This window comes from Urtica dioica, chromosome 2, assembly GCF_054948205.1.
Source record: "Urtica dioica subsp. dioica isolate 48M chromosome 2, U.dioica_male_clone48M_v1_H2, whole genome shotgun sequence".
Taxonomy (NCBI): Eukaryota; Viridiplantae; Streptophyta; class Magnoliopsida; order Rosales; family Urticaceae; genus Urtica; species Urtica dioica.
Window position 1 is genome coordinate 40,697,433 of NC_142757.1, and position 134,684 is coordinate 40,832,116.

The window sequence follows — 134,684 nt, forward strand, 5'->3', positions numbered from 1 at the left end:
CTTCGTGTATTCACCTAGGAAATGGGAAATATAGGTGAACTAGATTGACACGAAGGGTTTTTCTTTAGCGCACGGTCCGACATTCAACATTAGTATGATTATATCGTCTTGAGGTGGATGAGCTTATGGTCCTCTCTAAGACTTTTAGAGAGAAAGTGAGAGTGATGTAGAGTTTTCTTAAGTCAAGAAGAACTTACATTGTATATGAGTGAATGATGTATTTATAGAGGTAGCTTGAAGCTTGTGAGGAACTTTGTTTTGTTTCTTTGAGACACAAGGGCCAAAGTATGGCCAAAGAAAGGGTTGGTGGCCATCAAGAGAGGGTTGGCACCGTATTAAGGAGTTTGTGGCCACTTGGAGTCGACGGTTGTGGCAGGTTGGCGACAAATGAAGGTCTGTGGCCATTAGGAGGAGTTTCATGAGTTCTCGCTCACTAGTTTGTTTTGAGTATTTTGTTTGAGAGTTCAAATAAGATATTTCTTCAAGGAGTTTAGCTCGAAGAGTTTTCTAAAGAGGCCATCTTAAGAGCCTTGCTCAAAGTTGTCTCAAGGGCTTCGTTCAAGAATTTGTCATAAGGACTTTGTTTGGAGTCGACTCAAGGATTTGTTTTGGAGGCGACTCAATGACTTAATTTGGAGTTGACTCGAGGACTTGATTTGAATTCGGCTCGAGGGCTTGAATCGATTCGAGAAACTTGATAGTCAACTCGAGGACTTGATTTGGAGTTGACTTGAGGACCTTGGAGTCAACTCGAGGACTTCAGATTCGACTCGAGGATTTGATTTGGAGTTGATTCAAGGTCTTCAAAGTCGACTTGAGGACTCGAATCGAAGACATCAAAGTCGATTTGAGGACTTCAGAGTTGATTCGAGGACCTTGGAGTCGACTCTGGGATTTTCTGAATCTACTTGAAGATTACGTCGAGGAGTCGACTTGAGGACTTCGAAGTCGACATGTGGATTTCGTCAAGGAGTTGACTAAAGGATTGGACCCTTGTCTTGAGTTCATGTCATTTTTTTTCGTCGAAGTATCATTGTTACAACGCTTTGGGTAGAACTCATCCGCAAAACAAGCTATTAGGGAGAGGGTGCCTAAGAGGTTATACACTCATATATTTAAGTCCATACTCTATTAATGTGGGACTTTCACATGTGAATCTCATACTTAGCGATGTGAGAGTCACTAAGATCATAACATACCACCACGCTTCCAACTAACGTCCTTGTCGGCCTACTTTGGTCGACCTACGTACGACTTTTTCAGGTCGCCCCTTCTGCAACGTGGGTTAGCTCTAATACAAATTGTTACTAAGCACACATACTAAATCTATATATTAGTGATGCGGGAATATCACATACCAAATCTAAGCAATGCGAGAGTAAACTAAAATTGTAACAGCCGTCTTTCTTCGGTAAAAAAATGACTCTATAAATAATCCATAATGTGTCCAAATCAGAAGAGTTTTGCACAAGGTTTTAATTGTCTTCGGAATTCGGCGAAAGTCGCTGACGAAATAGATGTCGGTGGCTTAGCGACTGACGACAGCTACATTGTCGTTTTCGTTGTTGGATATCGCCAGTTATCGTCGAAACGAAACGCCGTTCAATTAGAAAACGACCGCAAGATGTCGTTCTTTTTAAAGAAAAAAACGTAAGAAAGTCGGCGACTTTCGTGGGAAATCAGTAAAAAGGATTTGCTCTGGTAATTTTCGAAGCCTGGGAAGAAGCGACGGAGAGCTTCTGAACGCCGGCCAGAGCCAGCGAATTTTGTGGATCTTCTTCAAGATTGAGATTTTGTTTTTAAACTAAATAGATCTCAGGTTTGGTATTGTACATTCTGAGAAAAGAAGAGAGATGGAGAGATGGAAACCGAAGAAATATGGAGAGACAAATAGTTGTATGATGGAAAATTATTTAAATTTATTTTAGAAACCTCTTTTCTCTCTCTCTCTCTCTCTCTCTCTCTCTCTCTCTCTTCTTTTCAATACCCCACCATTAACTCCACATATTTTATATTATTTTTAAATCTCTTCTCTCACGGTAAATTGCATATTATATATATATATATATATATATAAAGTAGATGAGACTTTCATTTTCACGAAACACTGTTCAATTTCGTTTTTTTTTTTTTTTTTTTTTTCTGAAAACTTAAAAATATAGAGATTGGATTCTAAACGCAAGTAGTGTCCATTCGTACCGATTTTTTTTTATCAGAAAGATAAAAATATTTTCATAAAACTTTAAATACATTGTTCTCAAACTTAAATATTTATGGACATATCTCTGTATATTTTTTCTTTCAAAGTAAAATATATTAATTGTTCCGCAGCAACGCACGGGACAAGAGGGTTGTACGGTGGAAAATTATTTAAATTTATTTTATAAACCTCTCTCTCCCTCTCTCTCTCTCTCTCTCTCTCCTTTTCAATACCCCACCACTGACTTCACATATTTTATATTATTTTTAAATCTCTTCTCTCGCAATAAATTGCTTATGTATTATATAAGAAAGGATGTGATACCTAGGTTAGCCTAGTGGTAATTCCACTCCAGCTCCTGTGCGGAGGTCGTGGGTTCAATTCCTACTGCAGCAAAAAACTGCCTTAAAAATATATATATAAGAAAAGATATAATGGTTATGGTAATAATATTGTACACATCTGTGACGTGTTGTTGTTTGTTGTTCATCTCTTTTCTTTATTTCTTTAATTGTTTTTGCTAGCCAAAAGTTCAAAAATATCAAATAAAATAGAAATAAATGTATTTTAAAAGTGAAAAAATCATCATAAATTTATATACATTACGATATAAATATAAAAAATAATGTAAATTACATATTAAATTACAATTTAAGTTATATATATTTTATAAGATTAAAAAATTAGAAGTATATATATTTAACATATTATATTATGTAACATTTGTTGGACCTATTATTTCTCAAAGCCCATTACGTGGGGTTTGTAAGTGGGAAAGAATTGTGGCCCAAGTGTATTTACTTATTGGTTTAATAATAATAATGAGATAATTCCTATTGGTTAATTAATAAAAGGTAAATTCCTATTGTACCCTGATGGTGGGTCTATATAAAGAGAAACCCTAGGGATTGGTCATCTCTCAACCTATAACGTAGTTTTCCTCTGCCATCAAAAGAAAGCTCTAAAGTCTAAAGAGGTCAAGAGAGAGAAACCAATTCCGGTGATTATCCGCTGCCGTCACCGTCGCTCTCGTCATGGATCGAGGTAGGTTTTCTCAATCCCTAATGTTCTGTGAGAATCATCTAGTTCTAATATCTTGGATGATTATGATCGTTTAAATTATGCTTACATGTGGTATCAGAGCCTTGATTGTGAATTATTGATTTTCCGTTCATTGTTTTATTAATCTGCGATGCTCAATTTGTCTGATAATATTATGCTTCGCACTAATGTTTTTCGGATTCATGAAATTGATCGAGTGATAACATTGCCCTTACCGATATGAATTTTTTTTTATTTGTTTTATTCGCCGTTCAACGATGCAGTATGAATCCTTCTTAATTTATTTAATCGTTATGAATCTACTGCTGTCTTTGTTTGCCGATCAAGCCTTCACCGATTAATATCATTGGGCCAAATCCATGGCCACTTAAATTGCTTTATTATGAAATCTATAATCGCACATGATTTAAGAAATTCATATTGACTTTTGTCACGTGGAGTGATATTTGATGAACCCTTTTTGCCTTTTCGTTATGTATGTTTTGATAATGGATTATTAGATCAAATTGATATTATGTTCGTCAGAGATAGTGCTTTAAATATTATTGTATTATGAATGAGCAACTACTACTTTTGATGCGCTTAATTGAGTTATGTGCATCAAGTTTTTGTTCTGTATTCATCATGTATCTCTGTAAGAATTGGTAAGGTTTATGTATGCCGATTATTTTGGAAATGATCTAGGGTTTAAGAAAAAGATTAAACGCTTCGGGAAGCGGCGGAATTTTAAAAAAATTATTTTCAAGTAAAAACAGTTTTTACTAACCTAGACAAAGAACAAGTACATGTAATTAAAAACTAATATGAGCTAGAAGTTTACTAACCTTTCTTTAAGCTTGAACTTTGAAGAAGCTTTTGGAAAGTTTGCAACGCTCGTCTCCCCTCGCAGCACGTCTCTCTTTCTTTCCTCGGCACCTCGAGCAACCACGAAAGTTTCTATCACTAAATCACTCGAAATAAAGGAATTAGTGAGTGGGCACTTTTAAACACTACGACTTAAGAACGAGTCTTGAAGTCGCAGAGCTAAACACTAGGTCGAGTGAGGACCTAGGTGCCAAAACAAGAAAAATCGAAAATAAACTAGAGAGAGAGAGAAGAGGGGCGGCAACCACAAGTTCTAGAGAGAGAAGCTCTCAATCTCTAACTTATGTGGAATAAATAGAATGAGAGGAATGAATGTCCTATTTATAGGAGAAGGGTTGGCCTTGGAAAGAAGTAGTTTCCTCTTATTTTCCAAGCCTTGATGAGCAATCTTTATTGCCCATTCCCATCCAAGTCACACGGCCAACATGTGCCTTAATGAGACCTTGGATTTGTTTCCTCTTTTATTCCTTGCTCTCTCCTTGCTTGTGTGGCCGAATTTCCTTATGCCAAGCATAGGAAATTTGTTTCCTCTTTTTCTTTTGGCAAGTATCTTGATACATTTATGCACAAAATATTCTCTCCTCCTATGGGTGTGTTGGGCGCCCATTATGTCTAGAAAAGGCTTCTAGAATTTTCTTCACTTGTTCATGACAACATAAGAAAAGGCCCATTTAGAATTTTCAATAAAATTCTTATGAAATGAAATAAATCCACAAGGCCCAATGATCAAGTCATGTCCGAGTGACATTAAGTCATCAAATGAACTTGTCAAAAAATTTATTGACATTCATTTCATCATATGTCTCAAAAGACAAAAATACCATTTTGACAATTTTCGTTCTTGTTTTGACTTAGCGTCCAGTTTAACTATTCCTATCGATGTGATTCGTGACAATGACCTCATGGACCCAAACGAACAAAGCTTGAGCTAAACACTTGGACTCAAAAGTTCACAAACCTTTTAGCTTAATGCCAACTGACTCCACTAAAGAGCTGACACTGAAAATCTCTCGGTTCAAATGAATTTATTTTCTACTCGAGAATTCACCTAATTATAATGAGCGGATCCACTGAATATTATCTATGCTACCCTTCATGAATGTCATCAGCTAGTCGGGATTTACTAAATTACCATTTTACCCTTCTAGCTGTTATTTCCTCAACTCCTTTGTCGCTTGTGAATAAGTTAGAAACAATGTATTGACGAGGAGCTAACAAGTCACATTGTTTCATCCAAAAGAGTCAGGACTCAATTTGGACACTGGCCAGTTCATTTATTCACACTCCAAGGAACAAAGCATGAGGTGACATACATTGCATTTCAGCAATCTTGTACATGAATTCCATATCTATGAGAACTTCACAAAGTTACTCATGACATTCTCACAACTTAGTACTTCACCAATAGGCCATGTTCGGAATCACATAGTGAGTCCGAACTCTGACTTTTTCAAATGAGAATACTAAGCTGTGAAATGGCATGTCTCATTTCAGGATTAAGGTAAGAATGATGCAATTCATATGTAGTGACTTCGAGACATAAGAGGTTAAATGGTTTGTTCTTATCTTGTCTCTAGAAGTGCACTGGTCAATTCAATACATTCGGAAGATACCTAGAAGAACTATAGAGTCTCCAACTCTCAATGCCTCATAACCAGGCATCATAGATTCTTCTAACAATCGTACTGATGTCAACAGTCCTTTGACCCTAAGATTACGAATATATCGTTTTAAGCAAACTACGAAGAGTTTGTTCATGCAAATCTACATTTGTCTCTTCGTAAGTTGTTAAGTTTGTTTATGGACTAAAAGACTAAGGTTTTATCATAAAGCTTCAAACAAAGAAAGAATGAATGAACGTTTCAACTTTATTATTAAAGAATAAGCAATTACAAGCAAGAGTCTTCATGAGACTATATTACATCAAATGTACACAAATAGACACTACTACTCTTCTTGTGGGCACCATTGACAACAGATTATCATGTGCATGACGTTTATAGCATTAAGGTTTTATTGTATCAGATTTGAAATTGAAGTGTGAAATTGCTATGGTATCATTATTTGTGACGATGTGCATTAGTCAGATAAAATACACAGTTTATGAATCAAATATATATTTTTTTGTATGCTTTGGTGTGAATGGAATGATATATTCTGCATGCTTGCTTATAATGTCAAATGCACAAATTTTGTACCTTAAAGCTAATTAATATCATGATCCTCTTAATGCTATAGTCATAATGTTTTAATTCATAAGATCGTTGACAATATTTGTTTATACTCAAATCTGATCCTCATTATTGAGTAAAGCTTACAATTTATTTGGCAAGTTAGAAATTGTATCAGCTTAAATCAAATCTGATCACCAAAGTGATTTGGTTTTATAAAGTTTTATGTTGCCAATTGTAGGATGATATTAATTATAGAATAAAGTTTTATTTATTTATTTTTATATCCATATTATGATTAATTTGCTAGTCACCAAAGTGGCCAAATTATAAAGTTTTATTTAGGTACCAAATTAAATAAATTCAATTACTCATGTTTATGTAATGCTTTTAAATTTAATGACATTATGATATTTTTAAAGTTTATCATGAGTACATTGAAGTTCATGGTTATAAAACTTTTCGGATCGCCCAAAGGTTGATTATTCGTTTTATAATTCATGAACATTATGGTGGTAAATTGATATGCTTGTTTAGGTATGTTTAGCATATCCAAAGATTGCAAATATATCTAATTGAAGTATATCAATTACCTATTATGTTAAAATATTTAATTTAAGCATCACTTATGTTTTCTTATTGTATGTATTGTTGTTTCGCCCAAAGGTAGCTTCAATATATATCTTATGTTTATTTCATGTGTTCTGAATGTGTATTATAGATTAGGTTTATTACTCAAAGCAATAATGTGTGAGCGTATTTTATGTAATTTGTTGCCTATATCCATATTTCTCATCACTCGCAAGCTACGTCTGTTATTAAGTTCAATGGTCTTAATTTCTCTGAATGGTCTGAACAAGTTCAGTTTCACCTCGGTGTTCTGGATCTTGATTCGGCCCTCTTAAGTGAGGAACCCGCTGCTCTTACTGATGCTAGCAGTGCTGACCAAAGATCTTTCTATAAAGCTTGGCAAAGATCTAACAGACTTAGCCTAATGTTTATGCGAATGACTGTAGAAGACAACATCAAGTCCACATTTAAGAAAACTGAAAAAACTAAGGAATTTATGAAGTTTGTGGAAGAAAGCTCTCAGTCCGACTCGGCTGATAAGTCACGGGCTGTGGCACTAATGGGTAGGTTAACCACCATGAAGTTTGATGGTTCTCGTACCATGCATGAGCATGTTGTCGAAATGAAGAACATTGCAACAAGACTGAAGACCATGTGAATTGAAGTGAATGAAAATTTCCTAGTAACGTTCATCCTCAATTCCTTACCTCATGAGTATGGCACATTTCATGTGCATTACAACATTCTGAAGGATAAATGGAATGTGCATGAATTACAATGTATGCTCATTCAAGAGGAAGCGAGGCTTAAGAAACCGGGAAATCATTATGCCAATCTCGTTGGTCATAAAGGAGCTAGAAAGAAATCATGGAAGACTGGAAAGGGCAAGCAAAGACTAACAAAGCCTAATGAGTCATCTGCCCAAATCCACAAGAAGGAACAAAGCAATGATGTGTGTCATTTTTGTAAAAAGAATGGACAATGGCATAAAGATTGCCTGAAACGTAAAGGCATGGTTTGAAAGAAAGGGTAAGCCTAGTGCTTTACTATGTTTCGAATCTATTTTGGATGAAGTGGATTGAATCTGATTGTACCATACATGTTTATCTAATGGATCATAAGCTTACTTGTGGAATAAACGTTTGGGTCATATATCCGAAGAAAGAATCGAAAGATTGGTGAAGAATGATATCCTATCTGATTTGGATTTTGCCGATTTTGGAATTTGTGTTGAGTGCATTAAGGGAAAGCACACAAAATACACACTTAAGAAAGTAGCCACAAGAAGGTCACAGCTCCTTGAAATTATACATACCGATACTTGTGGGCCATTCGACGTTCCATCACTTGGTGGAGAAAGGTATTCCATCACTTTAATTGACGACTTTTCACGTTATGGATATGTCTATTTGTTGCATGAAAAATCTCAATCGGTAGATATCCTAGAGGTGTTTGTCAATGAAGTTGAAAGACAATTAGATAGAAAGGTGAAAATTATCAGGTCTGGTAGAGGTGGTGAATACTATGGAAGATATGATGAAAGTGGACAGTGCCCTGGTCCATTTGCTAAGTTCCTAGAAAGCCGTGGCATCTGTGCCCAATACACTATGCCAGGAGCACCACAACAAAATGGTGTAGCAGAAAGGCGTAATCGTACTTTAATGGATATGGTTAGGAGAATATTAAGCAATTCTTCTTTACCCAAATCTTTGTGGATGCAGGCTTTAAGGACCGCTGTATATTTATTGAACAGGGTTCCCAGTAAGGCAGTTCCTAAGACACCTTTTGAACTATGGACAGGAAGAAAACCTAGTTTAAGGCACCTGCATGTTTTTGGTTGCCCAGCGGAAGTAAGAATTTATAATCCACATGAAAGGAAACTGGACTCAAGAACAATCAGTGGTTTCTTCATTAGTTATCCAGAAAAATCTAAAGGGTATCGATTCTATTGTCCTAACCATAGTACGAGAATTGTTGAAACTAGTAATGCTAGGTTCATCAAAAATGGTGAAGTCAGTGGGAGTTTGGAACCACGTAATGTGGAAATCCAAGAAGTTAGAGTGCAAGTACCTTTGCCTCTACCTTCTTCTCAAATTGTTGTTCCTGTTCATGTTGACCATGATAATGATATGCAAGAACAACAAATTAACGACCAAGCACCATTGAATGATGTCGTACCAAATGAATCTATCATAGATGAACCACAAGAAGTCGCATTAAGAAGATCTGTAAGAGAACGAAGATCCGCTATTTCTGATGATTATGTGGTTTATCTACAAGAGTCGGAATACGACTTAGGAATTGATAATGATCCAGTTTCGTTTTCACAAGCCATAGAAAGTGAGAATTCTATTAAGTGGTTAGACGCCATGAAAGAAGAGCTAAAATCAATGGATCACAACGAAGTTTGGGACCTTGTTGAATTGCCTGAAGGTTGTAAACGAGTCGGGTGCAAGTGGTTCTTCAAGACCAAGCTCGACTCAAATGGAAATATCGAAAGACACAAGGCTCGACTCGTTGCCAAAGGTTTTACTTAGAAAGATGATGTTGATTACAAGGAGACTTTTGCACCTGTCTCTAAAAAGGACTTTTTAAGGATCGTTATGGCTATGGTAGCTCATTATGATTTAGAGCTCCATCAAATAGATGTGAAAACTGCTTTTCTGAATGGGAATTTAGATGAAGAAGTGTTCATGGATCAGCCTGAAGGTTTTGTGGTTGACGAAAAGGAACATATGGTATGTAAATTGAAGAAGTCAATATACGGACTTAAACAAGCTTCCCGACAATGGTACCTCAAGTTCAACGATGCCATCACATCTTTTGGATTTAAGGAAAACATCTTTGATCGATGTATATATCTGAAGATCAGTGAGAGTAAGTTTATAATTCTGATTTTGTATGTTGACGACATCTTGCTTGCTACTAACGATCTTGGTTTATTACGTCAAACCAAAGATTTTCGCTCTAAGAACTTTGAAATGAAGATATGAGTGAGACATCCTATGTGATCGGGATAGAAATATCTCGTGATGGATCACAAGGATGGTTGGGATTGTCTCAGAAAACATATATTGATAAAGTTATAGAGAGATTCAAGATGGACAAATGGAAGAATTATTTGTGTTCATTGGAAGGGTGCAAAGAAAGTACTGAGGTATCTGCAAGGAACGAAAGATCGTATGCTCAGTTATAAAAGATCTGATCACCTCGAGGTGATTGGATATTCAGATTCAGATTTTTCCGAATGCGTGGATTACAGACACTCCACTTTTTTTTTGCTATTTGTTCTTTTAACCAAATTAGTGATTTCATGTAAGTGTGAAGCAGTTTGTCATTGCTGCATCCACTATTGAAGCTGAATTCGTAGTATGCTTTGAGGCTACGACTTATGGTTTATGGTTGCGGAACTTTATTTCAGGACTTGGAATTGTCGGCATTATCGCCAAGCCGCTGAAAATTTACTGTGATAATTCCGCAGCAGTCTTCTTTTCTAAGAAAGACAAGTATTCGAAAGGTGCTAAGCTTATAAAATTGGAATACTCTGTCGTTAAAGAAGAAATTCAAAAACAAAAATGTGTCAATCAATCACATTAGCACAAAGCTTGTGGTTGCAGATCCATTAACGAAAGGATTGCCCCCTAAGGTATTTACTGATCATGTTGAAAGAATGGGGATCCTTGGATGTCATCATTGACGTAATGTATGTTTTATGTGATTGACACTTTGAGCTCGTTTATTTTGTTTTTGATATGAAGTAATGAATCTTGTTTTCTATTATGATTAGTATTTACATGAATGCATTATATGATCAAGACTCGGACCATTATGAATACCTTATTATGTGTCTTATTAAGTGTGAATCTAGTATTGTAATACATAGAAGGGACTATGTCGATAAATTGACGTACAACCGCTATGATCCTTATTAGTTCTCACGCTTGATAATGACTTTATGATGTAACCGATATTATGATGGATTTATCTTATACTATGCGCACTTATGTTTTATTATTAAGCTACATGGTATGCAATGACACATGGGCCAAGTGGGAGAATGTTGGACCTATTATTTCTCAAAGCCCATTACGTGGGGTTTGTAAGTAGGAAAGAATTGTGGCCCAAGTGTATTTACTTATTGGTTTAATAATAATAATGAGATAATTCCTATCGGTTAATTAATAGAATGTAAATTCCTATTGTACCCTGATGATGAGTCTATATAAAGAGAAACCCGAGGGATTGGTCCTCTCTCAACCTATAACGTAGTTTTCATCTGTAATCAAAAGAAAGCTCTAAAGTCTAAAGAGGTCAAGAGAGAGAAACCAATTCCGATGATTATCCGCTGCCGTCACCGTCGCTCTCGTCATGGATCGAGGTAGGTTTTCTCAATCCCTAATGTTCTGTGAGAATCATCTAGTTCTAAGATCTTGGCTGATTAGGATCGTTTAAATTATGCTTACAACATTATTTATGTTCGATTTTTTATCGGTACGTCGAATTCTTATATGGAAAAATGATATATCAATTGTCATTTTTCATCTTTTTTTCGACGAATCAATTTTCCATAAATAAAAAAACTCGAAATTGCGTATTAAACTTCATTTTTAACTTTGGTTTTGCATATATCCCTGACTATTCAGCAATTTAATTTATCGTCAAATTTGAAAAATATTAAGGATATTGCCCATTGGTCAAAAAGAACAGGAAGAAACAAAAGACAGAGTTCAAAAATTCGAGAGAGAGAGTTAGAGATCGGAGAATGAACAGTTCTTCGCCGGCGAATTCGTCGATTTCGACGACGGCGATTGCGGGCGGCGGAGGAAGTGGAAGCAACGCCGCTCTGTCGACGGACGACATTTATTTCCCTTCCGACCTCATTTCGATCCAAGACCGCAAACACGAAGCCATGCTTGGTTTGTCTGCTTATAACCTTTTATCTCTTGCCTTCTTATCCATTCCACAAACTCCTTTTGCTCTTCCATTTCATTTCGCCATTAATTTTACTGCCTTTTGTTTTCGGTCCATTTAACAAACCCTCGTACTATTCATTTGGTCTGTTAGAAGTTTCATACTTTTATCAAGATTATTTCATTTTTTTTTTATTGTGTGTGGAGAGTCAAAATTTAGATTCTTGGAGCTTCAGATAGTCTATAGTTTAATTTGGCCGTCCTAGTTTGCTCTGCAATTACTATGAATTTTCATTTTTTTTAATCAAATATAAAGAAAGAACAATGGCTATATTTTGTACATTGCAGAGTTGAAAGCTGAACTAATGGCGGATCTGAGCAAGGTGGTTAAGTCTCTTGATGAAGATAATTGGATGTACGAAGGACCAGTCTCTCGTATCAACCTCGTTTCGAAAAGAGGTCAGTTCTAAAAACACTAAATTCTTTTTTTTGAAATAAATCTAAAAACACTGAATTAGTTCTTCACAAACATGTGAACATTCAAGGAGGTTAGAGCATTTTATTTATTTGAGGATTTCTCATCCTATTGAATTTTAGTTATGAATTGATACTTTTGCTTCAAAGATGACAATGGAGGAAATAAGAGGCAATTGCTCCATTAGGGAAATGATTTGGTAGCAACTAATATGACTGGACTTTTGAAGATGTTCTAGCACTGTTAGTCTTGGGATCAATGGAATGGTCATTGAACATTCTTGTTTTTTTTTTTTTTTTTTTTTTTTGGTAATTTCTTTGTCAGGTGGTTTTCTCCAGAAAATGAAAGAGAGGTCAAATACTAAAAATTTGGGTCCAGCGAAGTGATAAATTTTTGCCCTTCAGGTTTTGGGATCAAAATACCCGCACGCTAATCCATTAATACCAGTTATTGTATAAAGATTGTTGTTTCTGCTGTACTAATGTTTCAACTAAGATACATCACTCTCTCCCCACTAGCAAAAGCTTTCAAAAGATTAGAAAAAGAAAAAACAAATAGATATCTAATCGATTGCAGCTTATTGAAGACATTGATATGAGCACATTCTCATTTTTATTTCAAATTAATACTCAAAATATCGACAAATGGGTGTCGAAGAAGCTCATCGACCGTGGCTCTCTTCCTCCAATCCTTCTCGAGGCACCGTCCCACGAAGCTTTTGAACTCCGGCGACGCCTTCTCTGTCTCCGGCGACAAATCCACCAACCCGTCCCCGAAGCACATCACGCACATAAGGGCCGCCCAGTCGGGCCTCTGGCCCGGGCCCACGAGCGGAAACCGGCCCACGTAGCACTCCAACGCCACGACACCGACGGACCACACGTCTCCGGCGAAACCCTCTCCTCCGCCGCCCCATCTCTCCCGATCAAACCTCTCCGGGCTCATGTACGCGCACGTCCCGTCCCCGTCCCAGCCGCCAGCTGGCGCCGCCGGACGACTGGCCCCGAAATCCGCGATCTTCGCCTGGCCCGAGCCGGGGCCCACGAGGAGGTTCGAGGGCTTGATGTCTCCGTGCACGATCGCCTGGCCGTGTAGGTGCTTGAGCCCGCGGAGGACTCGGGCGACGATCCCCGAGATCTCCTCCTCCGAGAGCCTATGGCGGGCTCGGAGCAGGTCCAGGACCGACCCGCCCTCCACGTACTCCATCACGACGCTGGCGTCGCCCGAGTCGGGGGACTCGAACACGCCGTGGCACCGCACGGAGAACGGCGAGTCCGTGACTCGCCTGAGGATCTCGGCCTCCCGGGCGGCTTGCTCGCGGGTCCCGGAGAGGACTTTTAGGGCGTAGATCGACGACGTGGCCTTGTGGAGGACTTTGTACACCGTACCTCCGTTCCCGTGGCCGAGGACGGCGAGCTTTTCGAACTCGGAAAGGTTTTCGAAGACCGGAGAACCGGGAGTGGCGGCTGGAGAAGCCGCCGGAGAGTAGGTCGGGCTCTGGAAGTTTGAGGCCGGGAGCGGCGGCGGCAACGAGAGCCTCAGGGATTGTTGGTGCCTCCTTTCCCTCACCAATGTTGCCATATGGTGATGATCGCTAATTAGCTACTACTAGTGCTTAGTGCGATTATATCACACAGAATGTGCTCTTTGCTTTGTTCTGATCACGGTGTCACTCTTCTTTGGTATGATCTAAAAATAACAAAACAGAATTGATCTGAAAGAGAAAGAGAGAGTGAGATGTTTACGCACGAAGATTGAGTTGCGATCCAATTTTGATGGATTCGTGATTTGTGTGCATGCCATATTTATGTTAATTCTGTATTTGTGTGATATACTCTACGTGGAAATACCGAGTGAGTGATTATCCCAAGAGTTAAGGGCATCCGAGGTTGTTTTCCATAATTATTTATTTAGTTTTTGTTAGGATCATCAGTTATTAGTTATTGTGTGACACGTAGATCACTTGATAGGTGTTGTAAAATGATTGGTAGAATTTACCAACGAGTGTGGGGATTGGAGACAGAAGATTATGATCATAACATGTACGCTGATTCTCTTCCCTACCATAATCCCGAAGTTAGTTATAAGGGTTCGTTAAAAATTTAATTTTTTTGACACGTGGATTTTTGTTCTGTTTTTCTAGCCCAACTTAAGAATGTTACTTAAAACCCTGGGATTAAAGTACTAGAAAATCAGTGGTTCGATTTTGTAAAACTCACGGCTACCAACGGATTATACTTTTTTTTTTAGAAATAAAATTCACTAGAAGTTACCAATTTATAGAATTCTCATGACTATCTATGAAAAAAAAAGGCTGTAGAGATTTGTAAACAAGTAGCCACTTAATAAGGATAATAGTTAAGGTTTGTGTTTTATTAAGAAATTAACCAAAAATAAATATTGTACCTAAAATGTCCTTTCCAATTGACCAAGATCCCTTCCCCGTCATTAAAGAAGATCTAGACCCTTCCTCTCTCCCAATCCTGACTCTCCACCTTCGAATCCTCTAAATCTCTAACCCCTTTCACCTCCGACTATATATGGCAGCACGAGCTGTTCTCTCTCTCCCCCGCCGCCGCAGTCCTTCACCTCCGCGGCAAGCTCCGATTCGGCGACAACCTCGCCGACGAGTGGTTCGTCGTGTTCCTCATCCTCGAAGCCTCTCGCGCCTTCCTGGAGATCTCCGTCAGAGTATGGGAATATGACGGTGAAGACCAACCCCGATGATCGGAAGCCCTTCGCCGCCACCGCCAACTCCGATGCTGCCGCCGGAAAGTCTGTCGTCATCAAGAGCGCCGACATGTTCTCCGACATGCAGAAGGAGGCCGTCGATATCGCCATTGCCGTAAAACCTCTTAAATTAGCAAATACGATTATGTTTTTTTTTCATTTCTGGGATTTCGCTGATCGATTGATCTCGTGATTCTCTTTTCTATGCGTTTGAGAAGCACGACATTGAGAAGGATGTCGCTGAGAGTATAAAGAAGGACTTCGACAAGAAATACGGTCCCGCTTGGCATTGTATCGTCGGTCGAAAGTTTGGTAATTTTTTCTTCTATTTAGTTATTTTTTTGGTTCGGATATGGATTGAGTAAGTGAATGAGTGATCAGATTGGTTAGTTAGAAATCAGCAGATCTAAGCTTGTATTTTCGATGGATATGAGATTTGGCTCTCCCCCTCTTTTTGTTTTCATATGGTTGGCTTGGGCTTGATTCAATGGTATGTACATTGTGCAGATTCAATGGTATGTACGAGGCGTGGGTGAATGGATTCGCGCCGCTGGCGGTGTGAGCGGACGTTCCGGCGGCGGTGAGGGAGTTCAGCCGGACTCTTCAACATGAGGCTGGACATAACTCTGTTCGTGTCGAGGACAGTCTTCAACAGCGATCTCCGAGGGACCGAGAGCGGGTCACCTCGATTGTTCACGGAAATAATTAGTAAATCGTATTTAATGTTAGATTAACTAGTCCTCATCTCTGATACTTTTCATGTTAGATTAACTAGAAAATGTTATGGTTAATCTGTAAATGTACCTAATAAGATTTACTGTCGTTCTTGTTATGGTTAATAAGATTTATTTGTCGTTCTTGTTATGGTTAATAAGATTTATTTGTTGTTCTTGTTATGGTTAATAAGATTTACTGTTGTTCTTGTTGCGGTTAATAAGATTTACTGTTGTTCTTGTTACGGTAAATAAGATTTACTTTTTTTCTTGTTACGGTAAATAAGATTTACTATTGTTCTTGTTACGGTAAATAAGATTAACTATTGTTCTTGTTACGGTAAATAAGATTTATTGTTGTTCTTGTTACAATAAATAAGATTTATTGTTGTTCTTGTTACGGTAAATAAGATTTATTGTTTTATTGTTACGGTAAATAAAATTTACTATTGTTCTTGTTACGGTAAATAAGATTTACTATTATTCTTGTTACGACAAATAAGATCTACTGTAGTTTTTGTTATTGTTAATTAGATTTACTAATTTCTTTGTTATGGATGATATTATTTACTATGATAATTAATAATATTAACCTAAGGGTATTATTGGAATATTGGAATGTTGTCATGATAAATTGACTATTTTTTAAAAATATATTAATAGTTGAGTTATAATTTTATAGTAGGGGTCTTGTTTTGGATAGTTGTTTACAAAGATTTATATGACAAACCTAAATATGTTTTATTTTAGTTTTGGATTTTTCGTAAACAGAAGTTTCATTCACTTCTACTTTCCATTTTAGTAGATGTGTAAGCAGAATGTGAAATCACTAGCGATAATTATCGGTGAAGAAAAGGCATTTCGATCAGTATTTCACTAATCCTATATTGTTTACCATTTTAACCTAAAAGTGCGTTAAGTGATGAGTTTCTGAGTATAAGAACACATGGCTTTTTCTACGAGTCCAGTGTTGTAGGAGATGATCATCATCCTCATTAGACACGTATGTTGGTAGTTTAATGCTTTAACGTCCGAAAGTTGGATAAGATGACATTTAATTATTGAGTAAAAATAAATAAATCTTCAGTCCAACAATAGTAACAGCTCAACTATTTCACGTTAATACATCATATAAATAAGGATCCGGCGCCTATATAGCCCAATAGAACTTAAACTTTTGCAAAATAGACATAGTTTGCTAATTATAAGTAAACTACCCAAGTAAGATTAATCTAGGCTGAAATAAATTTAATCTCAACGAACTATAAAGACATAATGTAAGCTTTATGAATGCTGAATTAAAATTAATCGAGGCATGATTAAATTTAATGAAAACCTGTTCTCTCAATTGGCTATTTTGCTATACCTAATGAAACTATGGCTATTTTGCAAAAGTCATAGTTTGAATTGGCTATTTCATACATTTTTCCTATAAATAAATATATTTCTTAGGCACGCTTTAACAATATAACAAAGTAGCAGCAGTCGCAAATCCAAAAAAGCTCACCGAAAAGGTAAATTTGAAAAAAAATTCAAAGGAGGTGAAATTAATTTGTAAACTAATAGAGTAATTTACAATAAAATTAAAAATTTCCAAAAATGTAAAAATAAAAATTGAGGGGCACTTCTCATATAAATCTATCACCGAATAGCAGCATAAATACCTAAAATTTCAACCGGGTATAGTCAACTACAAGATTGTTTTTTTAGGCAAATAAAATACCCATTGTTTAATTTCAGCAGCATCTTACCTCAAATTAACGGATCAAATTTAACAGCAATTCATCTTTTATTTTTTATTATTTGATAAATAAACAAGTAAAAAAAAAAATCTTTCTCGCCGGTCATGGCAGCATTGGAGAGACAAAAACGACCTTAACTGTCGTTCTCCGTTATCTAAATGAAACATGTATAGCTCAGAGTTGTGAGAGAATATCTTATGCGTGCGGAGATCCTTGATGGAGTCATGGAATAGGAGGCCCGAGCTTCTTGACCTCGGCCTTTTTCGAGATGATTCGGGTCTTCAAGATTTAGAATTTGCTAGACCGCCATTGAAAGATGTCGGAGAATGACAACAAAGGTCGTTTCTGTCTCTCAAATGCTGCCATGACTAGCGAGAGATATTTTCTTTTCTTTTTTATTTATCAAATAATAAAAATAATAAAAAAAAAGTAAATAGTTGTTAAATTTGGACCGTTAATTTGAGTTAGGTTGTAACAGTGCTATTAAAAATAAATAATAGGAACTTTTGTAGCCGAAAAAAATTAGGTAACCAACTGTGTCAAGTCGAAAGTTTTAGATATTTTATGCCGCCATTTTCAAATATAATTAACATCTATACGAGATTACTCAGTTTATCTCAACTCTTTAGACCATCTTTAACCCACTCTATAATAAAGTGGATGTGACAAAATGAAGTTAAATTAACTCAAATCCAATTTCATTTCTCACACTGTTATGAAGTTCATGAATATTGAAACTCTAAATATGAAATTTCACAATTCATTCAACTTCATTCAGGAGTTAATTATGAATCAAAATACAATATTTATTATATTTATATATATTTTATGTGTAGTATTAATTTATCACAAATTACGTATGAAATTATTTTAGTTTATTCTAATTTGATTGTATAATTAGTTTTAATATGTGATACAGAACAATGACACTAAAAAAATCATTAAACATATTAATTTTCATTTTAAGCAAAAAAAAAAATTAAATAAATAACATGACGTATCCATATAAATAAAGAAATTAATTAGTATTTTCATCATAAATTTTGTACCAAATATATACATCTAAGTGTGATGTGTACTTAAAAAAAAAAGATTATTGAATAAGAAGTATACAAATTATATGAACACGGACTATAATGTAATAAATAACATGTTAATTTAATAAAGTAATAAAGAATATGCTTTTGTAGCGGTAAATATGGAGTATTAGATTATAGATAAAACACAGAGAAACTGCATTATAAAGGCCAAGAAAATGTATTTTTGGAGATTTGGATTAGAGATTCTTTTCTAGTATTCAGTCGTCCAAAGCAGTCTGTAAGCAGAATTTTTAGTTTGTGAATCCACCAAATAATTTTATCTTTGCGTAAACGTTATTTTCCTTGATAGGAAAAATTTGGGCAAAGATGTATCTCATATTAATAGATTCGGTAATTCCAAGTTGAGACATCGAGGTTTAAGTAAAAGAACAACAGAATATCTGATAGATTTAGTGAGTATAAAAAGCCACTTAAATCCAAAATTTTGCTCTCTGTACGTGCAAGCAAAAGTCATATTCTGAACGGTAGGGAAAAAAAAAACACGGAACTAGCTCCTTTTACAATGGCCAAATGAGATGATTAACGATATGTATTTTGGGGGTTTAAATTTATAGAAAGGTGTGAGACTAATAATAATAATAATAATACTTATACTAATGTACATGAGTTAAACAAAAGATCAAACCTTGTCGACATCTGAACTAAGAAGCTCCATTTTCTCGGTAAGCTTGTCCATATTCCGTGTTTTGGTCCATCCATTCTCTTTAGAATCCTCTTCTTCATTATTGTTAATAGTAATACCATTCGAATCCCCGTCCTGCGAAGGTTCCTCCGCCACGGGGCTCAGAAGAAAGTCGTCCCAAAAGGTGGAGGTATCCAACAGGTTGTCGATTTCAGGATCTTGACCGATGGTGTCGAGATCGACCAGCATCGGCCCCAGTCCCAACGCGTCCACGTCCAGATCGAACCCGTCGTCGCTCAAGCTCGGCAGAACGAAGCCGCTCTCGTCCGCACCGGATATCTCCCCGGGACCCGGCTGCGCTGCTCCTCCGACCATCTCCGAGGCCGCCGGTTGCGCCGTCGGAAAAACCTCTTGAAGCGTCACCCCGGACGGCCGGCGATCCATCGACCCGTCGCCGATCATCAGATTCCCGGGCCCGCCGCCGCCGTCGAAGGAGTCGATCATCTCCGGCGAGGAGGACGAAGAAGCAGAGTCCATCTTGAGAATCTGGCGGAGCAGAGCCTTGGTGGGATCGTTTGCCATCGGCTGGTACTTGATGATCTGGCCGTCGCCGGCGCCGGATTCCTGCCGGAGCCGGCGTTTCTTGTTGGCCTCGGCGCTGATTCGGACGCGGTTGGTCTCGTTCTGCTGCTGCACGAACTGGGCGAGGAAGCCGGGGCTCTGGACGGCTTTTGCGAGGAAGGACATCATCTGCTGTTGGCGTTGCTCCATCCCTTGGAGGCGCTGCACCATCGTCTGCAGCTGCCCGTCCGTGCTCTGCTGCTGCTGCCGCAGCCGCACCAGCTCCTGCATCAGCACGTTCTTGTCCCGCTTCAGGATCTCCACTTCTTCCTCCAGCCCGAACTTTCCGACCTCCACGCATGCGCTGCCCACCGAGCCCTGGGCCGCCTGGCTCGCCTGGCTGCTGTTGCTCTGCCCGTGGGCCGGTTTTCGCCGGTTGATGCTCTTCAGGAGGTGTTTCTGACCCCTCAAGAAGCCCTCATTCGCAAATTCCCATCTGTCCGGATCAACCTTCCTGAAACCCTGCAACAGAACAGACCGCAAGATGTCACCCAATAAGACAGTAGACTCTGTAAGAGAACAGATTGTCGTTAGATAGATGGAAGCGTATAAGACTAGATATTTGCTCCAGAAGGTAGTACTGGTAATCTAGTAATGATATCAGACCGATCAGTGTATACGATAAAGAAAATCCAACTTCGGATATGAAGGAACTAAAATAGCCACGAGATGTCACCCAAAAAGAGTGAGCAACTATAAAACAGAAGAATTCTCGAGGACAATTACCGCTCATGGTGACCACCAAGATATCATCCAAACCCTAGTACCACGGAAACCTTGAATAACAAGGGTAATTGAGAAGGACCAGTGCTTTCAAGAAATTGCTTTAAAAGTCACATTATCGAATAAACTAAAATCTTGAAGGGTGGTTTATAGTTTATACCTGAATCCCTCTTTTTTCAGTAACTTAAACATATTTTGCAAACATTTTCCTTTAAATTTCCTTCAAATACAATCTACTTGGTGACCGACAACCTCAGGTTTCAACTTGTTTTTTTTCCAACACTGAAAAGTGGAACTATTCTTCTTCCAATCTATTTCTAAGTTCTAACCACCTTATCAAATATTAGAATAGAATCCACAGTTCTAGATTCATTTCAAGCTCTCTCCAGGCTACTTTGAAATACTAGCTATAATAAATAATAAAACAAGTCTAAAGTGACCTGCGAAAAAAAAAGAAGGTAGAAATGGCCTGGCTGGGAAATGTGTATTCCATAACACGTATAAAGAAATAAATTTAAAAAAATGCCATATGCACTTTGGTCTAATTTAATCCAGCGTTACTTTGTTTTCCCCCCTTCCTAATGCATAAAGTAAATAATAAACGAAATCCACCAAATCCAGTTTATTTCTAAGTTTTTTTTTTATCTTGTTTAGATAACCATCTGTTGCGGATAACTGAACATGCCATAGGTAACACAATACAACCACAATGAACCTTGACAGGTTTGGAGCTTTTGTGATTACAGTATTAATTTAGATTTGTTATACAATAAAATCTATACCAATCTTTAACCCCAAGGGGTTGGTCTAGTGTCAAGGGCGATTCTAGGGCACTTGTACGTCCCAAGAATTGGGGTCACTTTCCTCTACGTTAGTTGGGTCTAACCCCGACACCACGGTCATAAATTTAAAAAAAAAAAAAAAAAAAAAAAAAAATCTATACCAATCTTTGCATTTATCGGTTGGTAATCTGAAGCTAGTTAATCCATGGATGAGAAGAATGGGCTGTGGTAACTGATCTTTGCATTTATCACCCATGGGACTTGCTATCTAAATCATCGTTTGTCTAAACAGTAACAAGAACATTGAAACCTCTCAACTCCAAATCTCTATCGCACTACTATACGTTCAAGAATTGCATCCGAACACAGAATCAAATGTCCACATCACATTTTCCCAGGCAAAAGTTCAAGTTCAAGTAAGAGAGAGAGAGAGAGAGAGAGAGAGAGAGAGAGAGAGAGAGAGACATACATAAGTGTTCAATTGCCGAACGAAGCTAGAGAAATTGTTGTGCTTGAAGTACTTCGGCAAGAGATCCCTAGCGAACTCCGGCGGATTCCAAACGACGAAGCTATTGTTCGTCGCAGACCACGACACAATCGCGTCGGTCTCCTTGTCGTCAACCATGTCGTACGTCTTGCTCAGAAACGGCGGCGGAGCGTTCGCGTTCGTTATCGGCGTCGGCGTCGGCGCCGGAGCCTGATCCGGCACCGCCGTATGACTCCCTCCGTCGGTTGCAGCACCGTCCATTCGGGATACGTGAAGCGATGATAAATAATTTTTAAAAAATGTAAAACGATCGAGGAGAAAGAAAAAGAAGTGAGTGGATAAATAATTGATCGGCTAGGTTAGGGATTTAGGAATCGCCATTGCCAGAGAGTTTGGGAGCTTCACCTAAACCCTAGAAAGAAACAGAGAAATGAGATTGTACGGACGGCGTTCGGAGGAGATAGTGGGTTTTTTAGGATACGACGGAGACAAACTTTGAAAGCGGTCGCCCCTATAAATGCGCATGTAATATTTTTTAATATTTTAACTTAAATATTTCATTCTTTAATTAGATATATCCGAGCATCCAAATACCGATATGGTTAATCCCGGGACTTATAATTTACTTGTAACTTTATGGTGCGCCAGATGAATAAAGTTATCGTTATCATTCAATAATATCATCAAATATCGTATTTGAGAGAAATTTAATGAACAAATATACATAAAAATTCATATATTACATATGATTAAATCATAAAATAGTATATAATATTTTCATTACATTATATGACATAATTCGAATAGTTTGTTGAACCGATTTCTCGTCCCAACAATCTATACTAAGTTTATTTAAATCACCTTGTATATTTATTTTTATGAGGGAAGGGTCTCAGAATCCGATGATGAAGATCGAATCGAGATCCGAATGGAAATTACGAATAATGTAAATTTATAGAAGAAATGAACGAAAGAAAATTTCTTTATTGAATGCCAAATACAAAACCTTCAAAAATAAAATGAGAATGAGTAAGAAATGTAACGAATTGAAATATAATTAAATGGCTTTCTTTCCAAAATATCCAGTAGTCGTAAAATGAAGATGGAGCGAGCTTTTATAGCTAGCTCGCTGATTCTCCTGTTTCTTCAGATCGATACACATGTACGAGCAGAGCCGGTCTTCGATCCTCCAATCTCGCATACATCCCCATCTTTAGGCGATTTGACCGTTTCTTAGGAGATCAATCATTCGGATTACTTGGCGGGACCGTCTAGGGACATTTATGGGCCCGGGTCGAGTTAGGATTCGGTCTTCGGCGAAGTATCCCTTACTATTGTCTTGGGCCGATTTCGCCTGCGGATGAGATTTTTAGGCCGAACTGGGCTTTGGGCCGAACTAACGATTTATCTTGAGCCCTTTTGAGCCGAACTTGCCTTGGGCCTAGTTGGTACAACTCGCCTGATGGAAGGGGGCGATGCGATATCCACTCCCACATAGTTCAACATAAAGTCAAAATGAAATTATATGATTTATGAAATGGAATAACACATATATTCAGATACAAAATCAACTAATTATACATAACACTCATATTCTAACACTAATTTAACAAAACAAAAATCAAATATACATTCAAGAATTCGGATCCAATCAAATTTACACCGATTTTCGGATACAAAATCAACTAATTATATATAAACTTTCATATTCTTAAAACTAATTTAACACAAAAAAAAAAAAAACAAAAAAAAAAACATTCAAATTTTCGGATCTAAGGAAAATATTGAAAAAATTTGGATAGAAATTCAAATTGCACACAATGATGAAGTTATAAAGTAAGATTTTGAAGTTAATCATACATAATCATCAACAAAATCCATGAAAAATCAACAAAATCCATGAAAAACGCTCAAAATCATCAAATTTATGTAAAACGGCGGGATCTGTCCAAATACCTTAACCCATGCGAAGATTATGTCAGCGTGGAAGTGAGTTTTGGCCTGGCGAGCACCAAAAGGGACGGCTTTCCCGAAAAGTAGCGGAATCGAGCGAAGAATGGTCGTCGCCATTGCATAAATTTTTAGGGTTATTTTCCGCTTGTTTTGAAGTTTTGGACGAGGAATCCGGTTTCAATACTCCAATTGTTTTTTTTTTGAAAATTTGTACTAAACCGTATCAAAATTAACCGGAATCCGGTTTGGTTTCCGATCGGATTTCCTCGGAATTCAAGGAAAACTCCGAATTTTTTCATTCCGGTATCGGTTGTTTGAAAGAAAAGGAATCCGGACTGGTTTTCGACCGGATTCTCTGAAATTTCAAACCTTGGTTACATCCATGGTTTAAAATTTCGGGAAATTGTGTGGAAATTACGCCGAAATTGCGAAAATTTGAGAAGTCCGGCACATTTACGACCATATGTGCATTTCGCCATTTTGTGTCGCGGGTATTGCGTCGAAATTACGGGGAAATTTCCATGTCGTTGCGTCCATTAATGTCGTTTAGCCCATGATATAAAACACAAAAAATTGTGTCATTTTCGTCACAATTTCTGTCGCAATTTCGATCGCGTAGTCCAAAAGTCGACCAAGCTAGTGCAAATTTAACAATATTTCTATTAATTATGTGGAAATTGCATTTTGTGTTTTTCAGCATATAAATTATAATTTTTAAGGTTTTTTCAAATTTTTTCATAGGATGTTGTTTATACTTGTTTCATGGTGAACATATTATTGTTTTAATATTTTTGGAGAGGTTACAAATTTTAAATTGATGTTAATTGGAAGTTAATTGTTAGGAAATTATAGTTATATGTATATGTATTCATAAACAAGTATTTGAAAATATAAAAAATGATACATTGTTAGTAAATTTCATATCTGGGGTAATACATGAAATTATGATGTGCTTAGAACTTATTATGTGTGTTTCTTTTATTGTGTTTGACTTTGATATTTTTCAACTTATTATGTGTGTTGATTATATGTATCTGATTTTGAAGTTTGAACTTATTATGGTTGTGTATTATGTGTGTTTGTAATTGAAACTTATTATGTATGTTTAGAATTTCTTATATACGTATGAAACTTATTTTTTATATTTGAAATTGTGCAACATTATTTCCGTCGCAATTTCCATGTTTTGTCACAATTTTCGTCGGTCATTGCAATTTTCGTCGAACTTCCATCGACCACTGCAATTTCCGTTTTTTTGGACCATCAGCACAAAATCGGCAATCGGCATTTCAAACCTTGGTTACATTTCGGATGCTGATGCACACATTAATAATTTTTAAATTGTAAAATATAAAATATTCCAAGATATAAATTTCAACATAGAAGATATTCCAAGACGCATTAATAATTTTTACATTTTAACATAGAAAATATTCCAATATATAAATTTCAACATAGAAGATATTCCAAGAGATATATATTTTATATGCACATATATAAATTTAACATAGATGAGATATTTTCACTTAAATGACATGTAATCACATTTTTTTTAATTATTATTCCTATGTGAATGTGGATGCATATTGTTTGTTGGATTACAATTTGCGAAAATTACATAACTCGATTAAATTATGCGTCACTTTTCATATTTCACTTATATTTTCAAAATATTTCAGTAATAATTGTTTTCCTTTTTTTTCAGATAAAAATACCTTTGTGTTCCAAATCTGATCAACAATTATTGAAATTTGATTAACAGTTGAAATATGATCAATAAATATTGAAATCTGGTTAACAATTTTTGAAATTTGGTTAACAATTATTGATATATAATTCAAAATATTGTATATTGAAATCTAGTTATTATATTAGCTATTGAAATCTTGTTAACAGTTATTAAAATATGATTATGGTTTACAGTAACTAAAATCTGATCAACGGTTATTGAAATTTGATTAACCTTTATTGAGGGCACAATAGACACTTCAAATATTTAAACGATTATTTATAAAAATAACGGCTAATTTTGAAATTTTTTTTTACAAAAAACGGCTACGGGTGGCTATTTCAACTTACAACTTCGTCCTCTTTTAAAAACGGAGAATTAGGCCTTGGATCCTGAACTCCGGCCCAATTAATCAGATTTTGGACTACGAGCTGGAACCAAACACATTGAGTCCAATCTTGTTCAATCTATGTATACCGAACTCGAGTTCAATCAAACACCAAACTAAAGGGTACCAGCCAAATTAGGAGTAGATCAAACTTGAGAAGATTGGATTGGTTCAAACTTGAGGCTGTTTTCAACTACTTTGCACGATTCAGATCGAGAAGTACACGCATCATTGAGCTGGCTAGAGAAAACCGATTCTTTGTAACGTGTCTTCCGCTATACATGGAGCATATACTATAAATAGAAGATAAGGCCATCCAAATGACCATCGAATCTTAAATATATTACATGAAAAATAAAGCTCTGGTCTCCCGACTTCCAAGAGAAAAGCTAGCTACTCTTTGGTTATCTTTGAAAACGCTCTAAGACTTGGAACTTCTTCTATATCTTTCGGACCGTTGCTAAGGCATGCTCTATTGCAAGTTGCTTAGACTTGAGATTTTCCTTCAATCGATTGAGAATGCAACTACGCGAATTGAGCATACTTCCATCCTCATACGGAAGCTCCTTATGGAAAAAGAATGCTCCGGCTCTCTCCTTCGGCGACCTTCAAAATTCGTAAGACAACGACCTCTCTTTGAAAACGACCTCTTGAACTGGATTTGATGTAAAAGATAATGGAAATCCCGTGCCATAACTCTTCCAAAACTTCTCAGATGGCTTAAGCGATGAGATAAGACAAGGAGCCTCTTTCCCATTATCTCCTCCAACCTCACCACCACCTTACCATCTTTGTTGGCCACCAAAGAGAAACTATTAGCGTCGGCTAGGTCATGTGATTTGAATTAGTAATCTCGAAACTTGGTCATTAATTAATACAATATTAAAATTTGAGAAAGGTGAAAGAAAGAGAGGAGAGAGAATGAAGATAATAAAGCAAACATATATATATTTTTTACACTATACCACACGCTATCTTTCATTTATTATTATTACAAGTAATATGTCTCGTACGTTGCTGCGGAATAATTCATATACTTCAGTCTAGATGAAGAAATGTATATAAACATATCCAGAAATATTTAGGTTTAAAAAACATGTTTTTAAAGTTTTTTGGAGACGTTTTATCTTTCTGATTAAAAATAAAAATCGATACGAATGAACACTACTTGTGTTTCGGGTCAAATCTCTTATTTTTTCCTTAAAAAAAAATGGTTCATTGAACAGTGTTTTGTGAGTAAAGATCATTTTTCTATTTTATATATAATATAATTTGGGATGGTATTACAATGAAGGAACATCAAGATGGCCAACCGTCCCTCTCTCAATGTAGGAGTTTAGTTGGGTTGGACTAAACCTGGGCATTGGGAACGGAACGGAACCAGAATTTCGTTCCATTCTAGGACTGTTCACAGTATCAGAATTCTGTTCTGGTACTTTACCTTTGAATCATGTATATTGAATGAATAAATGATTAGAGAGTTTGTTAAAGAGAGAACCACACACAGTTCTACTAAAGCGAATAGCAAATAAATAGGAACTGAAATAATAAACAAACAAATAATCATAAACTAACGTAAACCACTTCCTAACTTCTAGTAGTCCCATTAAACAAAGTGATACAAACGAAAACGTATGTCAGTAAAAAGAGAGAAAAATGTCATATAGGAGCTAGAAAGAACAAAAAAAAAAAAAAAAGCGATAGAAATTTGGCTTCTCAATGCTTTTAGACCGGCGAGCTTGCTATTCACTTGGACTTGGGACAATCCAACACATGTCTTTAAGTTTGCAATTCATGAAAATCAACCTGAAATGGTTACCTTTTGAAGTAAGGCGTTAGTCGAGCTTTGTGGAGCTAACCAACCGTGTATTGTTTGCAACCATTAGGGCTGTAATGCTGATCGCTGCGCCAAACAAACTTCTTGCAAAGATAACAATGGTGGACTTGGCATTCCGAGCAATAGACATGATTGTCAATCCCAACCTGTTAATTCAGGAATTAAAAGACGTGGCATGTCTGTGGCTCGGAAAAGTAAAGTGACTCCGGGAAGAAAAATAGTAAAAGTAAGCCTTATGAGAACTTGAAAGAGCCGGTGGAAGATGAACTTTTTTTTCCCGCTTTTGATTGTCTACATTCTTCAAGAAATGGATGGTTGGGTTTTTATTTGTGGGGTTTTAAGCCTATCAATACAGCTAAACTCGAGGTCATAATTTGTGAGAAAATATAAGCTGTTTCGTGGCCAGAAATAATTTCAGTATCTTATTATGTTTCATTTGATAAATAGAGGAATAAACAAAAGCCTTCATTTTCATAAGTAACCTATGTTTCAAGCTACTAAATTGGCCACAAGTCGGGCAAGTAGGGCAAATAACACCAGAGGATCTCTTTTTCTCACCTTCGCATTAAATTTGCCACAAGTAGGGCAAATTAGGCCCGGACCTTGTTCAGCAGAGGGCTCAGGACTAGCATCTTCTTTCAACTCCTGTATAATTGTTTGAGTGGATAACTCACATGTCCCATACCTTCAACAAATAATCTGATTATTAGTTCCGCTTGAGTAAAGTCATGACTGATAAACTAAATTTGCACATTCCAAAGAGTGAAGGAAGAAAACAATAGGCACCTCGTGAATCTATGATCATGCATCTTTTTATTGCAGCGATAGCAAAAGCTCTTTCCACAGTTCTCACATTGCATAATGTTGCAACCTGCGGTTTTGAAGATGGCCATGTTGCAATGCGGGCATAGTTTTGAATCGCCAAGTATAGCCTTGATGCTCGCGAGTTCGTCAATGATTTCTTTCTCTTTGAGTTCCTTTTTTATTTTTTGAACATACCCTAACAAGGTCAATTTCTGACGATCCTGCAGATAACCAGTCAACGTTACAATCTGACGAACAATCTGACGAACCACGTTTTTTCCTTCATGTTGAAGCATATAATCATAATTGGACTTCATGACTGCCAAGCAATTTATTTTAAAACAAGTTTAGAAATATAGTCAAGCTGATGTCTCTATCTATAGCCACACTAATAATAGTGACCAGGTGTGGTAGCTAGCTTGGTCTAGCGGTAATCCCACACACACCTCGACGGAGAGGTCATGGGTTCAAGCCCCCATGGGATGCAGAAATGCATGCCCCCTAAGATTTATTCTAAAAAGTATGTAATCTTGGCCAATATTGTCACTTACTATGTAATCCTGGCCGATAGTGTCACCTGCGCTTTGTACTGCTAATATATCATGTAATCCTCGCCGATAGTGCCTCTACTCAAAAAAAAAAATAGTGACCAGGTTATAGAAGACGAAAATTTGTAGTTACTCTCCTCAGAATATATCAGATGAGGCTAATATCATTGTAAAAAACTTTTAGTATTTAACTTGATGATAAAATCATCACGTGTTTAACGCTCTACCCAACAAAAAAAAAAAAAAAAAAAAAAAAAAAAAAACTCAACTTTTGACTAAAGAAAAAATCTTCCAGTGTGTTTTACAGTATCATAAAAGTCAACAAAATTCGGGGTTAGTGTTGTTTGAAAATTAAAAAAATTGTGAGCATAATGGTTTTAAAATCACACCCCCCAAAATTAAGAGTTTTATTTTTTTATGATAGACTCTAAAACACATGGGAGGTTAGTGTCATCAATTAAAAAGCCAAAGGTTTTTTTAATGACAGATTCCAAAACACGTGGTGGATTTCTCCTTAGGTGAAAAAACTGAGGATTTTCTGAAATTTTTTCCCCATCGGATATGAGTAGACAATTGTCAAACGTCATACTAAAACACATGAAAAATGCTAAAGGAGAACTAAGGCTATTATTTAACAAAATATACTCATATGCGATCAGCGTAATGTAAATGGCTTAATGTGAGAAGAATAGCACAATATCATATAAAAACCACCATCCTAAACATAGAAAAATTATAACTAAATCAGTACCCGCACAATCTTAAGCTTCTTTTCTGCAGAGTAACACTCTTCACCGACATGGCGTCGACCTCTGCAAAGTGTGCAGAAGCTGAAGAAGCAACTTGTGCACTGAGCGTGCTGATCCGCGTCTTTGATACAAGGCGTTGCACATCGCGGGCAATACGTAACGTCGACCATTGAATCGAGCGATTTCTGTAGAGTCAGAGACTCCCACCGCTCATACTCTTCCCCACTGAGTATCCGTTTCAGCAAGCTAGGTGGGACCGAACCCCCGCATTTCGCTTCGGGGCATTGAAGCTTCATCACGGTACCCTCCTTTACGTGCATGTTACAGAAAGTCTTCATGCATTTCAAGCAAAAGAAGTGTTGGCATGGCAACCTTGCAAACTCAGAGGCTGATAGGGAAACGTGTTAATGATAAATATCTATGGTTAGTAATAATTCCATTCACTTGTAGACTATCAATTACAAAGTAGTCTGAGAGAGAGAGAGAGAGGTCATAACGGCATTCTGATTTCTTTTCACGTGAATAGCCTTTACATTTAAAGGCCAGATTCCGGGTCTTAAGATCCTAAGCTATTTTCATGTGCTGATTCTCTTGTTTGGTTCAACACATGATCACTATTTATTGAAATTCACAATATATTTCACCCTTTAAGGTCTATAAGTTAATCCAATGGAGAACAAGTTTGCAACCGAGTGATAAAGGACATTATAATAAGAAGATGAACAAACATTTTCAGAATATATATAAGTTGTTGAACTATTAGAACCCATATGAACGCAACTGGCCTTCGATTCTTTCTTAAAGAAATGTAAAAGCTCAGCAGAGCAATGGAAGTTGAAGATTACCTGGATATTCACTATAACAAATGCAACATTCATGCGAAGTCAGTTGGAAGTTTTTATATAGCCTCTCGTCATTATAACGCTTAATTAGCAGAATAACTACATCCGGTGAAATGCTCTCAAAAACCACACGCTTATCTTCGATGTGTCTATCCCCGTACGGACAAAGAATTATTTCCTTCTCAAACCCAAGATAGGATAGAGAGGAACTACTTAACCATTCCACCCAATGGTATATAATCTCTTGTCCTGATTGCTCCATCCATATCGAGTCAAGCATCGAGCAGAGACCAGAAGCTCTTTTAGGATCCAACCATTGTACGGATAGAGTAAAATAAGGGGGTCGATGGCTTGGGTAGGAATTCGGCAGGAGACAATTCAAAATCATCGGTGGAAGATACTGAACTTGGAACGAGTACGAGAAGTCCTTCGTACTCTTGTTTCCTGTGGCCTTGTCATCGCTAGAAGAATCTAGCTCCGTAGATACAGTAATTCCATCAGGAGCTTCAATGTTGATACGAACCTGTAGGAACATAAAGGTGTTTTAGGAAGTTTTCACCTATTTCCATATATGAGAAGAAAAGTTAAAAACAGACAGTTCATCACAAAACCTCGAAAGATTGGAGGCCCCTCTTTCTGTCAAGCTTTGTAACATTGTCGGGATATATATACTCCATCGCAAGTAACTGCGAAAGTGTAAAAAAAAGCATGGGATTAAGCAAAGAAACATTTTATGAACGCATTACATGGCTAGAACTAGCTAATATATATGATATTTTCAAAAGTTCTTCTTCTTGTTTATATCATAAAACACAAAGATAGAAAGCACTTCCAATTTGTGTTAACCAAATATATGGACTAGATATTCGTGATATATCTCTAAAACCAATGAATTGACCTTATCATGGTACTCCTCCTCTACAATGCTTTTCACATTAATCTTCTCTTCCCCAATCTTAAATGCAAAAGAGATAGTCACATACTCTTCCAACCAGCCAATTCTTCACACACTTTCTGCAATGTCATACTACTTCATAGCACTATATTGATCTTTAGCAGGGGAAAAGAAAATCAATTTTCAATTAAATCACAGAACATGTATATATGATATATTTCACTGAATTACTTATATTATGTGACGTTCATATATAAACATATTAAGTACCTCATCTTCCTGGGCCTGCGAATTAGTCCTGATCAGTTCTTCAGACAATTCAGGCTCTTCAACGCCTAAACCTAACTCTGAGAATCTATCAGTAACATCAAATTCGTTACTATTCGATTCCTTACACGTCTCAGCCTCCAATTCAACTCGAACTCTCTCGCTACACTCGCTCTGCTCACCGACTCTGTCGTCGATCCTCAGCGAAGCCCCAGAATCGGATTCTTGGCTCAACTGAAGGCTGTCACGGAGGTTCTTCGGCGGCGCGTCGAGAGAGAAATCAGTGACGGATTCGCCGGCGGGATTCGGATTCCTTTGGGGCTGGGACTGTGAAGTCGACTGCGGAGAAGCCGAATCGAGATCGTGGTCGGCTGAGCTAATGAATTGGTGATGTTGTCTCGTCATTCTCGTGGCGCCAATTAGCAACGAAGCATTCGGTTTTGCAGCGGGTTTTTGGCGTGCGTACGGTGTGTAACTATGTATATAAAAGTGTGTGTGTGTCAAGCAAGCACTAACTTTTCGCAGCACTAACTTTTCGCGTATTTTGGTTTTATAACTTATATAGCTGGGGTCTCATATGAATATTTTTGTAAATAAAAATGAATTTATTTATTTTTTTAAAAAGGAACCACGGAACTTTATTAATTTAACACGGCATAGCCGGAATACATGAACTAGCGAGTACAAAGAGACTAAAACCTTGTTTGGTGTGAAGGATTTTGGGGGGATGTATTAGGATAAATGGATTTGAGAGGATGAATTGTATTTATTTGTTGTTCGGTATTAAAGAGGGAAATATTGTGAGGTATGGAGAGATGGATTTATATCTATGGGACCCATCAAAAATACTTCCCTCCCATTTTGCACGGATTGAAGAAATGAGAACAACAAATTTTTATAAAATTACAAAATTAACCTTCACTTATAATATCTATATAATATATTACAGTAAAAATGACTCTTTCACTTCCATAACTTCATCTTCTACATCTTATTTGCTTAGTAAGTTTCTCCACCATTGACAACTTGAGTTCACAAGTAAGTTTTTTTATTTTAAATATTTTCACTAATATAATTTTAACTATCTAATGCTTAGTAAAATTTTTGTATGTTTCTAGAATCAAGGTCTTGAGCTTCTTCTAATCTCTTCATAATATATTGCTTCATTGGTATGTATTTTATCTCTTTTGATTTCCTCTTTTTTATATATATGAAATTTATGTGCATTCTAGTCTTTTTTTTTTTTTTTTTTGATGTTGCTTATTAAGTACATTTATTTCCATTTTCATTGTGTGATTATTTTCTTTCATCACCAATTTATGACTAGCTTTTCTTTTGTCATGATCAAATAATTATTTACTCGAACAAAAGTTTGAATATTTTTATCACTTTGCATATCGATTTATTTTTCTTTGTTTGAATTTTGTGTATTTGGTAATACAACTTATTTGCTATATGGTTAAAAATTATTTTTTCTACTTAGATGGATGAACAAGAAAACTCAACAAATGATTGGGAGATAAGTTCAAGAGATGAGAATTTAGGAGAGAATGTCATTGTAACATTCCAAGAAAATATTAGAAGGTTCAAGAATGAATGGGAAAGACAAAGACGCATAGCTACTATCCAACTCGTGTGCTACATAGTGGAGATGATTTGCATGATGAAATTATTTTATTGCTCCAATTACGTAGATCCAGGCTTACGTAATAGTAGTGTCGATAGTGAAACAATTAGGAATCAACTTATAAACCACATGAGTGTTGACGAGAAATGCCGTGATGTCATACGAATGAGTCCCTTTGCATTTGTTAAGTCGTGTGATCTACTTCGGCAATCGGGTCGCCTCAAGGATAACAAAAACTCAATAATAGAGGAACAAGTGGGTAAGTTCCTCTATGTAATATCACATTGTGCTAAAAATCGTCTTATATCATTTTTCTTTCGTCGGAGTGGTGAGACAATAAGTAGACATTTCCACGAAGTGTTAAGAGCAATATTATCATTAGAAGACACTTTTTTGAGGCAACCCGATGGAGAAAAAATACCCGATGAAATACTCAACAACTTCAGATTCTACCCTTATTTTAAGGTATTGATTACCACTAATATAATTCATATAATTGACTTGATAGGAATATTTAATTAGAAATTGAAGTATAAGTTAATTTCAGGATTGTGTTGGAGCAATTGATGGAACTCATGTCCGAGTGAAAGTGCCTCGAAATGAGGCTTCACGGTATCGAGGAAGAAAAGAATACCCTACATGGCCGCATGTGGATTTGATATGAAATTTACTTATGTTTTGCCCGGATGGGAAGGAACGGCTTCGGATTCAAGGATTATCAAAGATGCTTTAGTAAGGGAAGATAAACTAATTATTCCTAAAGGTACACAAGTAGACTATTTTCATATATATAAATATAATTTTATGCTAACAAAACTAACTAAACACAAAATTCTTTTGTATAGGAAAATATTATTTAGTTGATGCGGCTATATGTTACGAAGCGGGCTTATCACCCCATATAGAGGAGTGCGCTATCATTTGAAAGAGTACTCACAACGTGGTCCGGAAAATCTAGAAGAGTTATTTAATCTTCAACATGCGTCATTACGCAATGTCATAGAGAGAGCCTCTGGTGTGTGAAAAAAACGGTTTACAATCATATCGAGTGGTACCGAGCCTCAATATCCTATCAAGACACTCACAGAGATTGTATTAGCTTGTTTTATTTTGTATAACTATCTAATGGGCGTGGATCCGGATGATGAATTACTTAGACAAGTAGATCGAGAACTTATGGACCGAGAACCGGAAGTAGAAGAGTTTAATAACATATCAAATGATGGAGAAGATGCGAGAAAATGAGCCGTCTTGAGGGATAATATAGCACAAGTCATGTGGCATGACTACTTAATGAATAGGGAATAATTTTTATTTTGTTTTATGCTATGTATAGGGTTGATGGAACTTTTACAACAAGTGCATATAATAATGTTCTCAAAATCTGTCAAGAGTAGTTGAAATATCCATTTGATAAAGACCACCTCAAAAATAGAATCAAAACATTGAAAAGTAATTTAAATGGAATTCATGATCTTTACAAAGGATTAAGTGGATTTGCTTGGAACCCAACGACAAAGTTATTTGAGGCCGAACCCGAAGTTTGGAACGCTCTTATAGAGGTAATCGTAGATTATTAATATTTTCAAATGGTCTTGCATTTTTATCACTATTATTATTGTTATTATCTTCTTTTTTTATTTATTTTATTGTCATGTTGTTGTGAATATGTGTAGAAAAATCCTAAAGCAAACAAGTGGAGATATAGTGCAACTCAAAATTATGATAAATTATTTGAGTTATTTGCCAAAGATAGAGCGACTGGGGAACATGCAATAAGTGCAAAAGAGAATGCTAAGAAATGGCAAGATAAAGTTGAAGAAAATGAATTTGGTGATCTTGAGGTTGACGAGACTACCCAAACTAACATCTCCCAACAAAAGACTTCACAACAAACCTCCCAAACTAGCTCCAAACTCATCTAGAGGTACAAAAAGAAAATTAACTATGATGGATTCGTTTGATAAACATATGGAAGCTATGCAATCAAGCATAGGAGGCGTTGTTGATGTAATGAAAGAAGGTAATCTCGTCATTCGAGAGAGCAACATCATAGACGAAAAAGGAATTGATGCAATTGAGAGAGGAAGGCCAAAAGTTTATTCGGAGGAGGAAGTTTATGCCGAACTATTGAAGATTGATGTTCCGGATCATATTCAACTTGATGCTTTTCTATTTTTAATCAAGGACTCCTCTAAAGTCCGAGCTTTCTTTGCCGTCCCAAGCGAGCGTCGTCTTGAACTTCTTCAAAAGATGATGCCTTCAAGCAACAAGGAGTGAAACTTTGTGCTTATGTGATTCTAGAACATCATATAACACTTTTTTGTAAAAAAAAAATATTAGTAATTGCCTATTTTGCTCTAGTCCATAAATTTATTTTGCTTGTTAAGACGGGATATTAATAGTTAAAATATTAATATTTTGAACGTAAAAAAAAGTACAAGAAGTTGTAATATTTATAACTTTTGTAGGACAATTACTTTTGTTTAAATACTTTATAATATATGCAATTTTGCATTTATAATATAATTATTCAGCTACGTAATTGCATGCATATGACTTTTATAATATAAATAAAATATGTGCAAATTAAATATCAATTTGATAATATATAAGGGTATTATTGTACTTTACCATACTAAAAATTAATCACTCTATTTTTTTCTCTATTCATACCAAACAACAAGGCGGATTGATATTAATCTTTCCTCTCATCATACCAATCAACTTTTAAAAAAGTTACAATCCACTCATTTCCTTTCATTTTTTTTCCATCCTAAACAATCCATCCACCCATATTTTTATCTTTCATACCAAACAAAGCCTAAAATAAAAACATGAACCTAAAAAGACAAAAATTACTGAACGCTAGACCAATCCCTAGCCAAATCAGCTAAAGAGAAGGATTTAAACTCATTACGGGAAGAAAAGCCATAGGGCGATACAATGATTTAAGCTATCGATCAACCATGTTCCACATCTCATCCTTGAAAATAACCTTATTACGAGTATTCCAAATTCCCCGCGAACCAGCTAGAATCCCAGTCTTGGCGGCTGTGGCCCTCTTTGAGCTGAACACGGGAGAGACGTGTGTGTTCAGCAATGCCTCGATGGAGGTTGGGCTAAAGATGAGGCCCAACTTTGAGAAAAACCACCGCCAAAAATCGGAAGCCACACTACACCGGAGGAAGAGATGGTCAGCGTCTTCATTCGCACTACGACACAAAAAACAAATATTCGGCGACAGAGACAAGTATGGGTTTGGTTTTTGAATTCGATCCGTTGTGTTCACTCTCTTGATAGCCACTGACCAGACGAAGAACTAAACCGTATTCGGAGCTGAAGCTTTTCCAAACAACATCAAAGAAAGGAACGGGGGCAGGGGCAGCGGGGGAGAGGTCCTCGGCCATTGACTTGACTTAGAACACATCTTCGTCACCCAACCACATGCGCCGATCTTCAAGACCTTCCCAAAGCTTGAAAGCGTCCAAAATCCCCTTCAAGCCAGTAGCTTCGCATGATTCTTTGTTCGTCAAGTTCTTGGAAAAGCCGAAATTACAGTCCATCTGACCGGGAAAAGAGGGAGAAAAAGATGCGAATATGTTGATAGGGGCGTTTTGAGAGGGTCAGAGTCTAGCCAAACTTGGGAACCGGTCTTTTAAACACATATCTCCGCACCATACATCCTCCAAAAAATGCACAATAGACCCATCGATGACCTTCCAAGAACATCGTCTAAAAAGCAGCTCATGGACAGTCGAAACTTAGCGCCGGGGGCTACGAAAAGTGCGATCCTTAGAGTCCCCAGGGTCCCACCCATTAGGAAGAACACCATAAATAACAGAGATAACCTTGTGCCACAAAGCATCTTCTTCGATCGGGAAGCGCCACAACCATTTTGCTAGGAGGGCGTTGTTCTTGTCCACAAGATAACCGAAGCCTAAACCCCTTTTGTTTTTCGGAAGATAACAAGTATCCCATGCCACCGCTGCGCGAGACCGCCCTTCCTCAAATCCTTCCCACAAGAACTGTTTCGTGATCCTTTCAATAGCGACCTCCTCCGGCATATTAAAGATCGACATGAAATAAGTAGTGAGCACCGAGAGGATGGCGTCGATAAGCGTCATCTTCCCACCCTTAAAGAGAAAACCTCGCTTCCAACCGTCAAGTCTCTTCACCACTTTAGCCAACACCGGGTCCCAAAACACTTTTCTTCTGGGGCTATCTCCACTACAAATAGAGGCATCCGGTGCGACGATTGTCGCACCTAATTCCACAAAAGTCGCACCTAATAAGTTATTAGGTGCGACTTTCTGTGCGACAATGTCGCACCTAAAAGTCCGTCACTAAAGGTATTCGCACCTAAAAGTGTCCATATTAGGTGCGACATGTCGCACCTAATTTCGCGTTTATTTTGCTGCCAAAATTCTTGAATTGACGGGTGATTTCATATCCGGTGCGACATGTCGCACCGAATAATCTTCCCGCCATCATATTCGGTGTGACAGTGTCGCACCGAATACCACTTAACATTACCAAAATATTTAGTCATCTGAATGAGTATCCGGTGCGACATGTTGCACCTAAGCACATATTAGGTGCGACATGTCGCACCAGATACCCTTCCTCACCAGAAATGTGAATTTGTAGTAGTGCTCCCAGAGGCGTTCCCAGGTAGAAAATCGGCCATTTGTCTTCTTTACACCCCAGCGCCCCGGCAAGAGCATCAGTCTCAGCCTTCAAACAATTAATGCCCACTATATTGCTCTTCTCGATGTTGATCGTGAGACCGAAAGCATCATAAAACTCCTTGACAATACCAAGCAGTTCTCTTAACTTGTCGAATCATCCTCACCAAAAATCAGCGTATCATCGGCAAATTGGAGGTGAGAAATCGCGATACCAGGCAACCCGAACACGATTGGCTTAAAAAGGCCTCTGCTCACTCCACGAGAAATACGACGCGAGAGTGCGTCAGCAACGAGAATGAACAAAAAAGGGGATAAGGGGTCCCCTTGATGTATACCTCTCGACCCGCCGAACCTTTCACGCGGCTTGCCGTTGATCAGAATGGAAAAAGAGACGGACAAGGCGCAGCCCCTGATCCACTTTCTCCAATGCGTGTCGATCCCTTTTTTTTCTCTAAGACAAAGTCGAGGAAATCTCAATTCACTTTGTCATAGGCCTTCTCAAAATCCAACTTAAGAACCGCTCATATCTTGCCTGCTCGACTGAACTCTTCCACGGTTTTGTTAGCAATAAGAATTAGATCCGTGATTTGTCGCCTTTTCACGAAAGATCCTTGACACTCACTGATCGTATCTTCAATGACTGTTTTTATTATCTCTGTCAACACTTTCACAAACTCGTGACGAGGCTGATGGGTCGAAAATCCCTTACTCCACTAGAGTTAAGCTTCTTCGTAATCAAACAAAGATGGGTTTCGTTGGTAAAATTATTAAGTACACCGCTATTCCATAACACGGAGAAAACTCTCATTAAATCGTCCGGGAGAATATCCCAAAAATCCTGGCATAACCGAAAACCCCTACTTTAATTTCATCTTCCTCAAAAGGTCTAGACAGCTCCGAAGCATAAGTAGCAGAAATAGCCTGCCAATTCACCCCCTCCCACTCGATCATACGAACCGGACTGGTCGAAAACAAAGGCAAAAAAAATCCGTTGACCTCCTCGACAATAAGATTCTCCTCAACGATGATGGAACCGTCATTCTTTTCAAGGCTTCGAATGGCATTTTTGGCTTTTCTAGCCCAAGCGAATTTTCCTTTTGAGTCTGATCGCTCTCTTTTCTTCCTCTAGGATCCATGCGAGCTTAACTTTCAGCTCTACCTTTTTGTTGTGTAACTTAAGAGACCAGTTCGATTCTTCCTCTGCTTTGTCCACCTGCTGAATGTCACACTGAATACGTACTTTTAGCCCAGCAACTTTAGATCTTTCCTCGACAACCCATTCTTTAATTTTCTTCCTTTAGCCCTTTGAGTTTTCGCATGAAACAAAAACCCTCCCAACCATGCTGCTCACCTTGGCCCCACCAATCTTTCACTAAATTCCTGAAGTCCTAGTTGACGAGCCACGAGTTGTCAAATCTGAAAAGGGTCAGGCCCCACTTTACAGGACACGTGCTAATCGTGATCAGAAAGTGATCTGAGACCCATCTAAACTGGATTTCATGTGTACAAAAAAGAAAGCACTACTTCCATCCTTCGTTGAACAAAAACCGGTCCAAACGAGAACAAATCGAGACCCCTCAAAATGCTGACCAGGTAAACATTCATTAGAGAGGGGTGGATCTGATAGGCCAAAGTCCAATATTAGTTCATTGAAAAGCCTCATCGATCTCCTGAACCTAACTGGGGAAGAACGTTCGTGAACGAAACGGACGACGTTGAAATCACCACCGACGCACCAAGCTGGACCACAATGCTCGCCGAGACTTACTAACTCATCCCAAAACTCTCCGCGATCACCTGAGTGATAAGGACCATAAACTCCCGAGAACCACCACGACAAAGTCATCTTTAACAATATCAATAGAAACCGAGAAAGACCCAAAAAAATTGTTCAGAACGCTAACTTTCTTCGAATCCCACACCATAAGAACACCTCTAGAACAGCCGTTAGCATGGAGAAATTTCCATTCTTTGAATCTAGAGCTCTACACACTACCCACCAACCTTCTATCCACATGAGACCTTCTCACCTCTGAAACACTACAAACCAAAACCTTAATACCTCTCGTCTTCTTGGGGTCTCCCGACCCCCTAACGTTCCAAGAAAGAATCATCATTGATTCCTTGGTAAAAGCATAGACTCATTCTTTTTACCAAAGGACATCTCAAATTCTAGATTCCAGAGCTCTCGGCGTCGACCCTTCACACTGTTCGAGTTACCAGATCCCTCCACCACTTGAACAGTGAGAGCGCGAAGAGTTGACGCTTCCAAAGTCGGGGGAAAATGAATAGCGAGCGGCAACGGGGTCGAGAAAGGGATCAGAGCATCTTCCGATCCACAAGGGGGCGCTAAATCTGTCGGCGGCGGAAGCTCGGCTCCAAAGGTTAGAGCTAAGCCATTGAGACACTCTTTGAGCTCAATCTCGCCATCTTCATGTGAAGACAAAAAGGATTCTTTAAACGAATCATCCTCCATGTCCGAAACTCCGTCGCCTTTAGCCAACCCGAGCTCTTCTTCCACCACAAACTCGACTCCCCATGTGACATTCATGATACCCGGCTCTTGGTAGAACGGAGACGAAGCCTCTTGATTCTCTCTTCGTCTTCTTGTAAAAAATTTCTCATGCTTTCGATCCCTCATCAACTCCGAGTCGCTGTCGTAGTCAGTGAAGAACTTCCATGTACGGGGGTTGATGCTCTTATCTCTAATAAAATCGTTTCATCTAGCTATAGTCACAACACAGAAGAGATGTTTTTGTTTAAGGCGCCACCGACTAGGCCCAGACTTAGCAAGAGGAACGAAATTCTCTTCCAAAACAGACTTTGACAACCCAAATGATTCAAAGACCCATAATTTATTTCTCTGGAAAAGGCCTAAATCAGACATAGTGGGGAGTACAAAAGTAACCTGGACATGAGGGCCTTTATCCTGGATTGGGCCCACATGAGAACAAACAGCCTTTTCCAGATTCCCTAGGTCACACGTAGAGGACCCTTCATTATCTCCAACGACAGAAAAAGAAGGGAAAGAAAAAATGACCTCAGGGACACGTGTCACCTTTCTCTCTAAAGCCGAGAGAGACTATTTTCATTCGCACTGGGAAAACATGGGCATTCATTAGAAGAGATCAATCATATTCCTTGGCCAATGTCTCTGACTTTGTGCGAATTCAAGGGGGCTCACTTCCAGAACCACTCTTTATCGGTGCACCCAGGTTGAACAAACGCAGTCAAACAAAATTTCCAAGCATAAGATCCGGTTCAACGTGCCCTGAACCTAACCATTTGCATCTGATTTTTTAATGTTGGAGAAAAGAGAGGTCGAGAGTCTCTTTAGTGATTTCAATCAAGCCGCCTAACTTGTCTCCGATTTCCTTGAGAGATTGATGGTTCCAACGATCGAAAGAGAGACCCTCAATTCCAACCCAACTATTCTGCAAGAAGACCTTCTAGCTCGCCCATCGCTGATCTTCCAACCAACAACTGATGAAAGCAACCTCTTCCACCACTGCCAAACTCATCAAAGTATCTCTCTCTTCCTTGTCACCGCACCTGACCACAGCTTTATTTCCAACGAAGGGTGACCAGGAGAATGATTTCCCGATCCGTCTCTAGATCTCCTAAAAAATATCTTTCCATTGTGTCACACCCTTGAGACGACACACTAACACAGCACAATCCCACTTCTGGCCGCAAAAGGACGCTTTCGGAGAGACTCTGTTATTATATATTGCCTTAGAAAGAGAGCTTTCGGCGCCGAGGGTATCTCTCCTTCCAGACAAGGGAGGCTCGGTACCTCTCTTGGCCTCCACCACTTCTTTGAACCTGAGATCGTTCACAGTCGACTTGACATGCGGCCTAGACATCGCCTTTTTACTTCAATTGCATGAAAAACACGCTTCTCTTGGTTCTAGTCCTTGAGAATATTGCTCAGCGAGCGGGAGAAGAACAACCAACCTTTCGAATTCCTTCCTTCTGGGACGAAGACGATTTTCCGGTCTCCTCGAGCGACTTTTAGACTTCTGATGCATCTTCCACATTTATCCTCTAGCACATCTATAATAAGAGCTGAGAAGAAGTCCGAGAACCTCCTCCGGAAGAAAGCAGGCTTAAAAGCTTCAGAAATCTCCACAGACATGCTACAAATCCACGCAACACCTTTTCTCTGGACGAAAATGCTAAACGCCTTCCCATTATACTCCTTAGCGATTCTCACAATCCTTCCGCCCTTCCCTATGGAGCATCTGAACTCCTTGTTTTCAAGTCTAAACTTGTCAACAAAAAGATTGACGCTACCTCCGGCCATAATTCTGATAACGAGATGGGAAGCTGATCAGAGAGTGGGAAAGGAAAAATGAGAGGCAAATAAAATTGAAATTTAAATCGAATGAGATTTTTTTTAGGGATTTTATACAAATATTACTATAAATAATTTATGTCAATTTACCGAAATCAACAAAAACTTAAAATTTGACAGTTTTATTACTAAAATTAGAGTAATAATTATTGATGTCAAAATCCAAGCCTTCAACAATCACAAAGAAAACCATGATAACGTGTTTATTTGATTTTTTTTGTTAGATGGATCTCAAAAGACTTCGTAATTGAAACGGATTGCTAATCGTAAAGGACAAACGTAAACTTAAACAGAAAAGAATTGCTTTATTGATTTTGGGACTGTTTAGCCCTCTATCCTCGACCGCAAGGGACGCTCCCAAGAAATACCGTGAAGAACCCGAAGGAACAATGCAACGCCATCACTCACCATAGTGACGTTGTACCCGAGAGTCCGGAGATGGAAGACGACAATACATATTTATCAACGACACCCGCGGTCAAGCCTTCTCCTCCAGCACGAGTTCAATTCGTGACTAATTGATTTAAATAATCAGTTAAGCATGGTCCTCGTGGGATCGACTCATATGTACGATTTTACTACTTGAGTGACTGCGTGCACTTGCGTACGGAACTACCGCAACACTCAAATATTTATAGGGAAAAACTAGAGCTAACAGACAAGCTTGAAATAGTCTTGACTTTCAACCCCTACGACGACCTAAATGCAAGTCAATCGCTAATTATCGTCATAAGATCTTCGGTTGCTATTGTCGATCGATTAAGCTCCACACCTCAACGATTTATTGTGCAGTAAATTCAATAATTTAGGCATAATCTAGTCATACTATCAAGATTACACACACTTTCACAAATTTAGAATCTCTTAAACTATGTTGCTATTGTTTCCAATTTCTCAAAATAATACATACGCATCAATAAAATTTCTGAAGGAATAAGTCACAAACATATTAGATTAGAGTTGAATTGAACACATACTACCATTTCAAAAAGATTGATAATATTTATCTAATCATGTAGGATATATATTTATAACTTTTAATTATTTAAAAACGTCTAAGCATCAAAACACAAAATAACACATTTTAGACCAATATTTTGAAATCTAGATATCATTTGAGAAATTTCAGGCTGTGACCTGCGACAGGCTGCAACTACGGTGACTGGCGGGTTGCGACGGCTACAGTTATATGGCTTGTTGATGAAATATAAAGATATTTATGTAGAAATTTACATGCTTTTTAATTTTCAATACAGTACAGTACATGTATGTATTTGTTGATTTTTGTGTCTAATTTCAACCAAAATTTCTCTTTGGTACATTGGTACCGTTTGCTTAGAGAGCTCAAATTATTGAAGCAAAAAAAAATTAAATAGAGAGCTTGAGTTAACTTTTTAAACTTGCTTGTTTTGCTTTCCGCATCTCTAATCAAATAAAAGGGTCCCTTGTTAAAAAAAAAAAAAATTAAATAAATAAATATAAGGGACAAGAAGAGGAATGAAATTCGCGGTTCACGAGTTTTTTGGCGGGAAAAGTGATAGCGAAAATGGAGTCACAGGCTACGGAGGTCGATGCCGACACCGCCGATCTGGTGTGCGAGCTCGACAACGTCCAAGGTATGGTCGACGCTCTCACCGCGGTCCGATGGAAACGCCATCAGGTAACACCTCTCTCTCTCTCCCTCGTGCCTAGGTCAAAATTGATCGCACTTTTGAGTTTCTTATGCGGAAATTGAATATTTGTTTGTTTGAATTCGTACAACCAGGACGCCGTAATTGAATTATCCGAGCACGGAATCGTTGTGATTGTGGAGGAGACAGGTTGTCTTCAGGCCAAAGTATATCTTCAGCGCGAGGTATAATATTCTTTGTTCTCATTTTTTTAATCGTGTTTTTTGGTTTCCGACAAAATGTGAATACATGTTTTTGACCTGAGAAAACTGTATAACGTTTCCATCGATTGGATAACTGGAGTGGCTTAATTTGCTTTGTGATTTCGTCAACAGCTTTTCCTTCGTTATGAGTACGGTGCACAAGGGAGGCCGAGATTCGGTCTTAGTTTGGGATTGTTTGTTGATTGCTTGAATGTCTTTTCGGTCCCTGGAAATCCAAATACAGTCGAAGTTCGATATCCAGGTCCTGATATGCAATTACTTCTCAGGTACGAAGTTCATGTATGAATCTCAAAAGTAGAGTATATGTAGTTTTGTTTTTTTTGTTTTTTTGTTTTTGTTTTTTTTTTTTTTTTTTGCTCAAGAAAGAGTATACGTAGTTGATCCTAAAAATATTAATCAATTTTACTCCTTTTTAGTAGTCTCTGGTTCTAATAGATATCTGGAAATGAAATTTTTATTTGCTATAATTACCAGATAGGAAAAATGAAGTAATGAACAAATCTAAAAGTAGTTGAAAATCATATGTGATGAACCCGTGCTATTTTGAATCGATTTTCTCCAAAAACAAAATCAGTTTTGCGTTTGTGGTGATGGTTATAATCCTACAGATGGGATGATTTTCAGGTCTGTTGATTCACTGGGGACAAGCGTTTACGCAGAGATCAGGACGAGGATCCCCGACACGATTTCATGGGATTACAATTTTGAATCTGCAGGAACCACGCCGCTCACCTTCACTGTTAAGGTGTGCCTAGATTTAAAACCCTGGATTTCGATATTGCATCGGCTCATTGTGAATTTCAATCCAATTTCACTTCCCTTCCGTTTTCTGTCTGTGCAGAAACTATTAGAAATTCAAGATAACTGACGATCAAAAAGTTTTTACGTATCTGCATTATCTCTTTAGCTACAAAACTGTCAATGCATCTTCTTTTCAAGTTGCAGATTTTAGTGACTGGTTTTATTAAACCATTATTCATTATCATGTCTTTTAATTACACCACAGACTGGATCGTTGAAGGAAGCAATCGACGATCTTGAATGGCCTGGCTCTAGTATCCAAATCACCATGCAACCAGATCCCCCGAGCGTCACATTTAGAGGAGACGGCCATGGAGATTTACAGGTAAGACTCACACTTGAAACCCCCTTGTAACCAACCATTTGAGAGGCCAAATGGATATAAATTTTTTTTTTTCCTGTTTACGTATATGCAGATAGACTTCATGTACTATGCAAACACCGATCTTCTGATTGCCTTCCATTGCGACCGTCAAGTGTCACACAGGTAAAGCTCGCGATTATCATCTTGAGTTGCTTCTGTTTCGCATGGTCTTTTACATGATCTGATTCTTATAGGTACAAATACAAGTTCCTTCGAGCCACGACTTCAAACATCCCCGTGGGAGTGATCAGAGACAATCGGGGAAGCAAGATGACCATTGGAAGAGATGGGTTGCTAAAAGTCCAGCATTTGGTTTCGGTGTCAAAAGTGTCGGGTTCGCATCCGCAGATCGACTCTGCAGGGTACCAGCATCCCAGTAGGATTGCGTACATCGAGTTCTTTGTGAAACCGGAGGAAAACGAAGACACAACAGATTACTAGTAGTAACTTCATTTAGTAACAGATGACTCGTAAATACTTGTTAGTTGTTACCATTTATGCTTAGTGATGTCATCGGAGGACGCTAAGGAAAAACACAACATTTTGGTGGTTACTATACTAATGTTTAATTTTCCATTTTGGTTTCTGTTAACGCCGTTTTCGGGTTAAACACTTAGAATCACACGTGGCTAGATCTAGGGCCGGACCCTATGATCGCACGTGGATTGAGAGATGGTGAAGTTGATTGCTTCTTGAATTGTTTCGTCTGAAGTGGTTTTCGGGTTCGCTTTATTCTCCGAGATCTTCGTGTTCTTCGGTTTCTTCGGGTTCTTCGAGTTTGTTGTTTTCTTTGGGCCCTTCGAGTCCTTCGGTTACTTCGGGTCCTTCGGGCTAATCGAGCCTCTCACCTAAGAAACAAAAAACGTAAGCTTAAAGAGACGCGGAGGGTTTCCCCTCGACGCGCGCTCCGACGCTCAACATTAGTCCAATCGTGGTGCCGAGGTGGGTGATATCAAGTTCGTCTCTAAGGATTTCAGAGAGAGGAAACGAGTTGTGATTTGGGCCGCCTTTTCCCAAGTTTTTTTATCACTTACCTTATGTCTTGTGAAGGTGGGGTATTTATAGGTGAGCTTTGAGGTTGTGGCCAAGATGGAGGATCATTGAAGACCCTTGAGAATGGCCTAGAATCTGAGCATCTTCGTCCAAAAACGTGACACCGAGCATCGTCATGAGACTATCGGCATTGAGTCTTGCCGATAGTCTATGGGAAGATCGATGGTTTGTGCGCCGAGGTTTTGCACGCCGATAGTTTGATGGGCTCGTGTTCGCCGAAGGTCACGATCGCCGATAGTTTCACGCCGATAGTCTCGGCCATAAAGTTCGCCGATGGTTTTGCGCCGATGGTTTTGCGCCGATGGTTTAGCGCCGATGGTTTTGCGCCGATAGTCTCGGTCATGTAGGTTCGCCGATGGTCTCGTCACTTGGAGGCTCGCCGAAGGTTTTCATGGACGATGATTTTGCTTGCATCTTGTCAATAAATTTATTGACAAGTCGTCGGTTCGAGAATTTTTCCTTCATAAATCGCCTCGCACGATATTATTTATGATTTTTTCTCAACGGCATTCTTGATGACTGACTTTAGGATTTTAGCTTCTTGAAGTATCTTGAGTTGTTGGTCTAAGAGTTGTTACGTAATTCACTTCGAGATTTTTCATAGAGCCTTTTTGTCTAAAGATTATCCCCTAGTTGAGGTTGGGGGACTTTTCTTGAGATGTCGTCTCAAAGCTATTCACGGTTCAACGCCATTCATGGGATTTGGTTAGGCATCGATTTTAGTCCAATCTCGACACATCAAGTTAATGAGCTTCGTTATTGGAGGGATGGCCCAATACTTCGTGGGCCTATTTTTTCGGTGGTCCGCTAATTTCACATCTTAGAAAATAACGTAATAACATTAACCCCCAGCTTCGTGTGCGATTTAATCGCGCGAGAAGCTCTTGGTACTTCTCTTCCCGATGCTTCATTCTTTTGACATTGTGAAATTGGCGGGTCTTGAAATCCACGACCCCCCCCTTTTTTTTTCTTTATTTGTCATCATCATCATTTTTTTTTAAAGATCATAGAAGCTTTGCAGATAGGGTTTTTTTTTTTTTTTTAACAGCCAGACTTGTAGAGAGTCATAAACTCATAACATGTATATATACATTTTATATGTTTCCTTGAGACTATCGGCACTACTTGTATTGTGCATAGTCATAATATGTATATATATATTTCTTTAAAGACTATTAGACATAGACTAGACTGATAGATAGTCATATATATATATATATATATATATATATATATATATATATATATATATATATATATATATATATATATTATATATTAGTCTCCTCTTTTTTTTTTTTTTTAAGACTATTTTTACTTTATCAGCTTTTTCATTTTTAAACTCTCTTCTTGGCATTTGCCGATACCCACTTCTTTCCCAACTCCATCTTTATCTCAGGTCTTTCTCTTTTCCATAAGGTGACTGAAAGTATACTTCCTATTCTCAGGGCCTTTGAAGATCGAAGTTCATTCATTCCCCGCCGTCGCCGGAGCCTAAAACCCATTTCATTCACGTAGGCATGGTGAGTGAAAAATCCTAATTTCTCTTTTTTTTCCTCTCTCTTGCGTTGTAGCTCATTTTTTTTTTTTTTTTTTTTTTTGCGATCCTCGTACGTCCCCTCTCTTCATTAATGGCGCTCAACAACACCATTGAGGACCCTGATTCCATACCCCTTTGTGAGATGGACTTAAACCATCTTCAACCATTTGACATTGACGAAGTCTATCGAGAGTCTGTGGTTGAAACAATGCTTTCCATGGACGAGGTTGAAGATCCGTCCGTGATTGGAAACGACAAAACCGGGTGGGTGAGGATGGCGGCAGAGGCGGACCGAGCTGATCTTGGAGATGGAATCGTCGAGGGTTGGCTTTCGGGCTCGAGCAGTGTCGGGGGTGATGGCGATGACGAAGGCGGAGTAAGGACGGCCAGGTCCCTTGCTGAGATTGCTCAGATGAAGGCGAGGACGAAGCCACTCTCGGGGGTTGTCGGCGAAGGTGCAACGCCGGAGCCTTTGACGCGGAGTGGGGTGACGATGCGAGCGAGTGCACGACGCGAATTGGCGCTCAGACCTTCGGTACCGGAGCTCTTGGCCCCGACTCCGCACGATCTTCCTGTGAGAGAACCGTCGATCAGCGGGTCCTCGTTGACGAGAAGCTCTACGCGTGTGTCGACGGAGGGAGGCTGCTCGGTGCTTGGAAAGGGTAAGTCTCTGTTTCTCCGTTTTTTTTTTTTTGTGTTGTTCATCATTGCGCACTCATTTTGATTATGTACATTTCTTGACATATATTTGACCTTGTAGGCATTATTGTATGAGTGGCGTGTATATGTACTGATTAGGCTTCGAACATGTATCGATCATGTATAGATTTGTCAAGAAGTGTTTTGTGAGTATTTCATGGTATTTTAATGTGTTTAAAGAATTTGGGTTTCTAGGATTTGTGAGGGAATTTTCATGGCTTAGCGTAGACCCCGATCACTTGGGTAAGAATTTTGGTGGTTTACGTGCTATATTTGTGTTTGGCAGGACATTTAGGATCCATAGATATACTCGGATGTTTATGCCTCTATTTTGAATTTTGGTTGAATATGCTTGTCTTGCCGTAGTTACGCTGCGTTTTCTCCATTTTTTTATATTCCCAGTCTCGGTCTCTCCTTTTATTATTATTATTATTATTATTATTATTATTTTTTTTTTGCAGACCTTGGTTCCGATTATGACTCGGACCATATTCCTATTGTGAAGTTATTGAGGGCGGCAACGAAAAATGGATGATCGTTGAAGGAAAAAGAGGACACTCGTCTCTTGGGGCCACAAAAGGGGGTCTCGGCCGGGGATGGTGAGACGAAGACCGACGAGACGGTGGTGGACGGGTCCTTCAACGAGGAAGAGGTTCTTGACTTATCCGGCATCGATGTCCCGAGTTCCATCACTCCCGATAACCTGAAGTTGTATCGAGATGAGCTCCAAATTCCGCCCTCGGTCCAAACTCGCGCCCCCGAGTCAGACGATATTCCTAGCCGTCCTCCACGAGGCTATGGCGCAGTGCACCTTGAAAGTCTTCGGTGCGGCCTGAGCTATTCTTTTCAACCGATCATCCAAAAATTACTTGCAACTTTGCAAATCCATCATTTCCAGCTTGGTCCGAGAGCGTATCGGTGTGTCTCGGCGTGTTATATGATCTGGTTCTATGTTACGGGCAAAGCATTGACGATAAAGGAGCTTCGTGACTTGGCGAGGGTCGAGGCGACGTCCCGATGCGCGGGGGCGTATCATCTTGTTGATCGGACACAAAAACTCATATTAGTCGATTTTCCCTCTAAAGTTCATGGTTGGAAGACCAAATGGTTTTTGATTTCCACTGATGCGTTTGGCGTTGCTCTTTCAGAGTTCGGCTTCGCGGCGAGCGAAAAAGCGAAAGAGAGAGTTTTGTTTGCTGATGTGATCGCTCCCGCCTGATGCACGTTACGCACCGTTATTTCGGCTGCCTGTTATTTGGTTGGATTTCGGTTGGCGTTCATGTCACCTTGGCGCTTCCACCGAGGTATCTCACTCCCCTACGGATCTTCCCGAGTCTTTGATAGTATCCTGCGCCACTCTATCTCCAGGTTCTCACATGGGAACCCCCGAGGCAGCCCCGAGTTCTCCCATGGGTCCGATGTCTTCTCCGAATTTGGGTTCTCCATCTGTCATCATGTTGGCGTCTCTATCACCGTCCCAAGATCGTCCAGTGTGCGTCATTACGATTCCGGTTTCTTCTTCGTCGGAAGAAATCCCTGAGTATTCCAATGGTCCCATGATTTCTTCGAACTTGGGTTCTCCACCTATGAGCCCTTTCGTTCTTCAGTCGCCGGCGGAGGTGCCTAGGATTTTTGTGGCACCGCAGTGTCCCTTGCTTTTGCCATTGACAGACGACAGTATTATTTGTTGGAGTGGGGGGTGGTCGTGTGTAGCCTTTGAATGATCGCACTTTATTATTTTGAGCAAGCATTGTATTATCATCATTTTTATTTTATTTTTAATATATATATATATATATATATATATATATATATTTTAGATATGGCTCGAGGAGGCGGTCGTGAGAAGAACTCGGGGGCGGGGGAAGCGTCGCGTTCCGTCCTACCCGAGGGTCCAGGCATCTTTCAAATGGGTCTCGTGCGCGCCCCTCCGCCCCTTCCATCGATGAGGTCGTTTGATGTGCGCCACAACAAGCGGGGGCGAAACACTTCCGGCAAGGAGTCTTCAAGTAGGAGGTCGCCAGACCTCTTGACAGCGCCGAGGCCTGGGAAGGCCCTTGGGGATCGGGTTGCTGTCGTCACCAGATCGATTTCTTTCGGGGAGATGGCTGCAGTGGAGCAAATGGATGTCTTGGAGAAGTTGAAAGCGCACGAGAACTGCTGTATGAGGGTTGGCCTCTTTTTATTTTTCCTTTATTTTATTCTTTATGTGATTGTGCATCATTGCTCATCTAAATAAAATTTATTCTTACTATTTTTTAGTCCCTCATCAAGGCGGTGAGTGCCACCGAGGGCTGTCGTGCTCTTCTTAAAGAGCTAGAAGTGGCCAAGAAGAAAGGGGCGTCGGCCGGCCGAGCTCGCGCCGATCGTATTCAAAAAGAGGCACATCGTTTGTCCCGAGAACTTGACGGGCTGAAGGTTTCCTTGACGGAGTCCAAGCAAGGGAGGGAGAGGGATCGCACTCGCCTTGGAGATCTCTTGCAGCAGGCTCGCGACGAGAAAACGGAGGTGGAGAAAACCCTTCAACAGGGGGATGATGACTTGGAGAGCGCTCGGGGGAAGATTGTCGATCTTGAGGCATCTGTGGAGCGTCTCGACGGAGAGATGACTTCCATGCGGTTGGAGTTGGAGTGCTTGCAGAAGAAGGATGCTGAACCTGAGGCACCCTCGAGTGATGGCGACATGGTGGATTCTTTGCGCTCAGAGTTGGCTTGCTCGAGGAAGAGGATAACTGAGCTCGAGGCGTCCGTGTGGGAGAAACTCGAGGAGCGCCAATGGGAAGCAATCCTCAGTTGCCGCAGGCACGTCCTCCTTGAGAATCCGGCCCTTCCGATCACTTTCAACTTTATCCCGCTTGATCTCATTCAAGCCGATGAGGAGTGTGAGAGGAGGAAAATGATGGGGCAGCCCGAGGTGTCAGAGGGTCCGGAGGCGCTGGATGCCTTTGATGGCGAGGTGGATTGTGTGACTGGAGCGGCAAGCAAAGACGTTCCTAAAGGCGCGGAGCGGATCTCAGCCATGGACGGGATTGATGATTAGCCTCGCCATCGGCTTTCTTTTGGTTTATCTAGGATCTTAGATGTTCTCTTTTGGTTATCCTAGCTTTTATTATGTCCATGTATGCGTTTTAGGGCGAACCATCATTTATCTGCTGTTTTTTTTTTCTTTTGTCGACGCGGTACGTTGTGCGTCCCTTTGAGCCCTTTATTATCTTTTGTGGGCCCCCCTCACGGGTGTATTGCTGGTAAAAGAAAGCTCTCCCATTCGCATTCGTCTTCTTGTCTTTTCTTTTATCTATACTTTTTATGTATTGTTTGTTGATGGTTTGGACTTCATAAATTTCAACGTGCTTTTGGGATTGGGGTGCTATAGCGCCCTCGATTGTGTTCGTTTGCTTTGTCAGGGTTTTTTCCCGTAATGTTGATGTGTGTTTACGCTCGTCTGGCGTTTACTTTGCGTATTATGCGCTTTGGCTTGCCACTGTGGGTCTCAGATAGGATTGTTTCCGTTGGGGCTCGTTTTTGTTAGAGCCCTTGACGGGTGATTCTTCATTTTTTTATATATATATTGTGCTTGTAGACTATGTCTTTCACGCGGGTTCATGTCATGCGTTGACTCATCCTTTTTTTTTCTGCTCTTGGCTCGTTCCTTTGTATTCTTGCATTCCATGTATCCATTAACCCCCCAGTTTTTGTATAATTCGAAGAATTGTGGAAAAACTTAAGAGTAGGATAAGTAATTAAGTTCAAATATGCTTGCTTTTTCATTGATTTGATTTTAAGATAAAAACAAAAGGGGCACGTGCTGAGTGCTTAACATTTTGCTATTGGCTAAAAGTGCAAAATCAAAAGGTACATAATATTAACGAAAATATTTACGAAAATTAACGAAAATCATCAAAAGTAGAGGCTTAATGCTCTTATTAGCTTAATCTCCTATTGGTAATACTGGCGGAGGTGTTCCGCATTCCATGGATGTGCGATCTCGGTACCATCGATTCTTTCGATCCGATACGTGCCATCGCGTATCACTTGTCGGACTCGGTACGGGCTTTCCCAGTTGGGGCCAAGTACTCCTGCTCCTTGCACTTGCATGTTTTGAAACACTCTTCGGAGGACCAAATTTCCTTCCGCAAAGTTACGCGCCTTAACCTTCGAGTTGTAGTGTCTCTCAACGATCCTCTTTTGTGCGGTCATGCGTGAGAAAGCGTTTGTCATCTTCTCTTCAATCACGTCAAGCTCCATCCTTAGGGCTTCGTTGTTGTTTTCTTCATCGAAATCCTTCACCCGATACGTCGGGATGCCGATCTCCGCGGGGATTACCGCTTCAACTCCATATGTGAGGGAGAATGGGGTCTCTCCGGTGGCCGTCCTAGTCGTCGTTCGGTATGCCCAGAGAACGAAGGGAAGTTCCTCGGCCCAAGCTCCTTTCTTTTCTTCCAATTTTTTCTTCAAATTTTCCTTGATGGTTTTGTTCACAGCTTCAACTTGGCCATTCGCCTGCGGATGTCGCGGCGACGAAAAAGTCTTGCTAATCTTCAGTTGCTCGCATATGTTTCTGATCTTCTTGTTATCAAATTGTGTACCATTATCAGTGATTATGGATTCGGGAATTCCGTGACGACATATGATTGACCGCCAAATGAAGTTAGTCGTATTGGCTTCAGTGATCTTGTGCAACGGTTCCGCCTCTACCCATTTTGTGAAGTAATCTATCGTGACGATGGCATAGACTCGGTTCCCCGGCGCATTGGGTAGTTTGCCAATGATGTCGACCCCCCATTTGGCAAATGGTCGAGCAACCAGGACGGGGCAAAAAGGCGCCGGGGGCCGCTTTGGAATGTGCGCAAACCTCTGGCATTTGTCACACTTCCGAGCCAAGGTATGAGCATCCCTTTTGATCGTCGGCCAAAAGTAACCTTGCTTCAAAGCCTTCTGTATAAGCGATTGTCCCGCTGCGTGATTTCCACACATCCCTTCGTGAATCTCCCGAAGGACGTAATTGGCCTCGGTGCTGTCCAGACATCGGAGTAGTGGTTGCGAAAACCCGCGCTTGTACAACACGTCGCCCCGCAAGACATATCTCGATGCGTGGAGCTTGATCCTCCTGGCATCGGCGCGATCGTCGGGGAGTTTATTTTCGCGAAGATACTCCACGAGAGGGGTCATCCAGGAGGATCCGGTATGCACTTCAATGGAGTTTATTTCTCCCTTGGCAATCGAGGGGCGCACTAAAGTTTCGATGGGAACTTTCCCCAGACTTTCGTCTCCAGCTCCAGAGGCTAGGCGGGCTAGCGCGTCTGCCTCAGCGTTAGAGCTTCGTGGGACTTGAACTATCTCATACCACGAGAATGATTCGAGGTATCTCTTGGTCTCGTCGAGGTAGGCCACCATGTTATTTTCCTTTGCTTGGTACTCCCCTTTCACTTGATTGACGATCAAGAGGGAGTCGCAATGAATCTTAAGGTTTTTGACTCCCAGTTTCTTGGCCAATTCGAGTCCCGTGATGAGGGCCTCGTATTCTGCTTCATTGTTCGTAGCCTTGAACTGGAAATGCATGGCATACTTCAACTTTTCTCCGTCTGGGTTGACAAAAACAATCCCTGCCCCAGACCCTTGGGTATTCGATGCTCCGTCTACATGCAGGCTCCAAATCGGGCCCTCGGGGGCAGCTTTCCTTTTCCTGGTGGAGCTCTCCCCTTCTAAGTTCCCTTGCTTTGCTTCCTCTTCTTGTTGTTGCACATCTACCGCGTATGTGAACTCCGCTATGAAATCAGCCACAGCTTGACCTTTGATGGCGACCTTCGGTTGGAAATCCACTCCATACTCTCCCAGCTCTTGTGACCATACGACCATTCTTGCTGATGATCCCTTTTGAAGGGCCTTTCGAATCGGATACTCCGTTCTCACGACGATTTGGTGTGCTTGAAAGTATGGACGGAGCTTCCTAGCTGCTGTCGTTAATGCCAAGGCGAGCTTCTCGATCTCGGGGTATCGAGTCTCGGCATCTAGCAATGCCTTGTTTACGTAGTAAATTGGCCATTGTATTCTTTCTTCTTCTCGGACTAAGACCATGCTTACCGCCCTTGTCGATAGGTATAGGTACAGTGTCTCTCCCTCCTTGGGCTTGACGAGAAAGGGGGGAGATCCAAAGTAGATCTTCAACTCTTGGAATGCACTCTCGCAATCGTCGTCCCATTTGAAGTCTTTGCCGCCTTTCAAGGCTTGAAAAAATGGTTGGCAGCGATCGGTTGCTTTGGAGACAAACCGACTCAAAGCGGCAACTCGTCCCGTCAAACTTTGCACCTCTTTCACCCTCCTCGGGGATTTCATCTCTATTAGGGCTCGAATTTTTTCTGGGTTAGCCTCGATTCCATGCTGGTTTACAATGAAACCTAGGAACTTCCCTGACTCGACTCCAAACGCGCACTTGTTGGGGTTCAACTTCATCTTATATCTTCGTAGGAGGATGAACATATCTCTCAAGTCTCGGACGTGGTCCGAAATCTTTAAACTCTTTACCAGCATGTCATCTACGTACACCTCCATCGTCTTTCCGATTTGCCCTGCAAACATTCGATTGACTAGGCGTTGGTATGTGGCCCCAGCATTTTTTAATCCAAACGGCATTACTTTATAGCAAAACAGTCTGCGGTCTGTGGTGAACGTGGTCTTGAGTTGATCTGGTTCTTGCATCCGGATTTGGTTGTACCCGGAGTAGGCATCCATGAAGCTCATGAGCTCATGTCCGGCTGTGGCATCCACCAACTGGTCGATCCTCGGTAGAGGAAAACAGTCTTTTAGGCACGCTTTGTTGAGATCAATGTAGTCGATGCATATTCTCCACTTCCCGTTTACCTTCCTAACCATCACGACGTTAGACACCCACTTAGGGAGCTCCGCCTCGCGAATGAATCCGACAGTGATCAGCTTCTCAACTTCCTCATTTATGGCGAGATAACGCTCGGGATTGAAAGAGCGCCGCTTTTGGATTTTTCCATTCTCCGGGGAAATGACGTTGAGTCGGTGGACGATGACTTCTGGGTCTATTCCCGGCATGTCTGCGTGTGTCCATGCGAATACATCTTTGTATTCTCGCAAGAAGACCTCGAGTTGGGTCTTCACTATTACGGGTAGACGCGCTCCCACCATGACTGCTTGGTCGGGTTTTGTTTCATCTAACACAACAGGGGAGAGATCGCTTGATGCTTCAATCTTCTTTCCATTTGTCTTCTCCCTCGGGTCGAGTTCTCCAAACATTCGTGCATCGTTAACGACACATGGATAATTATCTTCGATTTGGTGAATTGTCCCGATCGTGAGGTCGGATGCCTTGTGATTGGTCCCACGGATGTAGCACATTCGCGCATCTATTTGATTTCCCTTCACAACCCCGACTCCAGCGGGAGTCGGGAACTTCATGAGGAGATGATATGTAGAAGTGACCGCACGAAGCCTATTGAGTGTCGGTCGGCCGATGATTGCATTGTGAGCGGATGGTTGGTCCACCACGAGAAAATTGACCATCCTAGTGACTTGAGCTTCTCCTTTGGTCCCGAATGTGACCGGCAATTCAATGGATCCCTCTGTGTATATGCGCTCTCCGGTGAAACCAAAGAGCGGCGGCTTGATTGGTGTGAGGCTGATTCCTCCCAAGTTCATCCGGTCGAGAGCCGTTTTGAACATGATATCAGTTGAACTCCCGTTATCGATCAAAATTCGTCTCACCATGTTGTTGGCAATCTGGGTCTCGATGACTATCGCGTCATTGTGAGGATGCATCACTCAAACGGCTTCCTCCTCTATGAAATGGATTGCCTCGCACGGGGTGGTTGGCCAATTCTCCTCAACGAGGTTGACGTGGTAAGAGAAATCAAACTTGAGTGCTGCCCGGGAGTAGTTCTTCCGGTCCTTGTTAGAATCCCCCGTTTCCGGACCACCGAATATGATTGATACAATATTGAGTGGGGCGGTCACGGTGTTCCCTCGGGTATTGTCACGATTGTCATTGTCGGCGGAGGTTCCTCTAACACCTCGTTGTTGGTGGTTGGCGGGTGTGGCTTGTCGGCTCGAGGAGGCGTTCCCCGTTGCTACCATGGCCAATACAAATTCTTTTAGTTTTCCCTTTTGAATCAAACTTTCGATCTGTCTTCTCAAGTGTACGCAGTCAATGGTAACGTGTCCATGATCTTTGTGGAATTCACAATATTTATTTTTATCTCGCTTGGCGGGATCGTTTTTCATAGGAACGGGTTTGGTGAACTTGCTCCCATGAAGAGCGAGAATCCTATCTAGCGGGGTGTTGAGCGGAGTGAAATCTGATTGCTTTCGGAATCTCTCCACCAAATGGGGTCTTACTTCCGCGGAAGGACGGACGTGTGGGACTGGAATATTTCTACTCCTCTTCTTTCGCGAGTCTTTGTTATCATGGTGATCATCTTCTCTGTTCCGGTTTCCTCGTTCGTTGGTTCTTCGTCCTTCGAGATATTCTTCAACGGAGATGTGTTGGGCTGCGCGGACCATGAGTTCGGTCATCGAGGTTGGCCTCTCTTTGACTAAGGATATAAGGAATTCGCTTGTCAAGAGCCCATTCATGAGGGCAACAATCGCGTCACTGTCATCGTAATCACCCACTTTATTTGACTCGTCGGTGAATCGGGTGAGATACTTCTGAAGAGATTCGTCTCTCCCTTGCTTGATTGACCACAAGTGGGATTTCTCCTTCTTTCGAACTCGCGAAGCGGCAAAACGTGTCAGAAATCGGCCTTGTAGGTCTTCGAATGAGCGAACAGTTCCTTTTCCAAGTCTCTGAAACCACTCGAAGGCAGTGCCTATAAGTGTGAGACAGAACGCTTGACACATCGCCGCCGGAGACAATCTCTTCATCCTCATTGCCGTCTGGTACTGGGTCATATGGTAGGACGGGTCACTTGTTCCGTCGTAAAGAGGAAAATTCGATAGGCGGAAGTCGCCCATGATTTCTTCTTCGAGTATGTCCGCGATAAATGGGGAAGCCGTACTCTCTACTAAGTTCCGGACAGCAGGCGTGAGAGTTCGTGCCTCTCTCAGCTCTCGAACTTCCTCCCTTAGCCCTTGGATCATTCCTGCCAGGTCAACTTCGGTAGTCGCCGTTTCTCTAAGAGCGGGTTGCATTGTGCGACCCATTTCGTTGGGTTCCTGATTGACCGCAACGACTTGCGGCGGAGGACGGTTCGCTACAACCGGTTTCGTCGCGTTCATTAGATCCGTGTTCACTCGCTCATTATCGCGGCGGGGGATTTCCCATCGCGCGTTGAGGTGTTGCCTTAAGTCTAGATTGCGCGAGGGCGGTCTCGGAACACTTACTCGCCGTGGTTGTGAGAATCTTCGAATGTCTCCACTGTCTGCAACTTCTTCTCCTCGACCTAGGCGGGCAAAGGCAGAACGATGAGAGGTTTCTACCCTAGGATCGGACGTCGAGTGGACAATCCGGGGTTGGTTGTGGTTTGTTCACCTCGGTGGCCGACGAGGGCGAGCTTCCACGCGTCGGGGTGCTCGGTCTTCTTCGTGGCCGTTCCTTTCGTTTGAGCGTTCTCTGCGGTCTATGTCTCGGATACTTGGGTCCGGGGCATCATCTTGCGCGTCATGGTCAACGTATTCATTTCCCTCATGCCCCTCGGCAGCCTCTTCCGGCTCTTGTCCTTCGTGCTCCGGAAGGGCTCCAACCGGATCTTCTTGTTCGCCGTAGATTTCGCCTAGGGTGTCTTCTTCTCCTCTCATCCTCGAGATCATGCCGGTCAAACGAAAAAGACTATTCTCAAGGCGTTCCATTCGAGCATCTCTTCCGGGGTGGACGGGTCCGGAGGTTACACTCGCTTGGGGAGCGTCTTCAATTTGATTTTGTCAGGCTTGGAGTTGAGCCCGCGTGCGGTGAGCAACGTTTCCTCCTTGGCGGGGTGGTCCGCTCTCGAAGACGGCTACTCGGTTGAGCATCTCGTAAGGATATCGTCTAGTATGGTCGCACAGAGTGATCTTTCGTTGGTAGATCCGAAGCTCTACTTGTGGAAAGAAGAAATCTTTCGTTGGGAATTCGTGGTTGTATTCGACCTCCCCTCCTTCTAGCGCCAAAATGTTAACGCCGTTTTCGGGTTAAACACTTAGAATCACACGTGGCTCGATCTAGGGCCGGACCCTATGATCGCACGTGGATCGAGAGATGGTGAAGTTGATTGCTTCTTGAATTGTTTCGTCTGAAGTGGTTTTCGGGTTCGCTTTATTCTCCGAGATCTTCGTGATCTTCGGTTTCTTTGGGTTCTTCGAGTTTGTTGTTTTCTTTGGGCCCTTCGAGTCTTTCGGTTACTTCGGGTCCTTCGGGCTAATCGAGCCTCTCACGTAAGAAACAAAAAACGTAAGCTTAAAGAGACGCGGAGGGTTTCCCCTCGACGCGCGCTCCGACGCTCAACATTAGTCCAATCGTGGTGCCGAGGTGGGTGATATCAAGTTCGTCTCTAAGGATTTCAGAGAGAGGAAACGAGTTGTGATTTGGGCAGCCTTTTCCCATGTTTTTTATCACTTACCTTATGTCTTGTGAAGGTGGGGTATTTATAGGTGAGCTTTGAGGTGGTGGCCAAGATGGAGGATCATTGAAGACCCTTGAGAATGGCCTAGAATCTGAGCATCTTCGTCCAAAAACGTGACACCGAGCATCGTCATGAGACTATTGGCATTGAGTCTTGCCGATAGTCTATGGGATGATCGATGGTTTGTGCGCCGAGGTTTTGCACGCCGATAGTCTGATGGGCTCGTGTTCGCCGAAGGTCACGATCGCCGATAGTTTCACGCCGATAGTCTCGGCCATGAAGTTCGCCGATGGTCTAGCGCCGATGGTTTTGCGCCGATGGTTTTGCGCCGATGGTTTTGCGCCGATGGTGTAGCGCCGATGGTTTTGCGCCGATAGTCTCGGTCATGTAGGTTCGCCGATGGTGTAGCGCCGATGGTTTTGCGCCGATAGTCTCGGTCATGTAGGTTCGCCGATGGTGTAGCGCCGATGGTTTTGCGCCGATGGTTTTGCGCCGATAGTCTCGGTCATGTAGGTTCGCCGATGGTCTCGTCACTTGGAGGCTCGCCGAAGGTTTTCATGGACGATGGTTTTGCTTGCATCTTGTCAATAAATTTATTGACAAGTCGTCGGTTCGAGAATTTTTCCTTCATAAATCGCCTCGCACGATATTATTTATGATTTTTTCTCAACGGCATTCTTGATGACTGACTTTAGGATTTTAGCTCGTTGAAGTATCTTGAGTTGTTGGTCTAAGAGTTGTTACGTAATTCACTTCGAGATTTTTCATATAGCCTTTTTGTCTAAGGATTATCCCCTAGTTGACGTTGCGGGACTTTTCTTGAGATGTTGTCTCAAAGCTATTCACGGTTCAACGCCATTCATGGGATTTGGTTAGGCATCGATTTTAGTCCAATCTCGACACATCAAGTTAATGGGCTTCGTTATTAGAGAGGGATGGCCCAATACTTCGTGGGCCTATTTTTTCGGTGGTCCGCTAATTTCACATCTTGGAAAATAACGTAATAACAGTTTCTATTATTTTCATTTTCAACTTTATTGGTACACTATTTTTAATTTTATGAATTTTATTCTACGTACTTTGTGTGTTTTTGTATATTTCTTTTCTGGATTATCTCGGTAAATACGGTATTTGATAGTATTCTTCAATGGTAACGGTAAGTTCAACGGTACCGATTTCCTTTTTTTTCATGCTTTCCCTGTATTTCTTTACAATACCAGTGGTTACCAATAAATTTTGAACCTCGAAACGGTAACGGTATTTAAATCATTTAGTATATATAGAATGGTTTTATTTGCGGGCTATTTTTTTTCAATTATATGACGCTGATGTTTTTTTTTTTTTTGGTATTTCATACCCTTTGTCATCGGCAAAGGTGTCAACTTTAAAAATAATATTAGTATAATGCTATTAAAGAAGAAAGAAAAAAAAAAGTGTTAATAGAGTGACACCTTCTCAAGAATTACCAATGGGCTCAAAAACATGGAATTCATGTTTTTAGACTTTTGTTTCTTCCGGTGACCAAAACCAGTCTCAAATTTGTCAACCCCATTTATTCTTTCTTTACAGCCTATACTATTCACCGTGAAACCAATATGGGTTTCAAATTCAATTCTCTTTGATTCTGAAACCCCCTCTGAAACTGTTGTAAATAACACAAACCATAACATACGGTTGGTAAAATAAACTAAAAAAAATTGTGACACGCGTTTGGTTCGGCCTAGTTATTTTGTATTTGCCTGGACTTGTGACGATCCAACGAGGGTCTTTGTGTTTGTATCTCATTAAAAGCAACCAGAAATTTTGTCACCTCTTGAAGTAAAGTGTTGGTTCAGCTTTGTGGAGCTAATCATCTGTGTGTTGTTTGCAAGTTTTGGGGCCATAATGCTGAGCGCTGCGTCGAACAACCTTCTTGCAAAGATAGCAATAGTGGAAGTGACATGCCCAGCAGAAGAGATGATTGTTATTCCCGACCTGTTAAATTAAGAAAATTAAAAGACACGACATGTTTGTGGCTCGAAAAGTAAAGTGACCTGGCACCAAGGAAAATTAATAGTAAAAGTCGGCCTTAGAGAGCTTGAAAAAACCAACTAAAGACATTCTCCAGCAAATGGATGGTTTTTAAGCCTTTCAACATATCTAAACTTGTGGTGTTAATCTATAAGAAACCATAAGTTGCTCTCAAAAGAAAGACACGGCAGGGATTAAGATCAGTGTTTTCGGTATCGGAATTTGAATCATTTGGTAAATTATCTGGGTGGTTATGCGTTTTAAGCGACTAAAACTTGGACAAATGGCATAGTATAAGCAAAAAAAAATTATGAAAATTTTAAACCGAACTTGGAGGTAAACAACACAAGAGGATCTCTTGGCTCACCTTGGCATTGAATTGGCCACAAGTAGGGCAATTTAGACCCCGTTCATGTTCAGCAAAGGGATCAGGCTGGACTTGCCTTTGATTCATCTGCTCTTCCCACTCTTCGATCATTTCTTGAGGGAATAACTCGCACGCCCCATTCCTTCAATGAACAATTTGTTTATTAGTTTCATTAGAATGATTTAATGACCAATAACTAAATTTGCGAATCCAAAAAGGGAATGAAAAAAGACACCTATAATGATCATAACCATCGATTGCTTTGTTGCAGCGATAGCAAAAGAATCTTCCACAGTTATTACAGACCATCTTGTTGCAACCTTCGATTTTGGAGATGGCCATGTTGCAAGATGGGCATTGCTTAGCATCAGTAAGTATAGCCGTGATGCTCTTAAGCTCTTCAATCATTTCTTTCTCTTTGCGTCTCTGTCCCTCCTTTAACTGAGACGAGTTCTGGCGATCCTGCAGATAACCAGTAATCGTTATTTTCATTGTGTTTTACAATCTATCATAAGAGTAACAAAATTTGGGTAAAAAATTGTGAGCATGACGGTTTTGAAATCACAATCGAGTTTATATTATTTTATGATAGGGTGTAATACAAGGGAGGATTGTCATTAAGTTAAAAATTAAGACACCTGAATGATTACATCCTTAGGTTAAAACCGAGGATTTTTTTACGATACCATCCCAGTCAGATGTTAGGCAAGTGATGCTAAAGGAGAACTAGACTATTATTTACCCAAATATACTCATATGCAATGCGAAGTAATGAATAATGGCTTAATGCGAAAAGGGTAGTACACCATCAAGAAAACCATCATTCTAAACGTACAAAATTAATAAATAAAATCTGTACCTGGAGGATTTTAAGCTTCAATTCTGGAGAGAGACACTCGGTACCGACATGGCGTCGATCCCTGCAAAGTGTGCAAAAGCTGAAGAAGCAACTCGTGCACTGAGCGTGCTGGTCTTCTTCCTCGATGCAAGGCGTTTCACATCGCGGGCAATATGCAATGTCGATCATTAAATCGAGCGATTTCTGCAGAGTCAGAGACTCCCACCGCTCATACTCTTCTTGACTGAGTATCCGTTTCAGCAAGCTAGGTGGGACCGAACCCCCACATTTTGCTTCGGGGCATAGAAGTTTGATCACAGTGCCCTCGTTTACGTGTATGTCACAAAAAGTCTTCATGCATTTCAAGCAAAAGAAGTGTTGGCATGGCAACGTTGCAAACTCCGAGCCTAATGGAGAGAAAACAAAATGTCAGATTAATACATAGGCTTAGTAACAAGTCCATGCACTAGTAGACTAGCAATTACAAAGGCGAGATTCCAGGACTTAAGTCTTAAGCTATATTTGAAGAGGAGAAACTGCATTTTTTTTCTAGTTTGGTTCAACACATGATCAATATTAACCGGAGCAGGTCAAGAAAATCTCGAAACTACAATATATTTCACCCTTTAGGGACTATATGCATTCATCTATCAGTTATACCAAGTCATTCTAATGGAAAACAAGTTTGCAACTGAGTGATAAAGGACATTATAAAAAGAAGGTGAAGAAACATTTTTTAACTATTAGGTTTTACATGATTGCTATTGGTTTTTGATTCTTTCCCAAATAAACGAAAAGGGGCAGCAGAAGATAGATGCCTGAAATTCACATAAGTTGAGCAATAGAAGATAAAAATTACCTGGATATTCACTAAAACAAATGCAACATTCATGCGAAATCAGTTGGAAGTTCTTATATAGCCTCTCGCCGTTGTAACGCTTAATAAGAGGTATAACTATATCCGGTGAAACGCTTCCAAAAACTGCACGCCTATCTTCGATGCATCTATTCCCAGATGGACAAAGAACTATTTCCTTGTCAAACCCAAGATAGGATAGAGAGGTACTACTTAACCATTCCACCCAGTGGTATATAATCTCTTGTCCTGATCGCTCCATCCATATCGAGTCAAGCATCGAGCAGAGATTGGAAGCTCGTTTAGGATCTAACCATTGTACTGATAGAGTAAAATAAGGGGGTTGATGGCTTGGGTAAGAATCAGGTAGGAAACAAGTCAAAACCATCGGTGGAAGATACTGAACTTGGAACGAGTACGAGAAGTCCTCTGTGCTTTTGTTGCGTGTAGTCTTGTCATCACTAGAAGAATCTAGATTCGTAGATACAGTAATTCCATTGGGAATCTCAATGTTTATATGAACCTGTAGAAGCATAAAGGTGTTAGGAACTTTTGCCCTGTTTGCTCTTTCCATATATGAGAAGAACGTTACAAAAAATAGACAGCTCATCGCAAAACCTCGAAAGATCGGAGGCCCCTCTGTCTGTCAAGCTTCTTGACACTGTCAGGATATATATATTCCATGGCGAGTAACTGCAAGAGTACAAAAGATGAGAGATTAAACGCAGAAACATTTTATGAAACACACAATACGGTAGAAGAACTAGCTATAGATCCGGTATCTTCAAAACTCTTGTCGGTGCATAATTTTCCAAAGTAAAATCTGCCACCAGAGATGACCAGAATAACTATGAAACCACCAGAGTCGAGAAACTGGCCGTCCTGGCAGCCCGGGCACGCAGCCCCGTCTCGACCCTTGCGCATGTATCGGTTTCTGTGGCAATTGCATGCTCTATACAGAGTTTACAAACCATGCTTATCGTCGGGAGAAATCAGGTAATTGATGTTTTAGGCTAATAACCTTGTCTCTCCTCATCTCTCTACACTATAGGAGCACCTAGCAGCCATTCCTCACAGCTGTCCGAGGATCAAATTCACTAACCTTTGTCTATTACATGAGATGGAGAGTGGAGACAATAAGGATGAGTGGTTACTATTGTCTAGCCTTGTGCAGCTGCGTGCACTCTTAGGTGTTGGTCGGGATTTGAGTCAAACCACCATTGGTCAAAATCGAGCATCAACAGTTCTTAATAATCATTTACATGTTTATATTATGTAAACATTATTAAGAGATATATAATATACAAAACGACAGGAATCTAACTTAAGATTCTTTTTCTTTTTCCTGTGTAAAAAGGTTGATGTGAAGGCACTTTTGGTTGGTGTTTCGGTTCAGGCCTGCTCTGATGGTTGGGATCCTATTTTTTTTTTTTTAAAGGAGGTTTGGCATGGGATCCTAGGGCAGGTCTTTCTCCGATTAATATTTGTGTAAACATGGCTTTTGCCAATATCAATAGAATAGTTATTGTTTCAAAAAAAAAAAAAAAAAATCTATATACGGTCCTCCCACCTTACTTCATTCAAAACCTCAGCGAAAGAAGAACAAACCATGAACCTGACCACTGGACTTGACCATCACAGAAGAAATCAATCTATTCTGACACCATAATTTATAGGCTTTTTACGCTCAAAGCACGTGTAAAGCTTTTCCAATAACAAATATGTTTTAGAACACTAATAAGATTTTCCTGTACAATGCCTTTGACACTGAATCTCTTCTTCCCCAATCTTGTAAGCAAAGAGATGACCCACATCAGTGGGTAGCTATTTTACTACACAGAACAGCCAAATTCTTCATCCACTTTCTTCACTGCCATGCTTTTTCATGTCAACTTAAATCATCTTTAACAAAACACATACAGGGGCAGAATTTTTTTTTTACATCACAGGACATATAAATTCCCTTAATTAGTTAGATTACATACCTCATCTTCCTGGGCCAGAGAATTGGTCCTGATCAGTTCTTCAGACAATTCAGTCTCTTCAACACCAAAAACTAATTCTTCCAATCTCTCAACAACACCAAATTCATTACTCTTCGAATCCTTACTCGTCTCAGCCTCGAAATCAATCCAAACACTCTCGCACTGCTCATCGATTCTCTTGCTACTCTCGCTCTGCTCACCGACTCGCTCGGAAATCTCGCTCTTCTCACCGACTCTCTCGTCGATCCTCAGCGAAGTCACGTCTGCTTCCAAAGCCGCAACATCGGATTCCTGGCTCAATTGAACACGGTCACGGAGATTCCTCGAGATCCACCGGCGATTTTTCCGACGCGGCGTCGGGTCAAAGGAGTAACCGGAAACGGATTCGCCGGCGAGACTCGGACCTCCTCGTGGCCGGGACTGTGAAGTCGAGGGCGGTGAAACGGAATCGAGATCGTGGTCGTGATCGCGATCGAGACTGCGGTGACGTTCGTCGAGGGGTTTGAGAGTTAGCGAGTCGTCTTTTCCGATAAATTCATGGTGGTGTTTTCCACCACGTCTCGTTTTTCTCATGGTGACAGAAGACCACGGACAGCACTTGGTAGTTGGGTTATAGATACACTGGATTTTTGGCGTTTATATAGGCAGAGCCGGCTCGACGTATTCGAATTCGGGAGAGGCCTTTTTTGACAATATTTAAATAAAGGGATTGAAAAAACAATAAAACGTAAATTTTATGATAATAAACAAATTCCTAAAACAAACTTGGTGATACAACTACAAATTTTAGTATGAAAAAGGAGAATTCTATTGTTGTGCTTCTCTTCACTTTTTTTTTCCCAACTCTTTAATCACATTTTTTTTTTCCAAATCAATTGAAATAACTTAGTATAGAGAGAGGAAAAAGTACTCATTTAACGATATAAAAGAATGTTGGCTTCTCTTGATCAATGATCGAGTTATGAAAACCGTAGGCTTATTGCATTAAAAAAATAAAAGAATAAAAAAAATGAAAAATATCTAGCCGTAGATATGTATATTAGAGGTTAAGGTTTTGTTTAATTCAACTAAAAGTATTGGCCTTAGTCGACTTTTTTTGTTTTTTTTTTTTAACTCATGGTAGTGGGGTTTGAAAATCTGGATTTCTAAAAAATTGGAGTTTCAGAACAGCCGCGCACCTCGGAGTAAAATCGCCATAACTAGCGGTTCCGATGTCCTTTTGACCCAAAACCGGTGACATTGGAAAGAGGACAGACAGACCTTTAATTTTTTTTAGGGAGACAGACCTTTAATTTGATTCAAGAATCATTAAATTTCGATTTCTGAGCAGAGAGTTATGTCACTTTTACTGCGGGTTTTACTTCAACTCAAAGAAAAAGAAATAATTAAAGTTCGGTCTTTTTAGGTGCGAAAAAGAATCGAGTGTAACGGAACGGTTTAGGAAGTTGTTAAAGCTTTTATTTGTGTTTTATTAGCAAGGTAATAACATGGTATAAAAGAAATAACAACAAGCATAAAACGATTCAAGTAAATAAAAGAAAATAGCAAGACAAGAAAACTAGTCACAAAATTTACTCGAAATTTTCTCAAACCTTTAAAACACGTTTTTCAATATAAAAAATTAAAAGCTTTTAGAACTGATTCTAATGTTTTTTAATAACATCCCAAACTCATAGAAAATCAACATAATTTTTAATTTAAAGGCAAGAGCAATAAATTAAAAAAAATCTAAGAAAACAATTCTAACTTGTCACAAAATTAGTAAACTTTCGAAAACGATTTTCAAGCTCATATTTTTAAATACATGTACATGCATATCTTTGACCATAGCTCTGATACCATTTGTTGGAATCGATCTAGGGTTTAAGAAAAAGTTTAACGCTTCGTTAAGCGGCGGAATTTTAAAAAATTTCTTTTACAAGTAAAACAGTTTTTACTAACCTAGACAAAGAGCAAGCACATGTAAATAAAAACTAATATGAGCATAAAAGATTACTAACCTTTTTAGGCTTGAACGTTGAGAAGCTTTTGGAAAAGGTTGCAACGTTTGTCTCCCTCGCAGCACGTCTCTCTTCATTCCTCGGCAACTCGAGCAACCACGAAAGTTTCTATCACTAAATCACTCGAGAGAAAAAGAATTAGTGTGTGGGCACTTTTAAACACTACGACTTAAGAACGAGTCTTGAAGTCGCAGAGCTAAACACTAGGTCAAATGAGGACCTAGGTGCCAAAACAAAAACCAAAAATTAACTAGAGAGACAGAGAGAGGATCGGCCAAGTTCTAGAGAGAGAGTCTCTCAAATCTCTTAAACTTGGATGAATGAAATGAGAAGAATAAGGCTCCTATTTATAGGAGAGGTCTCACCTTCAATAAGGTAGTTTCCTCTTCTATAGAATATCACATATTCATGAGCAAATATTGCCTTATTCTCTCACAAGTCACACGGCCAAGGGAGCCTTCTAGAAGGCTTGGATTTGTTTCCTTTTTTGTTCCCTTGCCTTGGTTGACTTGTCTTGGCCGATTCCCTTCAAGCATGTGTGGGAAATTTGTTTCCTCTTTTTTCTTTTGGCAAGTATCATGATACATTTATGCACAAAATACTCTCTCTTTCTTTGGGTATGTTGGCGCCCATATTGTCTAGAAAAGGCTTCTAGAAGCTTTTCCATTTATTCATGACAACATGAAAAAGGCCTATTAAGAATTTTCAATAAAATTCCTATGAAATGAAATTCATCCACAAGGCTCAATAAATCTAATTTTGGCCGAGTGATGCATGTCATCAAATGACCATGTCAAAAAATTTATTGACATTCATTTCATCATATGTCTCAAAAGACAAAAATACCCTTTTGACAATTTTCGTTCTTGTTTTGACTTAGCTTCCAGTTTAACTATTCATACTCGATGTGATTCGTGACAGTGACCTCATGGATCCAAATGAACAAAGCTTGAGCTAAATACTTGGACTCAAAAGTTCAGAAACTTTTTCCAAGTTTAGCTTAATGTCAACTGACTCCACTAAAGAGTTGACACTGAAAATCTCTCGGTTCAAATGAATTTATTTTCTACTCAAGAATTCAACCTAATTGTAATGAGTGGATCCACAGAATATTATCAGTGTTTACCCTTCATGAATATCATCAGCTAGTCGGGATTTACAAAATTACCATTTTACCCTTCTAGCTGTTATTTCCTCAACTCCTTTGTCGCTTGTGAATAAGTTAGAAACAATGTATTGACGAGGAGCTAACAAGTCACATTGTTTCATCCAAAAGAGTCATGACTCAATTTGGACACTGGCCAGTTCATTTGTTCACACTCCAAGGAACAAAGCATGAGGTGATATACATTGCATTTCAGCAATCTTGTACATGAATTCCATATCTATGAGAACTTCACAAAGTTACTCATGACATTCTCACAACTTAGTACTTCACCAATAGGCCTTGTTCGGAATCACATAGTGAGTCCGAACTCTGACTTTCTCAAATGAGAATACGTAAGGTGTGAAATGGCATGTCTCATTTTAGGATTAAGGTAAGCACGATGCAATTCATACGTAGTGACTTCGAGACATAAGAGGTTAAATGGTTTGTTCTTATCTTGTCTCTAGAAGTGCACTGGTCAATTTAGTACCTTCGGAAGATACCTAGAAGAACTATAGAGTCTCCAACTCTCAATGCCCCATAACCAGACATCATAGATTCTCCTAACAATCGTACTGAGGTCAATAGTCCTTTGACCCTTAGATTGCGAATATATCGTTTTAAGAAAACTACGAAGAGTTTGTTCATGAAAATCTACATTTGTCTCTTCGGAAGTTGTTTAGTTGGTTTATGGACTAAAGACTAATGTTTTATCATAAAGCTTCAAACAGACAAGGAAGAATGAATGAACGTTTCAACTTTTTATTAATGAATAAGCAATTACAAGCAAGAGTCTTCATGAGACTTTATTACATCAAATGTACAATATAAAGACTACAACTCTTCTTGTGGTCACCATTGACAACAAACCCTAGATTCACTTCCAGATTTGCATGACTCTGCTATAAAAGCCGAGCGCTCCACCCTTAGCAGCTTTGATGTTTTTGACAAAACAATTAGGGCTCGTAGACGTGCAAGATCGGTGCATTGGGAAACTAGTTTGATTGTCTTGAGCGGTGTCATTCACCAAATACTATTCGAGAAGATTGAGTGTTTGAGTGATTTTGGTTCTTTGTTTACGTGATTGAAGATTCACGTGCGATGGAAGACTAAAGTTGTCCAAGCATAGACGTGTGCTTGAAGAGTGGAATTGAGAGGGGTCTCAAATTCAGGGGGAGTCCCTGCACTTGGTAATCACTTGTGGTAATAGTTTCTAGGGCTTTTATTTGTCGTTGTAATCATATAAGATCTTGCTTGTACTATTGACTACTATATAGTGAATTCATTTCCACTGGCTGAGAGCCCCCAGACGTAGGTGACATTGCACCGCACTGGGTAACCATATTGTGTGTCTTTTCTTTATCGCACTTATTGTTGATTATCCATTATCTGTGTTTAAGCAAGTTGTCAGATACATTGTCGATACATTGTGTGCGACATCTTGTCTTTGTGACTGAACAAAATTTCAATTGGTATCAGATCAGGCATCTAGTTCTTTGGGTGGTTTCCTGGGTATTTTATTCTGTTTACTAGAGATAGATAGTTCCAGAGAAGGAGGGTCCGTCAATCGTCCTCATGTTATTGGAAAGCTCGAATAAGCGCCTTTATGAAATCCCTCGACAGCAAGACCTAGAAGGCTGTGATCCATGATTGGGAAGCCCCTGTAATTGTTGATGATAAAGGGGCAGTGATCGGTCCTAAATATGAGAAGGACTGGAGTCCTACAAGTACTATCCAAGACTCCACGACTTCAAGGCATTTCTATCGGATTTACTGGGATGTTATAGGTAGCGCACTAGTAGAGAAAAAGCATTTAATGACGCCTTTGTAAAAAGTTTTAAAGGTGTTTGCGTGTAAAGCGTAGTTGAATAATGGCACACTAGATGCAAGATGAGGGACATATAATGGCCGTATAGAAGAGTTGTGAGTACAATACAACAACGCTTTTATTACTTTTCAACGACGCTCACGCATGCTGGAAATGAACGAGACTATAGACATTGTCTCTATAAAAAGCGTCGTCTTTTTTGTATTTTTAAATTTCTATAAATAAAAAAAATTACGTATTTTTCCGGCAAAATAGGATTATAAATACACTACCAAAAAAAGAAGATAGGATTCCGAATGCACCAATTTTCTTTCGGTTGGATCTCTAGGAGTGTGAATGTCGTGGCCTTTGTCTTGTCAATGAACGGCTCAAAATTATGGTTCTGGTTTTTGTAATCTCATAAATGTCTCAACCCTTGTTTAGGAGTGTTTTAGCTTTGGAATGGCTTTTAATTTAAGATGTTAGGGGTGTTTTTTCTTTTACGTCGCATCTTTTTAATGAACTATTTTTATTACATGAAATCCTTTAAAAAAAAATGAGAATTGTCTCCATTAGATATTTTGAGAATTGTTGGCTTTTTTTTTTCTTTTTTTTTTCTTTTTTTTTTTTTTTTTTTTTTTTCTGCAAGCTTGTTTGGCAATATGTCTGGCAACGTGCTCTAGAATATTTTGAGACTTCTTTGCATCTGTATGCAGAACTGTATTTTTGGAAAGAGTTTCCTGAATTGCCAATATGTCTCGCCGAAGACTTCTACTTTGGTTCTCTTCGCGTGTATGGGTAAGAAAACCCTAGATCGACTTTCAAAGGTGTTGACTACTATGAAAGCCAAACGCTTCCCACTCAGTAGTCTTGACGCATTCATCATACTTTTAGGGTTCTTAGACGTGCACGATCGGCGGATCGAAAAATTAATTGTTTGATCTGTGTGGTGTAATTCTTTAAGCACGTTTACAAACATTTGAGTGTTCGAAAGTTGTTCGGTTTTGTGATTTCGTTATTGAATGTTTCATGAGCGTTGACATCAAAGAATACCAAACACTTGGAGAGTGTTTGAGAGTGTAATTGAAGGGATCTCAAATTCAGGGGAGCTTGATTTGGAATTCACGGGTAGTAATAGGAAAAATGCATTGAGACATGGATTGTTCATATAAGTTTGTTGTTGTACTATTGACTACTTTATTGTTATACCGGACATACTGCCCTCTAGAGTAGGTGGCGTTATATCGAATTGGGTTAACAATTTGTGTATCATTTATATTTACGCACTGTTACTTTTATAATCCATCGTTTGCATTAAAACAGATTGTCGTACATATTGACTCTACATTGTGTGCGACATCTTGTCTTTGACTAAACATAATTACCTTGTAGAGGAACCCTTAAGTTTTCGGGGCATTGGATTTTCACCAATGTTTGCGTTACTCAAGCCTACATTTTCGCTTCCGCTTCGTCTACCACTGCTCGCGCGGGTGCTTCCCTTTAGGCGGAACACTCCCAGAAGGGTTTGTGGTTTTTTGAACATTTCAGTTATAAATTCAACTTATACTTTAATTTAATTTTTTTAAAGCAAAATACTTTTTTTTTTATTTTATCTTTATTTGTATAGTTATATTTAAAAATGTATGTTTAGTATCTGACTTGTTTCAAAGGGAAATGTTAGCCTTATAAATCATTCATGAAGAGGTAAGTAATGTAAACCAAATTGATATATGTAAGTTCAATACCTCTAAGATTTGAATCCTTTTTCAAAATAGTGATTTCTTAGGGTAAAACAGGTATTTGGGATTAAATGGTAAACAATAAATTAAATTAAATAAAACTCAAAACAGGGAAAAAAAAAAAAAAATTTACTTCAGACTTTTTTAAGTCTAAAATTTAGAAACAAACAGTATATTTCAGCAATTTTAACAACAAAATCGATTCTAAAATCGTATATGCACAGCAGTCCATAAATAGGAAAGGGTGTTTCCCTTTCTGTCATAAATCATGACTGGCCCTTCCCACTCTCCAAGTAGTGTTTTTTTCCTCAACACCTCTTTCTTTCTTTCTCACCGCATGAATCCATAGAAGCTACACGCACATTGATTTCAATGTTAATGAAGTTGAAATCCGAAAGCCATAGAAGCCATTTCCCCTAGATTTCTTTATCACCTTGCATAGCCCATCGATGGATTCAACGGCGGCCACGAAAGCGGTATTTCTGTCGGCGGTCCGGTTGGCGATGTCGATCGACAAGCCACGCCCTGTTTTTGGGCCCGAGCTGAAGAGCTCGGCCCAAGAACAAGTGGAGTTCATGCTCGTGGACGACTCGCCGTCGCTGGTCCACGACCACGAAGTCAAATCCGCGGTCCGAACGGGCCTCACAAACCTCTTCGACTCGTTTCAACGCTCCGGGGCCGAGAGCGAGACCCTCCGAAGCCTGTCCGACCTCGAATGGGCTTCAAACATCGTCCTCCCGAAGATGAACCTCATGAGGGACTTCGTCCTCAAGTGGGCCGAGATCTCGGCCCAGTTCGATCCCAACCCGAACGAACCGTCGTCCAAGACCGTCCTCGGAGTGGCGGCGAGAGTGTTGGACGCGGTGGCGTACGGGAACGTGATAATCCCGGCTCCGACGCGCTCGGCTCTGCTCGCGGCTTGGATTCCTTTCGTGAGGAAAGCGAAGCCGGTCTCGGGTTCGGAGATGGGGGATTATTTTTGGGAGGGGGTCGAGGGGTCGATCGTGGCCATGGTTCTCTCGTTGCCTTCGAGCGACCAAGCCGAGATTTTGGGAGAGTGGATGAGAGCCGATGAGGAAGCTCGGTATCCCGACCTGAGCGAGGCGTTCGAGTTGTGGTGTTACAGGACCAAGTCCGCGAAGAGGAGGTTCATGGAGAGCTTCAACGGAGTTAGACTTCCTAACAACGCCTCTATGACCTTGTAAAAAATAAAAAACAGAAAATTTATATATTCTTGAATTTTTTTATGAATATGTTTGTTGTTTTAAAATAAAAAATTCTGGGATGTTTTTTTTTATTTATTTATCATTGATTTATGCATTTGGGATTGAGATATCATGAATTTGGAAACTAGTGAAGGCTGAATTAAGTTTACTGGGTTTAAGTTGAAAATAGGATTATCATTTAACTTGGGGTTTTTGTTGTTGTTGTTGTTGTTGTTGTTGTTGTTGTTGTTGTTGTGTATATCAATGCTGATTATAACCTTGTAAAAGAAAGAAAATAGAACTAGTTTTTGCTCTGTCAAAGTGTTAAAGCAGTTTTCATATATTGAATGCATCATAATATTTTGGCAAATGCTTTGATTCTGTATTTGCAGCTAAAATTTATTGAACTTAATAGTTAATTTGAAACTTATAAATTGGAAAAATTGTTGAAATTGATTTAAAATGAACAAAAAGGAAAGTTCGCAATATTTCTGCGTGTACTAAATAATATCTTTGGTATTAAAAAGTATTTATTTTTTAAGGTTTAATTTGAGTCTTTGAAGCCCAATTTAGGCTTTTATTGGTCCAGAGGCTACGGTCCTGCTTCCAAGTTTTGGTTAACTCTCTTATAAAATAGAAAATATTACATAACTAACCTAAAACGTAAGTCACTTTTCATATATCACTCATGTTTTCAAAACATTCGGCAATAACTGTTTTTCTTTTCTCTAGAAAAAAATACTTTTATGATCCAAATCTGATCAACATTTATTGATATCTGGTTAATAGTTATTGAAATCTATTTAACACTTTTTGAAATCTGGTTAACAGTTAAGTGATCTGGTTAACAGTTTCTGAAATTTGTTTAACAATTATTGAAACCTGATTAATAATTTTTTTAAATCAGGTTCGAAATATTGGTATATTAAAATCTGGTTAACAGTCATTGAAATCTGGTAAACAGTTATTGAAATATGGTTAACACTTATTAAGGGCAAAATGGACATTCAAAAACCAAAACTGTTATCTATGAAAACTAAAAAGTTTAGTGATTAATATTGAAAAAAATTACAAAAAACGGTTATCGGCGGCTATTTCCACTATAAAATATGGCAAGTTGGGCATAGGGCAAAGAGCCCCCTAATGTCTCCAAACTGGATTGTTAAGGTGAATAAAAAAAAATAAAAAAAAATCCATAAAAAGGTGCTTTTCTTTTCCACACAAAATCATCTTTCTTGTTGTAAAAGTTTTTCTCTCAATTATAGTAACTAAATTGATTAAGTATGCTTACATATATAATTAAACCTTGTAGTCTTTCGGTTTGTTGAAAATGACTTCGGAGGACGTCTTGGAGAAGCTGTATCCCCATTCACTGCCGGGTGTTAACACACCCCCTGCCGGAGCGCTTTAGAATGCCCTACCATACCGGCCTATGATGGTAAGACTGATCCCGGAGATCATCTCAATACCTTCTCGTCATGGATGCATTTACAGGGGGCAGGTCCTGAAGTCATGTGACGATCATTCTCTATCACCCTAGCTGGCTCAGGTAAAAGGTGGTATAAAAAACTTAGGCCGAATTCTGTGGGTTCATGGAAACAACTGTCCAGAAAGTTCATGGAACAGTTTGTTGGATCAAGCTCAGGGAAGGTCCCAAAGGAAAGACTACTGGCTGTGAAACAGGCCCATGACGAACCACTCAAAGACTACATCAACCGCTACTCGAAACAGGCTTTACAAGTAGATGATCTCAATGAAGATTTCAAACTCTTTGGGATCACATCGGGAGTCCGATCAGAATCGGAGTTCTGGTGGCCACTTCAGAAGACAAGTCTGAAGGACTATAATGACTTCTTGAAGAGGGCTAAAAAAATACATCAATGCCAAGGAGGCAAAGCTGGCAGCACGGAAGGCTGATGCCCCAAGACCTCGACGGGAAGAGCATCGAGGACGACAACCAGAAGATTCTCGTCCACCAAAGAAGAGCAGGTGTGAATGCCTAGAAAAATTATGTCCGGGAAGCTCAAGCCGGCCATCGACAAATCTTCTTCAATGCTACTCAAAGACCAAACAAGATTATCAAGTCAAGCACAGAGCCCATCACCTTCATGACCGAAGACGCTCGAAACATGATGTACCCGCACAACAATCCATTAGTGATCTCGGCCCTTATAGGTAATCGAAATGTCCACGGGATCCTAATAGATACAGGGAGCGCAGTCGACCTCCTCTACGAAGAGACATTCGCAGGAATGGGACTCAAGGAAGATTCACTGGCCCCATCCCCGAAAAATCTATACGGATTCACTGGCGTCTCTATTCAGCCTCGAGGCACTATCTCGGTCCCAATTACTGTGGGAGAAAATCCGAGATCCAAGACTGCAAATCCCTTATGGGTAGTAGTCCCCGGCTCGTCCTCTTTCAATGCAATAATTGGAAGGCCCACATTGCAGGCACTCGGAGCTATAGCATCTGTAGAATACCTAAAGATTAAATTCCCGGCCAACCAGGGAGTTGGAGAAGTTCAGGGAACCCAATCGTTAGCAAGAAGCTGCTACGTGGAGTATCTGAAGAACAACTAAAACAAAGCCGCACAGAAGGTGATGACTATCACCTCCGATTTCGATCCACGTCTGCCGAGCTGAGAAACTATTAAACCTGGAGACGAGATTGAAGAAATCACGCCTGATCTAGAGCAGCCACTAAAGAAGCTCAGAGTCGGGAAATATCTCGAGTCAGGTACGAAGTGAAACTTTCTACTCTTTTGTATAAGAATTTAGATATCTTTGCATGGTCTCAAGCCGATATGATAGGGATAGATCCCGAGCTAGCATGTCATAGGCTGAATATAGATTTCAAAGAAAGACCGATTAGACAAAATAGGAGAGCTCTAAAGAATGAGAGATATGCTGCTTTGAAAGAAGAATTAGATAAGTTAATCTCGAATAAATCAAGAAAAATTACACGAGATAAGCCACTTGAAACATGGCAATTGCAAACTAGCCCACGTTTGAACATAGTTTCAAATATAACCACTTTAGATGACATGGCAATTAAATCAATTTTTTTCTTCCAATTTTACCTTCTTTTTTTTGCTTTAAACGATTTCTTAAATAATAAAAAATTAATAAAAATATTTGTCTCATCAAAACACATTTATTCTCTCTCTATTTCTCTAATTAAAAAGGCTGAATGGACGTGAATGCTAATTATATATGACATTGACTTTTTTCTTCCTTAATATATTTGCAATGAGATCAACCATAACTGCTTAATATTTTCATGAGATTTTGTTGCTCTCACTCTCTTCATATATATAATATATAATTGTATAATATTATATATAAAAAGCTTTGACGTACACACTTGCACAAAGATCTAAATTAAGAAGGCATATATTATTCATTGCCTTTATATCATATTCTTGTATTCATTTATCTTGTTGGTTGAGAAAAGAAGACTTTTCTAAGCCATATTTGGACCATGATCTTTGTAGGCCGCGAAAGACCGATAACAATTTCTTGGTGGATAATTCGACTTTAATCTTTCTCAATCCAAGAGGTCATGGAGGAATTGTCCACAGATTGAGCAACAGAGATGTCAAAGGTTGTGTAAATTTATGTTAATTTCAACATATTTTATAGAGACGATTAGTTGATTTTGGATGAATATCAATTCTGTTGAATATTTCTGTTTATTTTTGTAAATTTTTGTGTATATTCCTCCTCGTCGTTTGAGGCTCAGACCCACCAAACTTAATCTCTCTCTACAACTTTCCCATATTCAAGTTTATATGTGAATTTTGAATTAATTTCTGTTTATTTATGTTAATTTCAGTAAATTTTTTAAATAGAAACGGAGCTGAATTGGTCACAAGTCGAGTAACAAAAATGTCAAAGGTTGAGAGATTGATAATAGTGAAGCTTTCATGGCCGGATACAATGAAGATTTATTTTGTAATTTATTTCCAGTTATAATGTTCAGTGTTATTTTGTTGTCATTTATTTATATTTTATTTTATTTATTTATGTACAATAATTGTTTATTTAATGAAGGGTAATTTTGTATTTTAATATCCGTAAATTTCAAAAATTGGCTAGATTGAAAAATTAACCAAAACATGGGCTAGATCTCAAAATCCACGTTTCAATTTGGCTACGTTGCTCGGTTGCCCATAAATCAATTAGAGAAATGAAATATCCAAGCTGTGTAGCTAATCCCGTATTAGGTAAGAAACCAAACGGGAAATGGCGAACTTGTGTAGATTTTACAGATCTTAACAAAGCATGTCGAAAGATAGTTTCCCCATGCCGAGAATAGATCAACTGGTTGGTGCCACAGCAGGACATGAAGTCTTAAGTTTCATGAATGCATATTCAGGTTACAATTAGATCCCAATGTATGGCCCAGACCAGAACCATACTACCTTCATTACTGATCGAAGACTTTACTGTTATACAGTAATGCCTTTTGGTCTAAAAAATGCGGGTTCCACGTACCAAAGATTAGTAAACAATATGTTTGCAGACCTACTCGGCAATACAATGGAAGCATACATCGATGATTTGCTAGTAAAAATTCGCAAAATAAGCAAACATACCGAAGATCTAAACAAATCCTTTGAAATTTTAAGAAAATATCGCATGAAGCTTAACCCTTTGAAATTTTGAAATGTACTTTTGGTGTCTCTGCAGGAAAATTTCTCAAATATTCTAGGAGCCCAAACTATGTGATTGAATAAATCCTCCTCTATCCGTTGTGGGTCGAGGACTCCTTGTTGGGTATAACCCTTCGCCACAAGTCGTGTTTTGAACGTCTCGACGTTCCTATCAGGACCCATTTTTCTTCTTGTATATCCACTTACACCCTACGGGTTTAATCCCTTCAGGAAGGTCTACAAGTTTCCAGACTTTGTTGACATACATCGAGTGCATCTCAACTTTCATGGCGTCAAGCCAAAGGTTTGATTCAGAACAAGCCATCGCTTGGCTATAGGAAACAGGATCATCCATGTCGGATACGGCTACGAGAGAGTCTCCATAAGACATGTACCTGTCAGACTTTTGAGTAGCCCTCCCACTACGTCGAAGTACTACTTGACGAGATTCTGAAGAGTTAGGTTGTGTTTCAGTTGGGGTAAGAACAGATCTTACAGATGAGGTAGAAGCTTCCTCACCCAACTTTTCTTCAAGCACAATTTTGCTTCTAGGTTTTACATCCTTCATAAAGTCCTCCTCAAGGAAACGAGCATTCGTGCTAACGAAAGTCTTTTCGTCCTCGGGACTATAGAAAGTAAAACCCTTGGTTTCCTTTGGATATCCAACGAACAGACACAATTCTGACCTACTAGCCAACTTGCTAGTCTTTTGCCTCAGCACGTGTGCGGGGCAACCCCAAATTTTGATGCGGCCAAGATTCACTTTACGGCTAGTCCATCGTTCATAGGGAGTACCAGGAACCGTTTTGGACGGAACTTGGTTCAGAATATAAGCGGCTGTTTCGAGGGCATATCCCTACAAGGAAGGAGGGAGTGATGAGTAACTCATCATTGATCTAACCATCTCCATAAGAGTTCGGTTCCTTCTCTCTGACACTCCGTTTTGTTGAGGTGTGCCAGGTGCGGTAAGCTGAGAAGCGATACCTTCTTCTTTAAGAAAGTCATCGAACTCTCCAGACATATACTCACCACCTCGATCGGATCGAAGGATTTTGATCACTTTGTCAGTTTGCTTTTCCACTAAAGTCCTAAAGACCTTAAATACGTTAAAGGTCTCGGATTTGTGTTTGAGCAAATAGACAAAACCATATCATGAGTAATCATCGGTGAAGGTAACGAAGTATTCGTATCCTCCACGTGCCTGTTGGTTGAGCGGACCACATACATCAGAATGTACTAGTTCCAGCAACTCAGTGGCTCTTCGACCCTTATAGGAGAAAGTTCGCTTAGTCATTTTTCCTTCTATGCAGGATTCACAAGTAGGTAGTGAACCTATTGCAGAGGCTTGGAGTGGACCGTCCCTCACAAGTCTCTTAATCCTATCTAGACTGATATGACCAAGTCTTAAGTGCCATAGGTATGGTGATTTTGTTAGATCGGAGGATTCAGAAAGTTTGATCCTCTTTGGCTCCCTAATTAGATCATTATCTATTTCGGTGTCTAAAAGAGAAGGTTGAGTGGGATAGATGTAAAAAAGAGCATTCTTCATTCATGCATCAGTGACAAAAGAATTATCAGGAAACGAAATACGAATTCCATTCTTAATGAACTTTAAACAATAATCTTGCTCAAGAAGATGAGCAACAGATATTAAGTTCTTCCCAAAGGTAGGAACAAAACAAACATTATTCAAGTTTAAAGTGCGGTCTTCAAAAGACAGCGTCACGGATCCCACAGCCTTCGCAGACACCAGGCTCTTATCACCCCATTTGAAACAGAACTCGCCTTCCTCTAAGCTTTTGGTTTTCTTGAAACCATTCAAGGAACAACAAATATGGTTAGTAGCAGCGGAGTCAAGAATCCACGTTGATACATTATCAGCTACTTAGCATGCTTCGGTAACTAGTACAATACTATGTTCCTTTGCTTTGTGATAGGCAGGACAATTCTTTTTATCGGCCTTGTGAGGTCTCTTCTTAGTTCTAGAGGTGGAGGCTTTGTGCTCAGTAGCATGTGCCTCTCCTTTATTCCTCTTTCTCTTAGTGAGACCTTCAGCAGTATGGAGCTCCTTCATAAGCTCGGTAACAATGTACTCTAGCTTGTTAATGGAGTAGTTCCACTTGAAGGTATTAAAAGATTCGGGGAGAGTTTCCAAGATCATATCTATTTTGATCTCCTCGTTAATCTTAGATCCTAGGATTTCCATCTCATTCAGATAACTAATGATCAGTACCATAAAGTCTCCAATAGGAGTCCTAGCCTTCATGTGACAGTTCATAAACCGTCGGACTGCTTGTTGCCTTGCTTGACGCCTTTGCCCTTCAAACATCTCAAGGAGATTGTAGAGCATGTCGGCGGCTGTCTCGATGTCACGATGTTGCTTTTTCAGCATATTGTTCATAGATGCTAAGATATAGCACCTCATAATCTCATCGGATCGAAGCCAGGCCGATAAGGCGTCTTTATCCTCTTGAGTTGAATCATTATTCGTCAGAGGAGGACACGGGGTGGTGAGTACCCATTTGTGCTTGGTAAGGATTATGTCGAGGTTATGTTTCGAATTAACGTAGTTTTTGGTTTCGAGTTTGTTCGAGGGAAGGATGATTGAGGGATGTTTGCGAGACATATTGCCTATATAAGTTGAAACAAGTTTATGATTAGTCTTTGGTTTAGGATTTAAGTTTTATTTAAGACTTTTATAGAATCCAAAGGTGTTATAAACCAAACGATAATTTACTCCCTCAAGAGAAGGCCGCAAAAAATCTCCATTTATAAGTAAATGACACATCATTAATGCTTAGCCAAGATGTCAATACATCAATTTTTGACTAGCCACCTTTTAAATTGGTTTGATCACTCACATCCTTTCGCAGGGCCTCAAGGGAGGATTACTAGGGATTGAGCCTAAGTGTGCAACCAACCACTTAGTCCAAAAGATCAACTTTGAAAAACAATCCCCCAAGGGGAGGCCTTGTCATCATCGTCTCACTCTCGGACGTAGCTCATTGAGCAATGATCGAAGCAAAAACGCCTTGGAGTACTCCCATTTAAGAGAGGGTCGCAAGAGTGGCTCTTAGTCCCACGTTAATTGCTTATTTCATTAGTGTTGGGGATCGTGGGTTACTACAAACAACAAGTATAACCCTCCCACTTAGTTTTTGGAGTTGGTTCATCGACTCTTATAAGTTCGAAAACGGTTTTCCTTGTTATAGAGCGATAGAGCGGACAACTAGAAGAGAATCCTAGATATTCATGTTCAGAGCAGTATTAGTGCATAAAGGCACAAGGTACATACTCGATCTTTTCCTATTTTCTATTTCGGGAAAGTGCGTGAGGGAAGTGTGAACTTCAACTCACTCGAACACTTGAAAGTTTGAGATTACACATCTTTTTATTTTTCGGCTTGTCTACAAGGAGACCTCCCACTCAAATTTTCAAGAGCATATAGATTTTGAACATATGTGATATAGATATAGTTTTGAAAACATTTTGAAAATTTATTTGATTTGGATGACAAAATATTTTTCAAGTTTGAAAGTGAAAACGGTTTTTCAAAATTCAAACTAGTTTTGTAAAAATTCAATTTCAATTAAACTTTCAAAAATCAAAACATTTTAATCTTACACATCATGTTTATAATCTTATGAAAAACATTTTTTCTCAAGAAATTTTTCTCATTAGAGTTCTATAACTCATGGTAGTGCGGCTGAAAATCCGGAATTCTAAAAAACTGGAGTTTCGGAACAGCCGCGCACCTCGGAGTAAAATCGCCATAACTGGCGGCTCCGATGTCCTTTTGACCTGAAACCGGTGGCATTGGACAGAGGACAGACAGAGCTTTAATTTGATTCAAGAATCATTAAATTTAGATTTCTGAGAAGAGTGTTATGCCACTTTTACTGCGGGTTTTACTCCAGCTCGAAGAAAAATATATAATTAAAGCTTGGTCCTTTTTAGGTGCGAAAAAGAATCGAGTGTAACAGAACGTTTTATGAAGGTTGTTAAAGCCTTTTTTTGTGTTTTATTAGCAAGGTAATAACAAGGCATAAAAGAAATAAAAACATGCATAAAACGATTTAAGTAAATAAAAGAAACTAGTAAGACAATAAAACTAGTCACAAAATTTACTCGAAATTTCCCAAACCTTTAAAACACGTTTTTCAATATAAAAAATTAAAAATTTTTAGAACTGATTCTAATGTGTTTTAATATCATCCCAAACTCATAGAAAATCAACATGATTTTTAATTTAAAGGCATGAGCAATAAATTAAAAAAAAATCTAAGATAACAATTCTAACTTGTCACAAAATTAGTAAACTTTCGAAAACGATTATCAAGCTCATATTTTTAAATACATGTACATGCTAATCTTTGACCATAGCTCTGATACCATTTGTTGGAATTGATCTAGGGTTTAAGAAAAAGTTTAACGCTTCGCAAAGCGGCGGAATTTTAAAAAATTTCTTTTCAAGTAAAAACAGTTTTTTACTAACCTAGACAAAGAGCAAGTACATATAAATAAAAACTATTATGAGCTAAGAAGTTTACTAACCTTTCTTGAAGCTTGAACTTTGAGAAGCTTTTGGAAAGTTGCAACACTCGTCTCCCTCGCAGCACGTCTCTCTTTCTTTCCTCGGCGACTCGAGCAACCACAAAAGTTTCTATCACTAAATCACTAGAAATAAAAGGAATCATTGAGTGGGCACTTTTAAACACTACGACTTAAGAACGAGTCTTGAAGTCGCAGAGCTAAACTCTAGGTCAAATGAGGACCTAGGTGCCAAAACAATAAAACGAAATTGAAGAGAGAGGGAGAGAGAGGATCGGCCAAGTCTAGAGAGAGAAACTCTCAATCTCTAAAACTTTGGTATGAATCAAATGTGAAGAATGAGGCTCCTATTTATAGGAGAGGCTTTACCTTCAATAAGGTAGTTTCCTCTTCTATATTGAATATCACATATTCATGAACAAATCCCTTGTTTCCCTTTTTCATTTTGGGCGTGTAAGGCATTACCTATGCCACATGGATTTGTTTCCTCATTTATCTTCTCGCTCTTTGACTCTACTTGGCCGATTCTCTTTGTTCCTCTTAGAGGAAATTTGTTTCTTCTTTTTCTTTTGGCAAGTATCTTGATACATTTATGCACAAAATATTCTCTCTTTCTCTTGGGTATTTGGGCGCCTATCACCTTCTAGAAGCTTTTCCATTTTGTTCATGACAACATGAAAAAGACCCATTAAGAATTTTCATTAAAATTCTTATGAAGTGAAATTAATCCACAAGGCCCAATTAATCTTATTATGGCCGAGTGTTACTTGTCATCAAATGACCATGTCAAAAAATTTATTGACATTCATTTCATCCTATGTCTCAAAAGACAAAAATACCCTTTTGATAATTTTCGTTCTTGTTTTGACTTAGCTTCCAGTTTAACTATTCCTAATCGATGTGATTCGTGACAGTGACCTCATGGATCCAAATGAACAAAGCTTGAGCTAAAATACTTGGACTCAAAAGTTCACAAACCTTTTCCAAGTTTAGCTTAATGTCAACTGACTCCACTAAAGAGTTGACACTGAAAATCTCTCGGTTCAAATGAATTTATTTTCTACTCAAGAATTCAACCTAATTGTAATGAGTGGATCCACAGAATATTATCAGTGTTTACCCTTCATGAATATCATCAGCTAGTCGGGATTTACAAAATTACCATTTTACCCTTCTAGCTGTTATTTCCTCAACTCCTTTGTCGCTTGTGAATAAGTTAGAAACAATGTATTGACGAGGAGCTAACAAGTCACATTGTTTCATCCAAAAGAGTCAAGACTCAATTTGGACACTGGCCAGTTCATTTATTCACACTCCAAGGACCAAAGCATGAGGTGATATACATTGCATTTCAGCAATCTTGTACATGAATTCCATATCTATGAGAACTTCACAAAGTTACTCATGACATCTTAACAACTTAGTACTTAACCAATAGGTCATGTTCAGAATCACATAGTGAGTCCGAACTCTGACTTTCTCAAATGAGGATACGTAAGCTGTGAATTGGCGTGTCTCATTTCAGGATTGAGGTAAGCACGATGCAATTCATACGTAGTGACTTCGAGACACAAAAGGTTAAATGGTTTGTTCTTATATTGTCTCTAAAAGCGCACTGGTCAATTCAGTACCTTTGGAAGATACCTAGAAGAACTATAGAGTCTCCAACTCTCAATGTCCCATAACCAGACATCATAGATTCTCCTAGCAATCGTACTGAGGTCAATAGTCCTTTGACCCTTAGATTGAGAATATATCGTTTTGAGTAAACTACGAAGAGTTTGTTCATGCAAATCTACATTTGTTTCTTCGTAAGTTGTTAAGTTTGTTTATGGACTAAAGACTAATGTTTTATCATAAATCTTCAAACAGACAATGAAGAATGAATGAACATTTCAACTTTTTATTAAATGAATAAGCAATTACAAGCAAGAGTCTTCGTGAGACTTTATTACATCAAATGTACAAAATAAAGACTACAACTCTTCTTGTGGGCACCATTGACAACAAACTCCCACTTGAGTCAAAGAAGATGTGTGTAGTCCTTCATGCCTAATCCATCTCGATGTTGGTCGAAGACCTTGTTCGCTAGGGCCTTGGTGAATGGATCTGCCAGGTTATCCACGATGAGATCTTCTTCACTTCCATGTCTCCGCGCTGCACGATCTCTCGAATCAAATGGTATTTCCTCTCAATATATGTTTAGAACGCTTATGGCTTCGAGGTTCCTTTGAGTTAGAGATAGCCCCACTATTATCACAATAAAGGGTCACGGGCTCGTCGACGTTTGGAACAACTTCCAAATACTTAAGGAATTTTCTAAGCCATACAACCTCTTTGGATGCTTCACAAGCATCCACATATTCTGCTTCCATTGTGGAGTCAGCAATGCAAGATTGCTTAAAACTCCTCCACACAACAGCTCCACCATTAAGGATGAACACAGATCCCAAAGTGGATTTCCTGGAATCCTTATCCGCTTGAAAATCGGAGTCGATATATCCCGTCATAGTCAGGTCAGTACCTGAATATGTAAGCATCAAGTTCCTAGTTCTTCGAAGATACTTAAGAACATGCTTAACAACAATCCAGTGCTTGGGTCCAGGGTTGGATTGGAAACGGCTAACTACGCCAACGGCGAAACAGATGTTAGGTCTAGTGCAAATCATGGCATACATAAGACTTCCTACGACTGAGGCGTAAGGAATTTTTCTCATGTCCTCAATCTCTTGTGCAGTCTTGAGAGACTGGTCCTTAGAGAGTGAGGCTCCATGCCTAGAGGGTGTTTGGCCCTTCTTGACGTCTTGCATCGAGAAGCGATCCATCACCTTATCAATATAAGATGCTTGAGAGAGCGACAGAGTCCGGTTCTTCCTATCTCGAAAGATTTGGATCCCCAGAATGTACGCGGGTTCTCTTAGCTCATTCATATCGATTTGCTTTGCTAGCCAGACCTTAACCTCAGATAACTTACCCACATCATTACCTATGAGTAATATATCATCGACATATAGTAGCAGAAACATAACTTTACCTTCGTGCATTAACTTGTAAACGCACGGCTCATCTATTGACTGCTCAAAACCGAAGCTCTTTACAGTTTCATCGAATCTAATATTCCATGACCTAGATGCTTGCTTTAATCCATAAATGGACTTAAGCAACTCACAAACCTTGGTCTCTTGACCTTCTTCCACGAAACCGTCTGGTTGAGACATATAAATGCGCTCGTCAAGATTGCCATTCAAGAAGGCAGTCTTGACATCCATTTGCCAGATCTCATAGTCGAGAGCTGCGGCTATGGATAGAAGTATGCGGATGGATTTAAGCATCACGACTGGCGATAAGGTTTCTTCATAGTCAATCCCTTCTTGTTGGGTATAACCCTTAGCAACAAGTTGTGCTTTGAATGTCTCAACGTTCCCATCCGGACCCATTTTCTTCTTGTATATCCACTAACACCCTACGGGTTTAATCCCTTCAGGAAGGTCTACAAGTTTCCAGAATTTGTTGACATACATCGAGTGCATTTTAACTTTCATGGCGTCAAGCCAAAGGTTTGATTCAGAACAAGCCATTGCTTGGCTATAGGAAACAGGGTCATCCATGTCAGAGACGGCTACGAGAGTGTCTCCATAGGACATGTACCTGTCAGGCTTTTGAGTAGCCCTCCCACTACGTCAAAGTACTACTTGATGAGATTCTGAAGAGTTAGGTTGTGTTTCAGTTGGGGTAAGAACAGTTCTTACAGATGAGGTAGAAGCTTCCTCACCCAACTTTTCTTCAAGCACAATTTTGCTTCTAGGTTTTGCATCCTTCATAAAGTCCTCCTCAAGGAAACGAGCATTCGTGCTAATGAAAGTCTTATCATCCTCGGGACTATAGAAAGTAAAACCTTTGGTTTCCTTTGGATATCCAACGAACAGACACAATTCTGACCTACTAGCCAACTTGCTAGTCTTTTGCCTCAGCACGTGTGCAGGGCAACCCCAAATTTTGATGTGGCCAAGATTTACTTTACGACCAGTCCATCGTTCATAAGGAGTACCAGTAACTGTTTTGGACGGAACTTGGTTCAGAATATAAGCGGCTGTTTCGAGGGCATATCCCCAAAAGGAAAGAGGGAGTGGTGAGTAATTCATCATTGATCTAACCATCTCCATAAGAGTTAAGTTTCTTCTCTCTGACACCCCGTTTTGTTGAGGTGTGCCAGGTGCGGTAAGCTGAGAAGCGATACCTTCTTCTTTAAGAAAGTCATCGAACTCTCTAGACATATACTCACCACCTCGATCGGAACGAAGGGTTTTGATCACTTTGCCAGTTTGCTTTTCCACTAAAGCCCTAAAGACCTTAAATACGTTAAAGGTCTCAGATTTGTGTTTGAGAAAATAGACAAAACCGTATCTTGAGTAATCGTCGGTGAATGTAACGAAGTATTCGTATCCGCCACGTGCCTGTTGACTCAGCGGACCACATACATCAGAATGTACTAGTTCCAGCAACTCAGTGGCTCTTCGACCCTTATCTGAGAAAGGTCGCTTAGTCATTTTTCCTTCTATGCAAGATTCACAAGTAGGTAGTGAACCTATTGCAGAGGCTTGGAGTGGACCGTCCCTCACAAGTCTCTTAATCATGTCTAGACTGATATGACCAAGTCTTAAGTGCCATAGATATGTTGATTTTGTTAGATCGGAGGATTCAGAAAGTTTGATCCACAAGGGAATATGTGGAAGTCACATAAGGGCAGTTGCTCTGGCCCAGAAAATCATCCGACAAGGATTGTTCTGGCCAACACTAATAAATGATGCCCGAGAAAAAGTTCAAAAATGCGTGAAATGCCAAAAGTTCTCAAACATTTCACGGGTCCCTCTGAATACCCTCATCACACTCACATGCCCGGTACCATTCACAGAATGGGGTATTGACCTTATCGGAGTACTACCGACAGGAAAGCGCGGATGCAGGTACGCAGTAGTAGCTATAGCTTATTTTTCAAAATCGGTCGAAGTTGAACAATTGAATAAAATAACTACCTACAATATTGAAAAATTTGTTTGGAAAAATATCATCACGAGATTTGGAATTCCGGTCGAGATAATATCCGACCACGGAACACAATTCGACGGTGAGAATTTCTGAAGTTTTTGTGAAAAATATGGAATTAACAAAGTATTCTCTACTCCAGTCCGACTACAGTCTAATGGATTAGTGGAAACAGTCAACAAAACCATTAAACATGGTCTGAAGACAAAGCTGGACAGCCACAAAAGAGAATGGGTGGAAATGCTCTCAGAAGTACTGTGGTCGTATCTTACCACAGGCCAGTCCGCAACCGGAGAAACGCCTTTCTCTCTCGTGTACGGTTCAGACGCAATTATACCAACAGACGTCCTCATTCCGACACCCAGAAGGGAAATTTCTCCTTAGAGGTAAACACTTCAAACCTAAAACTGAGTCTCAATCTATTAGAAGAAAGACGAGAAAGGGCAAGACTCAAAGACTTGCTCGGCATTTTATCAGGAAAGTCCGACTCCGGAGCTTCAAAATCGGTGACAAAGTCCTCAAAAAAGTTTTCCTCCACACAAAGAATCCGCAAGATGGAGTTCTCGGAGCCAACTGGGAAGGACCATACATCATCAAAGAAGATTGTGGAAATAGAGCATACATGATCCATAAGATAGATGGGGAAGTGGAGAAGAATCCCTTGAATGTCGAGCACTTAAAAGAAGTTTTATGTTTAATTTTCATTCAAAAAGTGACTTGGTTGCACTGCATGTAATTATAGCATTCAAAAAACGGCTTGGCTGTAAGACTTATAATTCCGAAAAGCGGCTTGGCCGCACAATTCAATGAAATGGATTTTTAAACTTATATTAGTTCTTTTACTATTTACTAATAAAAAGAAAAACAAGGGGATGGCAAGGTATATAAAGTGCAAAATCCTCATTCTCGCAACGTTTGTTGATCTCGGTAAGAGCTAATACTATTGCCGACCAGGTATATAAAAATAAGTAAATAATGTTTATCACCTTTTATGATCATAATAAAATCGCTATACAAATTTTTAATCCATAATCGGAATAATGCCGATTAGAGAAATGTCTGTTAAAATTGTTAAGACAATTTGAAACTCTAAAAGCGCCAAGTGCAAAGGTATCTTCTCCGAAAGAGAAATATTTATGAGGATTTCTAAGTATAAAACATCAGACAAAATATATTGTCGGACCAAAATAAGGCCCGACCATGAGCCAATAGTAAAGACCCAAACCGACCAAATTAAAAAGAAAATATTACAAACCGGTCCGACCACAGACCAAAAGTCCAAAACCATTTTGGGCCAAAAAAAGAAAAAGAAAAAAGAATAATAAATTTTCTCTTCTTCACGGATGCCCCTCGGCCTCGGCTTCCCTTGCCACCTCTTCCGGAACGGTCTCGATCGAATCCATGTCGGCATCAAAGTCCGTGGTATCCGAGTTGGGATTCCCTTCCGGAGGAGTTTCAGCCCGTAGTCCTTCCCGGCCGAATAGAGGTCATCCCTCATATCCTTGTTCCGAGGAAGCTTTGTAAGTCTCCACGGCCTCGAAAGCTGCGGCCTCTCGGACTCTTAGGATCTCGGCACGGGGTGGTTTCAAGGTCGGCGTTCTTGGTCCGGAGCTCGGCCTTGGCCTTTCTCGCCTCAGTCTTAGCCGCTTCCTTCTCTTTAAGATATTGCTCATTATTACGAGAATGTAGGGAAGCAAGCTTGGACCCAACAGTGCCGACTAGCCGAACCATACCGACGAAAGCCTGCTATAAAGAAGAAAAGTAATTAGTAAAATACATAACAATGTAATGACTCTAAATGCAAAAATTTGTTACCTTGGCGGTGAGCTCAGCATAGAGCGTCATGGCCTCCTCGGTGGTCTTCTCACACTGGGACTCGACCTCCTCGGAAAGAACTCGTTCCTGAATGAACGAGAAGGCCGGGGCCAAGTGCACCTGAGCACTGGAAGGCTCCGGTGCGTCAAGCGAGACAACCTCCGCATGAGGCTCAGTCGGCTTCCGGGGGCTAAGAGGAGGGACCATTGTCTTCTTCTCTGGAAGTTCCCTGCCCTTGAAGGCGAAAGCCTTCCTCTTGGGGTTTCTCGGGACCTCTTCAGAGGCAGCTCTCCTTCTCATCTATGAAAGAGACCATGTAAACCTCACTAATAAGAAAATAAAGTAATAAATCACATAGAGTATAAAGCTACTTACTCCGATAAGGGCGGCCGTAAAACTTGTCGAGGAAGTCTGAATCTAGGACGATATACTGAGAACGATCCTGTTCGGACAAGTAAAAAATGGTTGAGCGTTCTTCAAGCTCGTCCGGGCCGTACACGGGCAATTCGCCTAAAACACACAAAAGTAAAAATTAAAGAGGGAATGAACAAACGTCAAAAATAAAACAAAAATATTTATTCAAAGTCGCACCGAGTTCAGAAAACTTGGATGGAATGACCTTTTCCCCTAAATACCAGTTTCCCTCCACCCAGAAGAAATAATCTTTCTAGTTCTTCTGATTGGTCGGAAGGAAGGTCACAACTCTCTCAGAGTTCTTACGAGCACAGGCATAATAAAAACCGTGTTGACCCGGAGAAGCCTTGAGACTATAAAATTGGGTGAAATCCTTTACAAGAGGAGTCCACCTGTAATGCTTTTCCTAAAGGGCATTAAGGCCTACAAAAATCTTGCAGACAGTCGGAACGAGCTGAGGAGCTAGTCCTATTTCTGATAGAAGTTCTGCCACTGTAGGATGAACTGGCAGACCTCCGATCACCCTAAGAATCGAAGCATTGAATGCTACCTTTCTCGGAGGAGGGTCGCACGCACGTTCGTCATCCCGAGGGGCTGATATATTAATCCATCAGGGATCCTAAACTCTTCATAAAAGTCGTTGATATAGATATCACCGACCCGAGATGTCCAGTGCTCGGCCGAGAATTTGCCATTTTTCCTTTCACGAGCCCCGAGCGAGCTCTCTTTCTCCACATCTCCGATGACACGGCCACTCGGGCCCGGAGAATCACTTTCTTGCAGAGCACTGGCACCTCTTGCTTCGAGCTCGGGAGAACGTGCTCGGTCAAGATCTTTTTCAAGTCTCTTGTCCTATTCACGAGACTCCGATATGGTTGTTTCCAAGGACATTTCTTCCCTGCAACGAAATTAGGAAGGATAAAAAAAATCTGATCTTTTAGGTTTCGACCCACGAGCGTGGGATGAAAGGGCAAACGGTGGAAAACCGAAGAGAGCTCTATAGCGAATACGGGCCGGTCTCAACCAACCTCAAAGACGTTGTACCATTCAAAATCCAGAAAAAGGGAACGCTTAGCCCGGAAGGAATTACCACTTCCTTGGGGTCAGGCTCGGCCATTCTGACTATTCTGGGATCAACTCTAAGATCAGGTCGAAAAGAACCTCCCATGTTCTTTAAATAAGGGAAAACTAAACATCTTAAGAGGATATGGTCGCACACTTCGAAATTCTGAACAGCTAAGAAATTTCAATGCCTAGAAATTTTTAAATCCGTCAAAACTAACATACATTGCAGAGCAGTAGAAAGGTATAAGTAAGAAAAAACTTACCCAAAGATTTGTAGTGATGAAGACGTTGAGATATGGATGATTGAAGCAGAGATTCTTGCCTAAAAGATCGCCGAAATGCGTGGAAAACGTAGAGCGAAAAATGAGGAATGAATGAAATTGGAAATCAAAAGTGAAAGTGAACAGGACCGAAGATCTCGCTTCCTTTTATACTTAGTCCTGATGAATTAGAAGAACGGTCAGGATTAAGCGTGTCAAATTAGCCACGGAATCCAACGACAGAAATGAATGGTCACGAATTTCCATGAGCAAAACGACCGCGTTTCAAAACAATAAACATTCGACAAAAAATCGATTGGACTTCTAGTCGGCGTCGATCCGAGAAGAAGACAAGAAATGTTCGTTAAAAGAACCAAAAGTACTTCTCGGATTAAGCCCGAGGAATGAATGTTAGTAAAAGTGTAACAGTTTAATTGAACTGAAGATTAAACTTATTCTAGTTCCTTACTATTTTTACTAAATACTAAGAAACTGGAAGGCTGCTGCTACTCGTAGAATTCGCAGAGATCAAACGGTCTAGTCGGCATTCCGAGAACATAGGTATCCAGCACTGGAGTTCGTACCCAAAGGTCCGAGAACTCATGAAGGTTAAGGCGCGAACGTTCAAGGTAGCAAAGAAAGGACCCTATACATCAGAACTTCGAAGAGAAGATAAGATAATAGGCTTAAAAAGACTAGTTAGACAATTAAACACGTGTAATGAATAATCAAATTGCTCACCTCAGCGGTTAACATCGAGGATGACGCAAATAACCACCAACTCTCCGTCGTAGAGAGTGGAAATTAAATAACCGTCACAGGACATGGGACTAATCACCCCACGATCCGCGGTGTTCTCCCACGATATCCATGAACAAGCGCCGAGGCTCCCAGGCTACTATAAATAGAGAGATCGACGAAATCAGAAGGCAGAATGAAAACTTTTGGAGAACAGGAACTAGCTATAACTTCCCCTTATCTACAACACTCTTGTTTACATTGCTCTCTTGTAATAGATTCTTCTTTATTTAGAGAAAGTCTTGCGTAGAACCTGAGACCCACCGAGACTGCATGCTCGAAACTCAGATTACTTTGTAGGATAAGTATAACCAATTTTTCAGGTTAACAACCGATATAATAATCTACACGATAGGGAACCCATACATCACAATGGATAAGGTCTAAAATAGCATCACATATATTGTTCAAAGAAGGAAAAGGCAACTTAGGTTGCTTAGCTAAAGGACAAACTTAGCAATGAGATTTAGAAGAAATACTAGTGAGTGTTAAGACAATTTTCATGGAATCTAGTCGAGGTTGTGAAAAATGTTCAAGCCTTATGCGCAAGATTTCTCCAATATCTGTATTTGAAGCACTCTGCCACACCGCTCTTGTTTTTTGTGTAGCACATACAAGCCATCTTGTCGTTTACCTAACCTAATTATCATGTTCCTGTTAGTATCTTGGATCGTGAAATCAGGGTCTATAAAGCTCACAAAAATATGCTTGTGATGATTTAAAGCACGAACTGAAACTAAATTGAATTTAAAGTTAGGGACATAGAGATTGGATTAATATTGACATTCCTAATGAGATGAATTGGTATGAGTGAGTTTTTTTGGAAGGGTCGCATTGGCTTTGGTTAAGGATTTCATATAAAAAAATCAACTTTTGGTTGCAGGTGTGCTTAGATGCTACTAAATCTAAACCCTCACAAAATTTATAGAAAATTTTAAGATTTCAACAAAACATAAAGAACCTAAATCACATGAAGCAAGGGTGATATATGTAGCTTGATTGTTCCTGGAAGTCCCTGAAGACTTCAAGCGAAACAAAACCATGCCAATTTTGTCCAGGCGGGTATCCATCGTATTCCCATGATAAAATAATGAGACATAATGCCCATGCACAAGGTCAAAGCCCACAAACAAAGTGTTCAAGTCAAACTCCAAGTGAAGCTCTAAAAATAAGTTTCACGAAGCGACTTAAGACCATGTCAACGACACAATCCACGAGGTATGTCTCAAGACCACATTAAAATATCGACGTTCAAGCCCACGAGATGACTCGAGTGTCCATGCAATGACACAAGATCATGTATAAAAAGATATCTATCAAGACCACGAATCAAATTCATAAGTCCTTACAACGAGTCAAAATCAAGTTCACAAACTCACGCGCCATGCTTCGAATCAACACTCATAAGATGTCCCACAAAATAGACTCTTAAAGCATGTTTCAAGCTACACTCTTTGATAAATATTCAAGAAAAAAATAATGACCACCCAGCTGGCCAAAAAATGAAGACCATCGGGCTGACTAAAGAAATGACCACCCGGCGAGCCAAAAAATGAAGGCCACCAGGCTGGCCATACAAATGGCCACTCGACCAACAAAAAAAGAAGACCACCAGGCTGGCCAAAAAAAATGACCACTCGGCCAACCAAAAAAGAAGACCACCCGGCTGGCCAGAGAAAATGACTACCCGATTGTCCAAAAATGAAGACCACTTGGCTAGCCAAAGAAAATGACCACCCGACCGACCAAAATAAAAGACCACCCAGATGGCCAAAGAAAATGATTACTCGGTCGGCCAATAAAGAAGACCACCTGATCATCTTCACTCGACAAGACCACTTGGCCGTCTTCACCATTCAACCAAGTGCTTTTCACCAAATCCCTTTGCTCCTGTAAATACCCTATCCATTCACAACGCAAGGTAAGTATTCTTTCAACTTGTCAAAACTCTAGAAAAAGCACACCACGACTTTCTCTCTCTAGAAAACATAGAGATGATTACAAATCGTTCACCAAGAATACAATACAACATGACTAATGTTGAGCGCCGGATCGCACGCCCATGGAAAACTCTTCGCATTCCTCTAGATTCACGTTTTCTTGTACTTAGGTAAAGGTACGTGGATTCGAAAACCCGACGATGAACTCAAAGGACTTGAAGATTCAAGAACAACAAGGAACGTGAAGAACACAATGGCGTGAAGAATCGAAGAAGAAGCTAAAGGGTTGAAGACGAGGATTCAAGGGAGATTACGGGTGAAAACAAGGCTTTTAGAGAGAGATTGAAAGGGTTGAAGGCAAGGATTCAAGAGAGATTATAGGATTAAAGAAAGATATTGGAGAGAGATTCAAAGGGTTGAAGACTCAAAGAAGAAAATACTCAAGAACTTGACGAAGAACGCAAAGAACATGAAGACCGCGGAAGATACCAAGACTCGGAAACTCAATGACCCGGAGACGTGAAGATCCGAATAACACAAACACGACGAAAATGACAAACCCGACGAACCCGAAAAACATGAATGAGATTCATTGATGAGACATAAACAACTAGAAGAGAACAACCTTACCAAAACCAACCTATGCGCGGTCATAGGGTTCGGCCTTAGATCAAACCACGGACGGTTCTTAGTGCTAATCCAAAAAAACGATTAACAACTACTACTCTAGATGAATCTTGATGATGAGTATCATTGTTAATCATTCTTTTTTTTTCTTCATGTGAAACGAGCGCTAAGACTTTGTTGATTGGCGGTATGGGATCCATGAAGAGCACCTAGCCACAAACGTTGGTGAAGCTTTTATATTGTGCCCCATCAAGAACATCATCACATACTTATGTTGTGAAAATTAGCTAGGTCCTTCGCTCCCCCACACTTACAACCTCTAAAATTGCAGATCGGACAAAAATTGACGAGTTCTTCTCATAGAAATATCAAACTGGTGAAGTAGGAAGCAACTGACTTATGTTCTTGATGCAGATTAGATAGTTCATGTAGGAGTTGGAATATGCAATGTCCATTGGTCTGTTGAAATTGTTCTTGAATATCGTTCCAGATCTTGCGCGCTGAGTCACCGAAAAGAATACTGGATGAGATTTCTTTGGAGAATGAGTTTAACAGACAATAAATGACAATATTATTGTTTCTACCCAAAAAATTACCAATTGGATGCCAGTCAGTTTAACAGCTAATTTGTTTTTTTTTTATCGACATTACAATAATCGTTTACCTAATTTTCTTTTTTTACTAGACAAGATAATTAGGATTGTGAGGATCATCGATATATGATTTATGAGAACTTGCGATGATCGGGGATTTCACATTCGCCGATTCAGACTTTGTTTGAGAGATAAAAGATCTGAATCTTTGAAGAAAGAAGAAAGAAGATGAAGCTCAAAGAAGAGGGAGTGATTTGCATAAACTTTGCTATGATACCATATTATAATTGAGCTTCTTGAATTAAAGAAAAGAAAATGAAGAAGACGATTGAATAGGGAAGGAAAAATGAATTCTATTAAGCTCATCAGCTGAAAAGCTCAATATTGGTACATATAATTGCTACATGGCTAATGAAACATAAGAAGCATGGACAATCAAATTAAAGATAGCCACATTGTATAAAAACCTATTTTCCATGCAGAACAATTAAACAATTGTACATGTAGGCTATTATGAAACAAAAAAAAACTTAAAAGAAACGGAGTACAAGCAATATATTAATTGCTCTCTTAATACTAAAATAGATTTCCAAACACGGTGATCTACATGTCCATCTGGTGAGATCCATAACTAAAGAATTGTAAAATCACTATTAAGATAGCCTTTTGTGATCAACCACTGAAAGCACATTCTGCTTTCTTCAAATGGTACAATTCTATTGGCAAAGTGCTCACACTTCCTTAGACCTTTTGCGTTAGAGCTTTCTCCTCCTCAGGTGAAGCTCATAGAGAACATGGAAAAGAAAGAAGAGATCCCAGCAAGGGCAATTTTGTCATGACCCTAACTGCACGAGTTATTTGAGAAAATAGTTAAAACTCGAGGCATTTAAGGAATAGCATGTGTTGGTTTGATGTGTTGATGTAATTTCCCCATATAAGTTGGTTGTTGAGTTCCCGATCAGCCATCATGCACTTGAATGAGATAAGAACACAATCACGAGCACACACATGACAAAATCAAATGTTGACGATGTTCAACAAATTGCCTAATCGTCACAACTCTCCTCTCAAAATTTGTGTTCACTATGGAATCACTGTGAAAATAACACCCTTAAGAATTCTAGTGACAAGTCACAATACGAGTTTCACAAAACCAAAGAAATGAGATGAAGAAGATGACATGATCTATCAGAGAATATCTTCAATTCTCACAACTCTCTCTCGCTGTTCCTCGCTCTTTTTTTCTCTCTCGAACTCTCTTTTTGCTAAGAGTACAATGTTACCATTATTCACCAAGCCAAATAATACTTTGTTGATAACACTTAAGTTATCGGTCATTACAAGTAATTTAGCTAAATAACGTCAATGAGTCAAAGTCAACTGAATTCAACAATCTCCACCTTCAGGTGACTTTCACTTAGCTTCATAATGCACGTTTCACTTTGAGAAGATCATCGTTCAACCTCTTATTATCTTGCTTCAACTCCGAGTAACTTCAAGCAGTGGTTGAACTTTCTTAAGGGTAACACCTTTATGCCGTAATCTACAAAATTCTCATCTGTGCTAACTTTATGAATGTCAATCACCTTTTGTGCAACCTTATCCCGGATGAAATGGTACATGATTTCCACATGCTTCGTGCGATTGTGGAATACCAAATTTGTGCACAAATGAATTGCGCTCTGACTATCCGGGATTATCACTGATGAGCCCTCGAAGAACCTCAACTTTCGCAGCATTCCCTAAATCCAAATACTCTCCTCTACAGCCTTAATTGCAACAATGTATTATGCTTCCGTAGTTGACAAGGAAATTACTGGTTGGAGTTGTGACCGTCAGTAGTCGACATGTATTTATCGTGGACATACTTGAGAATCTGTGTAGAGTTGTGGTGACCGTTCTTGAAGTCAAGTCGATGATGCTTCCCTAGCACGTAATTCTCCTAGAACTCCACTTTAATGATCTTGTCATTTCCAAAGTAGCCTTGCTCTTTCATGACATGGATCACTTTGTCACTGATGTGATCGAGTCGCTTGTGCCACAAGTTTGCTCATTGATTCTCCAGAAACTCATTTTTTCAGTAGTAGTGCCTAACATCGTGTCTCCGATCAGATGGTAAAGACCATCAATTTTGTAACCTTTTATTACTATCATTTCCTCTTTTGAGATCCTCATGGCTCCACCTTTAATTTTGTTGATGTATCCGGAGTCATCAAAAATACCTAAAGAGACTAGGTTCCTTGTGAGCTTTGGAACAAACCTGCGTTCTTTAGGGTTATGTGACACCCATCAAACATCTCGATCATGACATTTCCTATGCTCTCAACCAGACATGAGTCTCGGTTTCCTAGCACCACTCTTCCTCCACTGATTTTCCCAAAGTCACTGATATATTCTTTGTTGAAAGTCATGTAGTATGTGCATCCAGAATTAAGAAGTTAGTCACTCTTTTGTTCGTGATTTTCCATCACTAACATCTCTCCACTGTCATAGCCAAAATCACGAACATCTCTCCACTGTCATAGCCATCACCATAATTTGCAGAATCACTTTCTTGGCCCTTAGTGACCTTGCTTCTTGCATAGTAACACGTCATTGTCTCATTTTCACTAGATCTGGATTGAATTTTGTTGTGTCTATTTCCTTTGGAGTTCTTGTGACAAGAGTTGCTTTTTCCTTTCACTTGCCTTGTGAGCTTTCACCATTAGATCTCGTTGAACTTCCTCCATGAACATAATGACCTTCTCCACCTAAGCTTTGACCTCTCTCAGACTTCATTTCAAATTCCTTGGACTGGAGTACTGATACAACCTCTTTTAGTGTAATCTCTGTCCTAAAATACTTGATTACGTTCTTTACTTCCTTGAACGTCTCAGGTAGAAAGTTGAGAATGATAACTGCTTGATTTTTATTACTTAAAGCTTCATTAGTAATGGAATTCTACAACTCGATTGTCATAGTAAGGAAGTCATCAAGATTCTCGTCTAAAGATTTGGAAGAACTAATTTTGTAACCAAAAAGTCTTTCTTTCAAAAATATTTTGTTTGTCCAAGATTTAACTTGAAAAAGTTCACCCAATTTCTTCCAAATCTTAGCCGAAGTATTTTCTCTATCGACTTGACGAATTTTAGAATCAGAAAGGTGAAAAATAAAAGTTTCAGTTGCAGTTTCGAGTACCTTACTCTTCTGTTCTTCGGTGGTACCTTCAGGCCAAACGATGGGGTCCTCAATCGCCTTGAAAAGATGTTGTTGGGCAATGAATGCCCTAATCTTCATTCTCCATATTCAGATTCTGTAGTAGCCATTGTCGTCGAACTTCTTGATATCGATCCTCAAGTTGGACACTGGCCACGTTTCTACACAGATATGTATTTCTTGATTCGCTTGAGAAGCAATCGACTCAAAGATTCTACTCCGATTTCTTCTTCGTCTTTCTTAACCTTAAGAGTCGACTCAGTTAATGTCGAGTCCTTTCCTTTATCGTTCGCCAGTCATGCATTGATGATAGCTTGGTCGTATTGGAATTTTGATCTCTCCACTGAAAGCTCTGAAACCAGTTGTTGAGTTTCTAATAAGCCAAACACGTGCTCGAGCGAGATAAGAGCACAATCATGCACACACACATGACACAATAAAATGTTGATGAAGTTTAGCAAATTACCTGTTCCCCACAACTCTCTTCTCAAAGTTCGTGTGTACTATGATATCACCACGAATACAACACCCTCAAGAATTCCCGTGATAGCTCAAATTCCAAACTTCTCAAACCATAAGAAATGAGATGAAGAAGATGACAAAATCTATCTTAGAATTTTCCAATTCTCATAACTCTCTCTCGCTTTTTTTCTCTTGAATTTGTTTTTGCTAAGTGTACAATGATACCGTTATTCACCAAGGCCTAATAACACCGTATTTGTAATAAATAAGGTATTGATCATCGCAAATAAGTTACCTAACTAATGTCACTGAGTCAAAGTCAACTAAATTTAACATTGGTATTGATACCTTTAACTTAGATAGAAATTTTCTACTGTGATTACAAATTAGTACCGCAATTAAAAGTTAAACATGTCCATTAAAAAAAAAAAAAAAAAAACTCAGGCATGTAATTTACTCGAGATATTTAGAACTTCATCTGAATATATACTACATTTAGGAGGAAAAAAACAAAACGTCATTAGATGCATCAGCCAGATTGCCACCTTGCTTGTAATAAAGTCTTGCCATAGAGATTGTGTCATGACTCACGACTATTATTATTGGAAAGACCCACCAACTTGACATTTCAACCGTAACATCGAGTTCATGCTTATGATGGTGGAGCTTATTTTTGTATTTTATTACAATTTAATTATGTTTAATCACACTCTTAGAGTTACCCATAACAAACAACATATTAAAAGAGCACCTTTTTTTTGGCGGGGGGCGTACCATGCGATTATGCAATTATAGGTTAATTGGTGGCCATTGTATGACCAATATTTCATGATTTATTATTACAAATAATTGAAATGAATCTTTTAATGGGAACTTCAGAAACATAAATTTACCAAAATAGCTAATTTTTGATTTATTTTGTGAATTAGTCAATAAAACACATTTACCAACTTGATCATACAAAAATACTCTTCATTAAAATGAAGTGTTACAAAATATAAATTAGTCAACAAAAATAAATTAAATAAATAGAAAACATTACAATAAATAACTCTTCCATTAATAGATTGAAAAATTCCCTAAAAATATTACGTGATCTTCATAGTCGATCTTCATCGTCGATCTTCACCGTCGTTGATTGTGCTCGCCCTTCACCCTAGCCGCCGCCGCAAACGAACCACGAAAGCTTCACCGTGGCGTCGATTTAGTCTTACGAATTTTTTCAGTCTGCGTTTCTGAAACAAATTTACCGACATTAACATGAATATACTGACACTAACACAAATTTACTGATATATAACACAAATAAATACAAATATACAAAATTAACAATTATTAACGATTAGTAGCTGCAAATAGTTAACGGTTCGCCATCATTCTTCAGATCGTGTTCTCAATGCTCTTGGGTTTTTGATCAATTGTGGCTCTCTTTCTCTTCTCCGGCTTCGTCTCCAGCTCTTCTATGGCTGTGCATAAGAGTCGGAGATGATCTTCGACTGTTGGTCTCCATTGGCGAGTCTTGGTCAAAACTCTAGCCATTGATTAATCAGTTGAGTTCAGTTCCGGACTCGATCCCGAACATCGATTCGAAACAGTACATATATGAATCAAGTTCGTTCGAGATGTATGCAATACAAAAGCTACAAAAACTAAACTTAATGGTTCGTACTGAAAGAGTGAGAAAAGAGTCTGGTTCGTTATCTTATCTTGGAAATTCCAATGAGAGAAAAGATAGCGGTGATGGTGGAATTTGATATGTGATGCCGGTGACGGCGTTGAGAAGCTCAGATGTCGGAGAAGAGAGAGAGAGAGAGAGAGAGAGAGAGAGAGAGAGAGAGAGAGAGAGAGAGCAACACTTCTTATTATATCAAAGCAACTTAATCGTATAAAAAAGAACGAAACTCCCCAAAAAATTCAAATAAAATCATTGCTGTACTTAATAAATTTAAAAGTAAAAAAAAAAATCACAATTAGCTAAACCAAATATTCAATCGGTTTAAACAAAAGAAACTGATTCAAATAACACAAGGGCAAGATTGAAATGCAAGTTTTGAATTAATTGTCATATCATCAAATTTGGCTATTTTGCTTAAAATTTTGAAACGTTGGCTATTTTGCAATATCAACGTTTGAGATTGACTAATTCGTGTATTTTTTTTTTTCTTTTTTAACATATATTTGGTTACCAATTCGACCAAAGTTAGGTAGTTTGTGATGCCACAAATCTATTGACAATAGTTTCGTTTTTTTTTTTTTTTTAAATAACTGTAATTTTCCCGTTATTTCTAACATCATAAATATTTTTGGCTAAAAACATCATATATACTAATAATTTTTTCAACTAAAAAAGCGACTAATCGTTACATTATTATTATTAACTTAAAAGACTCTTACATATTTACGTGGCTCTCCAAAATATGATTCAGTTGGCCCTAATAATGATTTACTCTTTTCATATAAACAAAATACACCCACAGCAATTTATCCAAAGTGCTTTTATAGTAATGAGCCTTTAAATGAGCGCATATTTAGAAGGCAGGTTGGTGAAGTGAAGGGATGTTTCTTTTTTTCTTTTTTTTTTTTTTTTTTGGTGTGCGTGTAAAGAAACTTAAGATTCCAGATTTAGCATGAAACCATAACTCTAGCCAAAAACAAAATCTAATATACCACACACACAAACACAATCCAATTTTTTTTTTTTTAAGCAAATATTAACTCTTGAATAAATCATATGTCATTGAGATTCTTTTACCATAATGAATTGATATTGAAAAATTATGAAGGCCAGACATTGCACTTTGACTTTCTGTCGAACAAGCCGTTAGGTAGACAAGCTCGTAAGTAGTGTATGATTGCAGTTCAAAATTGTTTATTTTAAGGACGATGTAGTTAAATAGTTAACAGCGAAAAAAGAAATCGAACCGAAGAGATCCAGTAAACAAGAAGTATTACAAAGATTTGAGAATTTTAATACAGAGATAGAATCGATCTCAATTCAAGTCGGACCCATCGATAAAATCAAATGAAAGTGTTCATGAGGTTTAATTCGTGTGTCGGATTACGCTAGTAGAATCACACTAAAATAAAGAAAATTATTATGATTTAGACCAATTGCACAAACAAATAGAGCTTCCGACCTGAAATTCCTTTAGATGGAAAGAAGAAATGAAGAACAAGGATCTTAGTACGTTATATAAACAGGACATAGATTCCTAATCAAAGATATGTCTATTTGGTTTTAAGTTTAGACAAGAGGTCTATCTCTAAATAAATAACAATTAATTGAATGGACTCATACTTTTTGAAAAATGCTTATTGACAATAGCATAGTAAGTAAGCAGAATATTAAGAAGTCTGCTTTTTTGTGTGCATTTATCAGTGTATGGGCTATGTTTTTGATAAATTGTTTGTGAGAGCTAAAAGATGTGATTGGCCAAAATCTAATATACAAAACATATATATATATATATATATATATATATATATATATATATTTGTTGTTACGTTGATGGGCTAATTTGTAGTTTAGAAAAATTGTTTCTCAGATGTCCCTCAACATGTCTCAGACATCTTGAAAGAATATGTTTCTGTTTGGTAGATCGCACCAGATCCGATTTTTTGAGTATTTTTGGCAAGTTATATTTTTAAAGAGATATAACTATGTTTTTATCTGCAACAAATTGTGGCAATCTCCTTCAAAACTCTAGTAAGGCATTATATCTAGGGGTTGACTCCTATAAAAGAGGCATTCTACCCATAAGTCTTTTTACGCAATATGTATTTTTTGAGAGATGCTATGAGCGAAAATCTACTCTATATACGTGCGATTGTTATAACTCTGTCTATTTCATAACTGTCGATGTCCGTGCGATTACAGAGTTGAGTTTGTATTCGTGGTATTGTAGATCACGTACCATTATAAGCATTGATCAACCACATGGGTAGTGTTTTGAGTGGAAGTGAAGGGATCCCAGATTCAAGAGGAGCCTTAGTCAGAATTCACCAGGTAATTCTGAAGTAAGAGATCTGAAAGGTGATATTCAGATTGGACTGTGTTGTACTTATTCTACCTCATATAGTGAAGTTCCTTTTTACCGAGAGTATCATCCCTCCAAAAGTAGGTACGATTGTCGAACTAGGTTACCAATTTTGTGTCTCTATATTTACAGCTTTAATTATCGTATTAATTTGATAAATCACTGCTGTCACTGAACCTGTTATAACATAATAAGAGACATCACGTAAACAATAGTCTCACTTTTTCAATTGGTATCAAACAGGCACCCATCTTTATTTGGTTGTGTTCCTTGTGAACTAATTTGTTTAGGTGAAAATGGAAACTTTAAGGGAATGAGGATCTGTGAGTCGTGCACCTCTTTTGGATAGGTCTAACTATGCCTATTGACAAGCTAGAATGAGTGCTTTTATCAAGTCTATTGACCACAAGACGTGGAAGGCTGTCGTTCATGGGTAGAAATCTCCAATTGTTACTCCTGGAAGACAAGACTTCGACTCTGAAACCAGAGAAGGAATGGTATACCACAGAAGATGAAGTTTCTCTTGCCAACTTTAAAGCTCTCAACGCTATTCATAATGGAGTAGACAAGAATCTTTCCAGGCTCATCAACACCTATACCAGTGCCAAAGATGTCTTATGAGGGACTTCCAAAGTGAAGATGTCTCTTCTTCAGCTTGTCGCCACCAAATTTGAGAATTTCAAGATGCTTGAAGAAGAGACTCTTAGTGATTTATACGTTTGACTATGCGACCTAAAATGAGTCTAATGCTCTGGTGGAGAAGATGTCTGAAGAAAAACTTGGGAGAAAGATTATCCACTCCCTCGTACCAAGGTTCAAAATCAAAGTTACTGCTATTGAAGAAGTGCAAGGCATCACCAAGATGAAAGTTGATGAACTGATCGAATATCTTTTTACTTATGAGATGTCCCTTGATGATACTAATGCAGAATATAAGAACAAGGGAGTTGCATTTAAAGCCACTGACTATGATCTTATTTGCATACTAATTGTGGTTCTGATAATTTAAGTAATGATAATCTATTCTTTCAAAGGATTTTGGCAGGATCATGTGGACATTGGATAGAAGATCTGGAAATTCCAATTCATAGCATGTCACTGTGCATGACAGACACAACGCTCGAGATAAAGTCCCTCAAAGTTTTGAATATGAGCACAACTTCATAAAAAGAAGGGATAATGATTGAGGCTATGATTAATCTAAGAGAGGCAAATCGATCCAATATTGTGAATGTGAGGAGGTTTGGGCACATCCAGGTTGAAGAATTAAGAAAGAAACCTAAGAGTGAAGATGACACTGATTTTGAGAGTGAAGAAGATGAAGCTCACATCAATCACCTTGTTTCTTTCACTACTGAATGCTTGGATCCCCTTAAGCATGATGTCTCTGGTATTTCTGGTCCAATCTCTACTAATGCTACTGCATCTAATATTGCTGAAACTGAGTACTATGCACATCATAGTGATGATAAGACTCTTCAGGATGCATGCATAATTATTTATGTGAAATGAAAAAAGAAATATAAGATACTTAAGACTCAGAAGAAGATAATCGAGGTTCTTTTCACTGAGAAAACTAATCTCTTGGAATTCAACAAAAAATTGAAGAAACAAGTTGTTCATCTCACCTTTGATCTTGATTCTATGACTAAATCTTGATTCTATGACTAACTTTGTTCGCATGTTGAATTCAGGTACTGATAATCTAAACAAGATCTCGAGTATTGGACAATCCCTTATCAATCATAAAGTTTTGGGACAGGTCTCATCATCAAAGTCTTCCTCAAAGACTATTTTCATTCCCCCTCAAATCTTAGAAGTCAAGATATCATAAAAAATGTCCCACATCTGCACCAACATTGCAGAATTTCCATGTTTTAGGAGTGGAGATGTCATTACTATGGAAAGAGAGGTCGTATTCCTCCATATAGCTATAAGTTATATGGCAGATATCTTGAGAGGAAACCACATTTTCAGAGACAAATTCTCTCGCCAGAAGATCATTTCACGTATGAAGATCATCAATAATCCACACATGGAGGCTAATGGGGTGTTAAAGAAGACCATCAATAATCCTCTCATGGTGGTTAATAGGGAGTGAAGAATACATGCTGGTCCTCATGCTCAGTTTGCTTATACATCTATGAAGGCAACATTAAGAGATGGATGGTATTTCGACAAAGGATGCTCTAGACACATGACTGGTGAAAATTCTTTTCAGACTAATCTAAAACCTAGTGTCAAAGCTATGTTATCTTCATAGATGGTTCTAAAGGCAATGTTATTGCTAAAGGCAGGTTGAAGTTTACATGTCTTCTTGCGCTTGAAAATGTATTTCTTGTTGAGTATCTTACTGCAAATCTCATCAACATCAGTCAGTTAAGTGATCGGGACATGACTATGAATTTCACGAGAACTTAATGCATTGTTTCTAACAAAGATGCCACTACCATTGTGAAATGTACTAGATCTTCAGATAATTGCTACTCGTGGAATGCCCTACTATTGTTTCTTCGACTGCTTCTCTAGTAAGCAGGGAAGATGTCACATATATTTGGCTCATCAGACCATCATCATTAAGAGCATGGCCAAGTGATTTGGCTCAACAGAGAGTGTAAGGGTTCTTTCCGACCTTTTAATTCTCGGAGAAAGTATGACTACCACCAATTATGAAGTACGGAGGGGGAGAAAGCCAAAGTTGAACGTCAAATATTTGCATATTTATGGTATTCTATGTCTTGTTATGTCTGGTAGAAAAGGTTGGAGAAAACTTGATTATATGAGTGACACAGAACGCTGATCGAGGTGATGATGTTGATCTTTCCAGTACTCCTAATGTTACTGCGCATGTTCCTAACATTATCAATGCCATTATGAATTCTAGATTAAATAAAGGTGAAGGCGATTCAATTGTGAAAGGACCGTTGATTTGTGTGAATGATGCTCTCGTCCTGTAGCCGACAACATGCACTAGAGTCTGTGCAAGATATAAAAGCAAGTCAGAAGGTTAGTTATCTGAATTATGTGAAGAGACTAATAAAATACATTAGTTGAGAATAAGGTTAGGTTTTTTCGTGGTACCAACCTTTCTCTGGTTGGTTACTATGTAGTTGACTGGGCTGGTAATGCAAAATATCGAAAGAGTATGTCAGGTGGATGTTTCCTCCTTGGAAATAATTGGAATTTTTGGTTCAGTAACAATTCTTGTCTATCTTTCCACTGTTGAAGATTAATATATTATCACAAAAAGTAGTTGTACTCAAGTTTCTTGGACGAAGAAGTTACTAGAAAAATATGATGTTTCACAGGATGTCATAACATTAGTCTGTAACAACATGAGCGTCCTGAATATTTCTGAGAATCTTGTTCAACACTGTTGGATAAAATTGTCGGATATTCGCCATCAGTTCACGAGAAAACCAATCGAGCAGAAGAAAGTTGTTCTTGAGCACATCATGACTGAAAATCTATTGGAAGATATTTTTGCCAAACTAGTGGATACTAACGAGTACGAGAAGCTGAGATCTGCCTTGGGTTGTTGCATCACTAATTTATAGCATTTACTTTTTTCTAATGAGAATGGGTGGGCTATTATATGCCTTATTTCTGGGCCCGCTAAATTCGCATGTGCAATCCTCATCGTACTGTCAGAATTGCACACGTGTCCTGATTTATCTCTCACTTACAAGACCATTTGTGTTATTACTAAAAGTGATATCTCAAAAACCGCTCGAATTGATTACAGTTTTTGCACAGTTCTTTCAATTCTCGAGGGAAATTTTATGGTGTAGTTATGTATTCATCTATTTTCTCTTACATCTTTAAGAAAAATTATGTCTGTCTACGTGTTGGAAAAAAGACAGGAACAAAAATGTTAGGAAAGTAGATAAAGGTGGATACCTTCAATGTTCAGAGAAATGTGCATGGCGTCAGACAGGTAAAGACCGAGACAGAGCCAATGGTCAGGCCGAAGGTTCTGTCAAGGTCTTCATTCCTGGAAACCAGAGAGTCGCTAGTTGGCGATGATCATTTTTCTCCTCATGTTCAAAAGAAGCTTCTCGCCATTACGGATTCGGTAAGAGATGTGTCAGATGTAACTTCCACTAGTTCCAAGCAACATGCAGAGTCCCCATCTATCCATGAAAAGGAAGTTACTTGTGCCAACGACAAAGAGACTTTTGCTGGTGAATATTGTGATCCTTTTATAGACGCAATGATGAAGTTAGACGACGTATCTGATGAGACAATGAACATCATTCCCAATGTCCCTATTATTGAGGCTTGATTGAAGGCCCAATCATAGCATCCTCGAGAAATCTACACAGGAAGCCCCCACTCCCGATGTTAGGCCCAATCATTTTCTTGTCGTTTTACGCGTACCAGTCTCTTACATAGTGAGGTTAATTCGTTTATGCTTCTTGAAAGTCACTGCTCTCAACGAGTTATTCTCTATCGTGCTCGAACATCTGTTACTTGGAAGGCCTCTTGCATGTTGGAGATATTACTGCTAGGAGCGAATCTATGGAGCCAAGTATTGATTCCCCTTGTTCATCATTGTCGAAGTTGCCCCTGTGCAATATTGTGAATAATTTTGGGGATCCGCCTAATTGAAAGACATATTTGGGGGTTCTGTGTCAGAGGTAAATCATATTCCTCATGTATCATTTGTGCTGGTCGATCCATATGTTGAGTCTTTTGAACCTGTAATGGGTTCAAAATACTTTGTCAGAGGTTTAGATTAGGGTGGCAACTCAGGGGGAGGATCACGTGCCTAGTCATCACCCTGATGAAGCGCCTGATCAATGATTGAAGGTTTTCAAATAGAAGGGAAGTACAATCATCGAGAAGAAGAAATTGACGAAGACAAAGAACTTGGCTTTCTATTGTTTGAGGAGTCTGCTGCTTTTGGTGTGTCTGAAGTGTGCGAGGCCACCTCGGTTGAGGAGAACACGACTGCAGAAGAAGATGTTGCTTTAGTCTCCGTCTCTTTCTAGATTGAAGATTTTAACGTTCCTCATCATGAGACTTATATTGAATAATTTTTTCTAACAACTACGATAAAGACGAAGAACCTCAGGAATTTTAGTTTGTTGAGGAAGAAGATGAGGCGTTCAAGAATCACCAAGATGGTGAATCTCCTATTGTGGATTGTGAAGGTGTTTTAGAAGATGTTGACGTTGTTCCTTTCTTCTTCCCCTGTACACTATTGACATTTTTCAATAACCTTTCTTGTGGAAGGTATGAATTTTTTCCTAGTTCATCTAAGAAGACATCATGTGCTCTTAGGAAAGCCACTGACATTGAAGAGTCTGATGATGAGATGGCTAGAGTATATGAAGATAATGAACATACATAGAGTGATAATGGTGTCGAAACCACTCGTGTTGCAGGGACTATACCTCTAAAAAAAATTCCTCTTTCAAGAAGAAGAAATGTGTCTCAACCAATGGTATATGGTGTTTGTTCCAGCAGATTGCATACCAATGGAACTTGGTGGTACATAGGTCTCCAATTCATATGATAATTCTACAAGAGGAATTGCATAACATGTCTCAATTTTTCTCCATTCTAAAAGAGTCCATGTTTTGGCCGTTTATGGCTGAAGGGAAAAAATTTTATTGTTCACTCCGGGTACTTCAAGTACCTACTGTGGAGCTATTGTTCCAAAGAGTATTGATGATAATGAACAACGTCGATATATGTTTAAATGAAGGGCTTTGAAAAGAATGGGTTGATGTAGCTAATCCTTCCACTGAATTATCAACAATGTGTTCTCTACCTCCTAGGATAACATTCAAGCAATGGTTCCTCAATCTTTATCGGCGATCTGTGAGCAAGTCTATAGCTCAATTCTGGTGTTCCATTGAAAACAAATGGTCTTATTGTTGTCAGGAAGATAATACTTGATCAGATTATCGTGCACGCTTCCTTGCTTAAGGTCAACCATGTCGTTGGTTTCCCTTATTTGATCTAAGAGCTGCTCATTGCTCAGAATGGTGATATGATGACCGGCAAGGAAAATTTCTCAAGCATGCTTTCATATTCAATGATGACCATGGGTTTTTCATATACAAGCATGTGGCATATATTCAGGGGGAGCACAATGATCATGCTGTGCGAGAAGTTGTTCCGCCTATTTTCAAGAATTTCCCAGGTATATCCTATTTCCTTTTCTTTTTCCACGAAAGAAAGGATTATAGAACATATTGAGTTAGATATCAAATTAATGGCCATTGTGGTCAAGAAGATGTCAACAAAAATGATAAACCTCTAGACCCTTCCACGTGAGTTACTTAAAATACCCACTTGAAGACATTGAAGACCAAGATGAAGAAGAAGACCGCTATGCTGTTATATAATAAAGAAGTTTGTAATTCTGTTCTTCTTTTATTTCTTTAGTACTTTGGTTTTTGTGTGGCTATCAACCTAGACTTATTTACACCCTCCTTTTCATTTTATGGAAAAAGGAGTGATTTGGTTGAATAGTTTTATGTTGTTGGGTCGTAGTGTTTTTAATTTTAAACTGCTTAGTTGTCTTTACTGTTGTTGGAAGCACTCTGCATAGTGCCTTGTGTTGTTTGCCAAAAATATCAAAAGGGAGATTATTGGTTCCTTCTATGGCATGGTCTTAGTTTGTTAAAATGATGTGTTCTAGGTTGTTCAAGAAGATGCGCAACTACTTGTTCAAGATCTTGGTTGCTCACGTCACGTGGTCTGTCCTACGCGGGCTGAACTAAAAATATTTTGTTTTTAGTTCCAAGATATTTGGAGATACGATTAGATTTGGTTTCCCGATCAATTTAATTCGCATAGATATTTTTATTGACTCTATTAAAATCCGCCTAGGGTTTTATTAGGTCAATTGGCACTTTTTAGGGCAGTACACGATGACCTTGTTCTCGAACCAGTCTCTCTACCTTGGAGATCTACATCGACAACTAGTTTAAGATAGCTTGCTTCTGGTGCTTTATTTGTACAGAGTTTGTGAGTGCGTGTATTAGCGTTGATACGTTGAGAAGATCTTTTAAAGAGGGTCGTGCGATTTTCAGGAGGAATAGTCACGTGGAAATGAGAGGGAGTCTCAGATCTAATGGGATCTTAGTTTGCAGTTCATACGAGATTGAAGGAGATGAAAGTTAGAGAGAGAGTTTGCAAAACTGAGTCCTTGTACCTCTGATTAGTATAGTGAACTATTTTCTACCATCGGACGTATCAGCCCCCCTGAGTAGGTGGTTTATCACCGAATAAAGCTATCAAATCTTTGTGTCCTTTATTATTTTATGCTTGTTTGATTGCTTGCTTAATTGTTCTTGCACAAGTAGATAGCTGTTGAGCTGATTGGTCTAACCGATAGTATAATAATCTTCTCAGTTCACGTTTAGTAATTTCGAATTTTTATATATACATGATGAAAAAGGTTTATAAAAATTGATTCTTTAAGATATAAATTGTGGACCCCAATTGGAGACATTATTTATGTTGGAATTTTCATTACTCAGCTCTGCCAACTGCAATGTCTGTTGATCACCACAATTTCCTATGAACGCATTCTTTTTTATTTTTTTTTATTTTTTATTTTATGTTTCTATAATGCGTCTCTAGTAATTTTCATCGGCCCTCGTAATTTTTAGTTTTCGAGACATTGTGGCCATCCCAACATAAACTCTTGGTTAGAATGTGTATGGTTTTTAAAAAAATTTCCATTTTATTCAAAACATTAAATTCCATGAGTTATTGCATGGGAATATATTACAAATTTATAGCGCGTGAGCAATTATCGTGTGTATACTTTATGTGTGTTTAAATTTTGAAACTTGTTACGTGTTTTTTTTATTCTAGAACTTATTATGTGTGTTTAAATTTCGAAAATTTATTATTTGAATTGATGTTATTATATGTGTAATGCGTCTAGATTTCAAAAGTTATTATATATGTTTGAATTTTGGAAGTTGTTATATGTTTTAGGATTTTGAAACTTATTATAATTGACGACATTATTTATGTTGGAATATTCATTAGTCACATCTACCAACTACAATCTCCGTTGGCCGCCATAATTTCCTACGGACGCATTCTTTTGTTGTTAATTTTTCTACAATGTATCTCTAGTAATTTTCATCGGCCCTCGTAATTTTCAGTTTTCGGGACCTTGTGGCCATCCCAACATCAACTCTTGGTTAAAACGTGTATGATTTTAAAATTTTGTCCATTTTATTCCAAACATTATGTTGTTACGTCATAAGTTGGCTTTATTTTTTAGCGCAAGTTGTGAGGAAAGATGTCGGTCTTCATGTTCCATTTCTGTCTAGACATCCTACCTCTTGTGCGTAGACGGTTATTTTGGCAAGTTTTCGGTTTTGTCAGATTGCCTCGCTGGTGACTTTATTGAGTGATATTGTTGCGAGTATGGGTAAGAAAACCCTAGATTATCTTCCAAAGTTGTATGACTGCTATTAAAGCCGATTGCTTCACCCTTAGCAGCCTTGACGCTTTTGACAAAACAATTAGGGTTCGTAGATGTGCAAGATTGGTGGATTGGAAAACTAGTTGGATTGTTTTGAGCGGTGTCATTCATCAAATACTATTAGAGAAGATTGAGTGTTTGAGTGATTTGGGTTCTGTGCTTACGTGATTGAAGATTCATGACCGTTGAAGACTGAAGTCGTCCAAGCATTGGCGTTTGCTTGAAGAGTGGAATTGAGAGGGGTCTCAAATTCAGGGGGAGTCCCTGCACTTGGTATTCACTCGTGGTAATAGTTTCTAGGGCTTTGATTTGTTGTTGTAATCATATAAGACCTTGCTTGTACTATTGACTACGTGATAGTGAATTCCTTTCCACTGGCTGTGAGCCTCCAGACGTAGGTGACATTGCACCAAATTGGGTAATCATATTGTGCGTCATTTATTTATCGCATTTCTTATTGATTATTCATTATCTGTGTTAAGCAAGTTGTCGGCGAATTGTCTATACATTGTGTGCGACATCTTGTTTCTCTAACCAAACAGAGTTTCAATTGGTATCAGAACAGGCACATAGATTTTTGGGTGGATTCCTGGGTATTTTATTCTGTTTACAAGAGGTGGATAGTTCCAGAGAATGAAGGTCTGTGAATCGTCTTCAAGTTCTTGATAGAACCAACTACGGTTATTGGAAAGCTCGTATGAGCGCCTTTATGAATTCCCTCGATAAGACCTGGAAGGCTGTGATCCATGGTTGGGAAGCCCCTGTAACTTTTGATGATAAAGGGGCAGTGACCGGTCCCAAACCTGAGAAGGACTGGAGTCCCACATAAGATGAGGCAGCCCTGGGTAAGTCTCGTGCTATCAATGCTATTTTTAATGGGGTTGATAAAAATGTTTTCAGGCTAATAAACACCTGCACCAGTGCCAAAGAACTTGGGAAATCCTTGTTGTTGCTTATGAGAGAACCACTAAAGTAAGCGAGCAGAAGCTTCAATACATCACTACAAATTTTGAAGCGCTCACCATGTTCGAAGATGAATCTGTTGCCGACTTCAACGTGCGTATTCGAGATCTCGCAAATGAGTCCTACTCTCTCGGCAAACCTATGACAGATGAAGACCTGGTAAAAAAAACCTTGAGGGCATTAAGCTCAAGATTCAAGATGAAGATCACAGCCATAGAGGAGGTCTATGACCTTAAGACACTGAAGTTTGATGAACTGATGGGATCCCTCATGACATTCGAGCTATCTCTTCCCAAGATTGAGAAGAAACATAAAGGAATGGCTCTCAAGAGCTCTATCCATGATCAGAATGAGCAGGTATACTCTTACTCGGATAATGAAATTGATGATACTATTGCTATGTTGGCAAAAAACTATGGCAGGGTTATGAAGAGATTCGCCAGATGACCGGGAAGAATGTCCCTCAAGATGTCAAAGAGAACTTTCAGCAAACGTTTTAGAAGAATGAAAATTTTCAAAGAAATGGCAAAGGTGGTAAGCGCTCTCACAATACTGCTGGAAAAGGGAAAGGTATACATTGCCATGAATGTGAAGGCTTTGGGCATATTCAGAAGGAGTGTCCTAATTTCCTGAAAAAGCATAAAAAAGGTTACAATGCCACTCTTTCTGATGAGGAAGAAGAAGATAGTGACTCTGACCAGATAAGCAATTTTATCGCTTTCACAGCTTCTATTCCGACTCATGACTCTGATTGTGCTGATTATATTGCTGGTTCCTCTAAGAAAATTGTTACTGATGATGAACTTTCTGATGATGCTATGAAAGATGCTTATAATGTCCTACATACTAAATGTGTTGAAGAGTTCGAGATCCTTGACAAGCAAAGTGCTCTTATCCTGGTTCTTACTAAAGATAAGACGAGGCTCTTATAGACCATTGTTGATCTAAAGCACGAAGTCAGCTGCCTAAATGGAGAACTTGACCAGATGACAAAATCTGACGGGATGTTGAACTCTAGCACTAACATCCTTGATAAAATTCTCACAGTTGGAAAGCCTGCGAAGAACATGAAGGGACTTGGGTATACTCACGGTGCTTCCATCTCTCATAATACTTTTGTTCCTCAAAAGTCTGCTGCCCAGATGCCGCACAATATGTCTCAGGCATCTGGTCATGACAAGTTCTAGAATCAGCAACATCAACATTCTTATAGATCAACCAGTTCTCTTGTCGACAGACCTCGTTGGGTCTGTCATCACTGTGGACGTAGGGGTCACATTCGGCCTTTTTGTTATCGCCTATATGGGAGGAATCTTCATCGGCATTAATCCTCCCACAGGCAATCTCAACCAAGTCGTTCCCTTCATTCTCACATGGAATTGATAGAGAAAAATGCGTCCTATCGCACCAACATTGCTTACACCTCCCTGCGTGCCACCACTCGTAACGATTGGTATTTTGACAGTGGTTGCTCTCGTCACATGACAGGTATTCAGGCCTTTTTATCTAACATAAAACCTTACTCTAATTGCCATGTTATATTTGGTGATGGAGTAAAGGCCAAGATTATTGGTAAAGGTCAGCTTAATTATCCTGTTTTGTCCTGCTTAACAGAAGCTTTGTTGGTTGAAGGCCTCACTGCTAATCTAATTAGTATTATCCAACTCTGTGACTTGAACTTACGTGTTAATTTTACTCGTGATGAATGTGTTGTGATAAATGAGGAACAAGATGAGCTTATGAAAGGAACCAGGTCTCAAGACAACTGTTACATGTGGTCTCGGGTCAAAGATTCTCAAACCACCAAGTGTCTCTTGTCCAAGGCAGATGAAGCTAAGCTATGGCATCAAAAACCCGGCCATTTGAACCTCAGGAGTATGCAGTAGATTGTCTCTAAAAAGGCTATAGTCGGTCTCCCTGAGCTAAAGATTGTTGAAGGAAAAATATGTGGTGATTGTCAAGTTAGAAAGCAAGTTAAGAAGTCACACAAGATGGTGCAACATCTTACTACCTCATGGGCTTTAGAACTTCTACACATGGACTTGATGGGGCTGATGCAGGTAGAAAGCCTTGGCGGAAAAAGATACGTGTTTGTGTGTGTCAATGACTTCTCTAGGTATACTTGGGTTGATTTTATTCGTGAGAAATCTGACACTTTTGCTGTATTTGAAGCTTTATGCAAGCAAGTGAGAGAAAAAAGGAGAAAGCATAGGGAAAGTGGTTAGAATCCGAAGTGACCATGGGAGTGAATTTGAAAACATGAGTTTTACGCACTTTTGTATTGCAGAAGGAATATCTCATGAATTTTCTGCTCTCATCACTTCACAGCCAAATGGGATTGTTGAGAGGAAGAATCACACTCTTCAGGAAATGGCTCGAGTAATGATGCTTGCCAAAGACATTCCTTTTCACTTATGGGCTGAAGCTCTCAACACGGCCTGCCATATTCATAACAGAGTTACCATTCGTCCATGCACTACTATCACTCATTATGAAATATGGAGGGGGAGAAAGCCAAATGTCAAGTACTTCCATGTCTTTGGCTCGGTGTGTTACATCCTCGCTGATCGGGATCCTCGCCGAAAGTTTGATCCCAAAAGTGATGAAGGTATCTTTCAGGGGTATTCCAGAAATAGTCGTGTCTATCGTGTCTATAATAAACACACTAAGTCTATGATGGAATCTATTAATATGGTTATTAATGACAATTCTTATGATTCCAAAAATTCTAATGATAAGGATGAAGTTTTTCCTAGTAGCACAGATGTCAGGACAGATATTGGTAACAAAGTGGATGACACAGTGCCCGATGAAGAGCGCCTTCCGATGAGGAAACAGAATCTTCACCAGAAAGAAGAGTCACCTCCGGGAGAGTTCAGAAAATCATCATGTTGAGGAGGTGATTGGTGATATTGGAGATGGTATTCGCACTCGCCCAAAAGCTCCAGTAAACTACCGAGATATGATTGGTAATCTCTGCTTTGTTTCTAAAATTGAACCTAAAAATGTCAATGAGGCAATTGATGATGAATACTTGATTAGTGCTATGCAAGAGGAACTTGTTCAGTTTGAAAGAAATGAAGTCTGGGAGTTAGTTCCTAAACCAGATAATGTTAATGTTATTGGAACTAAGTGGATTTTTAAAAATAAATCTGATGAGCATGGCAATATAACTCGAAACAAAGCTAGACTTGTGGAACAGGGTTATACACAGGTGGAAGGTGTGGATTTCGATGAAACCTTTGCACATGTTGCTCGTCTTGAAGCCATCAGACTCTTACTTGGAATCTCTTGTCTTCTCCACTTCAAACTCTTCCAGATGGATGTTAAAAGTGCTTTCCTCAATGAGTACTTGAATGAAAAGGTCTATGTTGCCCAGCCCAAGGGTTTTGTAGATCCCAGCTCGCCCCAACATGTCTACAAGCCTCGAAAAGCTCTCTACGGCCTTAAGCAGGCACCTCGGGCATGGTATGAACATCTAACTCAATTTCTTGTGCCGAATGGTTATATTAGAGGTGGAGTTGATAACTCAATTTCTCATGATTGCTCAAATCTATGTTGATGATATTGTCTTTGGAGGAATGTTAAACAAGATAGTGGATCTTTTTGTGCGACAAATGCAATCTGAATTCGAAATGAGCATGGTTGGCTAACTTAACTTTTTCTTGGGTTTTCAAATCAAATATATGGATGATGGTATTTTTATCTCTCAAAGTAAATATGCTAAAAACATCGTGAAGAAGTTTGGTTTGAAAAAGTCATCTCATAAGCGAACCTCCACCGTTACTCATGTTAAACTCACTAAGGACGAGCTTGGTGAATCTATTGATCAAAGTCTTTACAGAAGCATCATTGGTAGTCTTCTCAACCTTATTGCCAGTCGTCCTGACATATCCTATTCTGTTGGGGTTCGTGCTCGCTACCAGGCTAATCCCTAGGCTAGTCATCTGACTCAAGCCAAGCGTATTGTGAGGTACATTTCGGGAACTGCTAACTTTGGTCTTCTATACACTTTTGATACCTCTTATACTCTTGTGGGATATTGTGATGCTGACAGGGCAGGTAGCACCGTTGATAGAAAAAGTACTTATGGTGGATGTTTTTATCTGGGAAGTAACCTCATTTCATGGTTTAGCAAGAAGCAAAACTGCATTTCCCTGTCCACAGTTGAGTCGGAATACATTGATGTTGGAAGCAGTTGTACTCATTTACTATGGATGAAACAGATGCTTGCTGAATATGGTGTCGGTCAAGATGTCATGACATTATTCTGCGACAACATCAGTGCCATTAATATTTCAAAAAATACGGTCCAACATAGTAAGACAACACACATTGAAATCAGGCACCACTTTATTCGGGATCGTGTGGAAGATAAAAAGATCAAACTTGAATATATCCATACTGAGAGACAACTTGCAGACATCTTTACCAAAGCCTTGAATGCAAGCAGATTTGAAAATCTCAGATCCTCCCTGGGATTATGTGTTAACGACCAATAGGAATTACAGAGATTCGGTGAGCTGATTGTTTGTGATTTTCCTATCCTTATTGAAAATTTGTCTCTGTTTTATGCTACTGTTTTCTACATAAGTGTATGTTCATGGGCCCTTTTATCTGGTTGGCCCATTCGACTTATTTACCGGGCTAGAATGCCTCTTATCAAGTGTTTGGGTTGGAGCTGGACTAAGGCCTACTTCGTATAACGATGCCATTTTATTTTTCGCCAGCTTCCTCAAGATGCAGACGGTTTGGTTTTCAAGAAAGTTAGGGAAGTTTCTTATTTTGAAATCTTTCTGAAAATCCATTCCAAAAATTCTTTGTATTTCGCTTTTAAAATTCCCGATTCTTGTATAACCGTTTCATCTGACAATTATCTGTGCAAAGTGGTTATTAAGAATTTCCTCAGAATGGTTGGAACAAAGGAATGGGATCAGTACCACTGGGTCGAACAAGAAAGATAAAACAAAGATGAAGGCAAAAAATTGTCAAGAAAAATGGGTTAAAGCCTGAGAGTAACATGCACGGTGTTCGGGTAAAGGGAATGCAACCTTGTAAACATGCCGATGGTGAGTCCGGGTGTGATTACTGGGTCATTGATTCCCCATCCTAATCCTTCTCTCACCGCCGCCAAGGAGGCTCTGATGAAGAAAGTCGCTCTGTCAATTACCGACATCACCAGGGACGTTAGTTCCAGTAGTTCCTCTGAAGAAAGAGATGATGCTCAGAATGTCATCGACGAAGAAACCCACACCGGTGTCTCTCCTCTCGAAAGCCCCCACAAATTGGTCTAAGGTAATCCTGAACCTCTTGCTTATATTGCTGTTGTCGAAAAGATTCCTAAGGACAACGACCATCTGGAGTCTCCTCGTGACGATCAAGATTCCCCACATGAAGATGTGATTGGGGGAATTCTGGGGTTAGGTCAAGATATTGTGAAGGATGTCCCGACATCCTCTGCTCCGGTTCATGAGGAAAGGACTGAAAAGAGACAGGATGTTGGTGAGGCTGTTCTTACCTCATTGAAGGAGAAAGTTGCGCATGCCGATGATGTGTGCATCTGTCTGAGAAAAAGGAGAGGAAGAGAAAGAGTCCCGAGGCGAGCGTGACAGTTGTCCCAGTTAAGGACAAGAAGAAGAAGAAGAAAATCAAAGTTGGGCTTAACAAGTAGAAGGGTAAAAAGCCAGTTATGGAACCTGTTGCTGATGAGCCCATTGAAGTTGAAGAAGAGGTTCATGTGTCGTCTCTCCGCATTGGGAAACAAGAGATCTGTGAGAGGATAAAAGCTCCCCAAGAATGTCCTGGCTGCTCCCATGGACAATGTCTCTTTTCACAAAGAAGATGAGGTTCTTAAGTGGCAATTTGTGTATCATCGTGCGATTCCCGAGAAAGAGCTGTCCAGCGAAGCTCTAAAGAATGGAGTCATCATGAAACTCCTACATGATGCTGAGATGATCAAGACAGTCACTGACATAGGGGTCTACTACCATACTATGGTGAGGGAATTCATAGTCAATCTCTCCTCATCCTTTGATGTCCCTGATGATGCTAAATTCAGAAAAGTGTATGTCAGAGGCCATTGTTTTGAGATTTCCCCTGACGTTATTAACAATTTCCTTGGTCGGGGAAAAATCATTACTGCTGACCGGGTCCCTTCTCTGGACATCATTGTTAAAGAGATTACTGGTGATGAGACAAAAGTCTGGCCATCCAAAGGTACCTTGCCATCTTCTGATCTCTCAGCAAAGTACTCAGTGCTCTATCGCATCGGCATCGCTAACTGGGCTCCCTCCTCACATGGGTCTAGCATCAAGGCAGAGCTGGCCTGCCTGATCTACCAGATAGGTACCCGTTCCTCCTTTGATTTTGGAGAATTTGTATTTGATCATTTGGCAAAACATGCCAAATCTTATGATGTGAAGCTTCCCATCGGCTTCCCTTCCATCATCACTGGCATTTTGCTTAAGTAAAACCAAAACATTATGCGAAGTACTGATGTAGCAGGGAAAAAGCCTAGTCTTCTTTCTTTTAGCCACAAGCTATTCGAAGGAAAACATGTCCATGATCTTGTCAGGCCTTCTACCGCGACATCTTTCGCCACTGGCAGCACACTGAAGACATGCCCTCTGTCAGAAGTTGTACAATACAATATCTTCACTGCACGATGAGTTTAATGCTCTCAAGGAAATCATTGAGATCTCCTCTCACAGGAAGTCTATTTGTGAGGGACTTGTGAAATAGATGACGATTGGAAAAGATGGAGCATCTACCTCATAGCATGGTCAGGACAAGGATGCTGAAGGCACAGCTGGTGATGAAGAGAATAAAGCTTCAGGCAGCAGTGACTATGATGAACTTGAAGAAGAAAATGAAGACATCTCTTCTTAGAAGTTTATGTGTGTTTTCTTTTGTTCTGTAACTTTCGTGTGTTTAGTCCTCTGGCTGTTTCTTTCAGACTTCTTTGTGTTATTGCTAGTTTACTATCTGCTGTTTTAGTTCTCATCTCCTTGCTCAGGTCGTTTACTTCCTCACTCTGTCTTGGTTGATCCTCGCCTTTGGTATGTTTTTAAGGCAATCAAGGGGAGATGCATCATGATGGTCATTTATTTTGACGCTCTTTTTCTGGTCATGATGCTTAGTTGAGAACTACTCTTGAAGTGCTTGCCTAAAAAATAGCCAAATGGGGAGATTGTTGTTACGTCATAAGTTGGCTTTATTTTTTAGCGCAAGTTGTGAGGAAAGATGTCGGTCTTCATGTTCTGCTTCTGTCTAGACATACTACCTCTTTTGCGTAGACGGTTATTTTGACAAGTTTTCGGTTTTGCCAGATTGCCTCGCTGGTGTCTTTATTGAGTGATATTCTTGCGAGTATGGGTAAGGAAACCCTAGATTCTCTTCCTGAGTTGTATGAGTTCTATAAAAGCTGAGTGATTCACCCTTAGCAGCTTTGACGCTTTTGACAAAACAATTAGGGTTCCTAGACGTGCAAGATTGGCGGATTGGGAAACTAGTTGGATTGTTTTGAGCGGTGTCATTAATTAAATACTATTCCAGAAGATTGAGTGTTTGAGTGATTTGGGTTCTGTGCTTACGTGATTGAAGATTCACAATCGTTGAAGACTGAAGTCGTCCAAGCATTGACGTTTGCTTGAAAAGTGGAATTGAGAGGGGTCTCAAATTCAGGGGGAGTCCTTGCACTTGGTATTCACTCGTGGTAATAGATTCTAGGACTTTGATTTGTTGTTGTAATCATATAAGACATTGCTTATACTATTGTCTACGTGATAGTGAATTCCTTTCCACTGGCTGTGAGCTCTCAGACGTAGGTGACATTGCACCGAACTGGGTAACCATATTGTGTGTCATTTATTTATCGCACTTCTTGTTGATTATTCATTATATGTGTTAAACAAGTTGTCAGACACATTGTCTATACATTGTGTGCGACATCTTGTTTCTCTAACCAAACATAATTTCACATTAAATTACATGAGTTATTGCTTGGGATATTATTACAAATTTATAGCGCGTGAGAAATTATCGGGTGTATATATTATGTGTGTTTGAATTTTGAAACTTGTTATTTGTTTTTTTATTTTAGAACTTATTATGCTTGTTTAAATTTTGAAACTTATTATTTGCGTTTGGATTGATGTTATTATAAGTGTAATGCGTCTAGATTTTAAAAGTTATTATATATGTTTGAATTTCGGAAGTTGTTATATGTTTTAGGATTTTGAAACTTATTATAATTGATGACATTATTTCTGTTGGTATTTTCATCAGTCACCTCTGTCAACCACAATGTCGATCCGCGACCACAATTTCCTATGGACACATTTTTTCTTTATTATTTTTCTACAATGTGTCTCTAGTAATTTTCATCGGCCCTATTAATTTTTAATTTTCGAGACCTTGTGCAACATCAACCCTTGGTTAGAACATATATGATTTTTCAATATTGTCCATTTGATTCAAAACACTAAATCGCATGAGTTATTCCATGAATTTTATTACAAATTTATAGGGTGTGAGAAATTATGGGGTGTATTTTATTCTTAAATTTCTGTGAATAGATCTCCCAAAACTTACACAAAAATTCATAGCTCAGCTCAATCGATCTCTCAACTGAAATTCATTACCATAAAGTTGTATTTATTAACTACAATTGATTGGAGAAAAAATTGTTGTAACTAGCCAACTACTTAATTCCTTTTAAAATTCTAGCAAAAGTATAATTTTATTAAGAAAATAGCCCATCAATCCTGTAAAAAAATTAATTAATTAAAAAATAAATTATATTTATTCTTTAGTTAGTTAGTTAACATGCTTGATAAATTATTTTTTAATAAAATAAAATTTTGACTATTTTTTTTTAAAAGAAGGGTGAACCATTGAGTTATTGGCTCAATTGCAAATATGGCAATTGACTTTTACAAGCAACATCTACAATACAAATTTTTCTTCACCACTTTATATGAAAAGGTTAATTATTTACAAAGTTCATTTTAATAACTTTCAAAAGTGATTTTTTCCAAAGTTAATTTTGTTAATTTCAGAGCAAAGAAGTAAAAATTCTCAGCAACGCGAACAACTGAGCACGAAAACTGAGCGATTGAAAACATGACTTCGATGAGATGACAAGCGAGAATCAATTTTTTAAAGTTAAATTGTTTATTACCCATCTCATTAAAATTTTCTACAGTATATTACTGTCAGTAGTGGTAGTAGATGATCAAACAGTTTCATTGTAATATTCTATAAAATAGTTACTGGTAGATCTATCTAACAGTGATGGCCAACTAACGAATTAATGAGAATCGACATAAAAATTAGAGAGTACATTTTCTGATCAGGCTACCACAAAGAGTGGAGTTAAAATTAATACCAAATAGTAATTGTGTGATATTTTATTAAAGACGAAAAGGAGCAAACAGGACTAACTCAACATCAATGAAGAGAAGAAGGGCGCATAATGATTAGCGAGTGTAACACACGCGCTGCAAAACATCGGTGAGATTCCAATCAAGGTAGAGGTTGTCAGCTTCAAAGTGTCATAACTCATAACCCCACATTAAAGGGACAAACCTCTTATTATTATTTTTGGTTTGGTTCATTTAAACCTCAGATTTAACCAAGCTTAGTAAATCTTAGCAACTATGTTTTCATTTCCCATGCCATGTATTCAATGCATGAGAGAGAAGACAGAATCGGATTCCAATTCTTCTCATAAAGACACGACTTTCTGTTTCGAAAAAAGAAGAGAGACAATGTAAAGGAAATGAAGTCATTTTAAAAAAAAATTAAAAAGGGAATATAACATAACATAATCATAAAATAAAGTGTAAAAAAAATTAGTAACACTAAAAAAAAAAATGTAAAGATGTAAGGTTACTTTGGTCCAATCACCAATGTAATTGTTGCATAAAGAAAGAAAGGGGTTTCAGAAAGAGACACAGAGAGAGAAGGCGTTGAAGAAAGATTCTTATTTCATTCACTCTCTCTTCTTCTTCTCTAACTTCAAGGGTAAGTTTCAGACTTTTCACTCTTTTTGCCGTGTATAGTATATGAATATTTTTTCTTTTCTTTTCATTTTCAATGGTGGTTGATATTCTCTCCCCTCATATTGTGCGTGCCACTCTTTTGTGACTTTGTTCGCTCCCACATCTTTTGTCAGTGCCACTTCTGTATTCACTTCCTTAGTTGTCTCTCTCTCTCTCTCTCTCTCTCTCTCTATACTGTTGGAATTTTTGTGTTGCTTTGAATCCATTTTTGCTGGTAAGTAATACACCCTCTTGGCATTGGCGATCTTAGGGATTTTTCTTTTCTGGCTCGTGTTCTATGATTGAAGTTTGAAACTTGAATGCGGGTTTCAGATTTTAGCTTCTGGGTAGTTCCGAATATATTCCAGTATTTTTTTTCTTTATTTGTTTCTTTTTATATTTTCTGAGCTATTTGATTATTGCCAAGCTTTGACTTCTGCCAGTTGAAAGCTTGTCCTTTAAAAAAAATAAAATATAAAAATAAAAAATTGAGAAAAAGGAAGAAGGGAATATCAGTGTTCCACTTGAAGCTAGGAAATGGCCTTGCTTAGTTTAATTTAGTCGGTGTGTGTATTTATATTAACTTTTTGTTAATGGAAAAAGATTTAATTCAACCTGTTGATTCTAGTATTCCGATTGCTCATATCTATTCCCTCTCTCTCTCTCTCTCTCTCTCTCTTTATTGCTTTGATTGTGTTTATAAAAGTAAGATATTTCAGTTCCATTATTGGGATTTTCTTGAATATGATTCTTTATCATGACACATACTATTTCTTTTTCCCGTAGACTTGAACCACAACAAACAAATACAGTCTAATCAGCTCTGAGCTCTGTTCCCCCTGAAGATGGTGTCAAGGTCCTACTCTAACCTCCTAGATCTCTCCTCCGGCGACTCTCCGAGCTTCTTCCGGGAGAGAAAGAGGTTCCCCCGGGTGGCCACGGTCGCCGGAGTCCTCTCGGAGATGGACGAGGACGCCGCGAACAGCGTCGGCTCCGACGCCCCGTCCTCGGTCTCGCCGGAGCGAATGATCATCGTCGGAAACCAACTCCCTCTCCGAGTCCACCGGAGCCCGGATTCCGGCGAGCGGTGCTTCACCTGGGACGAGGACTCCCTAGTCCTCCAGCTCAAGGACGGCCTCGGCGATGACGTGGAGGTCATCTACATCGGGTGCCTAAAAGACGAAATCGCCCCCGAAGAGCAAGACGCGGTCGCCCAGACTCTGCTCGACGAGTTCCGATGCGTCCCGGCTTTCTTGCCGCCGGACTTGTTCACGAAATTCTACCACGGATTCTGCAAGCAACACTTGTGGCCTTTGTTCCACTACATGCTTCCATTGTCGCCCGACCTCGGAGGCCGATTCGACCGCTCGCTATGGCAGGCCTACGTGTCGGTCAACAAGATCTTCGCTGACAAGGTCATGGAAGTTATCAGCCCCGAGGACGATTACGTGTGGGTCCACGACTACCACCTCATGGTCCTCCCGACTTTCCTGAGGAAGCGCTTCAACCGGGTCAGGCTCGGTTTTTTCCTCCACAGCCCGTTCCCGTCCTCGGAGATTTATCGGACCCTTCCGGTCCGGGAAGAGCTTCTCCGAGCGCTTCTGAACTCGGACTTGATCGGGTTTCACACGTTCGACTACGCTCGCCATTTCCTCTCGTGTTGCAGCCGGATGCTCGGGATATCGTACCAGTCGAAACGGGGATACATCGGGCTCGAGTACTACGGCCGGACCGTGAGCATCAAGATCCTCCCGGTCGGGATCCACATCCGGCAACTTCAGTCGATCCTCAACCTCCCCGAGACCGAGTCGAAGGCGGCGGAGCTGAGAGAGAGATTCGACGGAAAGACGGTGATGCTCGGCGTCGACGACATGGACATCTTCAAAGGGATAAGCCTGAAGCTCCTCGCGATGGAGAATCTCCTTGTGAACCACCCCGACAAGAGGGGCAAAGTCGTCTTAGTGCAGATCGCGAACCCGGCGAGAGGGCGCGGGAGGGACGTCGAGGAGGTCCGGGCCGAGACCCGAGACACGGTGGAGAGGATCAACCGGACGTTCGGGCGGGAGGGTTACGAGCCGGTGGTCCTGATCGATTCGCCGCTGGAGGTGCACGAGAGGATCGCGTACTTTGCTATAGCGGAGTGTTGCCTCGTCACGGCGGTGCGGGACGGGATGAACCTGATCCCGTACGAGTACATAATCTGCCGGCAAGGGAACGAGAAGCTCGACGGGACGCTGGGTTTGGCCCCGGGAGCGAAGACGAGCATGCTCGTTGTCTCCGAGTTCATCGGGTGTTCTCCGTCGCTGAGCGGGGCAATCAGGGTCAACCCGTGGAACATCGACGCCGTGGCCGAGGCCATGGACTCCGCTCTCGTGGTACCCGCCGCGGAGAAGCAGATGAGGCACGAGAAGCACTACAAGTAAGTATGAGAACTTTGGTTGACTTTAACCTTAAGAGTTTATCTGGTACTGGGTAGCAAATTAGCCAATGTAAGTTTTAAGTAAATGTTGGGTAATTAGCCAACGTTTTGATAGGGTATTTCAATCAATTTACGCGTGTAAATATTTGGTCTGGTTATATACCAAAAATTTACTAAAGGTTGGCTAAATGGCAAACTAAAACTGTAAATAATGGTAAATCGTATTCCCGGGAATTCTTTGATTATGTTGTTTGGTGTACATCAATGTTAAAAAAAGGATTCTTGGGGATGTGATTACCTTCAACTGAGGTAACGTGGAAGCCACAAAAGATGGTGTTCAGATTACCACTCTCTCGATTAATGGTTAACTGCAGATAATCTATTTTATCCCCTTCAAATGTGCCTTTAAACCCCTGATTTTATTATTTCCTGAAAGAAATATTGAGTTTGGAGGTCCAATTTAGAGGTCAAATATGAGATTTCATTTAAGCTTTACCTTGAATTTCCAGTTAAAATTACTCTCAACCAAAATCCCCTTAAAAAGCCTCTTTTTTATTTTTTATTTATATATATATGTATATATATATATTGGACAGTAGGAACTTTGATTAACCTTAACAAAAATATTTTGTTTGGTACGATGTAGTCTTAATCGTACATTGTTTTGTGTGGATCAATGTTTTAAAAAGCTAGGTATTAGATTTACCTTCAAATGAGATAACGTAAAAGTCACCAAAAAAGTGGCTTTCAAATCAGATAATCATGTGTTTTTCCCTCAAATGTGCCTAAAAAACCCTGATTGTTTTTTTCTCTTTTATGTACTGCTCCGAAAAGACAAAAATTGAGTTTGAAGGCCTAGAAACATATTTTACAGGTTAGATATGAGATTTCAGTTAACCTTTGCCTTGAATTTTTTTTTTTTTTTTTTTTTGTCAAGATTCCCTTAACCAAAATCCCCTTAAAAAGCCTTTTATTATTAATATTTTTTTTAACATGAATTTGTCGGTAAAAAAATTGGTTAACCTCGGAGATTTTTTTTTCTCATCGTTATTAAATGCCATAAAAAGCTAATTTTTTTTTTCTTCAAGTAAAAAAAATTAAAATTTTTATAAACGGAAACTACAGGTATGTGATCACGCACGACGTGGCGTACTGGGCGCGGAGCTTCTACCAGGACCTCGAGAGGGCGTGTAGAGACCACGTGAGGAGACGATGCTGGGGCATCGGTTTTGGGCTCGGGTTTCGAGTCATCGCTCTCGACCCGAGTTTCAGGAAGCTCGCGGTCGACCACATTGTCTCGGCTTACAGGCGGACCAATAGCCGGGCGATCCTTTTGGACTACGATGGGGCTCTCGTCTCGTCAAGCTCGATAAGCGCGAACCCCAGCGCTGATGTCATCACCGTCCTCAACAGCTTGTGCAGAGACCCGAGGAATATCGTCTTCCTCGTCAGCGCCAAGGACAGGACCGTTCTCACCGACTGGTTCTCTTCCTGCCAGAAGCTCGGCGTTGCAGCCGAACATGGCTATTTTCTCAGGTATATATTTTTGTGTATGACCTTCTCTTGTGCTGGTAGATATTGGACACCCTAAGAGAATGTCTTCGTCCTACTAATTTCATAACCTCTCTTTTTCACAGAGTTATACAATTTCTATACTATTGTATATATAATTTATAACAAAAAATTAGCCAAATAAGCCATCGAAAGTCTAAGAATTGCTAGATAGCTAACCTTTTGTAAATTTTTTGTAAATAGCCACCTCAACTTATTTAAACACTCAGAAAGACAAAAATACCCAAAAACATTCCTGTCTATTTTGGATTTTTTTTTTCTTTTTGAGTGCCTTAAATAAGTTGAAGTGGTTATTTACAGAAAATTAACAAAAAGTTGGCTATTATACAAAACGCTACAAGTCAAATGGCTATATAGCTAAAAGACCCAATTTATAATTACTATCTGCTTATTATTATGATACCCTCAATAGCATGGGTCCTAGTAACACATTGTTTCGTAACATTTTTTGTTTTATTTTTTTATTAACAAGATGAACAGTGGATCAGATGCTACTGAGATGACACAGAATACATCTCCACCCTTAATTTTTTTGTTTGCTTTAACAAATAAATAGAACACGTACGTGAAACCGGGAATAAATTGAAAATGCATTAGAAAATGTGTTCTAGCTGAAGTTCTTTTTTTTATTTTATTTTATTTTATTTTTTTTTTATATAAAATGATTGGAATCTGGGTGTCAAATTTGGCAGGACAAGCCAGGAGTCGGAATGGGAGACTTGTGTGTCGATAACAGATTTCGAGTGGAAACAGATTGCAGAGCCGGTGATGCAACTATACGCGGAGACTACAGACGGGTCAACCATAGAATCCAAAGAGAGCGCTCTGGTGTGGAACTACCAGCACGCCGACCCCGATTTCGGCTCCTGCCAAGCAAAGGAGCTTCTCGACCACCTCGAAAGCGTCCTCGCCAACGAACCCGTCTCTGTCAAGAGCAGTCAGAATATCGTCGAAGTCAAACCTCAGGTCAATTATCCATATCCCTTCCCTCAGTCGGGTTTGTTTCCTTCGTATTTTTACGTTTAATATCACATCAGTTGAGTCTTGGCCAGTTTATCAGTTTTTAGGATTTCATAGTCGGGTTCGAAAAATCGGCAATTGGAATATTTGAGTTTCGAAAAATCGAATAGTGTGGGTCATTTTCAGTTTATTTGTAAATTATAATGATGACTGTTTTGGACGATTTGTTCTACATCACGCTATTTGTTTCATTTTTTTCTAGAAAAATCTCAAGATTGTTTCTAAATAGAGAATTGAAATTAATAGATTTGCAAAATAGTCGAGGATTGTCTAAAATGAGTGAAATAGACGAAATGTGCGAGAGCATTAGGTTTCAACAAATTTTTTGACCTTGCGGTAAAACTTAACGAAAGTAATCTACCGACAGAAATTTTTCCGCAACGCATAATCTTAGCGTTTAACGTGTATTCCTAAAATATCTCTCACCCTTTTTGATTTCTCAACCATATAATATTTGCATTTTAAACACAGGGCGTGAACAAGGGTTTGATAGCGGAGCGACTACTCTCGACGATGAAGCAGAAATCGATTCTCCCGGATTTCGTGCTCTGCATCGGGGACGACCGGTCCGACGAGGACATGTTCGGCGTGATAACGAGCGCGAAGGAGTCTCTATCCCCCGTGGCGGAGGTGTTTGCGTGTACGGTGGGTCGAAAGCCGAGCAAGGCCAAGTATTACTTAGAAGACACTGCCGAGATTCTGAGGATGCTTCAGGGCCTTGCCAACGCCTCCGACTACGCCGCCAAAAACTCCGCTTCCCACGCTTTCCAGCGGCTCATAATCGCCGAGTAAATAGTTTTCATCTCGAATTCGAGTGTGTTACTTTGGTTTTACTGGATTCTTTTCTCTGTGTAGTAGTTTATATTCATCTTTGCCTGTTTACACATCAACACAGGCATACATATATATATATATATATATATATATATATATGTATGATTTTACTATACATATAGATATACCGAGTAGTTTCAACTTGGATTGCAATTACTTAAAAAAAAAAAAAATACTTGGATTGCAATAAATTGCTTTATTTAGAGTTGCTACCATACAGGAACATGCGACAATTATTATTTTTTATTTTTATTTTTCCGTAAGTACGTGCTTATTTTATTGTATTCGGTCTCTTTAAATGAAGGTTAGGAGGACTTAGGACATAGAGGCGTTGTCCTCAACAAACCTGCATCACTGTAAAAAAAAAAAAAAAAAGGTAAACCAGCGATTATTACTTAAGAATATTATTGAAATGACTTTCATTCAATGATTGTACGTGTTAGGGTTCTGCAAAACACCGGAATCAGTAAATTAAACCTGACCATGATTTATTAAACCAGCGGTTCGGTAAAAACTATTAATATTTATACCAATCTAGTTTAAGAGTAGACTATTAATATTTCTATCAATTTAGTTTCAAAACTATTCTAGTTTCAAAACTATTTAATGTCTGTCAATCTAGTTTCAAAAATTGAAATCGTTTTAGACTTTAAAGCGCCTATTTATTTATTTATTTATTTAATTCATAGTTTTATTTAGTTCTTTATTTTTTATCTAAAGACATTTAAACCTAGCAAGTTTAGTTAAACATGTAAATTGATAGAATATTTAAGATGATATTCTAGTTAAATTAGTAAAATCATTTTTTATTTTTATTTTTCCACTATATTTTTTAATTTTCCAAGACCTGAAATTTAGTTGTAAGTGACTGAATTTTTTATTGATTAAATTTTAACCTCATATGTAACACATCCAGCAGGGAACCTGTTTTCTTTCTTTTTTATGTTTTTATTTTTATTTTTTAGGGTTTTCCAGAATGAATAAAATATTAAGTGCACAAAAAGCTGTTAGTTAATTGTAAAAGAAAATAATTGTTTCTTTTCCATGTGGACAAAATTAAATTTCTTGAGCCGATATTTGTGTCATTTGGCAGGCACGAAGCCAAGAGCCCTATATAATAAGTTCAAGTCACCAAAATGAATTTCTTGATAAAAAATGATATATACCCTCCCAAAATAAAATGTTATATACCCTCAACATAATAAATTTTATATCAAATAATTGAGATTTCTTCAAAATATTTAAGGTAACAAATTACTGGATGCCATGACAGATCGGTCTTATGAATTCTCCAATTTTCATGATAGATCAAGATTTTTTAATGATCTATCACAAAATTGATGGATTTCGTGGCAGATCTGTCACAAAACTACTTGATTTCGTGATCGATCTATCACGAAATACAGTAATATTATGTGACCGATGTTATTAAGGGAATAACAATTTTTGCTTAACTCATTTGTTAATAAATCCGTAAAAATTTACTTTATAAGTAATTTTGGTGGTGAAATAGTTATATTCATGTAAATTTCCTGATACGATAACAACAAGACGCAAAACATTATATATATATATATATATATATATATATATATATATATATATATATATATATATATATTCTTTTCAATTAGACTATTTATGATACGTATTATTCATAAGAACACATAGATATGCTCAGATGTCAAAAGTATAGAAAGAGCAACATACATTAGTATATAGAACGTTGAGGACTCTATGTTATGCGTGGCTAGGATCTTCCTCCAATCTGCTAGGTCGTGCAAAACCGTCGTTGATTCGTTCATTATTCATAGATGTTTCATCATCGCTTTCGAGTCCAACGCATGCTCCCAAATCGCGGATCATCTCTTCACTGTCTTCTCCGGGAAAAAGCATCCTAGCTTGGCACAAATAAGGCTTGTTCATAAGAAAAACAATCGCAAGAACTACCACAAATAATGTAACACTCAAACCAACATGGTTTTCCTGATTATCATTACCACCCATGTTTGTTCTAGTGGGTTATGTGGAAATTGATACGGGTTTATATAGTCAAGCAAGCATAAGCACCCTTATTTATACCTAATGTTTTTAGGCTCTATATATATGCTGGACCAAATAATAAATTAGATGGTACATTTTAGAGGCATGTTGACTTTTTTATTTTTTTTATATCTACGTTTCTAATTGATTAATACGTCACGTTTTTGGAAATTTTGTTTAGGAAAACAGGTTTTTTTTTTTTTTTTTTTTTTTTTTTTTTTTTTTTTTTTTTTTTAATCTTTAGTTGGCGACACTTTAAAAAGAGACAAGAACTGACTCACTACAAAAATGAAATGACAAAACAACAAAACTTTTAAAAGAACAGTTAACTGAGTATTGATGCTGATATATTAAGCAAATTGTAAAAAATAGCCAGAGAACTAAGTATCACCAAATTTTGTGTAATTTTATTTCTTGCTTTTTTTTTGTTATATTTTTTTTTAAAATTTTATTCTTATTATTTTCATGATCTAATAATTGTAACCACGGTTTTTTTTCCGCCCATAAGTGAGACTTATTAATAAAATTCTTGTGGTACCGTCCACGGTTAAAAAAAATAAAAATAAATTAAGCAATATTTACAGCTAAAGTCTAATTATTATTATCATTAATTTTGTTTGTGATTTGTGAGTATAGAGTATAGACAACAACGGTGATGAATTTGTAGAATGTGGCGGTGCATTTTTTTTTTCTAGGAATATTTTACGTGAGAATTCATCTTGTCAAATAGTAAAAAATTCAAGTCTCTGACATAGTTGCTCCTTCTAGTTTCCACACAAAAATAATCATTCTCCTTGCATATTGGTCCTTCAATCTTAAAAGCCTAAAATCGTATCCATTACCATATGGAAAATTAAATACAAAATTTCCTTACTTAACTTTAATTCTTTCCACTATTTTAAACGTGCTTGGGAATTTATCCCTGCTCCTGGATACACTAGAGGAATTTCCAATTAGCTCGAACGAAATTCTAAATTCCTAAACTCTTATTCCGAAATCTTCAGCTAACCTTAAATATTTATTGACTTAAACCACATTGGACCAATGCCAAAGCTTTCGAGAGATTCCTTGTCAATCAATTCGAAATTCGATTCTCCAAAAAGAAGTTGTCTTTAAAATTCATATACAAAGCTCTTAATATTAGTAAGACAAGCAACTAAAATAATCTAGGTATTACACGTATACACCGGATGATGTAGATCCGAAAAGATAAATCTAAAACAACTTTACTAATGAATTGTTTGTGATTGTTGAGGCCTAATTTTTGCATCAATAGTTATTTTTTTTTTCTCGTGGAAACACCCGTTCGTTTCGCATTTCCAAGACGAAATCCGTCATGGAAACGTGGCAAATCAGCCTCCACACTCACATACATGGAATATTATGTACTGTATATCAGCCTCTACAGTCACACTAACAACTTATTTATCGTTAACTTCTCTCAAATGGTACTGTATATCATTAAGAAAATTTTCAACAATGTTGCGTGAGTAATAAGACTTTTGAGAAGCGAGGATATATATTTTCACGTAAAGAAAATTATATAACTTTCATATATAAGAAAAGTTCATGTGTATATTTTCGCAATATAAAATCAGGGTATATTTTTTCAACAATTAAAACATTTGAGGATAAGTGGATTCACCTTGGCTTTGAATGCTATCTCATGTCGTGACTTGTTCTGCAAGACACTAGATGGTAGCCTGTTCAGTAGAAACACAACAGTTGAAAAGGCAAACCACTAGTTCTTCAATGGCATGTGGCTTTCAGCGAGCAACGTCAAGCCAAGTTCCACTATATGTTTGTGCTTTCTTTCACTCCTCCCGTTATGGGGATGAGTGTGTGGACAGTAGTGTCTAAACACAACTCCTGAGTGCTTGAACACCGGTTGGGGTGATCTAAACTCGCCTCCCTAATCCGTTTGCACTGACTTTATCTTTTTCTTGAACAATCTTTCTGATTGTGCTTGAAAGGCGAGGAATGAGGCTTTGGCTTCATCTTTGCTTCTGAGTGGAAATATCTACGTGTATATGGTGTGATTGTCAAGAACTGCAATATAGAACCTATAGCCTTCAACATATATCATTGGAGCTGGTCCCCAGAGATGAGCATGAAAAAGATCTAGGAGTTTCACATATAGACCTAGGATATACAAGATGATCAGATTTGACAATTGAGCATTCTTTACAGAAATCAGGGTTGTTTACATGGCAATTTGTAATTTTCAGTTTCTTTATTACACGAGAAAAGACTTTGGGACACGGATGACCAAGTCGTTTGTGCCACAAACTTGACATAGTTTTGACATTGTTACTTGTTACAGAGTTAACAATAACATTTGAATTACAATCAATACTAGGAGAACCAGACACATTTGCAATATTGATGAGGAGAGCTTTTGTGGACTTTGATCATGACTTCTTCCCATCCTAGACATTTCCATCTTGTAAAGCTCGTCCTTGAGTACCTGTGAGAAGAACTTGCTTTGTGCACTTGTCCTAATTTGACAACCATCGCAATAGAATTCAACAATAACATTGTTGTCTTTTGTTATCTTGGATACAATAATTAATTTCTTAGTGATCTTACACACATAGAGAGCAACGGTTGAGGTAAAGTATTAATACTCGAATTTCCTATGTTTGCAATGGAAGAGAGTTACCATTACCAACTGTCACTTTCTCTTTGCCCTTGTAACTCTTGGAGACGCTCAGGTCATTTAAGCTTGATGTGATGTCAATGTACCACGAGGGATCATCGATTACATCTTGAGTAGTGACCATTGGTGTGGCTGCCTACGAAGCCGAGGATGAGTGGTTAGTACTATAGATTAATTGAAAGTCATGATCAAACATGTACCACCACGCAAATGCGAGATGACCAAACCTGGTGCAGATCTGGAACACCGGTCTGTTGCCTTTGCCTCCGCGTCCTCTGTTTCCACGTCCACACCCTTTGTTGGCTTGATTTCGACGGCCTTGAGATCGGTTCTCAATAATTTTGACAGAGACGTTGACTAGATCAATATATGTTGCAAAACTCTATTGATCAATTATTGTCTCGTGACATTGGAGGATGAATTGAGCTTTAACGAGAGAAATCGGATCGGATCTGGAGGTGAGAATTGCCACAACAGAGTTGAAATCAGAGTCCAATCTGCTAAGAACATAGAGAAGGAGTTCGTTATCGGAGATGAATTGACCGGTGGCGACGAGATTGTCTACGATCAGTCGAGCTCTCATAACATAGTCACTGATCATTGAAGATCCTTTGCGAATCATTTAAAGTTATGGTCGAAATTGGAGAAGCCTCGCCTTGGAGAATCCGGTAAAGAGAGTCAAAAGACTTGACCAAAGCTGCAGAGCGGTGCTACAACATGCAATGTGACCTAGCATCGTCTTAGAGATGGACAACATGAGCCAAGACATTATTGCCTGATTAGTGCAGTGCTAGATCGAGCGAAATCTAGATTGATTCTTGCAAGTGGAAGAGAATTACGCGAAGGACGGGATTCTCCGCTCTAATCACCATGGATTCTGATGTCGAACCGTCTTTAGCCGACAGAAACTTCGGCGGACATGTTCTTGAACCATCAATGAATCTTTCAAGATCGTGCGCGCGGATCGCCGCTAGTATTTGCGATCTCCAGAAAAAGAAATTTTCTCCGTCAAGCTTCAATATACTCGGAGCTAAGTGAGCTGCAAACAAAAAAGAGCTTCCAAGATTCGTTATTGACGCTTGTCGATGGCTTTGATACCAAGTCGAGAATATGATCAATCATGGAGATAAGAAAGAGAGAGAGATGTGTTTGGATTTGAATGATTGATAATCTCTCATTATTAACTCTTGACTAAGTATATATTAGATTACAAGTCTAGCTAGATTACAATGAATGGCTAGGCTAATGATAAATAACTAACTCTAACTGCTTGGTTTACATCAACAAGGCTCTAACAACTTAAGCACACGTGACCGTGTGCTTGGCGTGTGATTAACGCAAGCCTTAGAATGCAATTAGGTTAACTATACAATATATCATTTTAGACTGCCGTAATTAACAATACGTGTACACGTATTGTTAATTACGGCAGTCTAAAATTATATATTGTATTCATAATTAAGCATGAGTACATATACTAGAATATGTATAGAATATGTATTCATAATATCTTTCCAAAATACAAGGATCGTGAAATAGAAATATTGAACAATTAAGCATGAGTACATATACTAGAAAGCTCTGGTACAAATTTGTTGTGAAAACCTCTAAAAGAAACGTGTTTTCCAGCGTCCAGCGTATGTAGAGGAGCAACAAAAAAAAAAAAAAAGCGGAATTTATACGTATATATAGTATCTGTATTGATAGAACGAGTGTAATACAACAGCACATAGGATAATGGAATAGAGATAGTGATGACCACTTGGATTGGACGAGTGACCAATCGGGTACATGGTATGTAGTATGTAATAAAGACGTATTGTAGTAGCATATGCAATGTAACCATGACATACGTTTCTTATTGCGTATATGTATATATCATATATAA

General features: G+C 39.1%; 10 protein-coding genes and 1 pseudogene across 12 annotated transcripts; 7 read left to right on the plus strand and 4 right to left on the minus strand.

Annotated features, from left to right (window-relative positions):
• Positions 1-11,524: 11,524 nt before the first annotated feature.
• SAMBA (valine-tRNA ligase) lies at positions 11,525-12,752 on the plus strand. Its single transcript, XM_089605739.1, has 3 exons — positions 11,525-11,783; positions 12,126-12,236; positions 12,577-12,752. Exons 1-3 carry the CDS (start codon positions 11,630-11,632, stop codon positions 12,636-12,638), a joined length of 327 nt encoding a protein of 108 aa, XP_089461865.1. The 5' UTR covers positions 11,525-11,629; the 3' UTR covers positions 12,639-12,752.
• A 112-nt stretch (positions 12,753-12,864) lies between these two features.
• MKK10 (MAP kinase kinase 10) lies at positions 12,865-13,872 on the minus strand. Its single transcript, XM_089607660.1, has one exon. The coding sequence runs from the start codon at positions 13,831-13,833 to the stop codon at positions 12,865-12,867; it is 969 nt and encodes a 322-aa protein (XP_089463786.1). The 5' UTR covers positions 13,834-13,872.
• A 1,081-nt stretch (positions 13,873-14,953) lies between these two features.
• On the plus strand, positions 14,954-15,544 carry LOC149404749 (uncharacterized; annotated as a pseudogene).
• A 3,408-nt stretch (positions 15,545-18,952) lies between these two features.
• HSFA1D (heat shock transcription factor A1D) lies at positions 18,953-22,311 on the minus strand. The gene is made up of 2 exons (XM_089605149.1): positions 21,755-22,311; positions 18,953-20,242 (listed from the first exon to the last, which is right to left on the minus strand). Exons 1-2 carry the CDS (start codon positions 22,031-22,033, stop codon positions 19,157-19,159), a joined length of 1,365 nt encoding a protein of 454 aa, XP_089461275.1. The 5' UTR covers positions 22,034-22,311; the 3' UTR covers positions 18,953-19,156.
• A 4,994-nt stretch (positions 22,312-27,305) lies between these two features.
• On the minus strand, positions 27,306-32,301 carry LOC149404751 (uncharacterized). Its single transcript, XM_089630221.1, has 8 exons — positions 31,788-32,301; positions 31,234-31,308; positions 30,626-31,145; positions 29,783-30,168; positions 29,035-29,109; positions 28,466-28,704; positions 28,238-28,364; positions 27,306-27,825 (listed from the first exon to the last, which is right to left on the minus strand). The coding sequence occupies exons 1-8, from the start codon at positions 32,187-32,189 to the stop codon at positions 27,697-27,699; spliced, it is 1,953 nt and encodes a 650-aa protein (XP_089486347.1). The 5' UTR covers positions 32,190-32,301; the 3' UTR covers positions 27,306-27,696.
• Positions 32,302-43,903: 11,602 nt separating this feature from the next.
• Positions 43,904-46,125, plus strand: LOC149404752 (PCNA domain-containing protein). Its single transcript, XM_089604999.1, has 7 exons — positions 43,904-44,119; positions 44,225-44,314; positions 44,465-44,619; positions 44,978-45,098; positions 45,360-45,479; positions 45,571-45,641; positions 45,713-46,125. The coding sequence occupies exons 1-7, from the start codon at positions 44,006-44,008 to the stop codon at positions 45,957-45,959; spliced, it is 918 nt and encodes a 305-aa protein (XP_089461125.1). The 5' UTR covers positions 43,904-44,005; the 3' UTR covers positions 45,960-46,125.
• Positions 46,126-48,210: 2,085 nt separating this feature from the next.
• LOC149404753 (uncharacterized) lies at positions 48,211-52,456 on the plus strand. The gene is made up of 4 exons (XM_089602265.1): positions 48,211-48,773; positions 49,272-50,114; positions 50,631-50,980; positions 51,073-52,456. Exons 2-4 carry the CDS (start codon positions 50,090-50,092, stop codon positions 51,847-51,849), a joined length of 1,152 nt encoding a protein of 383 aa, XP_089458391.1. The 5' UTR covers positions 48,211-48,773; positions 49,272-50,089; the 3' UTR covers positions 51,850-52,456.
• Positions 52,457-60,751: 8,295 nt separating this feature from the next.
• Positions 60,752-66,049, minus strand: LOC149404754 (uncharacterized). Its single transcript, XM_089606780.1, has 7 exons — positions 65,425-66,049; positions 64,058-64,132; positions 63,443-63,962; positions 62,605-62,990; positions 61,981-62,207; positions 61,746-61,887; positions 60,752-61,342 (listed from the first exon to the last, which is right to left on the minus strand). Exons 1-7 carry the CDS (start codon positions 65,995-65,997, stop codon positions 61,214-61,216), a joined length of 2,052 nt encoding a protein of 683 aa, XP_089462906.1. The 5' UTR covers positions 65,998-66,049; the 3' UTR covers positions 60,752-61,213.
• Positions 66,050-72,323: 6,274 nt separating this feature from the next.
• LOC149404755 (BTB/POZ domain protein) lies at positions 72,324-73,412 on the plus strand. The gene has a single exon (XM_089606446.1). It carries the CDS (start codon positions 72,567-72,569, stop codon positions 73,320-73,322), a length of 756 nt encoding a protein of 251 aa, XP_089462572.1. The 5' UTR covers positions 72,324-72,566; the 3' UTR covers positions 73,323-73,412.
• A 2,018-nt stretch (positions 73,413-75,430) lies between these two features.
• LOC149404756 (uncharacterized) lies at positions 75,431-75,904 on the plus strand. The gene has a single exon (XM_089607661.1). The coding sequence runs from the start codon at positions 75,431-75,433 to the stop codon at positions 75,902-75,904; it is 474 nt and encodes a 157-aa protein (XP_089463787.1).
• A 46,049-nt stretch (positions 75,905-121,953) lies between these two features.
• TPS5 (trehalose phosphatase/synthase 5) lies at positions 121,954-128,357 on the plus strand. Of its 3 annotated transcripts, none has more exons than XM_089605193.1 (5): positions 121,954-122,232; positions 123,036-124,668; positions 125,794-126,204; positions 126,933-127,206; positions 127,732-128,357. In XM_089605193.1, the coding sequence occupies exons 2-5, from the start codon at positions 123,095-123,097 to the stop codon at positions 128,050-128,052; spliced, it is 2,580 nt and encodes an 859-aa protein (XP_089461319.1). In that variant the 5' UTR covers positions 121,954-122,232; positions 123,036-123,094; the 3' UTR covers positions 128,053-128,357. The 3 variants fall into 3 exon arrangements, with proteins under 3 accessions (XP_089461319.1, XP_089461326.1, XP_089461333.1); XM_089605200.1 differs by lacking the exon at positions 121,954-122,232 and adding an exon at positions 122,318-122,484; XM_089605207.1 differs by lacking the exon at positions 121,954-122,232 and adding an exon at positions 122,780-122,813.
• The last annotated feature ends 6,327 nt before the right edge of the window (positions 128,358-134,684 follow it).

Excerpts from the sequence above, each read along its gene's own strand:
- HSFA1D (XM_089605149.1), bottom strand. The coding sequence starts at position 22,033 with ATGGACGGTGCTGCAACCGACGGAGGGAGTCATACGGCGGTGCCGGAT. Across the intron at positions 20,243-21,754 it reads TTCGGCAATTGAACACTTAT|GGTTTCAGGAAGGTTGATCC; the intron begins GTATGTCTCTCT and ends GTTCTGTTGCAG.
- MKK10 (XM_089607660.1), bottom strand. The coding sequence starts at position 13,833 with ATGGCAACATTGGTGAGGGAAAGGAGGCACCAACAATCCCTGAGGCTC.
- LOC149404755 (XM_089606446.1), top strand. The coding sequence starts at position 72,567 with ATGGATTCAACGGCGGCCACGAAAGCGGTATTTCTGTCGGCGGTCCGG.
- TPS5 (XM_089605193.1), top strand. The coding sequence starts at position 123,095 with ATGGTGTCAAGGTCCTACTCTAACCTCCTAGATCTCTCCTCCGGCGAC. Across the intron at positions 124,669-125,793 it reads AGGCACGAGAAGCACTACAA|GTATGTGATCACGCACGACG; the intron begins GTAAGTATGAGA and ends CGGAAACTACAG. Across the intron at positions 127,207-127,731 it reads TCGTCGAAGTCAAACCTCAG|GGCGTGAACAAGGGTTTGAT; the intron begins GTCAATTATCCA and ends TTTTAAACACAG.
- LOC149404754 (XM_089606780.1), bottom strand. The coding sequence starts at position 65,997 with ATGAGAAAAACGAGACGTGGTGGAAAACACCACCATGAATTTATCGGA. Across the intron at positions 63,963-64,057 it reads GGGGCCTCCGATCTTTCGAG|GTTCATATAAACATTGAGAT; the intron begins GTTTTGCGATGA and ends ATGCTTCTACAG. Across the intron at positions 62,208-62,604 it reads TGAAGCTTAAAATCCTCCAG|GATCGCCAGAACTCGTCTCA; the intron begins GTACAGATTTTA and ends GGTTATCTGCAG.
- LOC149404753 (XM_089602265.1), top strand. The coding sequence starts at position 50,090 with ATGTCACCTTGGCGCTTCCACCGAG. Across the intron at positions 50,115-50,630 it reads ACCTTGGCGCTTCCACCGAG|ATATGGCTCGAGGAGGCGGT; the intron begins GTATCTCACTCC and ends TATATATTTTAG. Across the intron at positions 50,981-51,072 it reads ACGAGAACTGCTGTATGAGG|TCCCTCATCAAGGCGGTGAG; the intron begins GTTGGCCTCTTT and ends ACTATTTTTTAG.
- SAMBA (XM_089605739.1), top strand. The coding sequence starts at position 11,630 with ATGAACAGTTCTTCGCCGGCGAATTCGTCGATTTCGACGACGGCGATT. Across the intron at positions 11,784-12,125 it reads CAAACACGAAGCCATGCTTG|AGTTGAAAGCTGAACTAATG; the intron begins GTTTGTCTGCTT and ends TGTACATTGCAG. Across the intron at positions 12,237-12,576 it reads CAACCTCGTTTCGAAAAGAG|GTGGTTTTCTCCAGAAAATG; the intron begins GTCAGTTCTAAA and ends TTTCTTTGTCAG.
- LOC149404752 (XM_089604999.1), top strand. The coding sequence starts at position 44,006 with ATGGAGTCACAGGCTACGGAGGTCGATGCCGACACCGCCGATCTGGTG. Across the intron at positions 44,120-44,224 it reads TCCGATGGAAACGCCATCAG|GACGCCGTAATTGAATTATC; the intron begins GTAACACCTCTC and ends TCGTACAACCAG. Across the intron at positions 44,315-44,464 it reads AAGTATATCTTCAGCGCGAG|CTTTTCCTTCGTTATGAGTA; the intron begins GTATAATATTCT and ends TTTCGTCAACAG.
- LOC149404751 (XM_089630221.1), bottom strand. The coding sequence starts at position 32,189 with ATGACGAGACAACATCACCAATTCATTAGCTCAGCCGACCACGATCTC. Across the intron at positions 31,309-31,787 it reads CGCAGGCCCAGGAAGATGAG|TTACTTGCGATGGAGTATAT; the intron begins GTACTTAATATG and ends ACACTTTCGCAG. Across the intron at positions 27,826-28,237 it reads GTGGCAAATTTAATGCGAAG|GTTGGGATTGACAATCATGT; the intron begins GTGAGAAAAAGA and ends CTGAATTAACAG.
- LOC149404756 (XM_089607661.1), top strand. The coding sequence starts at position 75,431 with ATGACCGAAGACGCTCGAAACATGATGTACCCGCACAACAATCCATTA.